The sequence below is a fragment of the Panthera pardus genome, unplaced genomic scaffold (genome assembly GCF_024362965.1).
Source record: "Panthera pardus isolate Hobbes unplaced genomic scaffold, ASM2436296v1 HiC_scaffold_8, whole genome shotgun sequence".
NCBI classification, from domain to species: Eukaryota; Metazoa; Chordata; class Mammalia; order Carnivora; family Felidae; genus Panthera; species Panthera pardus.
The window spans coordinates 6,942,260-7,056,970 of NW_026527013.1; the positions used below are offsets into that span (position 1 = coordinate 6,942,260).

At 41.4% G+C, this 114,711-nt stretch overlaps 8 protein-coding genes and 1 pseudogene across 8 annotated transcripts; 4 read left to right on the forward strand and 5 right to left on the reverse strand.

Moving 5' to 3' along the window:
• Positions 1-12,356: 12,356 nt before the first annotated feature.
• Positions 12,357-13,385, reverse strand: LOC109254146 (olfactory receptor 7D4-like). The gene has a single exon (XM_019427824.2). It carries the CDS (start codon positions 13,383-13,385, stop codon positions 12,357-12,359), a length of 1,029 nt encoding a protein of 342 aa, XP_019283369.1.
• An 18,704-nt stretch (positions 13,386-32,089) lies between these two features.
• LOC109254148 (olfactory receptor 7D2) lies at positions 32,090-33,397 on the forward strand. The gene has a single exon (XM_019427827.2). The coding sequence runs from the start codon at positions 32,117-32,119 to the stop codon at positions 33,053-33,055; it is 939 nt and encodes a 312-aa protein (XP_019283372.1). The 5' UTR covers positions 32,090-32,116; the 3' UTR covers positions 33,056-33,397.
• A 13,407-nt stretch (positions 33,398-46,804) lies between these two features.
• LOC109253942 (olfactory receptor 7D4-like) lies at positions 46,805-47,739 on the forward strand. The gene is given in 2 exon segments (XM_019427401.2): positions 46,805-47,543; positions 47,546-47,739. Coding segments are annotated over 2 exon segments (933 nt in total).
• A 16,429-nt stretch (positions 47,740-64,168) lies between these two features.
• On the forward strand, positions 64,169-65,140 carry LOC128775661 (olfactory receptor 7D4-like). Its single transcript, XM_053898168.1, has one exon. The coding sequence runs from the start codon at positions 64,208-64,210 to the stop codon at positions 65,138-65,140; it is 933 nt and encodes a 310-aa protein (XP_053754143.1). The 5' UTR covers positions 64,169-64,207.
• Positions 65,141-72,474: 7,334 nt separating this feature from the next.
• Positions 72,475-73,467, reverse strand: LOC109253940 (olfactory receptor 7E24-like). The gene has a single exon (XM_019427400.2). The coding sequence runs from the start codon at positions 73,465-73,467 to the stop codon at positions 72,475-72,477; it is 993 nt and encodes a 330-aa protein (XP_019282945.2).
• A 5,675-nt stretch (positions 73,468-79,142) lies between these two features.
• LOC128775431 (putative gustatory receptor clone PTE01) lies at positions 79,143-80,231 on the reverse strand. The gene has a single exon (XM_053896657.1). The coding sequence runs from the start codon at positions 80,229-80,231 to the stop codon at positions 79,143-79,145; it is 1,089 nt and encodes a 362-aa protein (XP_053752632.1).
• Positions 80,232-93,018: 12,787 nt separating this feature from the next.
• Positions 93,019-93,645, reverse strand: LOC128775662 (olfactory receptor 18-like; annotated as a pseudogene).
• A 7,112-nt stretch (positions 93,646-100,757) lies between these two features.
• LOC128775663 (olfactory receptor 7D4-like) lies at positions 100,758-101,591 on the forward strand. The gene is made up of 2 exons (XM_053898169.1): positions 100,758-101,109; positions 101,395-101,591. Exons 1-2 carry the CDS (start codon positions 100,758-100,760, stop codon positions 101,589-101,591), a joined length of 549 nt encoding a protein of 182 aa, XP_053754144.1.
• A 7,218-nt stretch (positions 101,592-108,809) lies between these two features.
• Positions 108,810-109,802, reverse strand: LOC128775436 (olfactory receptor 7E24-like). Its single transcript, XM_053896663.1, has one exon. The coding sequence runs from the start codon at positions 109,800-109,802 to the stop codon at positions 108,810-108,812; it is 993 nt and encodes a 330-aa protein (XP_053752638.1).
• Between the last annotated feature and the right edge of the window lie 4,909 nt (positions 109,803-114,711).

The window sequence follows — 114,711 nt, forward strand, 5'->3', positions numbered from 1 at the left end:
CGGGCCCTGTTCTGTCTGTGCCCCACATCTGTAGCAGCAAATTGGGATTTTTGCCTTCACGGTGCTTTCTTTCCGCTTAGGGTAAGGCACCCCGTAAACAAATGAGTCTGTAAATACATTGTATACTGCAAGGTGGTTAACGCAGTGGAGGAAAAGCTAAGCATGGTGATGATGAGACAGAATGTGGGGGTTCAGAGCTGTTGGGTGGAAATCCTTCACCTTAGGGGGCATTTGAGCAGAGATGTAAACTGACAGCACCATGTTGTAATCTGGGGTGGAGCACCCTTGGCAGTTCAAAGGCCATGAAAAAAAAAAAACAACTGCTTGGGACACATGCAGTAGCACAGGGGCCAGTGGAGCAAGCCTGGGAGTCCCAAGACGATGAGGCTAGAGCTGGGTCAGGGTGCCAGTCACGGGGGCACCCTGTGGATTTCCTGGAAGGACTTTGCCTTGTATTCTCCCGTGTTGTGGGAAGTCAGTGGAGGGTTTTGAACAGAGGGGTTGGCAACTAGTTTCTGAATCGCTGGCTTCTGGGTTGACAGGTTAAGGAAGGACAAGGGCACAAACAGGGCCATTAGAAAGCTCTTGCAGAATTCAGGGTAGATACAGTGGTGGCCAGCTGAGTAGTAGCGGGGGAGGCTCGAGGATCCCACTGATGAACGTAGTGGCAATTTTCATTTCCAGATAGTGGCCTTTTGTATCCCCCTGCAGCGTACCTTTTCTGTTGCTGGTGTACAGTTTGTGATTCCCGTTCTTCCCAGTTGTGAACAATGCTGCTTTAAGAAGTTGGGTCCGCGCTTTCTGGAGCGTCGGTGAGTTATTCCAGGAGCGTGAATTGCTGGGTTGTGAGGTCTGTGCGTGTTCAGCTTACCGGTATGAGCACCAAAGTCATTTCTGCAGTGGTTGTGTAAGGACCGGGATGTGTGCATGTGGTAACGCTTGAAACAAGGTCTACTGAAGCGCACAGAAGTTCTTAACCCACACATGTACAGCTACGTTATTACACCGAGCAAATCCATGTAATCACCAGACAAGAAAAAACACGACCAGGGTAGCTGATACCCTTTCTTGCATATGCAGGTGGCAAACCCGTCCCTACTCTCCACAGGTAACCGGTGTTCTGACTGACGGCATGGCTTGGGTTCTTTGTTTTCAAACTCTACAAATGGAACCGAACAGGGTGTGTTCTTTTGTGTCTATCTGATTTTGCCCAGTATTTCTGTTAAATTGACCCTTATTATTTAGAGTATCTCTAAGTGCATTTTTGTGTGTGTTCTGTTTGCATATTCCACAGTTATTTAAGTACTTTGTGTCGGTTTACATTCCACGTTTCAGTTTGGGGCTCTTGTGAATGATGCTGCTATGGACACACTTTAACGTTTCTGATGGTGCACAGGTGCATGTATTTCTCTTGGGTCTATGCCCTGGACTGAAATTTATGGGTCGAGTGGGGTGCATATGTTTATTCTTTGTACATGATGCCAATTTTCCAAAGTGGTTGTGCAACTTTGTTTTGCAACAAGCTATTTTATGACATTGGATACGATGCTGAAGTTGCCTGCCTTTTTCTTCCTGTGATTTATATATTCCACGTATATATTGCACAAAACTCTGGATGAGTTTTGTACATACCTTCTCCCACTCTGGTGCGTGTCTCCAGTGTTCTAATAGGTGTATTTTCATGAGATGAGTTAATTTTAATGTCCTTGAATCTTTATGGACAGCACTCTTCTGTACCTGTGTAAGAAATATTTGCCTACCCAGAAGGCAGGATGACATTCTATAATTTCTTCTGCAAGTTGTTTTTTCCTTTAATATATATACCTTTAGATCTGCAGTCATGTGACATTGATTTTTGTGTGTGTTGTGTGAGGTTAGATTAAGTTTTATTTTTTCCATATTAACCCAGCATTATTTACATAAAAAGTATATCTTGGGGCACCTGGGTGGCTTAGTTAGTTAAGCATCTGACTCTTGATTTTAGCTCAAGTCATGATCTCATGGTTGGTGAGTTTGAGCTTTGTATCAGTCTCTGCTGAGTGTGGAGCCTGCTTGGGATTCTCTCTCTGTCTTTTCCCTGCTCATGCTCGCTCACTCGCTTTCTCTCTGTCTCCCCCCCCCCACCCCCTTTCCCCTGCTCGTGCACTCTCTCACAATAAATGAATAAGATGCCTGAGTGACCAGTCAGTTAAGCAGTGGACTCTTGATTTCAGCGCAGGTAATGATCTTGAAATTCATGGGATTGAGCCCCACATCAGGTTCCTTGCTGACACTGTGCATAGTCGGCTTCTGATTCTCTCTCCCTTTATCTCTGCCCCTCCCCCTCTCATGCTTGCCCTCTCTCAAATAAGTAAACATTAAAAAAAAGTATGTGTTTGCCCTAGGAATTTGAGATGTTACCTTTGTCATGTGTGTGTACACACATGCGCGCGCGCGCACACACACACACATATGTTTTGGAGGGGTAGAGGAAGAGGGAATCTTTTTTTTTCTAAGGATCTTTTTTTCATGTTTGTTTTTGAGGGAGAGACAGTGCAAGTGGAGGAGGGCAGATAGAGAATCCAAAGCAGGCTCTGTACTGTCAGCACAAAGCCTGACATGAGACTTGAACCCTGGAACCATGAGACCATGACCTGGGCTGAAGTTGGATACTCAACTGACTGAGCCACCCAGGTGCCCGGGGAGAGAGAGAGAATCTTAAGCAGGCTTCATGCCCAGCATGGAGCCCAATGCAGGGCTTGATCTCATGACTGTGAGATCAAGACCTGAGCCGACATCAAGAGTTGGACACAACCAACTGAACTACCTGGGCATCCCACCTTTGTCATATCTTGAATTCCAGATGTCTAATTCTGGACTTTATTCTGCTGATTTATTTGTTCATGTACCATGCCACAGTATTTAAATTATAAGAAGCTTTATAATAAGTCTTAATGTCTGGAATGTCTAGTTCCCCCTCACAGTTTTTCTTTTTCAGTGTTTTCCTACGTTTTCTTGCTTGTTTGGGGTTTTTTTAAGATTTTTTTTTTCTTATAAGTAATCTCTATACCCAACTAGGGTCTCGAACTTACAATCTCGAAATCAAGAGTCATATGCTCTACTGACTGAGCCAGCTGGGCACCCCTTTTTGCTTTTTATATGCACTTTCCTATTATTTTGTCCAACTCCATAAAATTAGCTTTTGGGTATTTTTATTGTCATTGCCTTGAGTTTATAAGTTAACTTGAGGAGAACTGACATTTCTATAATGTAAAGTCATTCAAGAACAGAGAATGACTTTCCATTTGTTCAGGTCTGTTTTCGTGTTTAATGTTTAAAAGTTTTAAACATTAAATAATGTTTAAAAGTTTTCCGTGTACAAGTTTTCTGCTTGTTAAGTTTTGTCTAAGTATTTAGTCATTTATTATAAATGAGACTTTTCCCTACCATTACGTTTTCTGTTCACAGTTTCTGTACATGAAAGCTGCTAATTTTGTAACTTGTTACTTCACTGAATTATTTCTTGAGTTAGCTTTATTCTTTTCTGGGGTTTTCCAGGTATACTGCCATATTACCTGCAAATTGAGATATCTTATTTACCAGTTCTTAGGCCTCTGATTGTTTTTGCTTGTCTAATTGCATTGGCTAATAACCTCTAATACAATGATATATCGTGGGCATCCTGGCTCTGTTCTAGAAGAGATGCCCCTCTTGTTTTCCCATTAATTAAGATGATGTCTTTTAGAACTAAGGTATTATCTTTATTTTATCATACTGAGAAGGTATCCTATATTCTTGAATGTTTTATCATGAATGGGTGTTAACATTTGCTAGTTTTTTTGAACATCTATGAAGAGGGTCATGATTCTTCTGATTTATTAATAAATTATATGATATTAATAAATATCTCAATATTCAACAAATCTTGCATTCCTGGAGTGAATTTCACTTGGTCATGGTGTATTTTCTTAATGTGGTGCTGGATCCTTTTTGCTAGTATTTTGTTTAGAATTTTTTTAGTGCTATTCATGTGTGATAATTGGTCTATAGTGTTTTTTGTGTTTGTTTGTTTTGTACTGTGTATGATTAGGTGTTGGTATTATACTTGCTTCATAAAGAATTGGGAATTTTTCCTTCTCAGTGCACCAGAATAATTTATATGGCATTAGGACTGTGTGGTTAGGAAAGATTTGGTAGAATTCCTTGTAAAACCATCTGAGTCAAGTTCTTATTAGTGGCGTACTTCTTTAAGAATTGTCTTTCTTTCATAGAAATTGGTCTTTCTCGAGCTTTCTAACCTGAATGGAATCAGAGTTGGTAATCTGTATGTTCCTAGGAAATTGTCCATTTCATTAGCATGGAGATCAGCAAGTAGTCTTATGATTTTTAAAATGTTTTTTGATTCCGTGGTCATCAACTCTTTTTATATATTTGCTTTCTCTTTTCTTGGATCAAGTGAGCTACTGGTTTGTTTTGTTTGTTTGTTTAAAAATGAAATTTTGACTAATTAGAGCTGCTATTTTTATAATTTCCGCATTATTCTGCTTTTCTCTCCACTCTTGCCTTATGCTTTGTTTTGGCTTATTTTTCTTTTTCCAGTTTTTTTTTTTCTTTGGCAATTAATTTATTCTTACTCTTTTATTGACAAATATTTTGTCCAGTGGGTTTTCCTCTGATTACTGCTTTAAAGTACATTTCATAGATTCTAAAATGTATTTTTGGTCATCATTATTTCTTTGAAGTTTTGTCATTTCAGTCTGGATTTCCCCTTTCATTCAGGAGTTAGAAAGAGGTTTTTAAATTTCCAGGTACAAGAATCGTTTTCATTTTTGTTTGTAAATTCTAGGTTTATTGCATGCTGAATTTCTACAACTTGAATATAACAGGCCTAGATGTAGATTGGGGGTGGGGCATTAATCCTGCTTGATGATATCTTAGTTTTCTGGATCTGTGGTTTGGTGTCTGTCATTAATTTTGGAAAATTCTCATCTGTTATTTAAAATATTCTGGGTTTTCATTCTCTCATTCTCCCCCACTCCCCCACCTTGGTATTCCATAACACATATGTTACGCCTTTTGTAAATTGTCCCACAGTTCTTGGGTATTATGTTTGTCTTCATTCTTTTCTTTTCCTCTTTGCATTTCAGTTTTAGAAGTTTCTATTGAGGTATCTTCAAGTTCACAGAGTCTTTTTTTTCAGCCAGATCCAGTCTCCTGCACCCATCAAGGACAGTCTTCATTTCTGTTGCCATGCTTTTGATTTCTGGCATTTCCTTTTGATTCTTAGAGTTTTCATTTCTCAGCTTACCCATTTCTTCTTGCACGTTTGCTTTTTCCATTAGAACACTTAGCGCATTGGGCGCCTGGGTGGCTCAGTCTGTTAAGTATCTGACTCTTGGTCTTGGCTCAGGTCTTGATCTCACGGTTGTGAGTTAGAGCCCTGGGTTGGGCTCCATGCTGGGCATGAAGCCTCCTTATAAAAAAGAAAGGAGAGGGGAGGGGAGGGGAGGGGGGAAGGAAAGAGAAAGAAAGAACACTTAGAATATTAGCCATAGTTATTTTAGATTTCTGGTCTGACAATTCCAAAATCTCTGGCACAAATGAGTCAGGTTCTGATGCTTGCTTTCTCATTTATAGATTGTTTCTACTTGCCTTTTAACATGGCTTGCATTTTTTTTTTTAAGTTTGACAGGATGCGTTAATTGAAGGGATCAGTAGTAAGAGACCCTCAGTGTGTTTTCGTTTCTCTGGCTAGAGGTTAGCCTGTGGTTAGTGGTTCCTGTAGGTATTGTGTCAGAGGCCAGAGTTTCCTTTGGTGTCCTTATTTTTGTCTCCCCTACTTCTTTGGGTTCTTCTAGAGAATCCTTAAATAGGGGCTGAGACTAGTAAGTCTTCTAACTGTAGTCTCCGTACAGGAGCCCAAGAAAATCCTATCTTTCTTCAGTTTAAGCAACATGAGTTCCTTTATGTTTGTCTTCAGCCCATTGCTTCTTTTCTGAATTCAGGATAAAATGTGATTTTTTTTTAAAACCTACCCAATTGCTTTTTGAGAATCTCAGTAAATAAATAGGCTGCTTTTTAAAAAAAATTGTTTTATTTTATTTTTGAGACAGAGAGAGAGACAGAATGTGAGTGGCGGAGGGGCAGAGAGGGGGCCATAGAATCTGAAGCAGGCACCAGCCCCATGTGAGGCTCGAACTCACGAACCATGAGATCATGACCTAAGCCAAAGTCGGTTGCTTAACCAGCTGAGCCACCCAGGCACCCCAAATAAGTTTGCTTCTTAAAGGCAAGTTGGAACCATGTATCTCTGACAATTGTTTTGACTTATATTTGTCATCATTTTCTTTTTTTTTTTTTTTTAATTTTTTTCATGTTTTATTTTTGAGAGAGAGAGTCGAGAGGGGGAGGGGCAGAGAGAGAGGGAGACACAGAATCCAAAGCAGGCTCCAGGCTCTGAGCTGTCGCACAGAGCCTGATGTGGCGGGGCTTGACCTCATGAACCACAAGGTCATGACCTGAGCCATAGTTGGATGCTTAACCGACTGAGCCACCCAGGTGCCCCTGTCATGATTTTCTAAAAACCAGTTTCATTACCTCATTCGAGAAGACAGCAGATGGGAATACTTTACATAGATTAACTGCCATCGTCCCCACACCACTGTAAGCTTGTCATTCACCTAGAGGAGTCTGTTTACCTGCTAGAAACACCGTTGTTCAAGTGCTTACACTCTAGTGGGTCAGTTTGGCTGGTGGTGCCTGACAAGAGGGCTGTGTGGTCACGGGTTTCTGTCTCTGTTTGCCTTCCTGTATCCTTCCTGTGCACCTGCAGGGCTTCCATGCAGGTCATTGAGTGGTGGTGGCACTCGCACACCTGTGAGCCAAGGAGCCCAGTGTGCCGCAGGCCTCGGTGAAAGTTTTCCTAGGCTCATTAGTGAAGAGCAATCGCATGCTGGCTTTTGCCAAGTTTGGGTGAGGAAAATGCGTGTACCCTAGAGGCCAGGCCCAGGAGGAGGAGAGCACTTTCCCTGCATTTATTACAGTGGGACCGTTTCTTTAATTGGGAGCCTTGGGAACCCAGTGCAGCTACTCTCTGTGCAGTCCCTCCATCACATCAATTACAAGAGCAGAAGCAAACCGAATTCCCACCTACACCCAGGTGGCCCGGAACTCTTGCGTTTTGTTGGATTTCCCTGCCATTCTCAGGTTACACAATCTCTCTGGAGGGGCCTTGTAATCCCACTCCTACCCGGTCTTCAGGTCTCATGGTAGCTTTTGGTTGTCGGGGCCTTTCCGGCAGGAACCAGCTCTATCTTATGTAATGTTTGGGTAACTACAATCACTCAGGTTACCCTCTAGGGAGCCATCGAGTATCAGTTAAGGGCCTTACGCTGAATTAGACTTTGAGAGGAGAGACCATAAGACACAGTACTGCCTTTAAGGGACTAAAGGGCTAGGAAGAGAGGCATGTAAACAAACAAGATCGCTAGTGTGGCCAATTAGTCCATTCAGGAGGTTCCGAGGAGGCGATATTGACAATCCGAGAAAGCCACAGAGAGATAATGGGTGCTAAGTGTAGAAATGTAGACAGCTTTTATGTATAGTGTTCCAGATCATGAGTGAGTTAAGCATGCCAATCCTGAGTGCAAAGGCACAGAAAGAAAATCACATTCTCTGACAGGTAACCGAATCTTTCAAGTAGTAGATAAAGCAGGAGGGGTGACATGGGATAGATTATATAATACACAGCATCTGCATCAACATTTTATGTGTCAGTCTCAAGTATTAATTGGAAGTTGATGGAAATTCACTGACGTTTGATGAGATTTGCAGTTTATTTAGTAGAATGTAACGAAGGGGGCTATTTATATTTGCTGCATAATAAACTACCCAAAACACAGTGGTTTGAAACCACCACCGTTTGGCTTATTGTTGGTTGACAGTCTGGGCTATGCTTGGCCAGGCTCCCTCGTGTCTACCCGGGGCTGCCAGTAGGCTGGCCCAGTACCTTCACTCAAGACGTCAGCCCCCAACAGTCCAGACAAGACCAGTACCTGCACCGGCAGAGCATGTTCTTCAAGTCCATGTTGATGTCACCTTTGCCGGCACCCAGTTGACCAGTGCAATCACATGGCTGAGCCCAGAGTGGAAGGGTAATCAGAGTCACATAGAAGGGTTGTGGGTACAGGAAAGGGAAGAAATGGTGGCCATTTCTGGAATCACCATAGGGCCACTGTTTCTATTGGAAGACTCCAAATGGGAGAAAATAGTTTTAGATCGATAGAATTGACAGATAGTAACTGCACATGCTTAAACAATTTGGTAGGTTTGGGCCAACGTGTCCACCAGTGAAATCATTACCACATTCAAGACGGTAAACTCCCAAAAGATTCCTTTGTGAACCCTCCAGGGCCTTTCCCAGGCAATTACTGGTAGGCTTTTTGTCAGTACAGGTCAGTTTGCATTTTCTGGAGCTTTCTGTAAATTAAATGGTACCATACATACTCTTCTGTCTGGCTTCTTCCAGCAAAGTTATTTTGAGTTTCTTCTGTTTTGTCACATTAAGGTCAGAGTTCTTGCATTATGGAAAAGACAGGCTTTTAAAATTAAATTTTCCTTTATACTAGTGAGGTCTTCCAGCCTCTGGCTAAGTATTTTGAGTGGTGATGCATCACACTTCTCTGAGTGGTTTATTCCAACTTTGTTTTCCTTTTGTGAATCAAAACCTAACTTCCAATCATTTGTTGTCCAACTGGTATCTCACCAACAACATTGAAAGGCATCATACCTGCAAGATAGGGTGCCAGTGTGAGCCATGCCTCTGGAGAGTAGCTCAGGGTGGAGGTTCTCATGCCCTCTGGTGAAAGATGCAGAGATCTGAGCAGGCAACTTGTTTGGAGTGCCTTACGTGTGGAAACAGCACATGGCGTGCAGGCATGGAAATGAGTGTGCAGGAATGGAAAAAAAAAAAAAAACTCGGTTTCCCAGTGAGATGCTGATCACAGGAGACCAAAGCACATTCTTATATGCGATTGAAATTTTTTGTAAAGCTGCTAAGACCTTGGTAATAAGTAGCTCCTATCTGAAGGGCCTCAAAAACCATAAATCTGGCTAATTCCCTGGCTCCTGTGTACTCCTGGGACAGAGTAAACTCTACCAGCTCTAGTCACTGGCTCCATGCTTCTGTACCTTCAAGTCTTGATGTAGGCAGGTGAAAGCACTTTCCAGCCAGGTTCTACCTGAGGCCTACCATTCACTTGTGTTTTTAGAGACATTAGAGCCTTTATCATAGCTCTCTTTTTTGGGCATTGGAAATTATAAGAGTTGTCTATGGATGGCAACCTATCTGGTTGGTTGATAGAAGTCCCTTTTCAGTAGAGAAGAATGACTCAGTTGGATGACAGTGGCCTTTGATCCTATGTGTTTTTGTTTTTCCCCTGGGTGCATCTCCAGTGGTTTGCAATGGGCTTTACACTGAAGTTAGGCAATAGTCCTTGATGGAGTTGAGTTTGGCCAGTAGATGGGACGGGAGGGTGGGGGTCCACATCCACGAGACAAGGCCATAGAGACTCAACCAACTTTGTACAAAAGAATCTCTTAGTCCTTCAGCTGGTGGGATAAATTGCACCTTATAGGCCTGCCTCAGACCTAGGGAGGACAGAGCTCTTCCAAGAAGGGAGGTCAGTAGGAGGAGAGATACATACCATTTCCTAAAGCAGTCCACTTGGACACAATGCTAGGAATGTCTCACCTCAGATCAGCAGAGGACATTTTCAGATAGTAGTTATAGGTCAGTGATTTCTGTGCTGCTGTTAGCCATTTTGCAAAGTGGAGAAAATAGGAGCATCTGCCTCCTTAAGGTGGTTGTGAAAATGAACTGAGTTAATACATCTAAGTGCTTGGAGGAATGGCCTGGCATACTGTAAACACAAAACAGTCAACTTAGCAAGTATCTATTAGGATGTTCCACATGGTAGGCACTGGAAATAAAAGCAGATAATAAGAACAGCCAACATTCTTCTGGAGTTTTGAGATCATTAAAATATCTGTTTTTCAGCAAATGTGCATTGGTGCTTCCATTCCTGACTTGTGGCCTCTTCCACGCAAAGACCCTTGGCTGGAGGCCAGTATCTTGGGTCCATTCCATTCTGGGCCTTAGGAAAACTAGGGTTGTGGCCCCTCACTTCATATTTCCTGCATTTTCCTTTCCTTGAGTCCTTTGTGTCATGGCAGACCAGGTGGTTCTCATCCGGGAGTGATTTTGCTCCTAGGGGACATCTGGCAATGTCTGGAGTCATTTTTTATTTTTATGACCAGGGTGAAGGCGGACACCACTAGTACCTAGTATGCAGAGGCCACAGGTGCAGCTAAACATCCTATAATGCATAGGACAGAAATACCAGCAAGAATTATCTGGTCCTAAATGTCAACAGTACCCAGGTTGAAAAACCCAGTGATAGAAAAATAATTTCTATACTAGGCACTAAGGGGAAGGTGAAGGGCAATCAGATACTGTTCAAGGCTCATTAGGATGGTCCTATCATCTTGGCTTCATCTAATTCTGCCCAGGTCTCCAGGGAAGGAGTTTCATGGAGTAGTTGGACGCTAGGACCTTACTGCACTGAATACAAAGTCATTTTATTTTTGAGGGGCACTTTGTGTCACACCCTCAGACACTTGCTGGGGAAGAATGCAGCTAGGCAGAGCCTTCCAGAGTGCAGGATCCTACCCAGTAGAAGGGGCACAAGATGGGAACACATAAATGCTGTGTTCATACATATAATACCCACTACTTTATGAGAATCTCTATATAAGTCGCTTAACACTAGCTGTCTATAATCACCCCAACAGTTATTTACAAATGAAGAATGTGAGGCTGCTTAGAGACAGAGTAAATATCCTAGTAAATGGTAAAGTTAGGATTCAAACATTAGAATCTGCCTAAGTCCAAATGTAGTGATAATCAAGAGGGTACAGTAGTCCTCAAGTCAACCTAAAATATTTTTTTTGCTTTCAGTTCAAGAGAATCTATCCATTCTACCCAATCCAGCTCAACTGGTATAAAGGATGCTTTGTCCTCTTGGTTCCCTGTTGTGGGGGGTCTCTGGGGCCATTTCCTGGTCTGTACAGATCTGACCTCCTGCATGTGGTGTTCCTAGGGCTGTTCAGAGGGCTAAGCTTTGAACAGAGCGCGTCTCCTATGTGGCTTCCTTGATGCCCTGAGTCAGCTCTGGAGATGCACTCAGCTCCATCTAGACTCATATCCTGTTCAACCCTCTCTGGTCAGGTTTTCCAACTCTGTTCTGCTGGTAATGAATCCCTCCTCTGTGCCATCCTCCTCACTCCATGGCAGTGCAAGCTACTGTAGTTAATAGGGTCAAAGGAATGGCTGGCTGTTCCCAGTCTCTGCACCTTTTCTGGGACAACACAGATGCTGGTGGCCCTCATGGATCATGGTGGCTAACACTGAGTCCTTATGCCAGACACTGCTCTGAGCACTCTTAGGTGTAACATTTAATCCCCACCAGAACTCTTCAGGAAATGTATTGTCATCATTATTACAGATGAGGGCATAGAGACACAGAGAAGTAAATTGTGTAAGAGCATGCCATTAGTGAATAATGGCAGATTTGAACCCAGAGCCCTCTTAGCCACTGTGCTCTGCTGTGCCTCAAAATATGGCAAGTGCTATGAAAACTGGACCTGGTAGGATGTCAAGGTAGGTCTCTGAAGAGCTGTGAGTTTTGATTTGAAGCCTGACTATGAGAGGGAGCCAGGTGTGTGAAGATTTGGCAAAATGTGCACCAGGCAAGGAAGACCGCAAGTAGACCAGGGCTTTCTTTCACTTAAAATAGACGCTACAATGAGTTTCTTGAAGAAGATTCTTATTAACATCCTCAGTATAGGTCAACGGGCACCACCCAAGCAAGATTCCGTAAGTAAAATTTAATGGGGTGAGGGAGATCCATATGATAGATAGTGGTTTCCACACTGAGACCAGGGAAGCCATGGTCCAGCATTCGTGGTGCTAGAAGCTAGAACATAACTGAGAAGGGCAAACATGAGTCAGTAATGTGAAACACTTGTCACTCCTGTCCCCCATCTTCCCAGTGCACTCCTTGCCTTCTCCCTTGATGCTTACAGGAGTCTGTGTCCTTGAAATAGTGTGCTTTCATGAGAAGTGTAGTTATTGGTTGAACATTCTTTTTCTTGGATGTATGACAAGACTTTTGGTGTGCTACTTCACGTCTGTGTTCAGGAGTGTTTTTCTTCTAGTAAACCATTAATAGTATTTATGTCCTTTCTTCAGATTACATATTCAAGGACACCAGTTATCAGCACTGTTGATCTCTGTTGTCCGTCTTTAACTTTGGTTATCACTGGAAGTAAGCTCCTCTCCTGAAAAGTCTCCTCAGAGCCCCTTTCATGTCCCTGTTCCTCAGGCTGTAGATGAAGGGGTTCAGCGTGGGGGTGACCACTGTGTACATCACTGAGGCTATTGAACCCTTTCTGGACGGATGGGCTGTTCCAGAAGTGAGGTAGACCCCAAGGCCTGCACCATAGAACAAGGAGACCACCAAGAGGTGGGACCCACAGGTGGAAAACGCTTTGTACTTCCCCACAGCAGAAGAAATGCCCATTATGCAGGAGATAATTCTAGAATAAGAGAAAAGGATCCCAGTCAGGGGAATAACACCCAACAGGCCAGTTACAAAATACAGTAGGATGTCATTGACAAGGGTGTCAGAACAGGCAAGCTTGAGGATCTGAGCAAGTTCACAGAAGAAGTGGGGGATTTCTGTCTCTTTGCAGAAGGCCACCCTCAAAACCATCAGACTTTGCAACAAAGAATATGTCAGGCAGATTAACCAAGAAAGCAGAAGCAGGAGACCACAGAGGCTAGGGTTCATGATGACCAGGTAGTGCAGGGGGTGACAGACGGCCACAAACCGATCATAGGCCATCACGGTCAGTAGCAAATTATCTAATCCAGCAAAAATCATGAAAAAACACATTTGGGTAAGGCAGCCTTCATACGTGATGGCATTGCTCCGTGTCTGGATGTTCACTAACATCTTGAGGACAGTGGTGGAGGTGAAACAGATATCAGTGAGGGACAGGTTGGTGAGGAAGAAGTACATGGGGGTGTGGAGGTGGGGGTCAGAGCTGATGGCCAGAACGATGAGTAGGTTCCCTAAAACACAGACCAGGTACATATAGAGAAACAGCCCAAAAAGGAGGGGCTGCAGGTTTATATCTTCTGAAAGCCCCAGAAGGATGAATTTTGAAATAGCTGTTTGGTTCCCTGCTTCCATATGATTTATGGAAATTGCCTGGGAAGAGGCAAGAATAATGTTAAGACAGTGACAAAACAAGATTGCGCCATATGCAATAAACTCGTTCATTCATGAAGTCTTATCTTACCTAAGAGTCGTGATTTCTTTCGTTGAACAAAGTCTCCTCAGTAAATACCCTCCCTTCCCTGCTTCTACCACTGCTACTGGGACCATCTCTTTATTTATTTTTTAGTTATTTTTAAGTAATCTCTACACCCAATGTGGGGCTCGAACTCACGACCCTGAGATCAAGGTGCCCCCAGGATCACATCATTAAAATGAATGTCCCACACCATGCAGGGTGGGGGGGGGGGCGGGTCTCCTCTGCATCATCCCCAACTCGGTTGTTCTACCTCTGTTGTGTAGTTCCTGTGAAAGGACCATCAGCCTCATGGGCATCTCCTTTCTGCCCTGTTAGCTGTGGTGTCTTCAAGTCCAGGGAAACAGAGAGAAGAGGGAAATCATGAGGAATTGCAGAATTTAATGATATTTTTTGCTCTCATGCCATTTACCAGTATCTGTTCGGTATCTTACCAGTATCTGGGAACGGAACATTCTCATCTGAAGTCTGACTCAGAGAAGGATGCTGTGCAAAGACTTTTATAGATAATTCTTCAACAATTATAGTAATGTCTCCATTGCTGTCCCAATCTGTCCCTCTGTCACAATGATAATGATCAAGTTACCATAATATGCTTCAGTCCCAAGGACTAAATCAGACCATACATTCTAATTATACCCTGTATGTTTGTATTGTAGTTCTTTCTATTTCTTTAGGTTAGGACGACTCTGCATCTTCTATTTCATTTTTATTTCATACTCCAAACACTTAGCACAGTACCTGCTGCTCTGTCTCTATTGGTTGGATGAGTGACAGAAGAAATTTGTAGGGTACTACAAATTTGGTAAGGTATAATTTCTCTACCATAAAATCCTTTAACCAAGAACCATCTATCTTGAAGGCTTTTCAACTGAACATAAAGAGAATGAGAGCCCTTTTTTTTGCGCTCTGTTAAAAAAAAAAAAGAAGTAAGCCTGGTTTCTGTTTGCATATTAGGTCTCTGCAACAGGAGGTAATTTCTAAACTCAGGGGCAGCTGTCTTCAATTTTATATACATTTAAGAAAAAGCATGCAAAATTCCTAAACAGAAGAACAATGAATTTACAAAGAATTGGATCAATTGTTTAAAGTACATACAGGGGCACCTGGTGGCTCAGTCGGTTAAGCATCCGGCTCTTGACTTTGGCACAGTTCATGATCTCACATCGGGCTCTGTGCTGACGGTGCATAGCCTGCTTGGGATTCTCTCTCTCCTTTCTCTGCCCCTCTCTCTGCATCCCCCCCCCCAACTCCCTCTCTCTCAAAATAAATAAACTTAAAAAAAAACTTTTAGAACATAAAGTACATGCAATAATTATGTGTTTATCAATAATACCCAACAACATTTAAAGGCAAATTAGGGGCGCCTGGGTGGCTCAGTCGGTTGAGCATCTGACTTCGGCTCAGGTCATGATCTCGTGGTCTGTGAGTTCAAGCCCCACGTCGGGCTCTGTGCTGACAGCTCAGAGCCTGGAGCCTGCTTTGGATTCTGTGTCTCCCTCTCTCTCTGCCCCTCCCCTGCTCATGCTCTGTCTCTCTCTGTCAAAAATAAATAACCATTAAAAAATTTTTTTAAGAAAAGGCAAATTAAAGTCTGAAAGGAGGGAAATTTATAATTTATAATTTATAAATATAATTTATTCACTGCCTGCAGGCCTCTGATGGGAGGCAGACAAGCTGATGACCCCAGCAAAGAATGGGAGATACTTGCTTTGATTCTGAGTATGTTGTCAGTGGTGGTGTGTGTGTGGCACACAGAATGAAAGATCTGATTTAGGGCAGATTTTTCAGATATGAGAGGAGCATAGTCAGCCTAGATGACAAAGGTTGATTTGATTGCTTTGGGACTCCAATGGATCACAGGAAGACAGATAAAAGGAACTATCAACGAGAGCATGGGAGGCCCACCACGCATGGGACATGGGGAGTCAGGAATGGGTGAGGACGGCTGTGCTGTAAGCCTTGTACATGAAAGTTGGTATTTAGGGAGACTCTGTCTTTGATATCAAAATGGCAGCAAGAACTTTCACTGGATGCCTTCACTCGCCAATGGGGCTTTAGTTCAGGTCCTCATAGCTTCTCATTTGGGCTTCACATACATTGGCACCCTGCTAGCCTGTTATGCAGGGGAGTCAGGATGCAGTCATCATTGTCCACATCTTTAAAAGTCATTCAGTGGCTCAGCAGTCCTCCAGGGGAAGGTTCCAAACCCCACTGCCCTCCATGGTTTGGCCCCTGTGTTCTTGCTCTGGCTTCCTCACCCATTCCACCAACCCCCTCCTGTCTTCTGATCCATCCTTTTTGTATTGAGGAGGAAATTACCCAAAGCTTTTAAATTACTCAAAAGGATAGCTGTGCTTCCTTTAACATTACATGAAGTATTGCCTAAGAGGTCAACTTAATTGTCCCATCTTCTGGGGGAATATTCCTTCTTTGGCTTGAGACCTAGACTCTATGACATCAGTGCTAACACTGATTAATAAAAGACACGTGATTTTTGTTCACTAGAGATGCAAATGTTTCCATTCAGCTAAGAAGATCACCCCAAAGTTTATTGTTCATTGCCCTGTGGGATATCTCCATCTGATAGAGAAGATAACCCCAAAAGCTATGGTTTTATTTTCCTGTATTTTTGCTTCCAACTTGGAAAATTAATGTCATTATTCCTTCCCTATCTATATAAATCCCTGTTCCCCAAATGCTCAGCAAACTAGCTTTACTCTCCTGGCTCCCTCATTAATAATTAAGTCTTTGACATATACTCACTATATATTTGTATGAGAGTCACATTTTTATCTATCGGAAAACAATGCTTTGCCATTAGATACTCCACGTTTCTTACAACGCTGGGTACATCCAGAGCAGTTTAGTAGCTCTGGACCTTTGCTTTTACCTCCCACTGGAGTCCCCTTTCTCCCTATTCACCTGGGAAAGTCCTATCCCTCCTTCCACTCTCTGTCCTGAACTCTTCATTGACAGCTCCCAAGCAGTGCTGACCACTCTCTCTTTGCACTTCCTCTGCACCTTGTAGAAACTGGACCACACATGGGGCAAGCTGTCACATTGCATGCCTGGGTTTGTTCCCAAGGCTCTCATCCTCCCAGGGGAGTGACACATTTTAGTTAACTCCTTCTGTTCAGTACCTAGCTCAGTGTTAGGCACAAGGGAGATGCTGTGTAGATGTGGGAAGTTCCCTCTAGAAAACAAAAGGGATTAAAATGTTCAAGTGGGTGAAGAGGGAGTATGGAGGGGGAGACCCAGAAACAAGAGGCAGTGAAAGGAGAGCAGAGCTAGAGATAAGGTAAGAACATACAGTGCAGTGTGGCTTGGAGACACCTGTCTAGAGCCAGGGACGTCTACTCAATTTGGGTGGGCATTTCCTCCCTCTGCATCCCTATGTATGTGCCAAGAAAGCATGCAGGCAAAAAGGTTTGCCTGACCCCCTTCTTACCTCTTCACCACAGCAGTTTCTGAGCCAGTGCTGGGGCATCACAATGGAATTGCTAAAGGTTTGGGCTCTATTATATTAGCTTCTCCCAATGGAAGACAAATACAGACAGAGAAGCAGGGACAAAGAGCTGAGCATGGGGACTCAGGGCCACAATGATACCTGGCGTGGCCTAAGGGCCTTTCCTTCTGGTATGGGAGTGGTGAGTCTGAGGTGAAATCATTTGGGACTGAATTCCCTCACTTCTCATTAAATAAATGGCTGTTTTGATTGTCTGTTTCTGGAGACTCTCCACCCCCTCTCAAGGGTCAGAGAGGTGATCTTTTCTGCTGTGTCTACCCACAGGGAGCAGAGTTGGAGCCACATAGAGGATCCATGCCACCCCACCTAGCATACACGTCCTTCAGCCACAGTCCTCAGTCCCCACTGGGTCTTTCTCTTCCTAAGGGAACATCTCACTCCATCTCTGGTTCTGTACAAATCTAAGGATCAAGAAACATCTTTGGTCAAGTCTTGCTTGTCCAGAGCAAGGTTCTCCAAGGTTCCCAGGGATGCCTACAGACTACTTTCTGGAAGAAAAATCAAAGCAGTGGAGATAAGGGGGAGAGAGGGTGAGAGGGGGGCCAGCTTTCCAAAGGCCACCAGAGTGACAGCGCAATGATCTTGACCACACTCAGACCTAAACGGGCACATGACCCCCATTGTGTCTTGAGAGAGCGAGCCTGAGGTCAGGAGTGTCTGGATGACTGGTGTGTCAGGACCTTCACAGAACCCTGTGACCTATTTTGCAGTCAGCCTAGCAGATGCCCTCTTGTTCACTTGGAATTCAGCATAAAAATATTTTTTGAGCACCTTCAATAGATATTGAGCGCATACATGATGGAGCAGTAAACAAGACAAGGACCCTGTCCTTATGGAATTGCCTTCTAGTTGTAGATGGCGTTATGCATGGAGACAAAGGATAAACAAATTAACCGGTTTTTTTTTTTTTTTTTGAGAGACAGAGAGTAAGCAGGGGAGGGGCAAAGAGAGAGAGGGGGAGAGAGAGAAAATCGAAAGCAGGCTCCATGCTGTCACTGTAGAGCTTGACACGGAGCTTGAACCCATGCACCTTGAGATCATGATCTGAGCCAAAACCAAGAATCAGACAACCGACTGAGCCATCCAGGGGCCCCACAAATTAACAGTTTAATAGATAATGACTCATCTGATTAAAATAAAACAGGGTTATGTGCTGGAGGATGCCTGGGGGCTTCTCAGAGGAAGTGACATTTGGAGCTAAGATTCAAATGATGAGAAGTGCCAACCATGCAAAAGATTCGGGGGAGAAAAGCATATCTGGCACTCGTGGGAGAGGAAAGAACATGTGCAAAGATCCTGAGGCATGAACTCATTTGCCATAATTGAGTCACAGGTCTGCGTTGTGGAAGAATAGTGACCAATGTGGAAAATGGTGTGAGATTGTGTGGTCAAAAATCAAGGCCCGTGTCAGGAGTTAGGGTTTTAACATAAGAGAAATGGGCACTGGAAGGCTTTATAGCCAACACTATGTGATGTGATGCTCTTTTTTGCTTTTTAAGTTTTCTCTGGCTGCTATGTAGAAAATTCAGGATTTCGGGATATCAACTCATTCCATGCTCCAGTGTCCTTAGATAGAAGATTGGGATTGTATTCATCAAAAACTTGCCAATCGAATAAAAATTCATATTCTTTAGTAAAAAACAGTGACCAGGGGTGCCGGGGTGGTTCAGTTGGCTAAGCAACCAATTTTTTTTTTTAATGTTTATTTATTTTTGAGAAAGAGAGAGAGAGGGAGAGAGAGAGAGAGAGAGTGGGGGGGGGGAGGGGCAGAGAGAGAGGGAGACACAGAATCTGAAGCAGGCTCCAGGCTCCGAGCTGTCAGCACAGAGCCCAAAACGGGGCTCGAACTCGTGAACCGTGAGATCATGACCTGAGCCGAAGTCGGACACTTAACTGACTGAGCCACCCAGGTGCCCTGCAACCAACTTTTGATTTCAGCTCAGGTCACGATCTCAAGGGCATGGGATCAAGCCCCAGTCAGACTTCATGCTGGGCATGGAGGTTACTTGGGATTCTTGATCCTTCTGCCCCTCCCCTGTTCGTTCTCTCTCTCTCTCTCTTAAAAAACAAAACAAAACACAGTGATCAAATATTTATTAAATTTCAAACATCCTTTAGTACCACACGCTTCCTAGAGATAGATGGGTGCTATATTCTTCTTTCCCAAAAAGGAACATGAGCAGAGAGAGGTTGAGAGATTTACACACACTCTGCATATAGGGGGTGAAAGATTCAGACTCAAACGTTCATCTCCTCCTTCCCATCCCAGGGCTCTGTCCTGCCCCACCAGAGCTAAATGAGTGATCCGTTCAAACTTACTTCATCCCAGATGGGCAAACAAAGGCAGAACCAATGATTCCTTCTCTCTGGAGTCAGTGAGCTCACCTGCGATTTATGGACATGAGCCAGTCCATAACACAGGGGCCAGTATGGCACTAACATTTCAGATTATAGGATTTTCTACAAGTAGTATAGTGCCTTTTACAGCCCAGTAAGCATGCTGAGATATGGAAATTTTCATGTGGGGCTATCATGGGATCATCCTTTTAAACGTTTTTTCCAGTATGATCTCATTTATATAAAGGCCCAAAATGGACAAATCAAATTTCGGTGATGGAGGTCAGAATAGCAGTGATCTTTCAGGAGTAATGTAAGATACTTCTGAGGTGCTGGTTATGTTCTATAGCTTAATCTGGTTGGTGGTTACACAAGTATGTCCACTTCATAACATTTTATTGAGCTGAATATACATATGATTTGTTTACCTTTTCTGTTATATTTCAATTAAAACACTTACTTTAAAAATTGCCAGGGGCGCCTGGGTGGCTCATCGGTTAAGGGTCCAGCTTCTGCTCAGGTCATGATCTCACACTCCGTGAGTTTGAGCCCCGCGTCGGGCTCTGTGCTGACAGCTCGGAGCCTGGAGCCTGCTTCAGATTCTGTGTCTCCCTCTATCTCTGCCCCTCCCCTGCTCATGCTCTGTCTCTGTCTCAAAAATAAATAAAAACATTTAAAAAAATTTTTTTAATTGCCAGGATGCATCCTTAGTTCAAACCTCTCCTTGTAAGCAACAGAATCATTCTTCCTACACAGATTTTAAGGATAATTTTGATGGCATACCTCGATAATAATAAGATGTGGTTGATAGCAACTATTTTTTAATTTAAATTTTAATTACCATACAGTGCAATATTGGTTTCAGGAGTATGATTCAGTGATCCATCACTTACATCACCCAGTCCTCATCACAAGTGCCCTCCTTAGTACCCATCACCCATCTAGCCCATCCCCCACCTCCCTCCATCACCCATAGTTTGTTCTCTATCGTTAAGAATCTCTTATGGTTTGTTTCCCTCTCTTCTCTTCCTCCCCCACTTCCCATATGTTCATCTGTTTTGTTTCTGAAATTCCACATCTGAGTGAAATCATATGGTATTTGTCTTTCTCTAATGACTTATTCCACTTAGCATAATACATTCTAGCTCCATCCACATCATTGCATATGGCAATATTTCATTATTTTTGATGGCTGAGTAATATTCCATTATATATACCACATCTTTTTAAAATTTTATTTTGTTATTTTTTTTTTTTATTTTTGAGAGAGAGACAGACAAAGCATGATTGGTGGGTGCATAGAGAGAGAGGGAGACACAGAATCTGAAGCAGGTTCCAGGCTCTGAGCTGTCAGCACAGAGCCCAATGCAGGGCTCTAATCCATGAGCCATGAGATCATGACCTGAGCTGAAGTGAGACACTCAACCAACTGAGCTACTCAAGTGCCCCATAAATTTTATTTTGCTTTAATTCAAGTTAGTTAACATACAGTGTAGTATTGGTTTCAGGAGTAGAACCTAGTGATTCATCACTTACATGTGTCACCCAGGACTCATCCCAACAAATGCCCTCTTTAATGCCCATCACCCATTCAGCCCATCCCCACCCCACCTTCCCTCCAGCAACCTTCTGTATGTTCTCTGTATTTAAGAACCTCTTGGGGCACTTGGGTGGCTCAGTTGGTTAAGCGTCCAACTTTGGCTCAGGTCACGATCTCGCAGTCTGTGAGTTCGAGCCCCGCATCGGGCTCTGTGCTGACTGCTCTGAGCCTGGAGCCTGTTTCAGATTCTGTGTCTCCCTCTCTCTCTGACCCTCCCCCGTTCATGCTCTGTCTCTCTCTGTCTCAAAAATAAATAAACATTAAAAAAAATTAAAAAAAAAGAATCTCTTATGGTTTGCCTTCCTCTCTGTTTTTATCTTATTTTTCCTTCCCTTTGCTTATTTTCATGTATTTTGTTTCTTAAATTCCACATATGAGTGAAATCATATGGTATTTTTCTTTCTCTGACTGACTCATTTCAGGTAGTATAATACACTCTGGCTCCACCCATGTGGTTGCAAATGGCAAGATTTCATTCTTTTCATGGATAAATAATATTCCATTGTATATGTATACCACATCTTCTTTATTGATTCATTAGTCAATGGACATTTGGGTTCTTTCCATGATACGGCTATTGTTGATAATGCTGCTATAAACATTCAGGTGCATGTACACCTTCGAATCTGTATTTTTTGTATCCTTTGGGTAAATACCTAGTAGTGCAATTGATGGATTGAAGGGTAGTTCTATTTTTAGTTTCTTGAGGAACCTCCATACTGTTCTCCAGAGTGGCTGCACCAGTGGATAGCAACTGATTTTGTAACAGGACAACACATGTAGACAATTAATAATAAAAATGAACAGGGGCACCTGGGTGGCTCAGTCAGTTAAGTGTCTGGCTCGTTTTCGGCTCAGGTCACGATCTCACTGTTCATGAGATCAAGCCTCCCTGTGGTAAGAGTGCAGAGCCTGCTTGGGATTCTCTCTCCCTCTCTCTCTCTATCCTTCCCCTGCTCGTTCATGCTCTCACTCTTTCTCTCTCTCTTTCTCTCAAAATAAATAAACATTTTTAAAAAGTAGTAAAAATGAACATGCGTCAATTTTAGAAGCCAGACAACTGCTCTCCACTAACATACCACACAGATATTCACACTTGTACAGTATGGAGCAAAAACACTGATTTCCATTGGATTGTCGTAATAAGAAACTGATAAAATGATCTCTCTCCCTCAGGTAATGCCATATGTCAGTTAAAGTGTTTGAAGTAGATGAATGGAGTTTACAAAGACACGTAAAACACAGGGTTGTGGTAAATGAATAAGATTACGGGGAAATATGTGTAATATACTATTTAGGTGAACATTAGGTGCTTTTTAGGTAAGATTTTGTGAAACCTGTTTATGGATACATAAATAAATGCTGACATTATGGAGACATTGACAGGAAAATACACCCACCAAACTCTTGGCATGGTAGCTATTGGGAGTAAGATCCACAGAGGAATAGTATCATGCAAGAATACCAAGAAAACTCAAATTTTACTGGTAATAATTTAAATTTGTTTTATGTTTATTTTTGGCAGAGAGAGAGAGAGCATGACCAGGGGAGGGGCAGAGAGAGAGGGAGACACAGAATCCGAGGCAAGCTCCAGGCTCCGAGCTGTCAGCACGGAGCCCGACGCGGGGCTCGAACCCACGAACCGTGAGATCATGACCTGAGTTGAAGTTGGACGCTCAACCGACTGAGCCACCCAGGAGCCCTTTACTGGTAATAATTTAAATCTCTGTGAGTCCTGAAGCTAATAATCCTGAGTGTTAATACTTTTAATATAGGTAGTAGATATTAATGAGAGTCATAATAGGTAATATTAATGAAAAATTTCTAAGTGCCAAGCACTATCTCAGGCAGTTTCTCAACTCTGGATGTTAGGACCTTCAAACACCTCATATGTAGAAATTCTGATTAAATTGGTTCTAGGCTGAAGCTGGTGGCAGTAAATGTATTTTTAAATTTTTTTTCTAATGTTTATTTTTGAGAGAGAGACAGACAGAGTGTGAGCCACGAAGGGGCACAGAGAGAGGGAGACACAGAATCTGAAGCAGGCTCCAGGCTCTGGGCTGTCAGCACAGAGCCCGACGTGGGGCTCGAACCCACAAACTGTGAGGTCATGACCTGAGCCGAAGTCTGGCGCTCAACCGACTGAGCCAGCCAGGCACCCTGCCAGTGGCAGTATATTTACAATATCCACAGGTAGGGTGCCTCGATGGCTCAGTCGGTTGAACATCTGACTCTTGATTTTGGCTCAGGTTGTGATCTCTCAGTCGTGAGACTGGAGCCCCCAGTCAGGCTCTGCACTGAGCATGGAGCCTGAGATCAAGAGTTGCTTGCTCTACTGGGACCAGGTACCAGTCAGGCACCCCTACAATGACTTTTTAGACACAACACCAAAGATACAATTCATCAAAGAAATAATTGATAAGTTGAATTTTATTGAGATTAAAAACTTCTGCCCTGAGAAAGAGAATCCTGAGAGAATCAGAAAATAAGCCACAGACTGGGGAGGGGGAAATTGCAAAAAACACGACTGACAAAGGACTGCCATCCCAAATATGCAAGGAACTCTTAAAACTCAACAATAAGAGAACAATCTGGTTTAAAATTTGGCCAAAGGCCTGAACAGAAATCTCACCAAAGAAGATATGAGCATATGGAAAGATGCTCCACATGATGTGTTATCAAGAAAATGCAAATTAAAATGACAGTGACATATCACTGAAAATCCAGAACACTGACCACACCAAATGCTGACAAGGATATGGAACAAGGGACCTCTCATTCATTGCTGGTGGGGATGCAAAATGGTAAGCCACTCTGGAAGAGAGTTTGGTGGTTTCTTACAAAACTAAACGTATTCTTACATGATCCAGCAGTTACCCTCCTTGGAATTTACCCAAAGGACTGGAAAACTTATATGCACACACAAGCCTGCACATGGATGTTTGTGGTTTCTTTATTCATAATTGCCAAAAGTTGGAGGCAACCAAGATGTCCTTCAATGGGTGAATGGATAAATAACGTGTGGTGCGTCCAGACAGTGGATTATCATTCAGCACTAAAAAGAAATCAACTATCAAGCCATGAAAAGATGTGGAGGAACTTGGGGGGTGGGGGAGAGAGGAAAGTGGGTGATGGGCATTGAGGAGGGCACCTGTTGGGATGAGCACTGGGTGTTGTATGGAAAACAATTTGACAATTAAATTATATTTAATATAAAAAAATAAATAAACTACAATAAAAGAAAAGTGTTTCAGCTTTCACCTGCAGATCATGAAAAATATGGTGGGAATCTTTAGCACCATCATAAACTGCATATTGTTACCAGACTAAAAAGTACAAAAAGATGTCCATATTGGGAAAAAGATATAATAAAGGTGCTTGGGTTAGAAAAAGCACATACTCCTCAAGTTCGTAACACTATCCCTTCAGGGAATGCAAAACTGAAAGTGGTTAAACATTTGATAAGAATCAAGCCCCTGAGGTTGCCACAAGGACCTCCAGCAGAGAAGAACATGTATGGCATGTGCCTCAAGAGCACTGGGGAATTAGTAATGGGGTGGCATCTAAACCCTATAGATCAGGAAGCAGTTAAGTCCTATTGCCAGAGAAATTTCATTTTTAAAAACGTAAATCATTTTTATTTAAATATAGTGTGAGGGGTGCCCGGGTGGCTCAGTCAGTTAAGTGTGCAACTTCAGCTCAGGTCATGATCTCACATTTCATGGGTTCAGTCTCTCTCTGCCTCTCTCTCTGCCCCTCCCCTGCTCTCTCTCCCTCTCACTCTCTCTCTCAAAAATAAACATGAAAAAATTTTTAAGTGGTTAACATGGCAGATTTTATGTGTATTTTACCACAAGTTAAAAAAATCCGTTGTTTATACACAAACCTTTATTTCCTTGTTGATATTACATTTCAACTTTCATAACTGAGTGTATCGTCCTGTGTGTATGTTGCAGACCATCTCATTACTACAACAGATTCGTTCAGTTTGAGTGATTTTCTTAATGCACCAATGTAACATGATAATGTCTTCATAAGAATTAAAGCACAAGTTACAGGGATACCATGTAGATTGTAATTGGGAATTAAATCGAAATATTTCCTTTCCCTTACAGTACAATTCTTTTTTTCTAGTTTAGAAAGTAAGTGTGAACGTGTTTTGAATTCCAAATGAAGTATGGTGCAGAGCTGAGTGGAGACGCAGGAAGGTATACAATGAGCACAATGTAAAGAAACAGAGCCTGAAGAAGGTGTGTCCGCACGGATGGCAGTTACAATTTGCTGCGATGGAGCAAAATGAAAAAAGATGTGTTTTGTAAAAACTTTTCAGAAACAATACGGTGGACAAAGTTAAGAGACGTTCTTAGGAAATAATTAATGAATCCGACGAGTTTCCTGTCAAAGGTCAAAACGTTGATTAATTTTGTCACCTGAAATCAGGTGACCAATGTCTAGCAGAAGTTCTTATTTTAACTTGTTTTGTTGGTATTGTGGTAAAATATAATATATACATATATTATGTATGTGACATAAAAGATACCATTTTAACCACTTTTAGTGCAGCTCAGTGACGTTAAGTACATTGACATTGTTGTGTAACCATCCCCCCCATCCACCTCCAGAACTTTCTCATCTTCTCCAACCAAAACTCGGTCTCCATTAAACACTAACTCCCCCAACCCCTGTCCCAACCGTGGCTCCCACCATCTGCTTTCTGTCTCTCTGAATATGACTACCCTAGGGACTTAGTGTAAGCTTACTTCGTGTAAGCTGACAATATCTGTCCTTTCTTGAGTGGTCTGTTTCACTCAGCACAATGTCTTCAAGGTTCATCCATGTTGTAGTATGTGTCAGGATTTCCTTCCTGTTTTAGGCTGAGTAATATTCCTTGTATGTATACACATTCATCGGTCTATGGACCCTTGGGTGGCTTTCACCTCTTGGCTATGCAAATAGTGCTGCCATGAACATGGGTGTACAACCAACAGAAGTTTTAAAGCCATTCCCCGCCCCTCCCCCCCATCTGAGCTTGTAGCTTTGGTCAGCTATATATACAGCTCAGAATCTTACACACAAAATAAGGAGAAAGACTTTTAGACAAATAAAACAGAAAAAACATATTTTTTCAGTTATCAAAGTTTTGCTAGGAAATTATCAGGAAAAGAAAAAAAGGATATTTTTACCGTGAAAGGTTCAACTAAGGCACTAAACAATTGCCCACAGACTAAAGACCTTTCTTAGAGTATCAGAGAAAATTTCTTCAAAATCTGAAAAACTGCAAATATCTTTCTTTAACTGAGACTTGTAGTAGAAGAGACCCTGTCCAATTAATATTTTGATACACTTTGTCTCAAAGAATTTCTAAATTTATTAAGGAATGTGTTCAATTCATAGCTTTAAAAATATGAATTCCTGGGGCGCCTGGGTGGCTCAGTTGGTTGAGCGTCCGACTTCAGCTCAGGTCACTATCTCATGGTCCGTGAGTTCGAGCCCCGCGTTGGGCTCTGGGCTGATGGCTCAGAGCCTGGAGCCTGCTTCGGACTCTGTGTACCTCCCCCCCCCCCCCCCCCCCACTTATCCTGTTTCTCTCTCTCTCTCTCTCTCTCTCTCTCTCTCTCTCTCAAAAATAAATAGACATTGGGGCGCCTGGGTGGCTCAGTCGGTTGGGCGTCCGACTTCAGCTCAGGTCACGATCTCACGGTCCATGAGTTCGAGCCCCCCGTCGGGCTCTGGGCTGATGGCTCAGAGCCTGGAGCCTGCCTCAGATTCTGTGTCTCCCTCTCTCTCTGACCCTCCCCCGTTCATGCTCTGTCTCTCTCTGTCTCAAAAATAAATAAATGTTAAAAAAATATATATGAATTCCTGGCATAGGTTTTTTTGAATCTTGCCATAGTGAAGTTACTGCTCTCTAAGACTATTTACTAAAAGGGATGAAGATATTTCCTATATGGTATTTGAAGTCTTGTACTTATGGTTCCAACAGCTGTTGGATTATACCACTGAGATTACACGTTTGTTAAATTATATATATATATATATATATATATATATATATATATGTGTGTGTGTGTGTGTGTGTGTGTGTGTGTGTGTGTATGTGTGTGTGTGTGTGTGTGTGTGTGTGTGTGTGTGTGTATGGTAGCAAGCTATGATTTTAATACTTGGGGACAGGCAATTGCTTTTGCTTACTAAAGTTGTGTTACTAACACATCGGACTTTGATTTCACCACTCCAGTTTTAATTTACCCAACTAATTAAAAGTGATACATTTCACTTGCAATTACAATTCCTGATGGAGCATTCTGCACTCAAGAGGTCAGTTTTCTCACTGCCCTAGCCCCAGTACAAGCAGACTCATCTCCACCACCCCACCAAATCACTTTCTATTGTATTTCCATGTCAATAAGTCCAAAGGACATTGTGCAGCCTTTATTACTTGACCTAGTATCATCATTTTACACGGTTCACCCTCCATCTCTTGAAACAGGACTTTGTTTATCTACACAGCATGTTCAACACCGTGTAGCCTACACAGTCACAACGTGGTCACAAGGGATTCACTGAGACAGATGCATGTCTCTTTCCTTCTGTGTTACTTTGAGACCCTAAGTGCTGTGGCTATGGGGGAATGGGTCTTTGCAGCAGGGACACATTCCTGAGGGGGAACGCTTTGCCTCAAAGCCAAAGCCATAGTGATGAAACATCCTCCAAGAAAGAGGAGGCCCATGGAGGCAGAGAGATCCATCTGGCTCCAAAAGTGCCTTCCTGGAAACAGAATTAGCACACATGGTTCCGTTGTGCCATTTTCTCCCTACCCCAAGGGAGCGGAATGAGTGGAAGAACAGAACATCAGAGGAACAATTTATTTAATGAGGAGTGATGAGAAATCATCCCCCAGGGACTTGAGAAACCATAAATACTTCCCTAGCACCCTCACCCACTGTGCAGTGACGCCTGACCAGGAGGAGACCACACCTTGCCTCTCTCACAGACATGATTTGGTGACAGGTTCCATCTCCCCGTCATTCTCTGGTAGAGTCTATCTTCAGCATCCAACAGAGGAGAAAGACGTTGCACAAGTATTGCTTTATGCAATGCCAGCCAATTGAGTCACACTGTCCTAGTGAGTACTAGGTATGAAAGGAGGATAAAAATGGGACAGGGGAAGGAGGTAACAGGGTTGATGATGACTCATGGCCCTTTTTATTTTTACCTTCTGGAATTTATCTCTGATTATTTATGTCTTTTTAGATTCCATTGCTGCTATTTCTATCACCTCCAGCTCTAAGGTGCCCTCATTCTGGAAACTAGTGACTTTCTCAGTGTCACTGGCGTTGACACTCCCTCAAATGGACTCTTAACAGTTTCTAATGCACCTGCTTGCACCTTCCTTGTTCTCCTCTAGTGCAGTAGTTCTCAAAGTGGGGTTCCTGGAGCAGCAGTGGTATCTTCTGGGAGCTTGTTAGAAATGCATATTCCCAGGCCCTGCCCAAGACCTGCTGACAGAAACTCTGGGGGGAGACCCAGAAATCTGCTTTAGTAAGCCCTCCAGGTGATTCTAATGCATGCAGTAATTGGAGAATCTCCACTCCAGCAAGCTATCTCCTTTTCCACCCCACCGCCATCATGGGGTTTCTCCCAGGTTGTATACGCTCTGTGATTCATGGAGTAGGTACTGAATGCCCACTCTGGGCCAGGTGTTATCTGTGTCGTCATTGTGACTGTGAATAGATCTGTCTCTTATTTTTCTTAATGATGGTTTACAGGTACATAAGAAGCTAATGACACTGATTAATTCTAACTGTGTTTAAGTTGACTTTCTTTGGTGTTCTAAGCAGACAATCACATCGGCAGCTGATAGTAACCACATTTGCTTTTGATTTCCTAATATTATATTTTATTCACTCTTCTGTCTTATGGCATTTCTTTTGAATTATTGAATTATTGAATAATTATTGAATTATTGAATTATTTCTTTTGAACATTTAAACAATGTTAAATCATTATAACAGGAGGCATAATTTCATTTTCCCCTTTTTTTTGTTTCCTTATTTGGGGTTTAATAATGGATCTTGGATTAACACTTGCTTTAACAGCTATTCTTGGGGTTCCTGGGTGGCTCTTGATTTCAGCTCAGATCATGATCTCATGGTTTGTGAGATCGAGCCCTGTTGCTGTACTGACAGCAAGGAGCCTGCTTGGAAATCTCTTGGGATTCTCTCTCTCTCTCCCTCTCAAAATAAATTTAAAAAAAAATTAACATAGCTATTCTTTTTCACCTTTCGGCAGTATTCTTCTATGCCATGTGACTAAAATTTTACTTTGTTCCCTTCCCATCAGTAACGGTTAGATTTTACTAAATGTATTTTGATTTGTTTTGAAGCTATAATTATTTTCTGAGTTATCTAATTCATGCTTCATCTTACTCCTTTTTCAGTTTGTTGCTTCTATAGTCAGTGTGAGATTAGCCTATAGATTTCTTGTTTGTATTACATATGACCATTTTTTGTTTCAACTTTTATCCTACCTCCATACTCTTTGAGTACAAAGCACTGGGGATATGAGGAAAAGCAAATTTTATAACATGTGATCTGAACTTGTGTGATTTAAAATTCGGTGGTGAGAGGGACAGATATTAATCAAATAGTTCCATAAGTAAATGCAAATATATATAGCTATGATCTGTGCAGTGAAGAAAAATGCAGGAAGCTATAAAGGCGTGGATTAGGGGACTATGCCTGGTGGTCAGGGAGGGTTCAGGGAAGGCTCCTCTGAGGAAGTGACGATTCATCCGAGAAATAAGGATAGGAATGATCACGGGAAGACAAAGGCCCCAGCAGAGAGGGCAGTACTTACACAGGCTTACATGTACTTACATGGCTGGGGGAAGAATCGCAGCATTTTTAGAATTCCCAAGAAGGCAAAAGTGTTGGTTCTTCAGGAGTGAAAGGCCAGTGTGGTGCTTAATAAAACTGGGAATTCGGAAGGAACCAGCATATGCAGGCATGCCTGGAAAAGAAAGAAAATCTCAGACCAGCCTCCCTTGTGGGCACAGAGGCAGACATCCTCAGATGAAAGCACCTTCCAGAGAAGATTTGTGTTTGCTTCCGCCTAAGACCCAGAATACAATTCACTCAGGACCACTTCAGACTGATCCCTCTGACTGAGGTTTCTAGGGGAGGGTGAAGTGTAGTGTTAGAAGTCTGACTCTTTCCTGACAGCACCTTATGGATGGATTCTCTTCCTTTTTTTTTTCCCCACTCGGCATTGTGTGAAAATGCTACTTTTTAACTTTTAATTGTGACCTCCTTTCAGATTTACAGAAAAGTCGACAGAACAATATAAATAGCTCCTATGTATATCCTTTACCAGATCCCCCCAAAGTTAAATTTTGCTATCTTTACTTTTTACTTCATCCACTTTTCTCTCTGCCTTTGTCTTCGTGTGTGCGTGTGTCTTCAGAGCCATTTGTGAGTAAGGTGCACTACAAGTGTGGTACCTCTTTACCACTAGCTCTTTGGTTATTTCCTAAAATCAAAGATATTTTCTTCACATAGCCACGGCACAATGATCAAAATCAAGATAGTTGCATTAATCTAATGCTACTCTCAAATTTACAGAATGTTGACAGTTACAACTTTTGATGGTTATCCTAAGAATGTCATCTGTAGCAAAAGAAAATCCAAGATCATGCATTTCATTCGGTTGTCATGTCGCTCCCTTTCTTTTTAAGTTTATTTATTTATTTTGAGAGAGGAGAGGGACAGAGAGAGAGGGAGAGAGAGAGAATCCCAAGCAGGCCCCACACTGGAGCCCAACTTGGGGTTTGAACTCACAAACCATGAGATCATGACCTGAGCAGAAATCAAGAGTCAGATGCTTAACCTACTGAGCCACCCAGGCACCCAGGTTGACATGTCTCTTAAACTTCCTTTAATCAGGAACTGTTCCTAGACTCTCTTTGTATTTGATGACACTGGCATTTTTGAAGGGCACGGGTCAGAAACTGTGTAGAATGTCTCTCAATTTGGGTTTGTCTGATGCTTCCTAGTCTTTAGATTGAAGTCCTACATCTTTGGGAGGAATCCCACAGAAGTAACGTTGGGTCCTTTCCGGTACCTCCTACCAGGAGGTATGTGATGTTGCTGTGTCCTATTTTGAAGCTCCATGACCATATGACAGGACTATTATAAAATGGATGCTTATGGGGCGCCTGGCTGGCTCAGCTGGCAGAGCACATGAGTCTTGATCTCAGGGTTGCAAATTCGAGCCTCACGTTAGGTATAGAGATTACTTAAAAAGTAATAAAATATTTAAAAAGAAATCATTTTAAAAAATAAAATAGATTGGATGTTTGAGGAGCCTGGGTGGCTCAGTCGGTTGAGTGTCTGACTTCAGCTCAGGTCATGATCTCACCGTTCCTGAGTTCGAGCCCCACGTCGGGCTCTGTGCTGACAGCTCAGAGCCTGGAGCCTGCTTTGGATTCTGTGTCTCCCTCTCTCTCTGCCACTCCTCCACTCACGTTCTATCTCTCTCTGTCTCTCAAAAATAGATAAACATTTAAAAAATTTTAAAAAAAAGAATGGATGCTCAAGATAGGTGATTGGGAATTCTAGACCCTATTCTGTAGGATTCCATTTTGGTTGTGTTATAAAATGGATTTTTTTTTAATATAGTTGACACACATAATATGGATTTTTAAAGGCTTTTTTTAAAGGTTTTTATTTAAATTCCAGTTAGTTAACATACAGTGTAATATTAGTTTCAGTTAAAGAATTTACTAATTTAACACTTACATACAATACCTGGTGCTCATCACAAGTGGGTGCCTTAATCCCCATCATCTAGTTCACCCATTCCCGCCCCTCACCTCCCTTCTGGCAACCCTCAGTTTGTTCTCTATAGTTAAGAGTCTGTTTCTTGGTTTGTCTCTCTCTCTCTTTTTTTTCCCTTTGCTCATTTGTTTTGTTTCTTAAATTCCACATATGAGTGAAATCATATGGTATTTGTCTTTCTCTGACTGACTTATGTCGCTTAAGAACGGTGGTTGCCATAAGAAACTCCATGTTTTTGGGTTTCACTTATAAGTGAATGGAGACCCATTTAGACAGAATGACTGACTTCATAAATGACTTGAGCGAAAGCCATGGTCAACATTTTCGTTACATGGAGGGTGCTGGTTTCCTACTAATCGACGTTGCTCTTGTGTCTTCCTTCATAGATATATCAGGTACATGGAAGCAGGAAACCAAACAGGAATTTTAGAGTTCATCCTCCTTGGGTTCTCTGAGGATCCAGAACTGCAGCCCTTCATATCTGGGCTGTTCCTGTCCATGTTCCTGATCACTGTGCTCGGGAACCTGCTCATCATCCTGGCCATCTGCTCTGACCCCCACCTCCACACACCCATGTACTTCTTCCTCTCCAACTTGTCCTTGGTCGACATCAGTTTCAGCTCCACCATCGTGCCCAGGATGCTGGTGAGCATCCACACAGAGAACAAAGCCATCTCTTATATGGACTGCCTCACTCAGGTCTATTTTTCCATGTTTTTTCCTATCCTGGACACTCTCCTCCTGACTGTGATGGCCTATGACCGGTTTGTGGCCATCTGCCACCCCCTGCACTACATGGTCATCATGAACCCACCCCTCTGTGGCCTGCTGGTTTTTGTTACCTGGTTTATTGGTGTCATGACCTCCCTTCTTCATATCTTTCTGATGATGCATCTGAGATTCTGTGGAGATCTCAAAATTCCACATTTCTTCTGTGAACTGACACAGATTCTCAAGTTGGCCTGCTCTGACACCTTCCTGAACCGCACATTGATATACTTTATGACTGGTGTGCTAGGCGTTTTCCCCCTTGTCGGGATCCTTTTCTCCTACTCACGAATTGCTTCATCCATAAGGAAGATGTCTTCAGCTGGGGGAAGGCAAAAAGCATTTTCCACCTGTGGGTCTCACCTCTCAGTGGTTTCTTTATTTTATGGGACAGGTGTTGGAGTTTACTTCACTTCTGCAGTGACTCACTCCCCCAAGAAAGTCTCAGTGGCCTCGGTGATGTACACTGTGGTCACTCCTATGCTGAACCCCTTCATCTACAGCCTGAGGAACAAGGATGTGAAGGGGGCACTGGGAAGGCTTCTCAGTAGAGTGGCTTCTTGTCTGTGACGGATCTGCTGGCCCCAAGACTATGAAATTTTATGGATCCTAAGAGCAAAAACTTTGATTCTGGAGTTTACTCTTGAATCTTACACACCTTTCACCCAATCCTGAAGGATCAATGACTTCTCTCTCCTAGTTTTTACAAATTTTTAAACAACCAATTTCCTCATAATTTATGTGATGATATTTCTGCCCCATCTGTTGTCCCAAAGTTATGTCCTCCACTTTCTTTCTTACTTCCTCACTGGTGAGTTCTAACCTGGATTTGGAGCGTTAACTTCAGCCTTGTTGTCTGAAATGTTGATGGAGAGTGCAGTTGTTCATATTAACTTATTTCTATGTGTTTTATTGTGGGTTTGTGTTGTTCATGTGCATGTATTACCAACAGTGTTTTGGAGTTTTTTTAAACTGGATAAAATATGATTTTAAAACATAATAAAATAAAGTCAATGTTTTAGTGCTTATTATATGGTAAACCTATGTTAGCTGCTCTCTATTTTCTTAAGTATCTTCCTCAATGGAAATGATTACTGTCTCCATTAAAAAAAAATTTTTTTTAGTGTTTATTTTTGAGAGAGACGAAGACAGAATGCGAGTAGGTCAGGGGCAGAGAGAGAGGGAGACACAGAATCTGAAGCAGGCTCCAGGCTCTGAGCTGTCAGCACTGAACCCAGCCTGGGGCTCAAACTCATGAACGGCGAGATCAGGACCTGAGCTGAAGTCGGATGCTCAACCGACTGAGCCACCCAGGCACCCCACTGTCTCCATTTTAGAGGTAAGGAAATTTGAGACTCTAAAGAGCCCAAAGCAACAGAGGGACCAAGTGGCAAAACCAGGATTCAAATCCAGAACTCGGACCCTGAACCCATATTCTTACCTAACAGGCTGCACAGCTTTTCACATGGATTTCAATGTGTACATCTGAATGATGGATTTTATTGCTTGGTGGACAATATTTCTGGTTATTCTCTCCTTTTGGATATCTAAGAGAATAGCATTTTCTTTCTCCCTTGAAATTAAAGCTGGTAATATGTTTTCATGTGTCTAATAAAATGTGAGTGGAAGTGTGATGTGTCCCTTCTCTGTTAAAACAAAATAAGAGCTGGCACATTATTCTTTGTACTCCCTCTTCCCTTGATATGGCTGTTGTGGAGTGAAGTGATCATCCAAAGAGTCTAGAAAGCTGGCCAATAGGCAGAGGACTCCCCTGGATTGTTGCCCAAGTTGGTAGACACTTTTCATGAACAGGAAATAAGCTTTTGTTTGATTAAATCAGTAACATTTTAGTTCTATTACATACACTGTTGCTGTGTCAACATCAGCATAGCCTAACCTACTCTGCCTGTTATGTATCCCAAGGCTGGAAATCCAAATTTGAGAGTTTACCTACTCTGATGATTTTTACTGTTATGCTAAGAGTAAGTCTGAGATCTCCTTTTTCATTCCTTTGCAATCTTTCCACTTTCTTTTGAGAGCTTTAATGCAATTTTACATTAATACTTATACACACACACACACGTATATACACATACAGAAACATACGTTAATCTATACATGGCCTGCATCCTTGAAAGAGGAGAATTCATTTATTATTGTGCCAGAAATGCTCTTTCAATGGGAGATAAGTTCCTCTGAAGTAGAAATCCTGTATATCTTAAAATAAGACTAGAACTGTCCACTGGTAGGACTGTGGAGGTATCACATTGTCTAACTGGACCACTTAAGAATATTGAGTCTAGTTCCCAAAATGGTAATTTGAGGGGCACCTAAATGGCTCAGTTGGTTGAACGACTGACTTCGACTCAGGTCATGATCTTGCAGTCGTTGAGTTCAAGCCCCACATTGGGCTCTTGGCTGTCAGCGCAGAACCCTCTTTGGATCCTCTGCCCCCTCACCCCGCCTCCCACACTTGCGTGCACTCTCTCTTTCTCTCTCTCTCCGATGAATACACATTTAAAAATGGTAATTAGAATAGGGTTTTTAACATAAAATTCCATTCTGTTAGTGTCATAATTCATAATCTCCTTCCAGTTTGATATGTGATATCTCTGATATTGGCATGATATGGGTTGTGATTTTGCATCATGTTGTTAAAATTTTTGTCTGTGTATTGTAACAAATATATTTTTCAACAGTTCTTTATAATAGTTCAAATATGTATTTTCTTTTTAAAAATGTTTATTTGTTTTGTGAGAAAGAGAGTACGAACAGAGGAGGGACACAGAGAGAGAGAGGGAGAGAGAGAATCCCAAGCTGTCTCCATGCTGTCAGCATGGAGCCCAACAGGGGGCTCAATCCCATGAACCTCGTGATCATGATCTGAACTGAAATCAAGAGTCAGATGCTCAACTGACCAAACCACCCAGGCACCCCTCAAATATATATTTTCATTTTAAAAATTTAAAATTTACTCCACCTATGATGTATTTCTGTTCGGTAGGATATAGAGATCTCTTCTTTCCCTATGAAAAACAAATTTGTTCTAACAGTTTATACTAGTCTTTCCTTTCCCACTGACTTATAAAGGCACTTTCTAAAATTCTCAAACCACAGTTTTCCCCCTATTCTGAGGTCAAGTATCTGGTCTAATCCCAGACATGCCATCTACATCAGGCTGGTCAGCTTCTCTGTACTTCTGTCAGTCATCTCTAAAATAACAATAACAGATGTCAGGGGTGCTGTACATATTAAATGAGCTAATAATTATAAAGACTATGGTGTTTACTGTTGGCTTTGTTAGTAAGCTTTATTGATACTGTTACATGTTTTTATATTCATACTGATAGGCCACGTCTTTGACTTAGGGAGCCACCAGACACTTAGCAGGCCTTTTACAATTGCTATTTAAGTATTCTGATTGGCAAGGAACATGTAGCTCAGACTCCAATGAGATATTTTTTAGAAGGAATCCTGAACTCTGAGATCTTACCTAAGAAGACAAGAGTTTCCACTGTGAAGAAAAACATGATCACTTTCAAATTCTCCACATTGGAATAGAATTGTCAAGCACATTTTCCATTATATTATCATTCTCTCTCCCAACTAGCTAAACTGTTTAGAAATAAATTAATAAGGGGAGCCTGGATGGCTCAGTTGCTGGAGTGTGAGACTCTTGGTCTTGGAGTTAAGTGTTCCTGCCCCACATTGGGTCTAGAGATAGTTTAAAAATAAAATCTTGAAAGAAAGAAAGAAAGAAAGAAAGAAAGAAAGAAAGAAAGAAATGAGAGGGAGGGAGGGAGGGAGGGAGGAAGGAAGGAAGGAAGGGAAAAGAAAAAGAGAAGAAAAAAAAGAAAAGGAACATTTATTTAATTAGGAGTTTTAAGATTTCAACCTTGGATGTCCCTGAGAGGGTAAATGTTGTTTGTCTGCCCCTTTGCTTTCAACTCACTGACCAGGACAATAAGAATAATATTGTTGTCCTGCTGACTCCAGGTTGGCTTGGATTCCATAATAAACCCTATTTTTGGAGTGTACCATCCATCAGTACAACCATGTTCTTGTTTCCCACTATAGTCTGGGTGATCCATTTGGACTTAGTAAATGCTTTTGGAAAGAGGAGTGTCTAACATGTGCATAGAGAGTTTTTGCTAGCAGTAACTCCAGGAACAAGGACAGTAATGGCCAAGAGAGCCTAGTTAAAAATCCCTAGAGATTTTAGATTTGTGGCTTTGAAGGGTACTTCAGACTCTGGAGTGGATGAAATAATGATGATTATGAGAGCAAACATGCTTATCATATTTATAAATTTAATGGTTTATGTATCTCATCAACTCTATCCCCTCAGATTATTAACCAGAATCTGACGTTCATTTCCAAATTTCCAGGAGAGAAACTATTTAGCTAGGTTGGACCAGACACCACTCTCTGATCCAATTAGCCATTGGATCACAGGCCACAGAGCAAAGTGGCCCACCAACATCCACAGATTGGCTACAATATAAAAGAAATGTGGGGAAAAGCAGAATTATCCAAGAGGCAAATTTCAGTCCAAAAGAAGGAAGGATGTTCAAACCACTGATGTTCTATATTTCAAATGGACTGATTCTGAGCTGGACATCCCAGAGGGTGATGGTCCATTGAGATAGATCTGAAGGCATGGCTACTTTGTGATAAAGATCATAAGGAGGAATAGATTACCCCCTGTAATGATAACTGTACAAGAAAATGGCATCTGTAATCCTTTTTTTGATGGATGAATATCAGATTGCTAGTGAAATGTACAATTTTGTTTTTCTTTGGGTATTCATATCATAAAAATATTTTTATATCTTAGGGCTCCTATTCAGAATAGCAGCTGTTGTTGTTGTTAAGTAGGCTCCATGCCCAACGTGGGGCTTGAACTCATGACCAGAGACCAAGAGTTGCATGCTCTACCAACTGAGTCAGCCAGACACCCTTCCTTTTTTTTTTTTCATTTTTGTTGACTTTTTAATTCATTTTTGAGAGACAGAGACAGAGCACAAGGGTGGGTGGAGCAGAGAGAGAGACACAGAATATGAAGCAGGCTCCAGGCTCTGAGCTGTCAGCACAGATTCCAATGCGGGGCTCGAACCCACAAACCATGAGATCATGACCTGAGCCAAAGTCGGACGCTTAACCAATGGAGCCACCCAGGCGCCCCCCTATTTGTTTGTTTTAATTAGCATTACTTTGCCTGTTTCCTGGCAGAATTATCAGCTACATGGATTCAGGAAACCAAACAGGTGTCTCAGAATTCTCTCCTTGGGACTCTACTCTTTGGGCTGTTCTTGTCCATATACCTGGTCACCATGCTTGGCAACCTACTTATCATTCTGGCCATGAGCTCTGATTAGGACCTCCACATGCCCATGTAGTTCATTCTCTTCCACTTGTCTTTTTCGATACTTGTTTCAATTCCACCATGCTGGTGAACATCCATACAGAGAACAAAGCCATCACCCATGCAGGTTGCATCACTCAGATGTATTTCTTGTATAGTGTTTGGGTATTTGGACTTTTTCCTCCAGACCATAATGGCCTAGTACCAGTTTGTGGCCATCTGCCACCTCCTTCACAACACAGTCATCATTTGTATGATCTGTAGTTAGCCAATTTTCATCTGACTATACATGGCAAAACTGTACCAAATGGTAGGCATTCAAATATTTGTCAAATGAATTAAACCAAATTTGAACACCTTAAAATTTTTTTTTTTTATTTTAGAGAGTGCAAGTGGGGAAGGGGGCAGAGAGAAAGAGAGAGAGAGAGAGAGAGAGAGAGAGTGCACAAGAGAGAGAATCTTAAGCAGACTCTATGCTCAGTGTGGAGCCCAATGCAGGGCTCAGTCCCAGGATCCTGGGATCATGACCTGAGCTGTCAAGAGACAGATGCACAATTGACCTAGCTACCTAGACGTCCCTGAACCACCTTTTTTGAAATAAATGTGGAATAATAGGTTTTAACCATAGACTCATAGAGGTAGAAAAGAACTTTGTGTCATTCATTTCACTTCATATTTTTTAAAATTTTATTAATTTTTTAAAGTTTATGTCTTTATTTTGAGAGAGAGAGCAAATAGGGTAGGGACACAGAGAGAGGCAGGAAGGAGAGAGAGAATCCCAAGCAGGCTGGGCATTGTCAGTGCAGAGCCTGACACAGGCTCAAACTCATCAACTGTGAGATCATGAGCTGGGATGAAATTAAGAGTCGGGCGTTTTTTTTGTTTTTTGTTTTTTGTTTTTGTTTTTTGAGAGAGAGAGAGAGAGAGAGAGACAGAGTGTGAGCAGGAGAGGGGCAGAAAGAGAGAAGGAGACACAGAATCCAAAGCAGGCTCCAGGCTCTGTGCTGTCAGCACAGAGCCCGATGCGGGGCTTGAACTCACAAGCTGTGAGATCATGACCTAAGCCAAAGTCAGCTGCTTAACTGACTGAGCCACCCAGGCGCCCCAAGAGTCGGACATTTAACTGACTGAGCCACCCAGGTGTCCCCCCCCACTATGTTTTTTAAATGAGAGGACGGATTTCCTTGAACAAGGGTGAATTCCCAGTAATGGATCCATTGATGCCAAGGACTGTTTGGGGAAGATCAGAGTTCTCTCTGGCAACAAATGTGTCATTAGTCTTTTTTTTTTTTTTTTTAATTTTTTTTAACGCTTATTTATTTTTGAGACAGAGAGAGACAGAGCATGAACGGGGGAGGGGCAGAGAGAGAGGGAGACACAGAATCTGAGGCAGGCTCCAGGCTCTGAGCCATCAGCCCAGAGCCCGACGCGGGGCTTGAACTCATGGACCGCAAGATGGTGACCCGAGCCGAAGTCGGATGCTTAACCGACTGAGCCACCCAGGCGCCTGAGTCTTTTTTTTTTTTTAATTTAAATATTTTTCAATTTTTTTAACCTTTTCTGTATAATTAATATACAGTGCTATGTTGTTAATCTCGGGTGTACAATAGAATGATTCGACAATTCTTTACATTACTCAGTGTTCATCGTGACAAGTGTACTCCTAATCCCCTTCACCTATTTCCCCCATCCCCCCACCACCTTCCCTCTGGCAACCACCAGTTTGTTCTCTATAGTTAGGAGTCTGGCTTTTTGTTTGTCTCTTTTTTTCTTTGTTTTGTTTCTCAAATTCCACATAGGAGTGAAATCACACGGTATTTGTCTTTTCTGATTGACGTATTTTATTTATTTCATGTCTAGATCCATCCATGTTGTTGTAAATGGCAAGATTTTATTCTTTTTTATGGTGTAGTAATAGAATTACCATATGATTCACGAATTCTGCAACTGTGTATTTACCCAAAGAATACAAAAACACTAATTCAAAGAGATATGTGCCACCATGGGTATTGCAGATTTATTTACAATAGCCAAGACGGAAGTAACCCAAGTGTCCATCAATAGATGAATGGATAAAGATGTATATGTATATATATATATATATATATATATATATATATACACACACACACACACACACACACACACATATACATATATATACATATATATACACACGCAATGGAATATTAATCAGTCATAAAAAAGAATGAAATCATGCCATTAATCTTTGTAGTAGCCCTTCACATCCTTATTGGAAGCTCATTTCTTCTTTAATACTTGCTATGGATTGAATGTCTGTCCCCCCAAAATTCCTATGTTGAAACCCTACCCCCCAGTGTGATGGTATTAGGAGGTGGAGCCTTGGAAGATCATTAGGATTAGAAGAGGTCATAGAGATAAAATCTTCACGAATGCAACTAATATCCCTATCAGAGTTGCAAGAGGATTTGCTTCTTCTCTCTGCCTTATGTGGATACAATGAGAAGCCAGCTATGTGCAACCCAGAAAAGGGGTCTCGCCAGAACCTGATTGTGTTGGCTCCCTTCTCTCAGAGACTTCTAACCTCCAGAATTGTGAGAAATATTTTTGCTTTGTTGTTTAGAGCCACGCAGTTTATGATATTTTATTATAGCAGCTCAAACAGACTATGACATCACTGTTCAAGTAGATGAAAGAATTTGTATAATCCATCTATTTTTTAATGTTTATTTATTTTTTAGAGAGAGAGAGAGAGAGCACAAGCAGAGGAGGGGTAGAAAGAGGGAGGGAGACAGAATCTGAAGCAGGCTCTGAGCTGTCAGCATGGAGCCTGATGCAGGGCTTGAAATTATGAACCATGAGATCACGACCTGAGCAAAAGTTGGATGCTCAACAATCTGAGCCACCCAGGTGCCCCTAATCCATCTAGTTTTAGATACAATTTCCCACATGACCAATATTCTCTCTATATACTCCAATTTGTCAACTTTCCTGTTGTCAAAATCTACTCCAGATTTTCTTTATAATAATTGTTTGATATGAATAATTTGAGCCTTATCATCCTGCTTTAAAATAATTGTTTGGGGCACCTGGGTGGCTCAGTTGGTTAAGCATGCAACTCTTGGTTTGGCTCAGGTCATGATCTCATGGTTTTCTTGGTTTGAGCACCACACTGGACTCTGCACTGGTAGTGCAGAGCCTGCTTGGGATTCTCTCTCTCTCCCTCTCTCTCTCTGAGCCTCCCCCAATCACATTGTCTCTGTTTCTTTCCAAAGGAGTAAATAAACTTTAAAAAAAAGTAAAATAAAATAATTATTTGTCTAATGAGTATGTTCAGGGTTCAAAAATTCAAAAGTTTTGAAAGTTTATTTTTAAAAAGTTTTGAAAAGGTAGACCATGTAAAACACCTATCTCATGGCTATTAAGGAAGGAAGGAGGGATAGAGGGAGGAAGGAAGGGAGGGAGAAAGGGAGAGAAAGAAGAAGGGAGGGAAGAAGGGAGGGAGGGAGGGGGGGAAGAAGGAGTGAGGGAGGAAGCAAAGAAGGAAGGAAGGAAGGGAGAGGGGAGGAACGGAGGAAGGGAGGAAGGAAGAGAGGAAGGAAGGGAAAAAAAAATTAAGTTTGTTGTTGGAAAGATTCAGTTTCACGTCCCTCACAGATAATTTCCACTTGGCAGTGGCATGGGTTGATCTTGTGTTCTGTCTTAGTGGCAGTAGTTGGGGAGAGAATTGGGTTACAGAGGAGTAGGTCCAAGATATAATAGTATGCTTAGCTCAGCCCCAGTGTGAGCTCCCACTTCCTAAAGACAATTCTTCCCAACTACTGACCCTCATGCCTCACAAATAAATTCTCATGGACACTACACATTGTTGCAGGTCACTATCCAAATGGTGATAATGTGGACGGTAAGCCTGTGTTGGGTCACCCACTAGTCCCTTCAGAATGAAGGGTTCCTCTCCAGGTTCAGGGAGTGCAGCCATCTGACAGCAGCCCTCAGCCTTCAGCCCTCTTAGAGAATTGCTCTCAGCTGAAGGAAGCTGCTGCAATTCCCCAAGTTCCCACCACAAAGGTCTCTTGCTGTGGGAGCATAACTGCCTGACAGCCATCTGTAGCCACCACTGTCTTTGCTCCGAGGATGCTGTTGGGCTGCTCCCATCCACTGACTGAGCACAGTAGGGTACCAGGGCATGTCCATTGCCATGCTCACACAATGACATTGGTGACCAGGTTCAATCAACCCTGCCAAGATAGTGACTCCTTCTCCTGGCATGAGGGACCTCAGGTGCCAGGTAGTCAGATAGCTTCAGGTCCAATGGGACTCCTGCCATGTCTCTGGAAGTGCTACCCTTTTAGGTGTCAAGACCTTTAAACTTGCTGATGGCAGAGTTGAGGAGACCTGAAGCAAATACTGCCTAGGTTGCTCACTGGGAGTGACATTACACAGGGCTGCTTCTACTAACAAGCCTGATTTCTGAACCCATGTATCCCACGTATTGGAGATATAGAGCACATCATGATTGTCATTGACTTAGAGTGTATATGCATCCTGTGAAGTGTGTAGCCAGGACGTGTTGTGGATTCAAATACCTACACTGAATATGACCGGTCTCTTTCAAGTTACAACTGCTGCATATTTTCCATTAAGCAAAAATTTTGTCAACTAACCATACTCCATAATTTCTTTATGCAATATTTTACCTCTATCTCACCTTCCCTGACAAACTTAATAGGTGATTTATACTGGCACCTCTATTTCCTCAATACTCCTCAAGCTTCTCTACATGGATGGTTTGTGCCTCTATCCCTCACTTCAGAGGTAAAAAATGGAGCCCTATCTAACATCAACAAAGGCTTCCATGTCACTAGCAAATGTCAAGGGATGTTTTCACCCTTCATTTCCTTAGTCCTTTCTTTCTTTTTTTTTTTTATGTTTATTTTATTTTTGAGACAGAGAGAGACAGAGCATGAACAGGGGAGGGTCAGAGAGAGGGAGACACAGATTCCGAAACAGGCTCCAGGCTCTGAGCCATCAGCACAGAGCCCGACGCGGGGCTCAAACTCACGGACCGTGAGATCATGATCAGAGCCGAAGTCGGACGCTTAACCGGCTGAGCCACCCAGGCGCCCCTCCTTAGTCCTTTCAACAGTCAAAAGCGTTAATCACTCTGCTTTTCTTCAGAAAGAATCTGTCCCCATGACACTCAGCCACAAGTGATCTTTGAAATCTCTAAAGAGTCTTTAAAGGATGAACATCACAGAATGTTCATTCCTGGTTTTGGTTCTTGCAGGAATGAAACGTTCCTTAGGGGATACATTGTCATTTCAGTCAAACCAAACACAAGAGAATTTCTCCTTGGAGAAATTGCCTTCAGCTTTGCCCATTGTTGCCTACATAAACACGATATTGTCTGATTTTTTTCCATTCTTTTATTTTTGTATCCCAAGGGAACTGAATTGTTTGGAGAGAGGAAAGTCAGTAGAACAATTTATTTAATGAGCAGCTCTAAGAACTCCATCTTTGAGATGATAATAACATATCCCTGCTGTCCCTGTCCTATAATTCTCTGATACCAGCCTAGGGGAAAACCCAAATGAGCTACTTCTGGACACACTGCAGAGAAGAGAAAGCTTCAGTGATAACCATCACAGAGGGTAGGATCATTGCTCTCCAGTAAGGGCTGGAGGAGTATGAAGAAAAGGGACGAGAAAGTGGATGCTGGCTTTACCTCTAGAATAATGAGACTGGAGCAGCCCCATATTTAATTAGTCAACAAAGCTGAAGTCATTGTAGTTTGAAGGTGCTTTACTTGCTACTTAAACCAGTCTTTTTCAGCTCCTGCTAAGTCTCCTTACCTCTCTCAGAATCTAGAGCCTCTTCCAGTAAGAGTTATTTTCTAGTGAGTTTCCTCCTCTTCTCTATTCTTTCCCATAAATAGTAGGCTCCTGTTTGATTTCCTGCCCCATCATTTATTTCTTAACTACTCACTGAAGATCTATTAAGCCCAAGATATTGCCTAGTTTGTTTCCCATGTGATTGGATTTTTTTTATAATATTCTCTGTTTTTGCTGGCAGATTTGACTTACTTAGAGCACTTAATAGTCAGTATTGTTGTGTTTACCTTTAGTGTCCACAGTGTATCTACAAGTAACATCATTGTTTCTGACATTTGGTTCTCAGGCTAATTTTCTTTTTTCATCAGTCTTTTTAAATGTTCATGAGAATGTGGACTGCCTTAGCCTTTTCATGAATTTAACACAAATGTTTTAGTGTTTGAATGGAGGGACCCTGTTGGCTACAGTTTTAAACAGCTGTCCTCTATTGGGTTAAGAAATTGTTCTTAGATTCCTCCTTTGGTGAGAGGCTGTGTCCTGGCTGCCAACCATGAAAATAGCTGCTACATTTCCTCAAATTTATTTTCTATGGCGATTATGGTTATAATTCCTCTTAATTTCCCTGTATTTGTGATGAATTGTTTTTCAAACATCCTAGCGTTAAACCATCTTTCCATTCCTAGAATAGGTATGACTTGCTCATGGTGTATTACCCTTTTAAATAGATATGAATGCACTGTATTTACTCTGCTATTCTAGTGTGTATCTACATTCAGGTATATGATGAATTTGCACTATTCATTATATTATTATATTATTTTTCTGCATTATTGTTGATGCTTTTGGTCTCAATCTTTATTACACATCTAACATTTGCATGTACTGAACACCTGCTATATGCAGACACATTGTAAGTCCCTGCAAAGACAAGTGAGCAGAAACAGTCTTAATTTCTGACCCGCTAAAAATATATATATATATAATTATTAACATGATGGCCACAATAAGGAATCATACAGGATGCTTTCTCCACATGTGCTCCTCACACACTCTGTCCCTCCTGACCCTCACTGTCTGCCCTCCATCTTACTGACTTCTCAAGTCCTTTCCATTACCAACCTCACCCAACCACGGAGAAAGTGCAAATTCTATTCTTTCCACCTCAAATTTGTGGCCTTACCTAATTTCCCTTTTAACATTTACCCATCTTTCCTCTTGCAGCTCAGATATTCATATTTCAGAGAAGTCTTTCCTACCCATCTCCTGGGGTAAATTGGTCCCCCAAAATTCTGTTTTCCTTTTAACTAAAATTTTTTAATTAAAAAAATTTTAATGTTGATTTAATTTTTTGAAAGAGAGAGAGACAGAGCACGAGCGGGGGAAGGACAGAGAGAGAGGGAGACACAGAATCTGAAGAAGGCTTTAGGCTCTGAGCTGTCAGCACAAACAGCCGATGTGCTCACGAACCTGGAAATCCTGACCTGAGGCAAAGTCAGATTCTCAACTGACTGAGCCACCCAGACATCCCTGTTTTCCTTTTAATTAATTAACATTCTATAGACACTAATAATATTGAAATTTTTTCTATCACAGAGGAAATAAACATATATTTTCAATTTTTAGGATGCTTCAATTTATAGAAGCTTTAAATATTTTTCAATCAATCAATAAATCAATCATTTTTGGCAATTAACTCCTCTGATCTTAATACAACACATCTCACTTGTGAGCATGTACACAGGAGCACACACACTCACACATGCTTTGTATTTCATTTTAGTGGTTTTGTGATTTCCCCTCCTTATTTATGTAGTCCATATGTTTTGCCTCCCTTGTGGTAGAGTCCACCTGGCAGGTGATATCTGAAAGAGGGAGGTATAGAATCTTCATTAACTAGAAGTGCTACATGGTGGTCAGCAGAACTACCAGACCTGATGTGCTTATCATGATCAGAATTCTGGGGGACCTTGGTGGCTCAGTCAGTTAAGCTATCTGACTCTTGATTTCAGCTCAGGTCATGATCTCATTGTTCATGAGTGCCAGTCCCCAACAGACTGCACTGACCATGCAAAACCTGCTTGGGATTCTCCCTCTCCCTTTTCCAGGTGTGTGCTCTCTCTCTCTTAAAATAAGTAAATAAACTTAAAAAATTTTTTTTAATGTTAGAATTCCATCTTTGATGGCTGCCCAGTCTGAGTAGAATATTGATAAATGATAACTATAAATGACAAAGTTCTTGTGATACTAAGAACAGAAGCTCATATTTTTCAAGTGTCCACTGTATGTCACAAAAACCACAATAGAAACATAACATGCATTATCTTGTTTAATTCACTGACCAGGCTTGTAAAGCAGGGAAATTTACTACTCTCATTGTAAACTGAGGTATCTGTAGTCTCATGATTTTAATTAACTCTGCCAAGGTCACACAGAAAGTAGACTGGTGCACCAAAGTTTTATTCTAGAAGGTCTGACTCAAGATTCCTTTTTTTAAATCATAGGTCTATAATGATTTTTATGACAGTTATATATCAACAAACAATTGTCATAAAAGGAATAGATTAATAAAAAATAGTTATCATTTTTGACATCCTACTGTGCACAAAAGCATTTTGAATCATCATAAAGAAAGTAATAGCAGTAACCACATTTTTAGGGGAAAAAAAAGACAGAGTTAACTGTGACAATAACAGGACACATCAGATCACAAAGTCAAGGGTGTTCGAGTTGAAAACCTATCTTAATCACTATTTTAGGGTTTTTAGAATAAGGGCAGTTATGGAGGTTATCAAAGAGAATACCTTATTTGTCTTCAATGATTTTGGAAGATCATATCAAGGAAGAAATTGGTTTATATCCATAGATTTGAATAGAATTAGAACCAGTGAGTAGGAGATACAATGAGAAAGATTTCTGATAAATTAAAGATAGTCTGAATGATTGCATACATTTAAATGGATTTGGGCTATGACTTTAATGAGTGAATCACTAGATTTGGAAGGACTGATTGAGAGTGAAGGATATTCGTGTAGAATGGATGCAAAAAGGATATCCATGCAAAAAGGTGATGACTAGGAGGTGTCAGTTGACTCTTAACTGAAGGCTGCTTTTGCCTCCTTCTCCAGCAAACACACCAGATACATGGAAGCAGAAAACCAGGCAGAAGTATCAGTATTCCTCCTCAGGGGTCTCTCAGATGATCCAGAACTGCAGCCTCTCCTCTTTGGCATGTTCCTATCCATGTATCTGGTCACTGTGCTTGGAAACCTGCTCATCATCCTGGTTGTCAGCTCTGACTCTCACCTCCACACCCCCATGTACTTCTTCCTCTCCAACCTGTCCTTTGTTGACATTTGTTTCATCTCCACCACTGTCCCAAAGATGCTGGTGAACATCCAGGAATGCAGCAAAGGCATTTCCTATATAGAATGCCTCATTCAAGTGTATTTTTTTATGATTTTTGCTGGAATGGACGATTTCCTCCTGACTGTGATGGCCTATGACCGGTTTGTGGCCATCTGCCACCCCCTACACTACACAGTCATCATGAACCCACGACTCTGTGTCCTCCTGGTTCTGAGTTGTTGGCTCACCCTTTTCTGGGTCTCCTTGATTCATATTCTACTGGTGAGGCGGCTGACCTTCTGTACAGGCACTGAAATTCCACATTTCTTCTGTGAACTGGCTCAGATTCTTAAGGCAGCCTGCTCTGACACCCTCATCAATAACATCTGCTTGTATGTTGCCACTGCACTGCTGTGTGTGTTTCCTCTCACTGGGATCCTCTTCTCATACTCTCAGATTGTCTCCTCCTTAATGAGGATGTCGTCCAGTGAGGGCAAGTATAAAGCATTTTCCACCTGTGGGTCTCACCTCTCTGTGGTCTGTTCTATGGGACAAGCCTGGGGGTCTACCTCACTTCTGCTGTGACCCATTCTTCCCAGAGAAGTTCGATTGCCTCAGTGATGTACACTGTGGTGACCCCCATGTTGAACCCCTTCATCTACAGCTTGAGGAACAAGGATGTGAAGGGGGCCCTGCAAAGATTCCTCAGCAGAGCAACCTCATGGCCATGATGGGCCACTAGCTTTGAAGCCACGTGGACATTGTAGGTCCCAAAAGCAAATGTGAGATTAAATCTGTCTCTTTTTCTCCTCTAATGAACAAGTTTGATTTATTCTATTCCCAAAGCACCTATGACTTCCCTTCTATTTGTTTTTATATTAGTCTCTCCTCAACAACTCCTCCATAAAACATTTTGGACTTTGCTTCTCCATATGCTGTCAATAAATTTCCATGTTTGATCAGCTTTCTTGCAGCCATTCTTAAGATTTCTAACTTTAGGCTTGAAGGACTTGTCATATCAAACGTTGCTGTGTTTGCTGCAAGAATAATGCTCTAAAATGTTGATGTTCTTCACCTCAATTTTTTTTTAGTGGCGAAAAAACTTATATTTAGCCAGCTGGACTTAGTTTATTTTTTTAATTTTTTTAATGTTTATTTATTTTTGAGAGACAGGGCACAAGCGGAGGAGGGGCAGAGAGAGAGGAAGACAGAATCTGACGCAGGCTCCAGGCACTGAGCTGACAGTACAGAGCCCAATGCGGGGTTCTAACCCACGAACCATGAGCTCATGACCTGAGCTGAAGTCAGACGCTCAACCAAGCCACCCAGGTGTCCCAGCTGGACTTAGTTTAGAAAATCCCAATTTGTTGGCAACTGCAAAGTGTCATAGTCAGGAGCCAGTTGAACATATGCTTTCTTTTCTCCATTCGGCCTGATCAGAGTGTTGGCCCTGGCCACATCAATGTCATAGAGATTCTTCACAGCCTGTTTGTTCTGGTGCTTGTTGGCCTTGATATCCACAATGAACACAAGTGTGTTGTTGTCTTCTATTTTCTTCATGGCTGACTCAGTAGTCAGGGAAAGTTGATGATGGCATAGTGTCAGCTTGTGTCTCCTGGGGGCTCTCTTCCAGGGATATTTGGGCTGCCTTAGGAGATGCAGTGTCTTGGGTGGTCAGAAAGTAAGTGACATGTGGATCTTTTTTTTTTTTTATGACTGTGGACGCCTTTTATCACTGTTTTCTTGGCTTTCAAAACCTTTGCTTTGGCTTCGGCTCTGGGAACAGCAGGGGCTTCCTTCTTTGCCTTTGGCATCATCTTCGTGAAAGACTCTTCACCTTTTGTTTGTGTGCTTGTCTTCCCCACAAGAAATGGAATGAAATCCTATGTGGTCATTCAAAAGTGCTTACCTTCTCAGAACTGTACCTTTTCCTTCACATGTATGACTTTCTGTCATCTTGAAAACGTGTGTGGAGACATTTCCTCTCATTCACCTCACTTTTCAAAAGAGGAGAATAAGATGGAATTGGGTAGAACCTTGCTAACTGACATGGAGTTTCCATCCTACTTTGTATAAGAATAGTGATGTGATTTTCAACTTCAAAATCAGAATCTAGATTTCTACGATCATGTTCATAGTAATATCCTGCCTTGGAAAACTCTGAGATGTTGCTTCATTCTTTGTGATCTTTCCATCTTTATTCCTTTTCTTCCTTTCCTTCTTTCATTTGACTTTTATTTCCCATATATGCAATTTTAAGATATACCCTCTAAATAAATAAATAAATAAATAAATAAATAAATAAATAAATAAATAAGATATACCCTCTAAGATCCTAAAACATACAATAGTGAAGACAATAGAATAAAAGTTATTTTCTAGTGTGGTTTCTGGGACTCTCTGGAGGTGCCATCAGGAATGGTAATTACACACATGTGGAATGTGTTCAGAACATAACTCACTTTGGGGGAATAACATGGATAGAAACACTCACTTTCACTGAGTGTTCAGTGAAAGATGGACTAGTAGACGCTGTCAACATTTCTCCCACATTTCTCTCCCATTTCTTCCCTGGGACCCCTCACCATGTCCACTGCATGACTGCCAAATGACAGCCCTAGCCAGAACCAGCTTTCCCCACTAGGTGGTGGTGGAAGTGACAGAGAATTATGCCCACACAAAGACAGCCCTTCATGGAGACCTATAGGGTATGGCATGTCTTTCACACACTAGACTGGATAATTCTGAGGTTTGTATTTTGTACCACTTTCCAGAATTGCCCCACAGGATGAAATTCTGCTCCTTCCCTGTGGTAGCAGACTGAACATAAACTTAATTTTAATGTATTTTCTTCTTTAAAAAAATTTTTTTTTATTACGTTTCTTTATTTTTGAGAGGCAGAGAAAGACAGAGCATGAGCGGGGGAGGGGCAGAGAGAGAGGGAGACCCAGAATCTGAAGCAGACCCCAGGCTCTGAGCTGTCAGCCCAGAGCCCAGCACGGGGCTCGAACCCACAAACCATGAGATCATGACCTGAGCCGAAGTCGGACACTCAACCAACTGAGCCACCCAGGCGCCCGTAACGTATTTTCTTCCATGTATCACTTCTCCTCTCACCCATGTTCCATGTTCCTTGTTCTTTCCAATAAAGTGCTTGCACATAAACCCTTGGCTAAGCATCTGCTTCTCTGAGAATCCAAGCTAAGACAGGTGGTAAAGCTATAATGTACAACACCATATCATGAAAGGAGTTCAAACTTCTGGAGAGAAAAAAAGGAAACTAATCATTGGGAACATAGGGCTGCAAAATTACTCTAAAATTATAATGTTAGAGAGGAAAGGCTTATTTGATGTAGCTCCAATTCACTTTGATTCCATTAAGTTGACACCAATGTGAATTTATTGGCTACCGTGTCCAAATCGAGGAGGGTTCCAAATGGTTGCAATACACAGTGGTGAGCATAATGTGGTGTGTCATAGATCGTTTTGAAAACAAAGGTAAAAGTTTTGAAACCATCCTGAATAATTCCAAGAAAACTCTTCCAACTTTTTTAAAATAATTTTTGAGGCATGATTTACATATACAAAATTTACCCAATGATAATGTAAATTCAATGATTTTAGTAAGTTTGTAGAATTATGTGATTATTACTGCAATCCACTTTTAGAATATTTCCGTTACCTCATAACATTCCCTTGTGCCCATTTGCAGTTACTATTGACTCCCACCTCAATCCTAGGAAATCACTTATCACTATCTATTAATTTGCTTTACTAGATATCTTATATAGATGCAATCATACAACGTGTAGTCTTTTGTATTGGTCTTCTACACAGCGTATGTTTTTTCAGAGTCATCCATGTGGAACTATGTATCAACGTTTTGTTTCTTTTAATTGCAGAACAGTATTCAAATGTGTGGATGTACTAATTTTTTAATCTACTTGTCCGTTGGCACACATTTGGACATTTCCAGTTTCGTGTCATTATAAATAATGCTGCTGTGGGTACTTGAGCACATGTGTTTGTGCCAACGTGTGTTTTTATTTCTCTTGGGTAGATTCCTAGGGTTGGAAATGCTGGGTCATATGGTAAGTTTATCTTTAAGCTTTCAAGCAACTGCCAAACTGTTTTCCCAAGTGACTGCCCAATGTACATTCCCACCAGGAATGCATGAAGGTCCAGTTTTTCCACAATTTGGCAACACTTTGTATTCAGGGAAAACTTCTATAGGAAAATATATGCTTATGTGATGAATAACGAGTAGAAATTTAACTGGATAATAGGCTTGGGTGACATTTAACAGACATGCAAGAATGAAGTATTTTAGGAATATATATAGAATTTAATGGCTGAGTTATTGGGAATAAGCCTGGGGGTGCCTGGGTGGCTTACTCAGTTAAGCATCTGACTCTTGATTTCAGCTCAGATCATGACCTCAGTGTCATCATCTCAGGTGTTGGAATCAAACCCCTGGTAGGTCTAGACCCTACTTAAGATTCTCTCTCTTTCCACCAAAAACAATAAAATACCTAGGAATAAATCTAACCAAAGAGGTGAAAAATCTCTACACTGAAAACTATAGAAACTTATGAAAGAAATTGAAGAAGACACCAAAAAAAAAAAAAAAAGGAAAAATATTCCATGCTCCTGGATAGGAAAACAAATATTGTTAAAATGTTGATACTACTCAAAGCAATCTACATATTCAAAGCAATACGCATCAAAATAACACCAGCATTCTTCACAGAGCTAGAACAAACAATCCTAAAATTTGTAGGGAACCACAAAAGACTCCAAATAGCCAAAGCAATCCTGAAAAAGAAAACCAAAGCTGGAGGCATCACAATCCCAGACTTCAGGATGTATTACAAAGCTGTAATCATCAAGACAGTATGGTACTGGCACAAGAAGAGACCCTCAGATCAATGGAACAGAATCGAGAAATGGACCCTCAAATGTATGGGCAACTAATCTTTGACAAAGCAGGAAAGAATATCCAATGGAATAAAGACAGTCTCTTCAGCAAGTGGCACTGGGAAAACTGAACAGCAACATGCATAAAAATGAACTTGGACCACTTTCTTGCACCATACACAAAAATAAACTCAAAATGGATGAAAGACCTAAACATAAGACAGGACGCCATCAAAATCCTAGAGGAGAAAGCAGGTAAAAACCTCTTTGACCTTGGCTGCAGCAACTTCTTAATATGTTTCCAGAGGCAAAGGAAACAAAAGCAAAAATGAACTATTGGGACCTCATCAAGATAAAAAGCTTCTGCACAGTGAAGGAAACAATCAGCAAAACTAAAAGGCAACTGATGGAATGGAAGAAGATATTTGCAAACGACATATCAGATAAAGGGTTAGTATCCAAAATCTATAAAGAACTTATCAAACTCAACACCCAAAAAACAACTAATCCAGTGAATAAATGGGCAAAAGACATGAACAGACACTTTTTGAAAGAAGACATCCAGATGGCTAACAGACACATGAAAATATGTTCAATGTCACTCATCATCAGGGAAATACAAATCAAAACCACAAATGAGATACCACCTCATACCTGTCAGAATGGCTTACATTAACAACTCAGGCAACAACAGAGGTTGGCGAGGATGCAGAGAAAGAGGGTATTTTTTGCACTACTGGTGGGAAGGCAAACTGGTGCAGCCACTCTGGAAAACAGTCTGGAGGTTCCTCAAAAAATTAAAAATAGAACTACCCTACAACCCAGCAATTGCACTATTTATCCAACAGATACAGTAGTGCTGTTTTGAAGGGGCACATGCAACCCAATGTTTATACCAGCACTATCAACAATAACCAAAGTATGGAAAGAGCCCAAATGTCCATCGATGGATGAATGGATAAGATGTGGTATATATATACAATGGAGTATTACTTGGCAATCAAAAAGAATGAAATCTTGCCATTTGCAACTCCATGGATGGAACTAGAGGGTATTATGCTAAGTGAAATTAGTCAGAGAAAGACAAATATATGACTTCACTCATATGAGGACTTTAAGATACAAAACAGATGAACATAAGGGAAGGGAAGGAAAAGTAATATAAAAACAGGGAGGGGGACAAAACATAAGAGCTCTTAAATATGGAGAACACACAGAGGGTTGCTGGAGAGGTTGTGGGAGGGGGGATTGGCTAAATGGGTAAGGGGCATTAAGGAATCTACTCCCGAAATTGTTGTACTATATACTAACTTGGATGTAAATTTTTTAAAAAATTATCTTACAAACATAAGAAAAAAAAGATTCCCTCTCTTTCACTCTACCACTTATGTTGTCTCTCTCCAAAAATAAATAAGTAAATAATTTTTAAAAAAGAAAAAAGAAAGTAATAACCCTGTAAATGTAGATGGAAGACAGACCATTGAGAGTCAAACTTGACATACTAAGGATTTTGTAATCATTTGAGAACCAAAACATGCTGTATTCAAAGGTATCATATGAGGACCTTAGGATTACTCTGAGTGGGAGAATTGGAGCCACAGGGATCAGTTAGGAGACAGTTGAAACAGTCAAGGAGAGAGATAATGGGTACCTGACCTAGCCAGTGGCAATAAGATAGGCAAATTTTGGAAGAGAGGTATATTAATTTCCTATTGAATCTGTTTTGCGTTGCCATAAGTCTAGTAGTTTCAAATGATACAATTTATTATTTTACATTCTGGAGGTCAAAAGTCAAATGTATCAGCAGGATTGCTTTCCTTTTGGAGGTGCCTGAGAAAGTCCTTTTCCTTGCCTTTCTAAATTCTAGAGCCCCCCTGCATTCGTTGGCTCATGGATCCTACTTCCAGTTTCAAAGTACAAAGTACAACATCTTGAAATCTCCCTCTAGCCCTCCTGCTTGCTCTTCCTAGGACCTTGAGGATTACATCGTGCCGACCCAGATAATTTGGAGTCCATTTCCTATCTCAAGATCCTTAACTAAATGACACTCCCAAAGTGCCTTTTGCCATCTAAAGTAGCACATTCACAGCTTCTGCAGAATAGTACATGGACATCTTTGGGAGGCTATTATTCAGCTTACCACAGGAGATGTGTGTGAGTTACAATTTGCCAATGACTGCTTGATAAGGCCTTGAGCTGGAAGGTGGAGGGTCTGTCACAGCACTCCTTGCTGATTTTCAGTGGATATTATCACCTCATGATCCTGTCTCATGTAAAGATAAGGCTGCACTAGACAGGTGTGGTTGGGCCACAAGTTACGGAAGAGAATTCTCTGATTCATCTGAACATAGCTGAGAGACGGATCAGCTGGGCACTGGCACAACTAAACACTGGGGCTCAAACACCATGAGGATTTCCTTTCAGACTACGGGCTTTATTTTCTCAAACTGGCTGCTTTCAAGTGGAAACAGACATGGAGATCAGCAGTTCTCACCTCTCATACCTCATAGCTGCATTTTTCAGAACTGGAATTACTTTGGTTACTCAGATGCAAAGAAAGAGAGAAAGAAAGAAAGAAAGAAAGAAAGAAAGAAAGAAAGAAAGAAAGAAAGAAAGAAAGAAAGGGAAGGAAGGAAGGAAGGAAGGAAGGAAGGAAGGAAGGAAGGAAGAAAGAAAGAAAGAAAGAAAGAAAGAAAGAAAGAAAGAAAGAAAGAAAGAAAGAAAATCCCAGGAAACAATTCTAATCCGCACAAATATGTTCTCTTTCCACCTTGGGCCAATCAACTGGGGTCAGGAAACAATGTTACTAGGAGCCCTTTAGAACATTTATTTGTTTACTGATTTTTTACTGTGTCAGTCATATTTTAGGCTCAACTACCACAAGGATAAACAGGTACAGGTGTATGGGGAGAACGGGTTGTCACAATAAAAACCGTGTTCTTAATAAACCTCACTGAGTACGTTACATTGTGAAGAAGGTGAATGCACATCTTGTGGAAACATTCCCCGAACAGATGGAAAGGTTAATACAAAGCCCTTAAGGTGGGAGGTTGCCTGGGGAGGATGTGGCTGAAGGAGTGATGGAACCATAGTACAAGAGAAGGACAGGTATCCAGGGCTGATTAGCTGAGGCTTTCCCTGCCTTTCAAGGACTTTCACCTTTATTTGTTCTGAGTGATGTTGTTACAGGAGGGTGGGAGAGATGCTGGTCCTTGTCTCACGGAGTCGAAGAATGAATCTTGTGGACAACAGAGCAAAGTGATAGAATTTACTGAGAGAAAGTGTGGCGTCCCAATTGGGTTGCCACTGAGGATTTCTGTCCCTGGCTTTTTATTGGGACCTTATCAGAAAGTTTGTGAGAATCCACGCATGCCGCCTAGCCTGGGCAGTTCCAGAACAAGTTTACCTTATCCTCTTTCTTCCCCCTGAACTTCACTGCCACTGCTCCTTCTTCAGCCTCCCATTTGTAGCTGCATCCTGCCTCCCTGACGGTCTCTTATCTCTCCATGCCTATCGTAACCCTTTCCCTACTCAATGTGAGGAGTCATAGCAGGGTTTGGGGCAGACAAAGGACACTATATGACAGGATTTCACAGATCATTCCAGCTGCCTGGTTGAGAGTGGATTGCAAGGTGTGAGAAAGTCTGCTTGGAGATGACTGCAGTAAACCAAGTGAAATATGTATAGTTAGCTAGGAGCAGGGAGGTGACAGTGTAAGTGTTGAGAAGTGCTCCCTGGAACTATGATTAGAAGGAAGAGCCAAGATGATTTGTTGTCAGTCAGGATACAGGGATGAGATAAAGAGGAGCCAAGATTGGTTTCAGGGTTTGGGGCCTGAACAATGAAAGAACAGAAGTGTATCCATCGAGACAGGGAGGGCTGTGGATGGAGCATATTTGGAAGAAAAGTGGACGTCAGAAGTTCAAGTTTTGAAAGTTGAGAATTTCAAAATGGACACGTTGCGAATGGATACATTTTATATGATTCTACTCATATGAGGTACCAAGAGGAGTCAAACTCACAGAGACAGAAAGTAAAATGGTGGTTTCCAGGGGCTGGAAGAAGGGACGAGATAGAGGGTTAGTGTCAACGGGGACAGAGTTTCAATTTGGGAGGATGAAAACATTCTGGAGAGATATGGATGCCAAGTGCACAGAATGTACACTTGAAGATAATCAAAATGGTACATCTTATGTCATTTAAATCTAACCACAATGCAAAACATCAAGCAGCCTAAGACAAAAATGAAAAATCGAGATTTGTTTTACATAACATTTCAATATCACTAAATAATAAAGAGAATGGTTGAGATTTTTTTAGATAAAAATTTTAATATTACTTCTCAACACTTGTCTAGACCAGGGTTTCTCAGTCTCCATAATATTGACATTTTTGGCCTGATTATTTGCCACAGGGGACTGTTCTGTATATCACATGATGTTTAACAGCATCCCTGGCCTTCAGCCACGAGATGCCAGCACTGTGTTGGGATAACCAGAAATTGTTCCAGAAGGGTCAAAATCAGCCCCATGGAGAACACTGGAGCAAAAACATTCCCTGAGTGCAGAAGTTGATGGTGTTAGCTTTCAAAGAGATGGGATAAGAGAAAAGCAACATGTTAGGGAGGAGAAAATATCTTGGGAAGATGGTGAAGGGCCTGCAGAGCACCCCATAGGCACTATTATCTTGGAGGTGAAATGTACTGGTCTGGCGATCATGGGTCTGCAGGGATGGTGGTACAGACCAACTACTTGTAAGGGAAGAATGAGAAGATTCTGCTGTGAATGTCAGGAGTTAGACAAGCTGTTGCCTGGCTGAATCCTGCCCATAACCCTTATTTCTCAGGTACATCATCTCCACCAGATATATGTTCTCATGGACACTCTGCCATCCACCACATTCACCTCTAGTGTTATTAAATAATTGTTTGTATGATTATTTTATGAATGGGTGCCTCTTAAAAACATCCACCTGAACTTTGAATCCCGTCCCCTTCTAACTTTTGGGGGGAGCTTATGCTTCATTTATCTTTTTTATCCTGTGTATTCCAATGTCTGGGTGCAATGTTAGAATTTCCAATAGAAATAAAATAGAATTCTGCAGAAAAGAAATAAAACTCAAGACACCTGGGTGGCTCAGTCACTTAAGGCTCTTGATTTCTGCTCAGGTCATGATCTTGTGGTTCATGGGTTCGAGTCCCACGTTGGGCTTTATGCTGACAGTGTACATCCCACTTGGGATTCTGTCTCTCCCCCTCTCTCTCTGTTCCTCCCCCACTCGTGCTCTCTCTCTCTCTCTTTCAAAATAAATAAATACATTTAAAAAATAGTAAATTCTCAAGATCCATCAATTCCAGGTATATGCCCCCTAAAATTTAAGGCAGAAACTCAAATAGATTCTTGCTGAAGTTCATCCCAGCATTAACCACAATAGCCGAAGGATGAAAACAGATTAATAGATAAACAAAATTGGATATATACATACAATGAAATATTATTCAGCCTTAAGGAATGAAATTCTGATACATGGTGCAACATGGTTGAATCTTGAAAACATGCTAAGTGAGATAAGTCAGACACAAAAGGATAAGCACTTTATGAGTCCACTTATATGAGGTACCTAGAACGGGCAAAGTCATAGAGACAGAAAGTAGAATAGGGGTTTTCAATGGTTGGGAGAGGGGGAATGTGGAATTCGTTTAACGGGGACAGTGTACTATTGGAAATGATGATAAAGTTCTGGAAATGGATAGTGGTGATGGTTGTACAACATTGTGAATGTTCTTAATGCCACAGACTTGCACACTTAAAAATTCTTAAAATGGAAAATGTTATTATATACATATTGTGGAGATATATATCTATCTATACCTATATATTTGTATCTATCTCTACAATAAAATATAAATAAAAATAAAGTAAAGTAAAATTGTTGTAAATTTTTTTCAAAGTACATTCTCAGCCTCTTCCCCTGGAGATATTGACTATGTATGTCTGGAATAAGGTGGAAAGTTATACATTAACAAGAGCCCAAGGTGATACTTTTGATAAAGCTTACATTTTGAAACTACCCTAGGGCAACTATTCTCAAAATAGTGTCCTAGAGACCAGCAAAATTTAGAGGTTGTGAAAAATCCAAATTATCAGGCCCAAAACCAGACATATTGAGACAGAAACTTGGAGACGGAACTCAGAAATCTATTGAAATAAAAGGGGCACCTGGGTGGCACAGTCAGTTAAGAGTCTGACTCTCGATCTCAGCTCAGGTCATGATCTTGCAGTTCGTGAGTTCAAGCCCCACAATGGGCTCTGTGCTAATAGTGTAGAGCCTACTTGGGATTCTGTCTCTCCTTCTCTCTGCCCCTTCTCTGCTTGTTCTCTCTCTGTGTGTCTCTCAGAATAAATAAATAAACTTAAAAAATAAAATAACTTAAAACTAAATCTAGTTAAACAAATATTCAAGGTCATCCTGGCACAGGCCAGAAGTTTGAGAACCATTACCCAAGTGACTTCTGGGATCCTTCATTACTCAGCCATCTGCCTGATGTGAATACTACAAGTCAGTTGTCTTCAGGAGGAGATCTAAGAAACACTGGAAAAATTCTTCCCAGTGAAAAGGGACCCAGAAGAGAGGTGTCACAGCTGGCCCCACTATTACTCTCCTAGGGATAAGGAATTGGCAGGTCAGAGACCCTTTCCTGTGTGGTCCCTGCCTATTAGGAGTCAAATTGATCAGGGAATGGAAAATCCATTGATCAATTTGTCTAACAAGCTTCACAGGGGGTTCAGTCCCCAGGGCCACCAAACCTGTAACATATCAACTTATAGTCACCAAGGCCCATGTATCACTCCCAAGATACCCATGCCTTTGCCAGGAAAAATCAGACACACCCTGCATTACATGCCTGGCTCTGTATCCCTTCTCTTTGGGGAAACAAATGTTTCTTCATTGCCTACCCTCCATGAGAGAACAAGATGCACGGAGTCGGTCCCAGTGGTGAGCCCACATTGCCAAGCATGCATAGCCCAGTAAGTGTTGTGGGAAATAGAGAAAAGAGGTGGTTGGGTAGAAAGGGCATTGACTACTATTAAGCCTGTGGCAGGGACACCTCCATGGTATCCATGCAGGAGGAGCTCTAGGGGCCAGTTTTTTGGGAGGATGAATGGCTACCCTACCATTGTTAGTGAGCTTTTACTTTGCTTGCATGTTATTTGGGTGGATGGTTGATGGAGATTATAGGGTTGAGGAGGAAGAGTTAAGCCCCCAGTCTGCTCTTGGATACCACAGCACTATCCAGGACCATACCGTGTAATGGCACAGTTACCAGTCGGAAGTGCACAAATGGATGCCCCCAGGTACTGATAGATTATTAGGTCTTTGACTGTGCAATATGGATCTTCTCTTATTCTTTACTCCATCACCTGGCCCCAAAACTCCAGAGACTTCACCTTCATTCAGACCAGATAAATCCTTTCTGAATCCTTCTTTACCACCTCCATTTGCTGGGGAACATACCCTGTTTCTCCGTAAGGACCTGTCCCTCCTCTTCCTTCTTCACCTTCATCTGTGGTCCTCATAGAGATATTCAAGAGTGAAGAGTCTGTGTTCCCTGGTATCTAGGGCTGCAGTATATAAAGACATGGGCAGGATGGATGTGGGAGGAAGAGCAAAGCACACAGGAAGGTCCAATGTCCAGTCCCCTCTTGACACCCTCCCCTTCGGCTCTGGAAACATTCTGGAAGACACTGATTTCACATATCCCTTCCTCATAGTTTCACTTGATTCCTCTTGGGTGTCAAGTCTCACCCTTATCTAGAAACATGGAATCATTAGAAAGACATGGGAACAATTTATTCACCTCTTCATCTTTGTTCCTCTTCCCTAAAATTGGTGACGTGGTCCCTTCAACTTTAATGAGGTGAGTATTCCCAATCCCATTCCCTTTGACCCTAGTTTGCCTGCCTTAAATCTATCTTTCACTCCAGGCACCAGGGAAAATCGTGATATGGATCATGTTACTCCTTCAGTCACAGTCCTTACATAGCCCCTATCCTTTTATCCATTGTTTTTTTTCAAGCTTCCCAGAGATGTGGCCCCCGCTCATCTCATCAACCTCATTCTTCACCATTTCCATGTCCCATTTTGTGTTGCAACAAATTGCTAAGAGCACACTGCCCCATGCAGCTTTTTGCTTATGGGCCTTTTTCCTTGATGCCTTCTCTGCCAGAAAAGCCCATGCTCAGTCATCAACCTAGACAACTCCTTGCCCCCGGATCTGTTCCTCCAGGAATCCTTCCTTGACTGCATCACTTCAGGCTGTATTTGTGGTTCCTTTCTCGACTTCACTCTGAAGACTGCATTTACCTTAGCTTTTAAGTCACTGTATTACGATGACTGGTTTCTGTATCCACCACTACCCCTGAAAGGCAGGCTCCCTCAAGACAAAACCACACCATTAATCTTTGTACCCCCAACAGCTAACACTTAGCCTGTCCCAAAGTAATCCTTCTTGCAGAATGGCTTCCAGGACTTTTTCAGTGACTAACAGCCTAGTTCCATTCTTCTCTACATCCTGCCTGGCTCCACAAAATTGCCCACTAACACTAGATCCTAGAAACAGAATAGAAACAGAAGACCAACATGTATTTGGTGCATGAATAAAGGGGAAAGTATAAATGACAAATGGTTGTATCTTTCACCTCTAATTTCTAAGCTCTCGTCCTAAGATAAAATGTTTCTTCCTTTCTTTCTTTCTTTTTGCTGACCATAAATCTTTATTTTTTTAATATGAAATTTATTGTCAAATTGGTTTACATAAAACACCCAGTGCTCATCCCAACAGGTGCCCTCCTCAATGCCCATCACCCACCCTTCCCTCCCTCCCACCCCCCATCAACCTTCAGTTTATTCTCAGTTTTGAAGAGTCTCTGATGGTTTGGCTCCCTCCCTCTCTAACTTTTTTTTCCTTCCCCTCCCCCATGGTCTTCTGTTAAGTTTCTTAGGATCCACATAAGAGTGAAAACATATGGTATCTTTCTCTGTATGACTCATTTCACTTAGCATAACACTCTCCATTTCCATCCATCCTTTTGTTGCTACAAAAGGCCAGATTTCATTCTTTCTCATTGCCAAGTAGTATTCCAGTGTGAATATAAACCCCAATTTCTTTATCCATTCATCAGTTGATGGACATTTAGGCTCTTTCCATCGTTTGGCTGTTGTTGAAAGTGCTGCTATAAACATTGGGATACAAGTGCCCCTATGCATCAGCACTCCTATCTCCTTTGGGTAAATTCCTAGCAGTGCGATTTCTGGGTAATAGGGTAGATCTATTTTTAAATTTTTGAGGAACCTCCACACTGTTTTCCAGAGTGGCTGCACCAGTTTGCATTCCCACCAACAGTACAAGAGGGTTCCCCTTTCTCCACATCCTCACCAGCAACTATAGTCTCCTGATTTGTTCATTTTAGCCACTCTGACTGGCATGAGATAATATCTCAGTGTGGTTTTGATTTGTATTTTCCTGATGAGGACTGACGTTGAGCATCTTTTCATGTGCCTGTTGGCCATCTGGATGTCTTCTTTAGAGAAGTGCCTATTCACGTCTTCTGTCCATTTCTTCACTGGATTATTTGTTTTTTGGGTGTGGAGTTTGGTGAGTTCTTTATAGATTTTGGATACTAACCCTTTGTCTGATATGTCATTTGCGAATATCTTTTCCCATTCCGTTGGTTGCCTTTTAGTTTTGTTGATTGTTTCCTTTGTAGTGCAGAAGATTTTTATCTTGATGAGGTCCCAAGAGTTCATTTTTGCTTTTAATTCCCTTGCCTTTGGAGATGTGTCAAGTAAGAAATTGCTGCAGCTGAGGCCAGAGTGGTTTCTTCCTGCTTTCCCCTCTTGGGTTATGATGGTTTCCTGTCTCACATTCAGGTCCTTTACCCATTTGGAGTTTATTTTTGTGAATGGTGTAAGAAAGTGTTCTAGTTTCAATCTTCTGTATGTTGCTGTCCAGTTCTCCCAGCACCATTTGTTAAAGAGGCTGTCTTTTTTCTACTGGATAGTCTTTCCTGCTTTGTCAAAGATTAGTTGGCCATACTTTTGTGGGTCCAATTCTGGAGTCTCTGTTCTATTCCACTGGTCTATGTGTCTGTTTTTGTGCCATAAGATAAAATGTTTCTAATCTATAAGAAACTCTTTCTTAAGATGAATGTGATAATTCATCATTTCATGACCCGCTTGAATCATAATCCAGTCCCTCTAAGAAATGGCTTTACTGAATTCTAATGCAGTTGATGATGTTGACACACAGCACCCAGGGATTATCCAGAATTGTGGGCATTACTTGTGTACTCTGATCTTCTGCTCAAAACAGATCAGAATGCAAGGGAGCAAGCTACATCTATTAAAAGTCAAGGAAAATTTTTACAAACTATCATGCTTTAAAGATGAGTCGTGACCTTCTGTTTCGAATACCTCTCACCTGACCAGAAGCCACCAGAGGTGATTGCAAACTGCCCACCTACCAAGGGTCAGAACAAAGACGTTCATTCATACTTAAACAATTTGCCTACAACGTGACCATCTTTATCATTCCAGAGACACTCTTTGCTTTAGGGTTTTTGTGTTCGTTCGTTTTTTAGGTAAAATTGGTATGTACTATTATATTAGCTTAAGGTATATGACATAATGATTCATCACATTGCACATATAATATTTGACATATTACCACAATAGGTCTAGTTAACATCTGCCACCACACATAGTTACAAAAATTTTTTTCTGGTGATGAGAAATTATATGATCTATTTTCTTCTTTTTTAAATATTTTTTATTTATTTTTGAGAAACAGTGCACTAGTGAGGGAGGAGCAGAGAGAGAGGGAGACAGAGAATCTGAAGCAAGCTCCAGGCTCCGAGCTGTCAGTACAGAGCCAGATACAGGACTGGAACTCATAAACTGCGAGATCATGACCTGAGCTGAAGTCAGACACTTATCCGACTGAGCCACCCAGGTGCCCCTATAAGGTCTATTTTCTTAGCAACTCTCAAATATACCATATAATACTATTAACTGTATTCATACTGCACATTATACCTCATGGTTTATTTGTTTTATAACTGGAAGTTAGTACCTTTTGACCACCTTCACCTATTTCAGCCACCCCTTCCCTGCTACTTTGATTTTCATACCTAAGAGGACTGACAGGGATGACAGTCAATGGTGGCTTTTTCCCTTTGTAGTTAGGGGCATTACAGAATAGTAGTTGTGCAAAAATACTTCTAATGAGACAAAATACAACACTGAAGATCATTTTATGATTTTATGCTGTTCAGCATCCTGGGTTATAGGACCCCTTCCTCTATATCTGGGTACAGGACCTCAGGACCTGAAACAAAGAGAGTAGGAGAGTAGGTGGGCTCCTCTTCTTCCCAGCCTCATTGAATCATCACCTGATTGTGAGTGCCGCATCTGACTCTCATTTTTTTGGGCTCCTATGTCAACATCCTGGAGCAGTTTCTATGCTTCCTTGGGTATTTCATGAGCACCATAGAGGATATGACTAAAATTCTATTTGTGACCTTTGTAGTATATAATGGTACTGAAATACTGCAAATGTTAATATGCATTTTTTGCTTGAACGTATACCATCTGGATGAAGAGCATTTTGTCAAGCAACAAATGTCCAGGAAGCATCTGGCCCTGTTCCTGCAGGATGTTGATGGCCCCTGGTACACTAAGCATTAAGAATCTCTTCATGTGATTTATCATTTTGTGAAAACATTTTCTTTTTCTTCCTTTTTTTTCTTCTTGAGGAGTAAACCTACATTCTACTCATCCTGCAATAGTCTGTCCAGACACGTGAGATACCCTCACATTTTCTCACCTCTGAGACATAGTTATCTGACCCTTTTTTGCGTCCCACACAAGGCAGATAATCCACATTAAGTTACTGCGGTTCACCAGACCTCATGTTGCTCATTTGTGTTAGAATGAGTTTGGATCATGTTATGGCTAATGTCCAAAGTTGTTCTTAACTTTTTAGATTTGGTGATTCTAAATAAAGAGGATAAATGAGGGCCCCAAATGCCGATGGACAGGGATTGATCAACATTATTAAATGTTGCACATAAAACAGAATATAGGATGTCTAAATTCTGTAATGTTAAGGCCTTTATGCCCAATGCTTCATTTCAAGAAATAAAAAAGTAGACTCTAGAGTTTTTCTAGTGTCTATTTCATGTGCATTCCCTTCTTCAATCATCTAGCTGATGTGTTGGCAACATGGAACCAAGAAATCAAACGAGTGTTTCAGAATTTTTACTCCTGGGATTTTCCCAAGACTCAGAGAATCAACCCATTCTATTTGGGCTCTTCCTGTCCATGTACCTGGTCACCGTGCTCGGGAACCTGCTCATCATCCTGGCCGTCAGCTCTGACTCTCACCTCCACACCCCCATGTACTTCTTCCTCTCCAACTTGTCCTTTGCTGACATCTGCTTCATCTCCACCACCATCCCTAAGATGCTGGTGAACATCCAAACACAGAGCAAATCCATCACCTATGCAGGCTGCATCGCCCAGATGTATTTTTTCATGGTTTTTGGATGTATGGACACTTTTCTCCTCACTGTGATGGCCTATGACCGGTTTGTAGCCATCTGTCACCCCTTGCACTACATAGTCATCATGAACCCATGGCTCTGTGGCCTCCTGGTTCTTGTGTCCTGGTTCATCAGCTTGTCATACTCCCTGATCCAGAGTCTCTTAATGTTGCGGCTGTCCTTCTGCACCAACCGGGTAATTCCACACTTTTACTGTGAACTTACTCAGGCCCTCATGCTTGCCTGCTCAGACACATTGGTCAATCACATCCTACAATACATTGTGACTGGCCTTCTTGGCATTGTTCCCTTCTCAGGGATCCTTTTCTCCTATAGCCGAATTGCCTCCTCAATCCTGAGAATCCCATCAGCTAATGGGAAGTATAAGACATTTTCCACCTGTGCATCTCACTTGTCTGTGGTTTCTTTGTTCTATGGGACAGGGCTTGGTGTGTATCTCAGTTCTGATGCATCTTCCTGGAGGGGCATGATTGCCTCATTGATGTACACCGTGGTCACCCCAATGCTGAATCCCTTCATCTACAGCCTACGGAACAGGGACATCAAGAGAGCTTTACAAAAAGTTCTCAGGATAACACTCTATGTTCAGTGATGGGAACACTAGGTTGGGTTTTTGAGCTGACAGTGGTAGCAGCAGGTGGCTGCTAAAGAAATCCTACCTCCTAATCACACTGAGTTATGCTTCTCACCCGTCCTCCATAAGTAAGTGACGTTGCCCAGAGCTGCCTTGTGAGTACTTTTTCTAGGTACTTCAACCTCTTATGTTGACTCCTCTGTTATCCTCAGTTCTACCCTCTGCGTCCCCTCCTTTCACTTTCCTATTACTGCACCTCACCTTGGATTTCCAGTCCTGTGGCCATTTATGCTACTACCAGTTCAGAACAGTTGCATGAGGATTATGAAAAGTAGTGCATTTTATCAATAACCATTGTTAGTTCTTATTAACTAAGCGCCTTTGGTGTGCTAGGCTGCAGGAGATGTCTGGAAAACAGCACTGAAGGAAAAAAAAAAAAACACAGAAAAAAATCTTTGTCCTAATAGAGCATAAGTTCAGGATCTCAGAGTTTCTGATCACATTATGTGTCCAAACAGAATACTCACTGATGGATTAATTATTTGGCTATTAGCAAGGTTGAACGTTTCTCCAAATGTTTATTGAGTGCACTTCCAAAATAAGCTATAAAAATATATCACTAAATGTAGAAAAACTTCTGGGTCCAGAGTATCAGAATTGACCAGGCTCTGATACATCATTTGGTTTAGTTGCCTTGTTGTGCAGGTGTATTTACCAAGGGCCCAACACAGGAGAACACACAGTGATAAAATGTGTGTGAAAGGAAACATGTCTTTAAGGATGATGTCAATTACTGGATTACAATTCAGGAGAGTAAGGACAGAATCACAGAATCACTACTCTCTAGGTATGTGATTCTGGGCAGCTTCAGCCGAGGTAGAGTATGTTAGGACCAGTGGATCTTCTGATAAGTGTTTGTTTTCCTATCTTCTTCACCATAAAGCAATTGGATAATGTGTTAAGTCTTGGGATGGTGGTGTTTGCCAAGGCACTGCAACAGGAAAGGCAAACATAAACACAAAAATATCCGTCCTGATAAAGATGAGTCGCTGACCACTCCAGGATGGAACGAGTCTGACAGAATCTACTTTCCATCAAGTGGAGTCTTCAAGGGATAGCACCATTTTGAAAAACTATTTATGGATTTCCAAAAGGGGGACCCACCTCCCCCTTAATTTCTTTTAGGCTTTGTGTCTAAAAACAGATTTCATCTAGAAACTGGGAAAAGAATCAGGATATTCGATTGTGGTAGCCAACATCTGATAATTGCAGACTTGCTTTTTATATTTTGGGTTATCTAAGTCAACTGATATTCTTGATGTCTGCTCATCTATGATCTCTTACCACCACCACAGGTCTCTGTGGCTCATGGATCCCAGTCACCATTCTGGATTTGTTGCTCAATCACCCATGGTTAAGACTACTGCCATTTAAGTTTAGAACTCAAGATATTTGTGAATGTAGTTTAGAACTTCTGTCCAGGTATGGAGGTTAGCTAACTGAAACATATTAAAACACTCAAGAATTACAAGTTTGGAACAAGAGTAGAAATTTTGGATATCAACTGATTAAGACTGCCTTAACATTCCCTGCAGCTTGACTAAAGTTAAAACATGTTTCTTCCTGACTGCAAGGGCCTGACCACCCCTTTGTCATCAATTTTACAACCCAGGATGTCTTCCTTAAAGACCTGGGAGCCATCCTTTTGAAATATAATCATCAATAATGTTAGCACCTTTATCTCCCAACCTCTTTGCATAGGAGGGTAGGCACTTAAGTTCAATAAGCAGCAATTAGCAAACACAGATAGACTAGCCACATCGACCAACCTCCCCCCAATATCTTCCACCCCTTTTCCATAAGCTCACCCCAGCTTCTAAAATCCTCCTGTCATTTGTTCTGTAGAGTTGAGTTCAATCTCTATCCCTTACTGTAATAGTCTTGAATAAGGTCTTCTTTACCTGTTTGACTATGTCCAATGCAATTTTACTTGGACACACAACGAACGACTTTCTCTAGAAAGTCTCTAGAAATTTCTAACAAATTTCCATCAAAGTACTCTTTTGATGAAATTTCCCAGTGTCCTGCCTGTTTAAGCAAATAATATTGCATCTCACAAAGGACTTCAGACTGGAAGAAGAGCAAAACCCACTTTCTTGATGCATCAGTTTCATTTGGAACAAAATATCTGAGGTAGCTTGGTACAAAGACTGTCCATGACACTCAAAACATGTGAACTCACTCAGAAGGTAATGGTAGTAAAAGATGAATAGAGACTAACCTGATGGAGAGAACATCAGGAGAATTTAGATGGGTGTAAGAGAAGGCATCTTTTTTTTTTAAGTTTATATTACTTACTTTGAGTGAGAGAGAGAGAGAGAGAGAGAGAGAGTGAGAGCAAGCATGGGAGGTGCAGAGAGGGACAGAGAGAATCCCAAGCAGTCTCCTCACCGTCAGCATGGAGCCTGATGTGCGGCTCCAACCCAAGAACTGTGATAAAATGACATAAGCCAATCAAGAGTTCTTCACTTAACTGACTGAGCCATCCAGGTACCCCAGAGAGAGAAAACATCTTTAAGTTTCGATATTTAAGTGGAAACTTGAGTAAGAAAGGGGAAGAAAATTTTAGGCAGAGAGAATTAAGTGTAATGGTCTAGAGACTGAAAGAATATAGTCTGTTTAAAGAAAAATAAGAGGGGTGCTCGGGTGGCTTATCAGTTGAGGGCCCAGCTTTGACTCTGGTCATAATCTCACGGTTTGTGTCTCTGTGCCCCGTGCTGGACTCTGTGCTGATGGTTCAGAGCCTGCTTCAGATTCTGTGTCTCCCTCTCTCTCTGCTCCTCCCTGCTCCTGCTCTGTCTTGTATGTTTCCAAAAAAAAAGTAAATACACATTAAAACATTTTTTTAATTAAAAAAAGAAATATAAGATATCCAATATGTCTGGGAATGCAAGCTGGTGCAGCCACTCTGGAAAACAGTATGGAGGTTCCTCAAAACATTAAAAATAGAAATACCCTATGACCCAGAAATTGCACTACTAGGCATTTATCCAAGGGATACAAGTGTGCTGTTTGAAGGGACACATGCACCCCAATGTTTATAGCAGCACTATCAACAAGCCAAAGTATGGAAGAGCCCAAATGCCCATTGATGGATGATGGATAAAGAAGATGTGGCATATACATACATATATATACATATATATATATATATATATATATATATATATATGCACATACATACATATATATACATACATACATATGTATATGTGTGTATATATATATATGTATATATATATATATATACACACACATACATACACACACACAATGGAGTATTACTCGGCAATCAAAAAGAATGAAATCTTGCCATTTGCAACTACGTGGGTGGAACAGGAGAGTATTATGCTAAGTGAAATTAGTCCGTCAGAGAAAGACAAATATCATATGACTTCACTCCTATGAGGACTTTAAGAGACAAAACAGGTGAACATAAGGGAAGGGAAACAAAAATAGTATAAAAAAGGAGAGGGGGATAAAACATAAGAGACTCATAAATATGGAGAACAAACAGAGGGTTACTGGAGGGGGTGTGGGAGGGGGGATGAGCTAAATGGGTAAGAGGCACTAAGGAATCTACTCCTGAAATCACTGTTGCACTATATGCTAACTAATCTGGATGTAAATTTAAAAAAATAAAATTAAAAAAAAAGATATCCAATATGTCTAGGCAAATGGTTCTCACACTTAGTGTGCAATAGAATCACCTGCTGGGCCTGTTAAAATACAGATGGCTGGGTTCCAGCTGTAGAGGTTCTGATTTAGCAGGTCTGGAGAGGGTATGAAAGTTGGCATTTGTAGTTTCCCAGGTGAAGCTGATGGTGCTGGTCCAGGGACCAATGAAGGACCTGGAAAGGGATAGGAGAGACTAACTGAAGGATGTTATAGACCATGGCAAAGGGTTCAAATTGTACTCAAAGAGTAACAGAAAGTGACTAGAAGGTTTTAAGCAGAGAAGTCACAAGTTTTGACTACACCTAAAAAATCAATCTGGCTGCCATGTCCACAGGGAGAAAGTGATTACTGAGCACCCAATTAGGGCACTCTTATAAGAGCAATAATACAATGTCAGCATGAATTGTTTTGGAAGAATGGGAAAAGCAAATCATATCACTAAAACAGTGCTATACAGATCATTTAATTGCTTTGATATGAAGGCAAATAAAACAAAGACCTAAAATGACAAAATTTGGGGGGGGGGGTGTCTGAGTGACTTGAAAGGGAGGAGTAGGTCTCTCACTTGAAAATCTGAACAGCTATATTGTATGTGCTAGATGCTAGATGCTAGTGAATTTTGGCAGTGGAAACAAGAAGAGACTTACTAGTATGTCCGCCAACATGCAGTGAAAGCAACTTCCACTAATGGACCAGTGTTGGAATGTTTGTTAATTCTTCAGAAAACTCCTCTTCCGAGAAGGGCAGGAATAGCCTCAGTGTTGAACACTGAGGTCATCCCCACGAGCAATGCTTTCAAAATCCAATGAACAGAGGAATCTGTGGGGCCATGGTAAAACTTGTCACAAAATAAAGGGTTGGGTAGGGGGGAATGTTTATGGTTGGACCACTGATTCCAGAAATTAGAGGATTACAATAGCAGCAGCAGCCAAAATTGTCATTTTTAATGCATATTTTATTTACACCAAGGGTTTAATGTTTTAAAATAAACTTTTTAAAAGTGTAACACACATGGGGATATGTATGTTACTTTATTATCTCAAACTCTACACTCCTTTTCTATCAAATATCTCTGCGTTTGGATTTCCAGAGTTATTAAAAATTTCAATGGCGACCTCCCTGCTGCCCCCAGGGAGCATTGAATGAATGAATGCCCCCATTCTTCATCTCTTGCCTTTGAATTTTCCTTTTCATGAGCCCAGCGTTAGGTTTGTAATTCAAAGAATATTTCAACTACTTCAGAACTGCCTTTAAAATTCTTTCAAGGAGCACAGTCGGTTAAGCAACCAACTCTTGATCTCGGCTCAGGTCATGATCTCACAGTTTGTGATTTCATGTGAGCCCAGTGTCGAGCTCTATCTTGGGCTCCCAGCTGACCATGCAGAGCCCACTTGGGATTTCTCCCTCCCCCTCTCTCTCTGCACCTTCCCCCTCTCAAAATAAGTAAATAAACTTGAAAAAAATAAAATAAAATGTTCTCAAATACATTTTATTAGTAACAAGGGGTCCCATATTGAGTTCCTTTTGAAGCCGACTCTGAGACAATGATTAGCACACAGGATGTTTACCAAGCAATGTTCCTAGAATCAACATCTGTGCAGGGGCATATGTGTAGTAAAGAATTTGGCCTCACCTAAACAGAGATGGCCTTTGTCCCAGCTCCTGGGAGGTAACCTTTAAATGCTTGAAAATTCCCTAATGATAGAAGTGATTGGTTATTCATGAAACACCCCAGGTTATTCATGAAGGACCACACCTGATAGTTTATGCTAATGAAATGACTTAGGATGGGAACTGGCCTTGCCAAAAAGACCAGCCATGTGGTTAAAGGGTTGGAGTATTGGGCAAAGGCATATCAGGCCAATATAGGGAGGGAGGTTGGAAATTGGGTTCAACCTGATAGGCCATAATTCAACTACTCATGTCTATATAATGAAGCCTCAATAAAAATTCTGGACAATGGAGCTCAGGTGAGCTACCTGGTTGGAAATGGTCTTTGAGTATTGTCACACATATTGTCACCAGGAGGAGGTAATGGGTCTGGATCCAAGGGAAGAGAACAACAAGAAGCTTCGCATATGGGAACCTCCATATGCCCTTCTTTGGCTAACTCTAACTTGTATCTCTTTCCTATAAGCAAACTGCAATCATAAGCACACTGCTTCTTGAGCTCTGTGAGTCATTCTGGTGCATCTGAGGAAGTCCTCTTGGTTTGAATCATTCTAGCAAAGTATCGAATGTGAAAAAGTTCCCAAATTTGTATCCAACTGGTCTGATGTGAGAGTGGACCTAGGGGCTCCTGGACTTGCATCTGGTGTCAGAGGTGAGGACAATCTTGTGGTTCGGCAAATTCTTTGCAGCAAGGAAGGAAGCTGGAAAAAGTCGAGCCAAGATGAAGCCCATCAAAGATCTCCAACAACCAGCAGGGAGTTCTGGAGCTAAGATGATCTCTTAGAGTTGCCTGGAATTAGGGTAAAGGGACCAAATATTTGCACTCCCACACATAATCAGTCATCGGATGTGGGCTGCCCCAAGAAGGAGGCATGAGCTTGCTGAAGTAGATCCCTATAGAGGTTGATTGCTGAGGGCTGAGTATCACCCAACATTTGAAGCAACATGTCCCTTATTCCTGACACAAGATCTTTTTTTAAATTGTGGTAAAAGAACATAAAATTTACCATCTTAAGCAGTTTTCAGTACAGTGGCATGAAGTACATTCACACTGTTGTGCAGTCATCACCACCATCCAACTCTAGAACTTTGCTATCTTCCCAGACTGAAATTCTGAACCTACTAAACACTACCTCCCCGTCTCTCACTCCTCCAGACCCCAGCTCCCACCATTCTACTTTCTGTCTCTATGGATTCAACTACTTTATGAACCTCATATAAATGGAAGTATACAATATTTGCCCCTTTGCGTCGGGTTATGTAATAGGACTGGGGAGAAGTTAGATGGAATGGGAAGGAGAATTATCAGGAAAATTGGGAATCACCTCTGTTCTGGTAGTTCCTCTCCCATCTATTCCTTGGGAACCATACATCCCAATCTTCCTAGAGAAGTCCCAGGAAACTTGATACCTGTTGACTCAAACTCAATATTAATAGCGTCCCACTTCAATTTCAAAAAGAAATTAGTCATCCTACTCGCTCAAAAATCTGACCAAGGGCATTAAGGTGCCAAAATGTATCAGATGCCTTGGTCCTTAAGGTAGGGTTTAGAACCTCCCATCAAATTGGTGGGTGGATGGCGCGGGGGGGAGGAATCTCAGGAAAAGTATAGAAACAATAAATAACAAGAGACAGCTATGATTATTTTGCATTGATAGAAACAAGACTGCTCATGACCAAGAGTCCTGGGTAATGCAAAAGGAAAGTGAGAGAGATATATGGATATATACATAATCCTGCAGGGGTTATAATTTAAATGGGGAGCCCAAAATAATTTCCCAGTTCCATTAGAGCTATGCTAAGGGAAAAAATGTGTAAGCAAAAACCAGAGATCCATATAGGTACCTATACCATGTGACTGCACATCCAGAATGTCTTGTGCATGTTTGATTCGCTGCATTTTGCAGTGCAATGAACCGAAAAGGATAAGACACATGCTAAGATTAGTCTGTCCTGCTGATAATCCTCCACAGTGCTCTCTTGATATCCTTGTTTCTCAGGCTGTAGATGAAGGGGTTCAGCATTGGGGTGACCACAGTGTACATCACCGACGCCACTGCACCCTTCCTAGGGGAGGGGGAGACAGATGAACTGAGGTATACCCCAAGACCTGTTCCGTAAAACAAGCAAACAACTGATAGGTGAGAGCCACAGGTAGAAAAGGCTTTGCACTTCCCGCCTGTCGATGGGACTCTCAGAATGGAGGAAACAATTCGAGTATAAGAGCAAAGGATCCCTGAGAGTGGAACGCCACCAAAAATGGCCCCCATGAAATACATTAGTATGGTATTGATGGACGTATCAGAACAGGCAAGGTGGAGAAGTTGAGGTGCATCACAAAAGAAATGATGAATTTCCACACTTGTGCAGAAGGTAAGTTGTGACACCATCAAACAGTGAATCTGAGAGTCCAAAAGGCTGCTGAAAAATGACACGAGGACCAAAAAGCCACAGAGGCATGGGTTCATGATGACTGGGTAGTGCAGGGGGTGACAAATCGCCACAAAACGGTCATATGCCATCACAGCCAGGAGTAGATTGTCCAAACATCCAAATAGGAAAAAAAAGGATACCTGAGTTAGGCAGTCTGCATGGGTGATAGATCTACTGTGTGTTTGAATGTTCAACAGCATCTTGGGGATCGTAGTGGTGCTGAAACCAATGTCAGCCAAGGACAGGTTGGAAAGGAAGAAGTACATGGGTGTGTAGAGGTGGGGGTCAGAGCTGACAGCCAGGATGATGAGCAGGTTCCCCAGCACACTGACCAGGTACATGGACAGGAACAGCCCAAAGAGAAGGGGCTGTAGTTCCAGGTCATCTGAGAGTCCCATGAGGAAGAATTCTGAGACACCAGTTAGATTCTGTGGTTCCATGAAGATGGGACACCTCTTGAAAAAGAAGAGAGTGTTGAATAAACAAAACAAGTGTAGAGACATCCAGCTAAGTGTGAATATTTAGATTCAAGCAATTCATAAGTAACGCATTCACACTTGAGGATCCTACCTCCTGTTACCTTCAGCAACATTTCTCCATTGTAAACTCTTCTTAGAACTCTTTCCTTATTGGTGTCTTGGCAATTTACCTGTTTCTACATATACCCATCATGAAGACATTGAGCCAAAGAATGTTAGACAAGCATCTAAATATATAAACATAGAAATATTTAGGGGTGCCTGGGTGGCTCAGTTGGTTAAGCATCTGACTCATGATTTCAGCTCAGGTTATGATCTCATGGTGTGTGGGTTCAAGCCCCTCATCAGGCTCTGTACTGACAGCATAGAGCCTGCTTGGGCTTCTCTCTCTCCCTCTCACTCTGCCCCTCCCTTGCTTGTACTTTCTTTCTCTCTCTCAAAATAAATAAATAAACTTTAAAAAGAGAAATATTTAGTTATACTTGCTTTGGAACTCATATTTGTGGCCAGGAAAAGTTGAGTTTTCTTGCTATCCCTGCATGATCCCATTGCCCTCCTCACTTCAGCTGCCCAAAGGCAAACACTGTCACGAATGTGGCAGTATATTTTCCTTTCAATGTTTTCATAATATTAGTACTGATGTATTCATGAACAGTTTTCTTAAAAACTTACTTAACCCTGGGGCGCCTGGGTGGCTCAGTCCATCGAGCATCTGACTTCGGCTCAGGTCATGATCTCGTGGTTTGTGAGTTCGAGCCCCGCATCAGGCTCTGTGCTGACAGCTCAGAGCCTGGAGCCTGCTTCAGATTTTGTGTCTCCCTCTCTCTCAGCCCCTCCCTGACCTGTGCTCTATCTCTCTCTCTCAAAAACAAATAAAGCTCAAAAACAAATAAAGTTTAAAAGAAACCTTACTTAATACTATAATAATGCTCACATTGCTTTTTCATTCTCACCACAATAATGTGCTTTAAGTGTCTCTGTGAAGTACACACATCTATTTCAAGCACTTCAAATGATGCATAGTATTACCTGATGGATGACTTTATTTTATTTTTTCATTTCTTATTATAATATTCCTAATAAAATTCTTCTGCACACTTCCATATTATACAAGAATTTCTATACCATATAAGCAGAAAGGTGAAGAATTGTAAAAATCAATACATGTACAATTGTACTATTAATTATCTATATTTATTTTCCTAATAGAAAACGTAGACAAAAGCAACTTCATGCTTTTATTGTCAAGGTATAGAACTGGAAAGATGCCTGAAGTCTGTGTTGCCATGCTCTTTCATAGTAGATCCACATGAAAATTCTATTTTTGTCTAGGGAATAATATTTCCAAATCACAGATCTCCAAAATAGGCTGCCAAATGCATTACTCCTCATAAAAAAAATCCTATGATCTATAATATTCATATAGTAAAGGCCCCCGTAAACCCTAATTCACCCATTTCCCTAATTCACAGATGAAGTCACAAAATCTCAAGAGAAGGAATTGGTCATCCTCTTTCTGTTTTCTCATCTGGGACAAAAGCATGTGTGAAATTGAAGAAATCATTCCACACTGGTGGAGTGCACCGAGTCTTGGGATGGGAATCAGGACTTTGAGTCTCACATCTGTCACATACTAAATCTGGAGTATTTGCAAGCTCTCAACCTCTCCGTGCTGGTATCCCTCTAGGTATCACCTAGAAATGGGGAGAACAGTACCCATGTGGCACCTAACAGAGGTTTGTACTGGAAGGAAGAGAAGCACACAGAGAGAGCATTGAAGCCATATTGTCTATGCTCTGTTTCTGAGAACCAATGTAGGGTCTATTCAATATTGAACAGAGATCACTGTTGTCCTTGTCACCACTCTGTGCCAAGCAAAGTATAGACTCTGGGAAATCAGAAATGAATGCGATTCAGTCGTTTCCCTCCAAACGCTCAGTACCTACCTGCATAAGAACAACAACAACAACAAAAATGTTCTCTCGGGATCTCAGGAAACCCAAAACTTCCAATCACAGGATATTTAGTTGGATATATGGTGCTTAGCCTTGAGAATGACAGTAAAAACAATATTAATAATACCTAAAATTTACCTTGCCCTTACTATATGCATTCATCACATATTTAGTCACATGTACAGTGCTCATGTTAATTCTTACTCAGTGCAGTTGTATAAACCAGATCAAAGATATTAAGAGCTTACCCAGTCCCATACAGATAAAAAAGTAGAGCAGATAAGGTTCAAAATTCAATGGTGGGTCCCTGTTTCCATGAACTTCAGAGCATTTAAGGAGAAGTCCAGAGGTCGTTTCCAAAATCGCTAAGATATACCTTTGAACTGTTTCTTTCTGTTTTGTTGTTGTTGTTGTTGTTGTTGTTTGTTTGTTTGTTTGTTTGTTTGTTTTTTGGAGAGAGAGAGAAGCATGCAGGGGAGAGGGACAGAAAAAGGGAGAGAGAGAATCCAAAGCAGGCTGCATGCCCAGTGTTGAGCCCAATGTGGGGCTCAATCCCACTATTCTGGGATCGTGACCTGAGCGAAAATCAAGAGTCATACGCTCAACCGACTTAGCCACTCAGGCACCCCTGAACTCTTTATTTCTTAAGAATGGGATCTAACATACTGACTCTATCCCCTTAGAGATCAAGAGGGCCGAAATTACAAAAATGGAGGAGAAAGTGGAGTGTGAAGCAAAATCCAGGAGAAGGGGCAAGAGAGAGCTTCTCTGAACAGTCATGAGTTCTTTTTTTTTTTTTTTAATGTTTATGTATTTTTCAGAGCGGAAGACAGCGTGCGAGTGGGGAAAAAATATAGAGATGGAGACACAGAATTCGAAGCAGGCTCCAGGCTCTGAGCTGTTAGCCCAGAGCTCAATGCGGGGCTCAAACTCATGAGTCCTGAGATCATGACCTGAGCCAGAGTCTGACACTTCGCTGACCGAGACATCCAGGTGCCCCATGAGCGGACTGTTTATATGATCTCTACCTTCATCTCAACTATCTTTTCTATAGTTGATGCAGCTGGTGGCACCACTGCTCTCTGGTGTCTTCTACCATGAACCCCCAAAGGAAAGAGCACAGAGAGCAGGAGTCTCTTCCTGGAGTAACGGGAAAAAGACAGGCAGGGTGGATAAGCAGGAGTGAATACAGTCTAGGTGCCCTGTGAACAGAGTCTCACTGTCTGCATCTAAACATGACTTCATCCCTATCTATTCCAGGACCTGGTAAAACTTAAAAACTTTATGCATAGCAAAAACACAATCTTTCCAAAAAAGACATACAGACATGTGAGAAGATGCTCAACATCACTCATCATCAGGGAAATACAAATCAAAACCACCATGAGATACCATTCAACACCTGTCAGAATGGCTAAAATTAGCAACACGGGAAACACCAGGTGTTGGGAAGGATGTGGAGAAAAGGGAACACTCTTCACTGCTGGTGTAGCCACTCTGGAGAATAGTATGGAGATCCCTCAAAAAATTAAATATAGAACTACCCTATGATCCAGCAAATGCATTACTAGATATTTACCCAAAGAATATAAAAATACTAATTCAGAGGGATACATGCACTCTGATAACTATGGCATTATTATCCACGATAATAGTTATAGAAACAGCCCAAGTGTCCATCAATTGATGAATGGATAAAAAAGTCGTGAGATAGATATTACATACATATATATATATATATATATATATATATATATATATATATGTATATGTATATATGTATATATATATATATATATATATATATATATATATATATATATGTGTGTGTGTGTGTGTGTGTGTATTTCTCAGCCATAAAAAAGAATGAAATCTTGCCATTTGCAACAACATGGATGGAGCTAGAGCATTATGCTAAGTGACATAAGTCAGTGAGAGAAAGACAAATATAATATGCTTTCACTCCTATGTGGAATTTAAGAAACAAAACAAACAAGGAAAGGGGCAAAAAAGAGACAGAGGCAAGCCAAGAAACAGACTCTTAACTATAGAGAAAAAACTAGAAGGGAGGTGGTTGGGGGGATGAGTGAAATGGGTCATGGGCATTAAGGAGAGCACTTGTCACGATGAGCATTAGGTGACATATGAAATTGTGGAATCATTATACAGTACACCTAAAACGAATATTATGTTAACTATGATCACTAACTGGAATTTAAATTAAGCCTTAAAAATAAAAGTCGGTTGGACACAAAAAATAAATAAAATCAGGAAGTGAAAGAGAATGCTGTGCTCCTCTCCTTATCTCTGAAATGATGATAATGCATGTTGTTGTCTGTTGGGGATGGTAATGCAGATAAAAGGTAACAAGCTACATAGAAAACTTAACTCGGTGCCTGAAACTCGGAGTCCCAAGGTAAAAGTTTGTAACATTCTGGTTACTGTCATCATTGCCATCATCACCGTCATCATCAGCTTCATGATCATTTGCAGGACTTGTGGGCAGTTAAGAAGGACCAATTTCCTGCTCTGATGGGGAAGATGCCCACGGGACACAGAAATAACATGGGGGCAAAAATAGAAATCTAAATAAGAGTTCTTGGATCCGCACCAAAACCAATCACATTAGGTCTTTATAGGGCTGTGAGTTGAATCTTTCCATTTTGGTCCCCTCATGTCTGGCTATTCCAACCGCTCTAGTTGTCTTGATGAGGAGGAAACAATGCTCTTCCAGTCCCTTCTGCCTTCAGTCTCTCCCACTGCACTTACTACTCCTGGACTGTGCTGTGTCTCTGCTGGAGCAGGTCTGAGGAACGCAGATCCCACTGCCACTCCCCTACCTGGAACTGGGTGAGGACAGAGGCTTTGTTTCCAGGACTGGCAGGAACACAGATGCAGCTATGGGTCTCCTGGAGCAGACAACTCTGGGAGGAGGAGAGACATGTATGGAGCCCACTTAACTGGAACTGGCCACTAAAGGGCTGGAAAGCACGGGCTGATTGAGCCCAGTGCAGGGCTCAATCTCATGAAACCTGAGAACACTACCTGAGCCAAAATCACAAGTTGGACTCAACGGACTGAGCCACCTAGGGGTCCCAAGATTTTAGTTTTAGGTAATCTCTACACCCAATGTGAGTCTCGAACTTACAACCTCAAGATCAAGAGTTGCTCACTCTTCTGATTGACTCAACCAGGCACTCCATACTATGAGGATTTTAAAAGGCTTCTCAGATAGTCCAAATAGGAAGCCAAGATTATGGACCAGTGACATGCATTCTCTCACACAACCTGGATAAACAGATTTGACCAAAGCCAAACTTTTATGGATAATAGACATTATGGTGAAAATGGCTGAGAATTGTGTATCTATTTGAAAATGGAGTTGTGAATTTCTACAGGAAGCTCGGGTCATAGGTGACCAATCAGAAGATTCCATAGGTATAAAGAGATTCAATTGTGCAGTGATATTGGGATACATAGCGTCCTGGAATACTCCCATAATTCCATCAAAAGGGTGCCAAGATAAGCAATATTTAGAAATGACAAATCAAGAGGAATGGACCACGACCTACAAAAAATGTGACCAAAGAGGCATGCTTGCCAATTCCATATGTTTGGTTTGGCAATCATTTCTGATCAATAGGCACACACACAAAAAAAGCCCAAGTATTAAGACTAGGCTGTTCTGTTAAGGAGCCTCTGCAAGGCCCTCTTGATGCCCCTGTTCCTCAGGCTGTAGATGGACTAGGCTGTTCTGTTAAGGAGCCTCTGCAAGGCCCTCTTGATGTCTCTGTTCCTCAGGCTGTAGATGAAGGGATTGAGCATGGGAGCAACCACAGTATACATCACGGAGGCCACTGCATCCTTCCTGGAAGAATGTGAGACACTCGATCCCAGGTACACCCCAAGACCTGTTCCATAAAATAAGCAAACAACTGACAGGTGAGAGCCACAGGTGGAGAAGGCTTTGTACTTCCCACCTGTTGACGGGACTCTCAGAACGGAGGAAAGAATTCGTGTATAAGAGAAAAGGATCCCTGAGACTGGAATACCACCAAAGATGCCACCAATAAAATACATGAATATTTTATTGGTGGAAGTATCATTACAGGAAAGCTTGAGGAGTTGAGGAGGGTCACAGAAGAAATGGGGAATTTCCACGTTTGTGCAGAAGGTAAGTTGTGACACAACGAGGCATTGCAGCTGAGAGTCCAGAAGGCTGATCAAAAAAGACACCAGAATCAGCAGGCGACAGAGGCGGGGGTTCATGATGACTGGGTAGTACAGAGGATAGCAAATAGCTACAAATCGATCATAGGCCATCACGGTTAAGAGTACACTGTCCAAACAGCCAAAAAGATTAAAGAAAGACAACTGAATCAGGCAGCCCGCATGGGAGATCACTCGGTTATGAGTCTGAATGTCCAAAATCACCTTCGGGACTGTGGTAGATGTGAAACCGATGTCAGCCACGGACAGGGTGGAAAGGAAGACGTACATGGGGGTATGGAGGTGGGAGTCAGAGCTGACAGCCAGGATGATGAGCAGATTCCCTAGCATGGTGACCACATACATGGACAGGAACAGGCTGAAGGTTAGAGTCTGCAGTCCTGGATCATCTGAGAACCCCAGGAGGAGGAACTCCAACACATCTGTTAGATTATCTGGTTCCACAGAGCAGAGACAGCTTTTGGAAAATAAATGAGAGTTTACATAACAGAAACAAGGATACAGGAATCCATCAGTGTGGCTATACTTTGGATGCATGCAATTCACAAATAAAGTATTCACACTTGAGGGAAATTTAGCAACATTTGTCAGTTGTGACAACATACTCTTCCTACAACTCTTTTCTCATTGTCCTTTGCTCCATTCACCTGTTTCTATGTGCACCCACTTTGGAAAGATGGAGCTAAAGAAATTAGAGATGCCAAGGATACTTACAGATTTAAAATTCCATAAACACACTAACATATCAGTACCCTCCTTAAAGGAAACAAAAGGAATAAGAAATGTCATTCTCCCTTAAAAGATTGTTCTAATCTAAGGGCACTAATTAGCAGTCAAAAGTACGTTATTTCATCTAAATGCAGAGAAATTACAAACACCCTAAAGAACTATGTAATAAAGTGTCTGACTCCATATTTTGTGGTGATATTTGACTGCAAACGGTGGTCAAGGCTCTCTTTACCCCATCTGCCCAACACCTGGGCCTACTGATAAAAAAAAAACCCGGGTCCTCCAGTTATAAGTGAGTTCTAAGGATGTGATGTACAGCATGTTAACTATAGTTAATAATACCGTGTTTCATATTTGAAAGCTGTTAAGAGTAGATCTTAAAAGTTCTCATTACAAGAAAAAAAGTTTTGCAGGGCACCTGAGTGGCACAGTCGGCTGAGCACCCAACCCTTAATTTCGGCTCAGGTCATGATCCCAGAGTCATGGGATCAAGCTCTGCATCCAGCTCTGCATTGAGTATAGAGCCTGCTTAAGATCCTTTCTCTCCCTCTGCCCCTCCCTTGCCTGCCTGCTCTCTCTTTCTCTCTCTCTCTCTCAAAAAAAAATTGGAACTATGTATTTGATGGAAGCTAACTAGACCGTAGTGATCCTTTTGTAATATGTATAAATTTTGAATCATTATGTTGTATACTTGACCCTAATATGTTATATGTCAATATATCTCAAAAAACAAACAACAAAAAAAGCAAGCCAGGCAGCCTGGGTGCTCCCTCCTTTAGAGACAGTGAAACATTCAAACCTCACAAGCACATATGCAGGAAATCTCTCTCTCTCTGAACTCACACCATAGCCACAATACAAAATCCAAGCCAATCACTTTCCTTGAACTTTTGTGCCATTTCATTTTTTTTAAATTTACATCCAAATTAGTTAGCATATAGTGCAACAGTGATTTCAGGAGTAGATTCCTTGGTGCCCCTGACCCATCCTGCCTCCCACAACCCCTCCAGTAACCCTCAGTTTGTTCTCCATATTTATGAGTCTCTCATGTTTTGTCCCCCTCCCTGTTTTTAGATTATTTTTGTTTCCCTTCCCTTATGTCCATCTGTTTTGTCTCTTAAAGTCCTCATATGAGTAAAGTCATATGATTTTTGTCTTTCTCTCACTGAATAATTTCACTTAGCATAATACCCTCCAGTTCCATCCACGTAGTTGCAAATGGCAAGATTTCATTCTTTTTGATTGCCCAGTAATACTCCATTGTATATATATATATATATACCATCTTGTGCCATTTCAGACCAGTTTAGAAAGCCTGCTATGCTTTCCCTAAAGGGAGATCTTTATGAAGAATAAAACATTTTATAACCTCTTGTATGTGTGGCATTATCAGCCTCAACATCCAAGCCAAATTTTGAATAGGAGTCAATCCTATTTCTGCAGTGTCCTATTGATGCAGTGACTAGGGCATGAGGCAGTGACCACCACCAGACGAGGTCTTTCTTCTCTTGTTCTGGCTTGCTCACTGGCTCTGCTTCCTCATGGCAAGCGTGCACTCTGGACTGTGCTGCACTGTGATGCATTTCTTGAGCCCTTCCAATCCTTTCTTACAGATCCAAATGACCTAATTTAGAAGTGTCAATAATCACTTAGTTGTTAGAGACAAGAGTATGGGATGCAGTCTCTTTCTTTTAACATTTATCTTTGCGAGGGGAGCTAGCACAAGTGGGGGAGGGGTAGAGAGAGGGGGACAGAGGATCTGAAGCATGCTCTGTGCTGACAGGCTGACAGCAGTGAACCTGATGTGAGGCTCGAACTCACCAAGCACAAAATCATGACCTGAGCCTAAGTCAGATGGACGCTCAACCGACTGAATCACCCAGGTACCCCAGGATTGGGTCTTTTCTTAATGTGGCCCTGGGTCATGTGTCTTGGCCCAGACCTATCCATGTCTTAGAATGAAGCTGTGACTGACATTAGGGTTGAGGAAAGGCTCTTACCCTGACTGCTGTGTGTTTCAAACCAGCATTGGCCTCTATGGGTGCTCAAGGGAAAGAGTACACCCTGTGCAAGATCTAGGTCCATTGGGTGGTTGCACATGGAAGTGTCATTGGAGAGATAGAGAGGGAAAGAGAGACAGAGGGAGGGAAATAAAGGAAGAAGGGGAGAGGGGAGAGGAAGGAAGGAGAAGGAGAAGAAAAGCAGTCATCGTGTGTCATATGAGGTCTGCATTCCTAAAAACAGGCTGGGACCTTTCAATACCTCTGCTGTTCCTGTTGCCCATGCCTTTGTCACAACAAAGATCCAGACCCTCAGGGTTAATGGGAGAAACATCCATAGCATCCCTGTAGCACAGTAAAGAGGTTAGTGTAGACCTGGCTTAGGCATGGGGTATATAAGCCCTATAAAACAATCATCATCATGGAAGAGGCCCCTCATCATGAAGATCCTGGCTTGAGGCTCTCTGGAGAAAGAAATTTACAAATATGAGCAGGATGGAGAGGACCTCCTTTGAAATATATACAGTGTTTAAAAATAAAGAAAAAAAAAGAAGAGAAAGAAAGAAACTTGCATATGGGGAAGGAGACAAAAAATAGAACAGGTATACAACTTGATCCAATTAGAAATCTGAAATGTACTAAAATACTTTATAGAACAAAAAATAAAAAGGTGCTGATTGGCTTTGCATCTCTTCACACGGGTTCTGAATTAACTTTAATATCTGCTGAAATGCACCAGTTGGCAAACTTCATGTTCTCAATCAATACAGGGGTTCAGGTTACAGTCATTTCTTGGGATCCCATTAAATTTAAACAACGTGCCCTCTAGAATCTTGGGGAGGAGGTTCTTGAACATAAGAACAGTGAACAAACATGTATGCTTCACCTTCACCATTAAAACTATTGCCTTGCCCTGAAAGGTCCCACAATGGGCATGAACACTTTGAGCCTATGAGTAGTAAACTAAAGTTGAATTAAGTCTTTGGCACTGTATAGGAAAAACCCATGCACCTTTTCACCTCCTCCAATTCTCCATTATTTTACACAGAAGACTTTCGCCCCACACTAAGCAATTCTCTACAAGAGCTGAATGTCCTACAGTTTAACTCAGTTCTGACACTATCTGCCTGGAGTGTCAGATCCCAGAGGATAAGGGCTCAGTCTCACAAGACTGCTCCCACCCCACTTCAGATGCCAGTTGAGACTAGTATGTCCGTCATGTTCTGGCCAATTTCTGTCTGATTTGGCTACAAACCAGGGGTTCCCATGGCCCCTTCCTCAGGGTTTGGTTAATTTGATTTGTCACTCTGGAAGAGTGCTTGGAGGAAACCACTGAATCTCATTCATTTGTCATACAGGACATCCCTGGAAGAAAAGAAAACTTAGACAGGAAAGCCTCTAGTGTGTGGAAGCCATATTGACTACAATGTCTTCCTGTGAACTAACAAAGGGTAATCAATATTATATATATTATATGTATATATAATATACATAATACATATACATACACATACACTATGCTAACCACAGTGTAGGTGCTGAGGAATGAATGAGGCTCAGTTGTTTCCTGCTGACATTCTGCCTGGAGTGACCTAGAAGGAAAAAGGAAAGGTTGAGATGTTGCTTGGTTTTCGTTTGTTTGTTTGTTTGTTTGTTTTAATATTTTCCTTCACCAACTATGTCAAAAAATATTATAATTTCACCAATAAGCAACATTGAGATATTTTATATTCTTTTTTGAACATCTTCAAAACCTGGTATCTTGTATGGGCAGAACATGTCAATTTGGACCACTCACATTTCAAGGGCTCACAAGCCACATGAAACTAAATTGTACGGAAAGACATTGCCCACACCCTGTGCCTTGTGAATAGAGAGTCTTGATACTCAGATCCAAACCTGACTTCACCCCTTTTGACCCCAGGACTTGGTGAAAATAAATAAGAATGCTGTGCTCTTTTCCTCAATTGTACACCTGTGTTTTGGGAAGGATTATGTACATGAAAATAAAAAGCTGTATAGCACAAAGTTCACAGCCTGGCACATGGAGACTCTCAATAAAGTTTTGTAGAATGGCTACTCTCCTCATCACCATCATGATTACCGTCATCACAGTCATGATCCTTTTGGAGTGCTGAGGGAACAATTTGGAGACATCCATTTCTTGCTCTCATGTGAGTGTGGCATATGGAAGCTAGAAATGGTGTTGGAGGAGAGCAGAATTCTGAATGAGATTCTGAAATTCCCAACAGGAAAAAGAACATCAACTTCATAGGCCTCTGAGCTGAAACTTTGCCTATGGCTGTCCTCCCATCTGGCCAGCCCCAGCTTGTCTTGCTGAGGAGGAAACAGTTCCCAACAGTCCCTCTTCCATCCACCATCTTCCTGGACACTCACTGGTCTGTGCTATACCTCTGCTGGGTCATGACATAGGAGTTTGGATCCATCCTCCCCTCCTGCCTGGTAAGTGATGATGGCTGAGGTTTTGTGCTCAGGACTGGCAGGAAGACAGCCTCACGCATGAATCTTCTTCTGCAGATGATGACTCTTGGAGGAGAAGACACAGTATGAATCCTAACGGAATTGCCATCCAGAAAGGCTGGAGGCACTGGCTAATTATTTACTCCTGTATGACCTTGAGAGCTCAATGCACAGAGCTCATAATTAGCAAAATTGGTCCATGCTATCCCACTCTCTGAGGACTTCCTAATAACAGAAGAATAAAATGAGAAAAGTGACTGTAGTTAGAAGGGTCTAGGCCCTTCTTCCTCTCTGGAGAAAGCTCATCTGTCTGTACACTATCCTTCTGACTTCTAATTTCAAGGATCTTAATATAAAATACAGACTCTTTTTTTTTTTCAATTTAATGTATGGCTTTTTGACTTTGACATCTACAAATCGATTATGTCAGTCATGTAAATTAGGGAGAATTTGGTTTTCTACAACAAGAATCAGAGGCTATTTCCATCTTCTAAGTTAAAATTTATGTTCCTAAGAGGAACTTCCTTTTTCCCATTTTTAGGGGGTTCCCTTATTTAAATGACAGCCCAAGTTCTAATTTTTCTGTTTCTTTGATGTATGTTGGCATATTAAGCACTATTAATTTTTATATGTTTATTTATAACTTGCTACTTCTCTTAAATAAACAAGAGTATCTAACAAGACTGCAATGAGTGTGCCAGCTAGAGTTACAGTCCCCTCAAAGTTTGACTGGGAGAAGACCTGTTTCCAAGCGCACTCACATAGCTGTTGGAAGGATGGACTCCCCGTTGGCTGTTGGCCAGAGGTATTCTTCAGGTCTCTGCCACATGGGTCTTTCATGGGGAAGCAACATAGCAGCTGGCTTCCATCAGGATAAGCAGGCAGGTGACAAGGAAACTACAGACAGGAAGTTGAAAGCCAGAGTCTTTTTGTACCCCAGTCTCAGAAGTGACATCCCATCAGTGTTGCCATGTTGTGTTGGTTGGAAGCAAGTCACTAGGCCCAGGACACACTTCAGGGGATAAGTCTCCACATTGGTATAAATCCAGGAGGTGGAGGTCTTTGGGAACATATGACAATCTACGCACCATGCAGGTCCCACCCTTTTTCAGGACATTGGTCTTAAATACCACAAGACTCTGAAGATGTCTCTCTGCTTCCCAACACAGCCCACAACCCATAACACCAAAAGACTCTCAACAAAATTCCTCTGCAAAAGATCTGACATGTGAGTAGAAATGGCCACTGATTTGGTATTTCTGCAGACCCCACCATGTTGCTTCAGGACATGAAGCTAATATAGTTTCTCTTCTACCACCAGGGTCCCTCCATTGACATCACACCAAGCTGAGCCGTTCTGTGCTCAAATTTAACAAACCCCCCCGGTAGTTTCTGATTTCTGCACATTGAGAAGAATTCATTTGCCCTCGAATGTATTTTCTTTACATTACTTTGTGTTCACAAATACTAACATTTAAATAAATGGCCTGTTGAGGGGCGCCTGGGTGGCTCAGTCGGTTAAGCGCCCGACTTCAGCTCAGGTCATGACCTCGAAGTTGGTGAGTTCAAGCCCCGCGTCAGGCTCTGTGCTGACCGCTCAGGGACTGGAGCCTGCTTCAGATTCTGTGTCTCCTTCTCTCCCTGCCCCTTCCCCACTTGTGCTCTCTCTCTGTCTCTCAAAAATAAGTAAATGTAGGGGCACCTGGGTGGCTCAGTGGGTTGAGCGTCTGACTTCAGCTCAGGTCATGATCTCACACTCCGTGAGTTCGAGCCCCGTGTCTGGCTCCGTGCTGTCAGCTGGAGAGCTGGAGCCTGGAGCCTGCTTCAGATTCTGTGTCTCCCTCTCTCTCTGTCCCTCCCCTGCTCATGCTCTTTCTCTGTCTCAAAAATAAATTAATAAAAACATTAAAAAAATTTAAAAAAAAATAAGTAAATGTAAAAAAATTTTTTTTAAATAAATGGCCTGTTGGTTTTTTTCTGGGTGACAAAATAAATTGTGTGAAAATATTGGTCCCTCACAACCTGCCACAGCCTATCATGTGGTTCTCCCAGTTCATAGGACTCTGGATGAGTAACTCAGAGAATGGTTTGTCATTAACTGATGCAAAGAAAAATCAATTAATCCAAGATGGTGAAGAAGCAACCCTGGCCTCTGCCACACCCACCCGAGAGATCAATAATTAACCATCCATGAGTAAAAACAGCTCTGGAAGAGCTCAGGAGTCTACTTAAGAAACTTCAGCAAACAGTGACTAACCACACAAAAGGGAATAACCTGAGAATAAGGTTAACACAAGAATAACTACACAAAAGGGAAGAAAGAATAGCTTCATTTTGCCTGCATCATTCCATCCCTCAGCTAGCACTGCTCAGCACCAAGAGGGTATTCATCAGCCAGAAGAGCTCCTCTCAAAAGGAAAGGGAGAGTAGGGTGAGTGACCAGTTTGCCCAGACGTTCAGGGCTCTGCACAAAGGACCTGCTTCTGGTATACCCCACCCAGAGAATGGCAAAGCTTGCACATATAGACGCAGCTAGAAACAAGGAAGAAGTGTAAGCACTACCAATATCAACCACAAGCAGGTATGGTAATGACATAAAAATAGACACAGAAACCAATAGTACAGACTCAACAGCCCAGAAATAAACCCCTGCATATATAGTCAACTAATATTTAACAAGAGAACCAAGAACACTCAATGGGGAAAGGATATTCTTTTCAAAAATTAGTGTTGGGAAGGAGCATCTGGGTGGCTTAGTTGATTCACTCTTGATTTCAGCTCATGTTTTGCAAGATGGAGCCCCGTGTTGGGATCTGCACTGAAAGCATAGAGCCTGCTTGGGATTCTCCCTGCCTCTCTCTCTGCCCCTACCCAACTCACACTCTGTCTCAAAAGAAAAAAAAATTTTTTTTGGAAAACTAAATTACTACCTGCAGAGGAATAAAATTGGACCCTTATCTTACACTACTCACAAAAACGAACTTGAAATGGGTTAAAGATTTAAACAGAGGACCTGAAAACATAAAACTCCTAGAAGAAAACATAGGGGAAAAAACTCCTTCACATTGGTCTGGCAGCAATTTCCTAAACAGGACACCAAAAGCACAAGCAACAAAAGCAAAAATGAATAAGTGGGACTACATCAAAGTAAAAAGCTTCTGCACAGCAAAAGAAACAACAAATGCAAAAGCAACCACAGAATGGGAAAATGAGAGGACATATTTGGAAATCATATATCTGATAAAGAGTTAATATCCAAAATATATAAAGAACTCACACAACTCAAGGACTAATAATAATAATAAATGGGCAGAAGAACCAAGCAAGCCGTTTTCTAAAAGTAGACTAACAAATAACCAATGGGTGCATGAAAGTGCTTGACATCACTCATCATTAGGGAAATGCAAATTGAAACCACAATGAGATATCAACTCAGACCTGTTAAAATTACTGTCTTCAAAGACACTATAACAGATGTTTGCAAAAGTAGAGAAAAGGGAACCCATGTGCACTTTTGTGGGAATGTTCATCAGTACAAACACGATGGAAACGGCATGTGGGTGTCTCAAAGTATTGAAAATAGAACCAGCATATGATCCAGCAACCCCACTTCCAGGTATATTTTCAAAAGAAATTAAAACAGGATCTCGAAGAGATATCTGTGCTCCCATGTTCATTGCAGCATTATTCACATTAGCCAAAATACAAAAATAATCTAAATGTCCTTCAACAGACAAACAGATAAAGAAGATGCAATATGTATCCATACACACAAAAGAGAATATTAGTCAGCAAAAAGAAAGAAGTAAATTTGGGGTGCCTGGGCGGCCCAGTGGGTTAAGTATCCAACTCCTGATCTTGGCTCAGGTCACGATCTCATGGTTCGAGTGTTCAAGCCCTGTGTTGGGCTCTGCAATGACAGCATGGAGCCTGCTTGGGATTCTCTCTCTCTCTTCCTCTTTCTCTGCCCCTTCCCTGCTCACTTGCTCTCTCTCTCTTTCTCTCTCAAAAATAAATAAATAAACATTTTTTAAAAAGAAAGAAACAAGCAAATTCTGCCATTTGCAACATAGATGGACCTTGAGGACATGATGCTAAGTGAAATAAGTCAGAGAAAGACAAACACTGCATACTCTCTCTTATATGTGGAATCTAAAACAACCAAACTCAAACAAACAAAAAGGAAACAACTGGTTACCAGGGGATAGAGGGTAGGGAAAATAGGGATATGTTGGTCAAAGGGCACAAACTTTCAGCTATCAGATAAATAAATTCTGAGGATCTAATGTACAGCATGATGACTGTACTATATCATATACTTGAAAGTTGCTGAGAGAGTAGATCTTAAATGTTCTCACCACAAAAAAGAAATGGTACTTATGTGATATATGGAATTGTTAACTAACTCTGTGGTCGTAAATCACTTTGCAATATATCAGTGTATCAAATCAATACACTGTACATTTTAAACTTACACAATGTTGTATGTCAATTATGTCTCAATAGACTTGAGAAAAGAAATCTATCAACCTTAGGATATAATGATGATAATGATATCTATATTTATTGAGTTCTTACCATGAGCATATTGTCTTTTTATTTTTACTTTTCTTTAAATTATTTTGTTAATGTTTATTTATTTTTGAGAGAGAGAGAGAAATGTATGAGTTGGGGAGGAACAGAGAGAAAGGGAGACACAGAATGCGAAGCAAGCTCCAGGCTCTGAGCTGTCAGCACAGAGCCCGACGTGGGGCTTGAACTCATAGACTGCGAGATCATGACCTGAGCTGAAGTTGGACACTTAACTGACTGAGCCACCCAGGTGCCCCCCCCCTTTTTAATCCCAGAGTCTTTTTAATCCTAGAGTGCTTCCAGCTAAATATTACTTAAAATGAAGGATCAGAGGCCATCAAAGTTATAAAAATATATCCCAGCGCACTCAGCTAATGAGTTAGCTGATGGTGAAGCCAGAGCTGATGTTACAAGTCAAATTTTGGCCTACAAAGCCTGTATGTTGGAACTATACACTGGCCTGTCAATATACTACAACAATCTGCCCTATCGATCCCTTACTATATCCTAAATTGTGTTCTATCATTACATTTGATGATATCTTCTCAATCAGCCTCTCATTTAGATGCTCTTATTATCATAACTCTACAGATAAGAAATTAAATAGAAATATGTTATGTATCATACTCAAAGTCACACTGTTTGTAGCATCAAGTTACTTATAAATTACTGGAATGTTTATTTAAATTAACTTCCTTAATGTTATAATAAGAATTACCATATACCATCTGACTGGTCCATGGCAAAATTATATATAATTATTGCATGGCCTCAGAGGATAAACACTGTTGCACTTAATTTGCTGCTGAGGATTCTGGGGCTCAGAAAGGAACTTTGACTTACTAATTTGCAAATTTCTGAGCCAATACCAGGCCATGGAGTATTTTCTTATCCCACATTTTTTTCTATTATCTGTGTTTCCTATTCTTTTTTTGGGTTTTGGGGTGGTTTGTTTTTTTTTTTTTGATGTTTATTTATTTTTGAGAGAGATACAGAGTGTGAGCATGGGAGGGGGAGGGGCAGAGAGAGAGGGAGATACAGAATCCAAAGCAGGCCCCAGGCTCCAGGCTGTCAGCACAGAGCCTGATGCAGGGCTCAAACTCATGAACAAGATCTTGACCTGAGCCGAAGTCAGACACTCAGCTGACTGAACCACCCAGTCTCCTTCTGTGTTTCCTATTCTAATCAACTGTTGTCAGTCCACATTTACATGGCTGTATGAATCTTCCAGTCTTTTCCCATGCTCAGCACTCTTCTAAATCTAAACCTAAAAACAAACAAACAAAACCAAAGTGCTGCCACTGGGTAGAGTCTACCATGTGACAAAAAAAGCAGCATCACTTTCCCCCTTACCAAGGTTCTTTGGCCATCACTTAGGTCTGCATAAATGGATAGGCAAGTATAGAAATGCGGTAATTTGTCTTGGATGGTAACTTCCCGCTAACTGTTTTGGCTTCATCATCGGTCAATTTCATGCCTTTCTCCAATATCAAGTTCCTTATCCATGTAGTTGGTAGATGATTTACCATAGAGGTAAAAGACAGGGTAAATTAAAGGAACTTTTGGACAGGTTTTCAGAGAACCAAGATTACTACCAATAAACTACGTATGACATTTCTAAGGAAAGATGGATACCAAATGGAGCCCAAAGACTGATTTATCAGTGACAGAAGACAAGACGGGAAGGCAAAAAGTGAAGTCCTAAACAGGCTGTTTGTTACCAGACAAAGAAAAGAGCTCACCTTTGCTGACAACATAAACCTTTGCTGCTGAGGATTTTTTAAAAAGGAGGACAAAGTACAATTTATTTATGATGAAATTTGTGACTTTATAATCCTCAGACACCACTAGAGCCACTCATCTACTGGAAATAGGATTCCAGGACTTAGATCTCAGTTGTACATTCCTAAATCTATATTTAAAACCACCTTTATTTTATGAGCTCATTATGCAATATTCCAACTGCACACAACTTATTACACACCTTTCTCCTCATGTTATAATTTAACATTCAGGGTTCGGTCAAGAAAAAAAAATCAATGGATTGTTTTAATAAAGAGAATTAAGTGTAGGTGGTTGAGTAAATAGCTACTTCAGGACAAAGCTAAAGATGGGAAAATGTGGTGACAGATGGAAGCCAATAAATACCAAGGGCTTAGGGTTTTTAGAGGTAGGAGTGAACTTTACTTAATTTTAGAGTGTAATATAATTTGCTGACCATTATTAAAAATATGTAACTACGCATTTTTCATTTTTTTAATGTTTGTTTATTTTTGAGAGAGATAGAGACAGAGCATGAGTGGGGAGAGGGGGAGAGAGAGAGGGATACACAGAATCCAAAGCAGTCTCCAGACTGAGCTGTCAGCATAGAGCCCAATGCAGGGCTTGAACTCATGAACTGTGAGATCATGACCTGAGCCGAACTTGGACACTCAACCGAGTCACCCAGGTGCCCCCAAATTATGCAACAACTCTTAACTGTAGAGAACAGACTGAGGGTTGCCGGAGGGGAGGTGGGTGGGGGGATGGGCTAGATGGATGATGGGTACTAAGGAGGGCACTTGTTGTGATGAATCACCAAATTCTACACCTGAAACTAATATTGAACTATACATTAACTAACTGGAATTTAAGTAAAATTTTGGGAAAAAATATATATATATGGAAAACAAAGCAGGAATTTCAAGAGACCCACTTTAGCATTACAAGATAAGTATAGAAGGATGAGTTTGGAGCAGAAAGAGTTAAAAACCAGCACAAAGGAAAAGCTTATAGTGTTGAAGGACAATATATTTGAAGAAACCCATTGCTACGAGCTACAGTACGTTTTTTATAACTTAGCCTTTTGAGCTTGATCTCTTTAGCAACTCACAACTAAACCATCTTGGGTGCTTTTCAAAAAATCCTCATACCTAGACACACACCTGTCCAACTAAATCAGAATCTCTGGTGATGAGACTCAGTCATCATTAGTTATAAAACTTCTCAGCGTATTCTATAAAATCCATGATTGGGGGGTGCCTGCGGGGCTCAGTCGGTTAAGTGTCCACCTTCAGCTCAGGTCATGATCTCACCATTCATGAGTTTGACCCCACATTGGGCTCCGCACTGACAGTGCAGAGGCTGCTTGGGATTCTATCTCCCCCTGTCTGTTCCTCCTCCACTTGTGTGCTCGTGTTCTCTCTCTCTGTCAAAATAAATAAACTTAAAAAAAAATCCAAGATTGAGGACCAGTAATGGCATATTTAGACATTACCTGGATAAATAGCTTTGACAGATGCAAAATTTGTATGCAAAATAAACAGAAACCATGGGAAAGGATATAAATTTTAGGTACATAAAAGGAAGAATGCACCCTGGATACCAGGGTCATTGAGGAGAACTTCTCACGTATTCATTATGATGTACAAAGCGTCCCAGAATACTCCTCCAATCCAATTAAAAACAAATTTTAAAAAATAGTATTCATGTATGAAACATGAAGAGGAATGAAAACCATGAGACTGAAAAAATAATGGGGCCCAGAAAGCAGTATTTGCTGATCTACATGTTTGGTTTGGCTGATTTTTTCAACACACACTTCAAAAAGGAATGCACACATACTGAGATTAACCTATTCTTCTGAGTGACCTCCATAGGGCACTCTTGATGTCCCTGTTCCTCAAGCTGTAAATGAAGGGGTTCAGCATGGGGGTGACTACGGTGTACACAACTGAGGCCACCATATCCTTCCTGGGAGAAGGCAACAGTGCTGATCCAAGGTATACTCCAATAGCCGTTCCATAAAATAAGCAAACAACTGACAGGTGAGAGCCACAGGTGGAGAAGGCTTTGTACTTCCCACCTGTTGATGGGATTCTCAGAATGGAAGAAACAATTTTATAGTAAGAGAAAAAGATCCCTGAGATAGGGACAAAGCCAGAGATGACACCAACAAAATACATGACTATGTTATTGGTGAAAGTGTCAGAGCAGGCAAGGTTGAGGAGTTGAGAAGGGTCACAGAAGAAATGAGAAATTTACACATCCTTGAAACAGGTAAGTTGCAACACGATTAAATTGTGCAACAGGGAGTCCAAAAGGCTAACACAAAAGGACACCAAAACTAAGAAGCCACAGAGATGTGGGTTCATGATGACTGAGTAGTGTAGAGGATGACAGATGGCCACAAATCGGTCATATGCCATTGCAGTCAGAAACATACCATCCATACATCCAAAAAGGGTAAAATAGGAAATTCAAAAGGATAAAATAGTAAATCCAAAAAGGATAAAATAGTAAAGGATAAAAATAGTAAATTCTCAAGATCCATTAATTCCAGGTATATGCCCCCTAAAATTTAAGGCAGAAAGTCAAATAGATTCTTGCTGAAGTTCATCCCAGCATTAACCACAATAGCCGAAGGATGAAAATAGATGAATAAACAAAATTTGATATATACATACAATGAAATATTATTCAGCCCTAAGGAATGAGATTCTGATACATGCTGCAACATGGTTGAATCTTGAAAACATGCTAAGTGAGATAAGTCAGACACAAAAGGATAAGCACTTTATGAGTCCACTTATATGAGGTACCTAGAATGGGCAAAGTCATAGAGACAGAAAGTAGAATAGGGGTTTTCAATGGTTGGGAGAGGGGGAATGTGGAATTTGTTTAACGGGGACAGTGTGCTATTGGAAATGATGATAAAGTTCTGGAAATGGATAGTGGTGATGGTTGTACAACATTGTGAATGTTCTTAATGCCACAGACTTGCACACTTAAAAATTCTTAAAATGGAAAATGTCATTATATACATATTGTGGAGATATATATCTATCTATACCTATATATTTGTACCTATCTCTACAATAAAATATAAATAAAAATAAAGTAAAGTAAAATTGTTGTAAATTTTTTTCAAAGTACATTCTCAGCCTCTTCCCCTGGAGATATTGACTATGTATGTCTGGAATAAGGTGGAAAGTTATACATTAACAAGAGCCCAAGGTGATACTTTTGATATAGCTTACATTTTGAAACTACCCTAGGGCAACTATTCTCAAAATAGTGTCCTAGAGACCAGCAAAATTTAGAGGTTGTGAAAAATCCAAATTGTCAGGCCCAAAGCCAGACATATTGAGACAGAAACTTGGAGACGGAACTCAGAAATCTATTGAAATAAAAGGGGCACCTGGGTGGCACAGTCAGTTAAGAGTCTGACTCTCGATCTCAGCTCAGGTCATGATCTTGCAGTTCGTGAGTTCAAGCCCCACAATGGACTCTGTGCTAATAGTGTAGAGCCTACTTGGGATTCTGTCTCTCCTTCTCTCTGCCCCTCCTCTGCTTGTTCTCTCTCTCTGTGTCTCTCAGAATAAATAAATAAACTTAAAAAATAAAATAACTTAAAACTAAATCTAGTTAAACAAATATTCAAGGTCATCCTGGCACAGGCCAGAAGTTTGAGAACCATTACCCAAGTGACTCCTGGGATCCTTCATTACTCAGCCATCTGCCTGATGTGAATACTACAAGTCAGTTGTCTTCAGGAGGAGATCTAAGAAACACTGGAAAAATTCTTCCCAGTGAAAAGGGACCCAGAAGAGAGGTGTCACAGCTGGCCCCACTATTACTCTCCTAGGGATAAGGAATTGGCAGGTCAGAGACCCTTTCCTGTGTGGTCCCTGCCTATTAGGAGTCAAATTGATCAGGGAATGGAAAATCCATTGATCAATTTGTCTAACAAGCTTCACAGGGGGTTCAGTCCCCAGGGCCACCAAACCTGTAACATATCAACTTATAGTCACCAAGGCCCATGTATCACTCCCAAGATACCCATGCCTTTGGCAGGAAAAATCAGACACACCCTGCATTGCATGCCTGGCTCTGTATCCCTTCTCTTTGGGGAAACAAATCTTTCTTCATTGCCCACCCTCCATGAGAGAACAAGATGCAGGGGAGTCAGCCCCAGTGGTGAGCCCACATTGCCAAGCATACATAGCCCAGTAAGTGTTGTGGGAAATAGAGAAAAGAGGTGGTTGGGTAGAAAGGGCATTGACTACTATTAAGCCTGTGGCAGGGACACCCCCATGGTATGCATGCAGGAGGAGCTCTAGGGGCCAATTTTTTGGGAGGGTGAATGGCTACCCTACCATTGTTAGTGAGCTTTTACTTTGCTTGCATGTTATTTGGGTGGATGGTTGATGGAGATTATAGGGTTGAGGAGGAAGAGTTAAGCCCCCAGTCTGCTCTTGGATACCACAGCACTATCCAGGACCACACCGTGTAATGGCACAGTTACCAGTCGGAAGTGCACAAATGGATGCCCCCAGGTACTGATAGATTATTAGGTCTTTGACTATGCAATATGGGTCTTCTCTTATTCTTTACTCCATCGCCTGGCCCCAAAACTCCAGAGACTTCACCTTCACTCAGACCAGATAAATCCTTTCTGAATCCTTCTTTACCACCTTCATTTGCTGGGGAACATACCCTGTTTCTCTGTAAGGACCTGTCCCTCCATTCCTTCTTCACCTTCATCTGTGGTCCTCATAGAGATATTCAAGAGTGAAGAGTCTGTGTTCCCTGGTATCTAGGGCTGCAGTGTATAAAGACGTGCACACGATGGATGTGGGAGGAAGAGCAAAGCACACAGGAAGGTCCAATGTCCAGTCCCCTCTTGACACCCTCCCCTTCAGCTCTGGAAACATTCTGGAAGACACTGATTTCACATATCCCTTCCTCATAGTTTCACTTGATTCCTCTTGGGTGTCAAGTCTCACCCTTATCTAGAAACATGGAATCATTAGTAAGACATGGGAACAATTTATTCACCTCTTCTCTTTGTTCCTCTTCCCAAAAATTGGTGACGTGGTCCCTTCAACTTTAATGAGGTGAGTATTCCCAACCCCATTCCCTTTGACCCTAGTTTGCCTGCCTTAAATCTATCTTTCACTCCAGGCACCAGGGAAAATCGTGATATGGATCATGTTACTCCTTCAGTCACAGTCCTTACATAGCCCCTATCCTTTTATCCATTGTTTTTTTTCAAGGTTCCCAGAGATGTGGCCCCCGCTCTTCTCATTAACCTCATTCTTCACCATTTCCATGTCCCATTTTGTGTTGCAACAAATTGCTAGGAGCACACTGTCCCATGCAGCTTTTTGCTTATGGGCTTTTTTCCTTGCTGCCTTCTCTGCCAGAAAAGCCCATGCTCAATCATCAACCTAGACAACTCCTTGCCCACGGATCTGTTCCTCCAGGAATCCTTCCTTGACTGCATCACTTCAGGCTGTATTTGTGGTTCCTTTCTCGACTTCACTCTGAAGACTGCATTTACCTTAGCTTTTAAGTCACTGTATTACGATGACTGGTTTCTGTATCCACCACTACCCCTGAAAGGCAGGCTCCCTCAAGACAAAACCACACCATTAATCTTTGTACCCCCAACAGCTAACACTTAGCCTGTCCCAAAGTAATCCTTCTTGCAGAATGGCTTCCAGGACTTTTTCAGTGACTAACAGCCTAGTTCCATTCTTCTCTACATCCTGCCTGGCTCCACAAAATTGCCCACTAACACTAGATCCTAGAAACAGAATAGAAACAGAAGACCAACATGTATTTGGTGCATGAATAAAGGGGAAAGTATAAATGACAAATGGTTGTATCTTTCACCTCTAATTTCTAAGCTCTCGTCCTAAGATAAAATGTTTCTTCCTTTCTTTCTTTCTTTTTGCTGATCATAAATCTTTATTTTTTAATATGAAATTTATTGTCAAATTGGTTTACATCAAACACCCAGTGCTCATCCCAATAGGTGCCCTCCTCAATGCCCATCACCCACACTTCCCTCCCTCCCACCCCCCATCAACCTTCAGTTTATTCTCAGTTTTGAAGAGTCTCTGATGGTTTGGCTCCCTCCCTCTCTAACTTTTTTTTTCCTTCCCCTCCCCCATGGTCTTCTGTTAAGTTTCTTAGGATCCACATAAGAGTGAAAACATATGGTATCTTTCTCTGTATGACTTATTTCACTTAGCATAACACTCTCCATTTCCATCCATCCTTTTGTTGCTACAAAAGGCCAGATTTCATTCTTTCTCATTGCCAAGTAGTATTCCAGTGTGAATATAAACCCCAATTTCTTTATCCATTCATCAGTTGATGGACATTTAGGCTCTTTCCATCGTTTGACTGTTGTTGAAAGTGATGCTATAAACATTGGGGTACAAGTGCCCCTATGCATCAGCACTCCTATCTCCCTTGGGTAAATTCCTAGCAGTGCGATTTCTGGGTAATAGGGTAGATCTATTTTTAAATTTTTGAGGAACCTCCACACTGTTTTCCAGAGTGGCTGCACCAGTTTGCATTCCCACCCACAGTACAAGAGGGTTCCCCTTTCTCCACATCCTCGCCAGCATCTATAGTCTCCTGATTTGTTCATTTTAGCCACTCTGACTGGCATGAGATAATATCTCAGTGTGGTTTTGATTTGTATTTTCCTGATGAGGACTGACGTTGAGCATCTTTTCATGTGCCTGTTGGCCATCTGGGTGTCTTCTTTAGAGAAGTGCCTATTCACGTCTTCTGTCCATTTCTTCACTGGATTATTTGTTTTTTGGGTGTGGAGTTTGGTGAGTTCTTTATAGATTTTGGATACTAGCCCTTTGTCTGATATGTCATTTGCGAATATCTTTTCCCATTCCGTTGGTTGCCTTTTAGTTTTGTTGATTGTTTCCTTTGTAGTGCAGAAGCTTTTTATCTTGATGAGGTCCCAAGAGTTCATTTTTGCTTTTAATTCCCTTGCCTTTGGAGATGTGTCAAGTAAGAAATTGCTGCAGCTGAGGCCAGAGTGGTTTCTTCCTGCTTTCCCCTCTTGGGTTATGATGGTTTCCTGTCTCACATTCAGGTCCTTTACCCATTTGGAGTTTATTTTTGTGAATGGTGTAAGAAAGTGTTCTAGTTTCATTCTTCTGTATGTTGCTGTCCAGTTCTCCCAGCACCATTTGTTAAAGAGGCTGTCTTTTTTCTACTGGATAGTCTTTCCTGCTTTGTCAAAGATTAGTTGGCCATACTTTTGTGGGTCCAATTCTGGAGTCTCTGTTCTATTCCACTGGTCTATGTGTCTGTTTTTGTGCTATAAGATAAAATGTTTCTAATCTATAAGAAACTCTTTCTTAAGATGAATGTGATAATTCGTCATTTCATGACCCGCTTGAATCATAATCCAGTCCCTCTAAGAAATGGCTTTACTGAATTCTAATGCAGTTGATGATGTTGACACACAGCACCCAGGGAATATCCAGAATTGTGGGCATTTCCTGTGTACTCTGATATTCTGCTCAAAACAGATCAGAATGCAAGGGAGCAGGCTACATCTATTAAAAGTCAAGGAAAATTTTTACAAACTATCATGCTTTAAAGATGAGTCGTGACCTTCTGTTTTGAATACCTCTCACCTGACCAGAAGCCACCAGAGGTGATTGCAAACTGCCCACCTACCAAGGGTCAGAACAAAGACGTTCATTCATACTTAAACAATTTGCCTACAACGTGACCATCTTTATCATTCCAGACACACATTTTGCTTTGGGGTTTTTGTGTTTGGGTTTTTTTTTTTTTTAGGTAAAATTGGTATGTAATATTATATTAGCTTAAGGTATATGACATAATGATTCATCACATTGCACATATAATATTTGACATATTACCACAATAGGTCTAGTTAACATCTGCCACCACACATAGTTACAAAAATTTTTTTCTGGTGATGAGAAATTATATGATCTATTTTCTTCTTTTTCAAATATTTTTTATTTATTTTTGAGAAACAGTGCACTAGTGAGGGAGGAGCAGAGAGAGAGGGAGACAGAGAATCTGAAGCAGGCTCCAGGCTCTGAGCTGTCAGTACAGAGCCAGATACAGGACTGGAACTCATAAACTGCGAGATCATGACCTGAGCTGAAGTCAGACACTTATCCGACTGAGCCACCCAGGTGCCCCTATAAGGTCTATTTTCTTAGCAACTCTCAAATATACCATATAATACTATTAACTGTATTCATACTGCACATTATACCTCATGGTTTATTTGTTTTATAACTGGAAGTTAGTACCTTTTGACCACCTTCACCTATTTCAGCCACCCCTTCCCTGCTACTTTGATTTTCATACCTAAGAGGACTGACAGGGATGACAGTCAATGGTGGCTTTTTCCCTTTGTAGTTAGGGGCATTACAGAATAGTAGTTGTGCAAAAATACTTCTAATGAGACAAAATACAACACTGAAGATCATTTTATGATTTTATGCTGTTCAGCATCCTGGGTTATAGGACCCCATCCTCTATATCTGGGTACAGGACCTCAGGACCTGAAACAAAGAGAGTAGGAGAGTAGGTGGGCTCCTCTTCTTCCCAGCCTCATTGAATCATCACCTGATTGTGAGTGCCGCATCTGACTCTCATTTTTTTGGGCTCCTATGTCAACATCCTGGAGCAGTTTCTATGCTTCCTCGGGTATTTCATGAGCACCATAGAGGATATGACTAAAATTCTATTTGTGACCTTTGTAGTATATAATGGTACTGAAATACTGCAAATGTTAATATGCATTTTTTGCTTGAACGTATACCATCTGGATGAAGAGCATTTTGTCAAGCAACAAATGTCCAGGAAGCATCTGGCCCTTTTCCTGCAGGATGTTGATGGCCCCTGGTACACTAAGCATTAAGAATCTGTTCATGTGATTTATCATTTTGTGAAAACATTTTCTTTTTCTTCCTTTTTTTTCTTCTTGAGGAGTAAACCTACATTCTACTCATCCTGCAATAGTCTGTCCAGACACGTGAGATACCCTCACATTTTCTCACCTCTGAGACATAGTTATCTGACCCTTTTTTGCGTCCCACACAAGGCAGATAATCCACATTAAGTTACTGCGGTTCACCAGACCTCATGTTGCTCATTTGTGTTAGAATGAGTTTGGATCATGTTATGGCTAATGTCCAAAGTTGTTCTTAACTTTTTAGATTTGGTGATTCTAAATAAAGAGGATAAATGAGGGCCCCAAAGGCCGATGGACAGGGATTGATCAACATTATTAAATGTTGCACATAAAACAGAATATAGGATGTCTAAATTCTGTAATGTTAAGGCCTTTATGCCCAATGCTTCATTTCAAGAAATAAAAAAGTAGACTCTAGAGTTTGTCTAGTGTCTATTTCATGTGCATTCCCTTCTTCAATCATCTAGCTGATGTATTGGCAACATGGAACCAAGAAATCAAACGAGTGTTTCAGAATTTTTACTCCTGGGATTTTCCCAAGACTCAGAGAATCAACCCATTCTATTTGGGCTCTTCCTGTCCATGTACCTGGTCACCGTGCTCGGGAACCTGCTCATCATCCTGGCCGTCAGCTCTGACTCTCACCTCCACACCCCCATGTACTTCTTCCTCTCCAACTTGTCCTTTGCTGACATCTGCTTCATCTCCACCACCATCCCTAAGATGCTGGTGAACATCCAAACACAGAGCAAATCCATCACCTATGCAGGCTGCATCGCCCAGATGTATTTTTTCATGGTTTTTGGATGTATGGACACTTTTCTCCTCACTGTGATGGCCTATGACCGGTTTGTAGCCATCTGTCACCCCTTGCACTACATAGTCATCATGAACCCATGGCTCTGTGGCCTCCTGGTTCTTGTGTCCTGGTTCATCAGCTTCTCATACTCCCTGATCCAGAGTCTCTTAATGTTGCGGCTGTCCTTCTGCACCAACCGGGTAATTCCACACTTTTACTGTGAACTTACTCAGGCCCTCATGCTTGCCTGCTCAGACACATTGGTCAATCACATCCTACAATACATTGTGACTGGCCTTCTTGGCATTGTTCCCTTCTCAGGGATCCTTTTCTCCTATAGCCGAATTGCCTCCTCAATCCTGAGAATCCCATCAGCTAATGGGAAGTATAAGACATTTTCCACCTGTGCATCTCACTTGTCTGTGGTTTCTTTGTTCTATGGGACAGGGCTTGGTGTATATCTCAGTTCTGATGCATCTTCCTGGAGGGGCATGATTGCCTCATTGATGTACACCGTGGTCACCCCAATGCTGAATCCCTTCATCTACAGCCTACGGAACAGGGACATCAAGAGGGCTTTACAAAAAGTTCTCAGGATAACACTCTATGTTCAGTGATGGGAACACTAGGTTGGGTTTTTGAGCTGACAGTGGTAGCAGCAGGTGGCTGCTAAAGAAATCCTACCTCCTAATCACACTGAGTTATGCTTCTCACCCGTCCTCCATAAGTAAGTGACGTTGCCCAGAGCTGCCTTGTGAGTACTTTTTCTAGGTACTTCAACCTCTTATGTTGACTCCTCTGTTATCCTCAGTTCTACCCTCTGCGTCCCCTCCTTTCACTTTCCTATTACTGCACCTCACCTTGGATTTCCAGTCCTGTGGCCATTTATGCTACTACCAGTTCAGAACAGTTGCATGAGGATTATGAAAAGTAGTGCATTTTATCAATAACCATTGTTAGTTCTTATTAACTAAGTGCCTTTGGTGTGCTAGGCTGCAGGAGATGTCTGGAAAACAGCACTGAAGGAAAAAAAAAAACACAGAAAAAAATCTTTGTCCTAATAGAGCATAAGTTCAGGATCTCAGAGTTTCTGATCACATTATGTGTCCAAACAGAATACTCACTGATGGATTAATTATTTGGCTATTAGCAAGGTTGAACATTTCTCCAAATGCTTATTGAGTGCACTTCCAAAATAAGCTATAAAAATATATCACTAAATGTAGAAAAACTTCTGGGTCCAGAGTATCAGAATTGACCAGGCTCTGATACATCATTTGGTTTAGTTGCCTTGTTGTGCAGGTGAATTTACCAAGGGCCCAACACAGGAGAACACACAGTGATAAAATGTGTGTGAAAGGAAACATGTCTTTAAGGATGATGTCAATTACTGGATTACAATTCAGGAGAGTAAGGACAGAATCACAGAATCACTACTCTCTAGGTATGTGATTCTGGGCAGCTTCAGCCGAGGTAGAGTATGTTAGGACCAGTGGATCTTCTGATAAGTGTTTGTTTTCCTATCTTCTTCACCATAAAGCAATTGGATAATGTGTTAAGTCTTTGGATGGTGGTGTTTGCCAAGGCACTGCAACAGGAAAGGCAAACATAAACACAAAAATATCCGTCCTGGTAAAGATGAGTCGCTGACCACTCCAGGATAGAAGAAGTCTGACAGAATCTACTTTCCATCAAGTGGAGTCTTCAAGGCATAGCACCATTTTGAAAAACTATTTATGGATTTCCAAAAGGGGGACCCATCTCCCCCTTAATTTCTTTTAGGCTTTGTGTCTAAAAACAGATTTCATCTAGAAACTGGGAAAAAATCAGGATATTTGATTGTAGTAGCCGACATCTGATAATTGCAGACATGCTTTTTATATTTTGGGTTATCTAAGTCAACTGATATTCTTGATGTCTGCTCATCTATGATCTGTTACCACCACTGCAGGTCTCTGTGGCTCATGGATCCTAGTCACCATTCTGGATTTGTTGCTCAATCACCCATGGTTAAGACTACTGCCATTTTAAGTTTAGAACTCAAGGTATTTGTGAATGTAGTTTCGAACTTCTGTCCAGGTATGGAGGTTAGCTAACTGAACCATATTAAAACACTCAAGAATTACAAGTTTAGAACAAGAGTAGAAATTTTGGATATCAATTGGTTAAGACTGCCTTAACATTCCCTGCAGCTTGACTAAAATTAAAACATGTTTCTTCCTGACTGCAAGGGCCTGACCACCCCTTTGTCATCAATTTTACAACCCAGGATGTCTTCCTTAAAGACCTGGGAGCCATCCCTTTGAAATATAATCGTCAATAATGTTAGCACCTTTATCTCCCAATGTCTTTTCATAGGAGGGTAGGCACTTAAGTTCAATAAGCAGCAATAAGCAAACACAGATAGACTAGCCACATCGACCAACCTCCCCCCAATATCTTCCACCCCTTTTCCATAAGCTCACCCCAGCTTCTAAAATCCTCCTGTCTTTTGTTCTGTGGAGTTGAGTTCAATCTCTATCCCTTACTGTAATAGTCTTGAATAAGGTCTTCTTTACCTGTTTGACTATGTCCAATGCAATTTTACTTGGACACACAACGAACGACTTTCTCTAGAAAGTCTCTAGAAATTCCTAACAAATTTCTATCAAAGTACTCTTTTGATGAAATTGCCCAGTGTCTTGCCTGTTTAAGCAAATAATATTGCATCTCACAAAGGACTTCAGACTGGAAGAGGAGCAAAACCCACTTTCTTGATGCATCAGTTTCATTTGGAACAAAATATCTGAGGTAGCCTGGTACAAAGACTGTCCATGACACTCAAAACATGTGAACTCACTCAGAAAGTAATGGTAGTAAAAGATGAATAGAGACTAACCTGATGGAGAGAACATCAGGAGAATTTAGATGGGTGTAAGAGAAGGCATCTTTTTTTTTAAGTCTATATTACTTACTTTGAGAGAGAGAGAGAGAGAGAGAGAGAGAGAGAGAGAGAGAGAGAGAGAGAGAATGAGAGCAAGCATGGGAGGTGCAGAGAGGGAGAGAGAATCCCAAGCAGGCTCCTCACCATCAGCATGGAGCCTGATGTGGGGCTCCAACCCAAGAACTGTGAGAAAATGACTGAAGCTGATCAAGATTTCTTCACTTAACTGACTGAGCCATCCAGGTACCCCAGAGAGAGAAAACATCTTTAAATTTCGATATTTGAGTGGAAAGTTGAGTAAGAAAGGGGAAGAAAATTTTAGGCAGAGAGAATTAAGTGTAATGGTCTAGAGACTGAAAGAATATAGTCTGTTTAAAGAAAAATAAGAGGGGTGCTCGGGTGGCTTATCAGTTGAGGGTCCAGCTTTGACTCTGGTCATAATCTCACGGTTTGTGTCTCTGTGCCCCGTGCTGGACTCTGTGCTGATGGTTCAAAGCCTGCTTCGGATTCTGTGTCTCCCTCTCTCTCTCTGCTCCTCCCCTGCTCCTGCTCTGTCTTGTATGTTTCAAAAATAAATAAACATTAAAACAATTTTTTAATTAATAAATAAATATAAGATATCCAATATGTCTGGGAATGCAAGCTGGTGCAGCCACTCTGGAAAATAATCTGGAGGTTCCTCAAAAAATTAAAAATAGAACTACCCTATGACCCAGAAATTGCACTACTAGGCATTTATCCAAGGGATACAAGTGTGCTGTTTTGAAGGGACACATGCACCCCGATGTTTATAGCAGCGCTATCAACAATACCCAAAGTATGGAAAGAGCCCAAATGCCCATTGATGGATGAATGGATAGAGAAGAAGTGGTATATATATACAATGGAGTATTACTTGGCAATCACAAAGAATGAAATCTTGCCATTTGCAACTACGTGGGTGGAACAGGAGGGTATTATGCTAAGTGAAATTAGTCACTCAGAGTAAGACAAATATCATATGACTTCACTCCTATGAGGACTTTAAGAGACAAAACAGGTGAACATAAGGGAAGGGAAACAAAAATAGTATAAAAAAGGAGAGGGGGATAAAACATAAGAGACTCATAAATATGGAGAACAAACAGAGGGTTACTGGAGGGGGTGTGGGAGGGGGGATGAGCTAAATGGGTAAGGGGCACTAAGGAATCTACTCCTGAAATCACTGTTGCACTATATGCTAACTAATCTGAATGTAAATTTAAAAAAAAATAAAATTAAAAAAAAAGATATCCAATATGTCTAGGCAAATGGTTCTCACACTTAGTGTGCAATAGAATCACCTGCTGGGCCTGTTAAAATACAGATGGCTGGGTTCCAGCTGTAGAGGTTCTGATTTAGCAGGTCTGGAGAGGGTATGAAAGTTGGCATTTGTAGTTTCCCAGGTGAAGGTGATGGTGCTGGTCCGGGGACCAATGAAGGACCTGGAAAGGGATAGGAGAGACTAACTGAAGGATGTTATAGACCATGGCAAAGGGTTCGAATTGTACTCAAAGAGTAACAGAAAGTGACTAGAAGGTTTTAAGCAGAGAAGTCACAAGTTTTGACTACACCTAAAAAATCAATCTGGCTGCCATGTCCACAGGGAGAAAGTGATTACTGAGCACCCAATTAGGGCACTCTTATAAGAGCAATAATACAATGTGACCATGAATTGTTTTGGAAGAATGGGAAAAGCAAATCATATCACTAAAACAGTGCTATACAGATCATTTAATTGCTTTGATATGAAGGCAAATAAAACGAAGACCTAAAATGACAAAATTTGGGGGGGGGGGTCTGACTGACTTGAAGGGGAGGAGTAGGTCTCTCACTTGAAAATCTGAACAGCTATATTGTATGTGCTAGATGCTAGATGCTAGTGAATTTTGGCAGTGGAAACAAGAAGAGACTTACTAGTATGTCTGCCAACATGCAGTGAAAGCAACTTCCACTAATGGACCAGTGTTGGAATGTTTGTTAATTCTTCAGAAAACTCCTCTTCCGAGAAGGGCAGGAATAGCCTCAGTGTTGAACACTGAGGTAATCCCCACGAGCAATGCTTTCAAAATCCATTGAACAGAGGAATCTGTGGGGCCATGGTAAAACTTGTCACAAAATAAAGGGTTGGGTAGGGGGGAATGTTTATGGTTGGACCACTGACTCCAGAAATTTGAGGATTACAATAGCAGCAGCAGCCAAAATTGTCATTTTTAATGCACATTTTATTTACACCAAGGGTTTAATGTTTTAAAATAAACTTTTTTAAAAGTGTAACACACATGGGGATATGTAAGTTACCTTATTATCTCAAACTCTACACTCCTTTTCTATCAAATATCTCTGCGTTTGGATTTCCAGAGTTATTAAAAATTTCAGTGGTGACCTCCCTGCTGCCCGCAGGGAGCATTGAATGAATGAATGCCCCCATTCTTCATCTTTTGCCCTTGAATTTTCCTTTTCATGAGCCCAGCGTTAGGTTTGTAATTCAAAGAATATTTCAACTACTTCAGAACTGCCTTTAAAATTTTTTCAAGGAGCACTGGGTGGCTCAGTCGGTTAAGCAAACAACTCTTGATCTCGGATCAGGTCATGATCTCACAGTTTGTGAGTTCATGTGAGCCCATATCAAGCTCTATCTTGGGCTCCCAGCTGACCATGCAGAGCCCACTTGGGATTTCTCCCTCCCCCTCTCTCTCTCTGCACCTTCTCCCTCTCAAAATAAGTAAATAAACTGGAAAAAAATAAAATAAAATGTTCTCAAATACATTTTATTAGTAACAAGGGGTCCCATATTGAGTTCCTTCTGAAGCCGACTCTGAGACAATGATTAGCACACAGGATGTTTACCAAGCAATGTTCCTAGAATCAAAATCTGTGCAGGGGCATATGTGTAGTAAAGAATTTGGCCTCACCTAAACAGAGATGGCCTTTGTCCCAGCTCCTGGGAGCTAACCTTTAAATGCTTGAAAATTCCCTAATGATAGAAGTGATTGGTTATTTGTGAAAGACCCCAGGTTATTCATGAAGGACCACACCTGATAGTTTATGCTAATGAAATGACTTAGGATGGGAACTGGCCTTGCCAAAAAGACCAGCCATGTGATTAAAGGGTTGGAGTATTGGGCAAAGGCATATCAGGCCAATATAAGGAGGGAGGTTGGAAATTGGGTTCAACCTGATAGGCCATAATTCAACTACTCATGTCTATCTAATGAAGCCTCAATAAAAATTCTGGACAATGGAGCTCAGGTGAGCTACCTGATTGGAAATGATCTTTGAGTATTGTCACACATATTGTCACCAGGAGGAGGTAATGGGTCTGGATCCAAGGGAAGAGAACAACAAGAAGCTTCGCATATGGGAACCTCCATATGCCCTTCTTTGGCTAACTCTAACTTGTGTCTCTTTCCTATAAGCAAACTGCAATCATAAGCACACTGCTTCTTGAGCTCTGTGAGTCATTCTGGTGCATCTGAGGCAGTCCTCTCGGTTTGAATCATTCTAGCAAAGTATCAAATGTGAAAAAGTTCCCAAATTTGGATCCAACTGGTCTGATGTGAGAGTGGACCTAGGGGCTCCTGGACTTGCATCTGGTGTCAGAGGTGAGGACAATCTTGTGGTTCGGCAAATTCTTTGCAGCAAGGAAGGAAACTGGAAAAAGTCGAGCCAAGATGAAGCCCATCAAAGATCTCCAACAACCAGCAGGGAGTTCTGGAGCTAAGATGATCTCTTAGAGTTGCCGGGAACTAGGGCAAAGGGACCAAATGTTTGCACCCCCACACCTAATCAGTTATCGGATGTGGGCTGCCCCAAGGAGGCATGAGCTTGCTGAAGTAGATCCCTATAGACGTTGGTTGCTGAGGGCTGAGTAACACTCAACATTTGAAGCAACATGTCCCTTATTCCTGACACAAGATCTTTTTTTAAATTGTGGTAAAAGAACATAAAATTTACCATCTTAAGCAGTTTTCAGTACAGTGGCATGAAGTACATTCACACTGTTGTGCAGTCATCACCACCATCCAACTCTAGAACTTTGCTATCTTCCCAAACTGAAATTCTGAACCTACTAAACACTACCTCCCCATCTCTCGCTCCTCCAGACCCCAGCTCCCACCATTCTACTTTCTGTCTCTATGGATTCAACTACTTTATGAACCTCATATAAATGGAAGTATACAATATTTTCCCCTTTGCGTCGGGTTATGTAATATGAGTGGGGAGAAGTTAGATGGAATGGGAAGGAAAATTATCAGGAAAATTGGGAATCACCTCTGTTCTGGTAGTTCCTCTCCCATCTATTCCTTGGGAACCATACAACCCAAAGTTCCTAGAGAAGTCCCAGGAAACTTGATACCTGTTGACTCAAACTCAATATTAATAGCGTCCCACTTCAATTTCAAAAAGAAATTAGTCATCCTACTCGCTCAAAAATCTGACCAAGAGCATTAAGGTGCCAAAATGTATCAGATGCCTTGGTCCTGAAGGTAGGGTTTAGAACCTCCCATCAAATTTGTGGGTGGATGGGGTGGGGGAGAGGAAGCTCAGGAAAAGTATAGAAACAATAAATAACAAGAGACAGTTATGATTATTTTGCATTGATAGAAACAAGACTGCTCATGACCAAGAGTCCTGCGTAATGCAAAAGGAAAGTGAGAGGGATATATGGATATATACATAATCCTGCAGAGGTTATAATTTAAGTGGGGAGCCCAAAATAATCTCCCAATTCCATTAGAGCTATGCTAAGAGGAAAAATTGTGTAAGCAAACACCAGAGATCCATATAGGTACCTATACCATGTGACTGCACATCCAGAATGTCTTGTGCATGTTTGATTTGCTGCATTTTGCAGTGCAATGAACCGAAAAGGATAAGACACATGCTAAGATTAGTCTGTCCTGCTGATAATCCTCCACAGTGCTCTCTTGATATCCTTGTTTCTCAGGCTGTAGGTGAAGGGGTTCAGCATTGGGGTGACCACAGTGTACATCACCGACGCCACTGCACTCCTCCTAGGGGAGGGGGAGACAGATGAACTGAGGTATACCCCAAGACCTGTTCCGTAAAACAAGCAAACAACTGATAGGTGAGAGCCACAGGTAGAAAAGGCTTTGTACTTCCCGCCTGTTGATGGGACTCTCAGAATGGAGGAAACAATTCGAGTATAAGAGCAAAGGATCCCTGAGAGTGGAACGCCACCAAAAATGGCCCCCATGAAATACACTAGTATGGTATTGATGGAGGTATCAGAACAGGCAAGGTGGAGAAGTTGAGGTGCATCACAAAAGAAATGATGAATTTCCACACTTGTGCAGAAGGTAAGTTGTGACACCATCAAACAGTGAATCTGAGAGTCCAAAAGGCTGCTGAAAAATGACACGAGGACCAAAAAGCCACAGAGGCATGGGTTCATGATGACTGGGTAGTGCAGGGGGTGACAAATGGCCACAAACCGGTCATATGCCATCACAGCCAGGAGTAGATTGTCCAAACATCCAAATAGGAAAAAAAAGGATACCTGAGTTAGGCAGTCTGCATGGGTGATAGATCTACTGTGTGTTTGAATGTTCAACAGCATCTTGGGGATCGTAGTGGTGCTGAAACCAATGTCAGCCAAGGACAGGTTGGAAAGGAAGAAGTACATGGGTGTGTAGAGGTGGGGGTCAGAGCTGACAGCCAGGATGATGAGCAGGTTCCCCAGCACACTGACCAGGTACATGGACAGGAACAGCCCAAAGAGAAGGGGCTGTAGTTCCAGGTCATCTGAGAGTCCCATGAGGAAGAATTCTGAGACACCAGTTAGATTCTGTGGTTCCATGAAGATGGGACACCTCTTGAAAAAGAAGAGAGTGTTGAATAAACAAAACAAGTGTAGAGACATCCAGCTAAGTGTGAATATTTAGATTCAAGCAATTCATAAGTAACGCATTCACACTTGAGGATCCTACCTCCTGTTACCTTCAGCAACATTTCTCCATTGTAAACTCTTCTTAGAACTCTTTCCTTATTGCTGTCTTGGCAATTTACCTGTTTCTACATATACCCATCATGAAGACATTGAGCCAAAGAATGTTAGACAAGCATCTAAATATATAAACATAGAAATATTTAGGGGCGCCTGGGTGGCTCAGTTGGTTAAGCATCTGACTCATGATTTCAGCTCAGGTTATGATCTCATGGTGTGTGGGTTCAAGCCCCTCATCAGGCTCTGTACTGACAGCATAGAGCCTGCTTGGGCTTCTCTCTCTCCCTCTCACTCTGCCCCTCCCTTGCTTGTACTTTCTTTCTCTCTCTCAAAATAAATAAATAAACTTTAAAAAGAGAAATATTTAGTTATACTTGCTTTGGAACTCATATTTGTGGCCAGGAAAAGTTGAGTTTTCTTGCTATCCCTGCATGATCCCATTGCCCTCTTCACTTCAGCTGCCCAAAGGCAAACACTGTCACGAATGTGGCAGTATATTTTCCTTTCAATGTTTTCATAATATTAGTACTGATGTATTCATGAACAGTTTTCTTAAAAACTTACTTAACCCTGGGGCGCCTGGGTGGCTCAGTCCATCGAGCATCTGACTTCGGCTCAGGTCATGATCTCGTGGTTTGTGAGTTCGAGCCCCGCATCAGGCTCTGTGCTGACAGCTCAGAGCCTGGAGCCTGCTTCAGATTTTGTGTCTCCCTCTCTCTCAGCCCCTCCCCGACCTGTTCTCTATCTCTCTCAAAAACAAATAAAGCTCAAAAACAAATAAAGTTTAAAAGAAACCTTACTTAATACTATAATAATGCTCACATTGCTTTCTTCATTCTCACCACAATAATGTGCTTCAAGTGTCTCTGTGAAGTACACACATCTATTTCAAGCACTTCAAATGATGCATAGTATTACCTGATGGATGACTTTATTTTATTTTTCCATTTCTTATTATAATATTCCTAATAAAATTCTGCACACTTCCATATTATACAAGAATTTCTGTACCATATAAGCAGAAAGGTGAAGAATTGTAAAAATCAATACATGTACAATTGTACTATTAATTATCTATCTTTATTTTCCCAATAGAAAAGGTAGACAAAAGCAACTTCATGCTTTTATTGTCAAGGTATAGAACTGGAAAGATGCCTGAAGTCTGTGTTGCCATGCTCTTTCATAGTAGATCCACATGAAAATTCTATTTTTGTCTAGGGAATAATATTTCCAAATCACAGATCTCCAAAATAGGCTGCCAAATGCATTAGTCCTCATAAAAAAAAATCCTATGATCTATAATATTCATATAGTAAAGGCCCCCGTAAACCATTTGGCCCATTTCCCTAATTCACAGATGAAGTCACAAAATCTCAAGAGAAGGAATTGGTCATCCTCTTTCTGTTTTCTCATCTGGGACAAAAGCATGTGTGAAATTGAAGAAATCATTCCACACTGGTGGAGTGCACCGAGTCTTGGGATGGGAATCAGGACTTTGAGTCTCACATCTGTCACATACTAAATCTGGAGTATTTGCAAGCTCTCAACCTCTCCGTGCTGGTATCCCTCTAGGTATCACCTAGAAATGGGGAGAACAGTACCCATGTGGCACCTAACAGAGGTTTGTACTGGAAGGAAGAGAAGCACGCAGAGAGAGCATTGAGGCCATATTGTCTATGCTCTGTTTCTGAGAACCAATGTAGGGTCTATTCAATATTGAACAGAGATCACTGTTGTCCTTGTCACTACTCTGTGCCAAGCAAAGTATAGACTCTGGGAAATCAGAAATGAATGTGATTCAGTCGTTTCCCTCCAAACGCTCAGTACCTACCTGCATAAGAACAACAACAACAACAAATATGTTCTCTCGGGATCTCAGGAAACCCAAAACTTCCAATCACAGGATATTTAGTTGGATATATGGTGCTTAGCCTTGAGAATGACAGTAAAAACAATATTAATAATACCTAAAATTTACCTTGCCCTTACTATATGCATTCATCACATATTTAGTCACATGTACAGTGCTCATGTTAATTCTTACTCAGTGCAGTTGTATAAACCAGATCAAAGATATTAAGAGCTTGCCCAGTCCCATACAGATAAAAAAGTAGAGCAGATAAGGTTCAAAATTCAATGGTGGGTCCCTGTTTCCATGAATTTCAGAGCATTTAAGGAGAAGTCCAGAGGTCGTTTCCAGAATCGCTAAGATATACCTTTGAACAGTTTCTTTCTGTTTTGTGGTTGTTGTTGTTGTTTGTTTGTTTGTTTGTTTTTTGGAGAGAGAGAGAAGCATTCAGGGGAGAGGGACAGAAAAAGGGAGAGAGAGAATCCAAAGCAGGCTGCATGCCCAGTGTTGAGCCCAATGTGGGACTCAATCCCACTATTCTGGGATCATGACCTGAGCGAAAATCAAGAGTCAGACGCTCAACCGACTTAGCCACTCAGGCACCCCTGAACTCTTTATTTCTTAAGAATCGGATCTAACATACTGACTCTATCCCCTTAGAGATCAAGAGGGCCGAAATTACAAAAATGGAGGAGAAAGTGGAGTGTGAAACAAAATCCAGGAGAAGGGGCAAGAGAGAGCTTCTCTGAACTGTCATGAGTTTTGTTTTTTGTTTTTTTTTTTAATGTTTATGTATTTTTCAGAGCGGAAGACAGAGTGCGAGTGGGGAAAAAATATAGAGACGGAGACACAGAATTCGAAGCAGGCTCCAGGCTCTGAGCTGTTAGCCCAGAGCCCAATGCGGGACACAAACTCATGAGTCCTGAGATCATGACCTGAGCCAGAGTCTGACACTTCGTTGACTGAGACATCCAGGTGCCCCATGAGCGGACTGTTTATATGATCTCTACCTTCATCTCAACTATCTTTTCTATAGTTGACGCAGCTGGTGGCACCACTGCTCTCTGGTGTCTTCTACCATGAACCCCCAAAGGAAAGAGCACAGAGAGCAGGAGTCTCTTCCTGGAGTAACGGGAAAAAGACAGGCAGGTTGGATAAGCAGGAGTGAATACAGTCTAGGTGCCCTGTGAACAGAGTCTCACTGTCTGCATCTAAACATGACTTCATCCCTATCTATTCCAGGACCTGGTAAAACTTAAAAACTTTATGCATAGCAAAGAAACAATCTTTCCAAAGAAGACATACAGACACGTGAGAAGATGCTCAACCTCACTCATCATCAGGGAAATACAAATCAAAACCACCATGAGATACCATTCAACACCTGTCAGAATGGCTAAAATTAGCAACACAGGAAACACCAGGTGTTGGGAAGGATGTGGAGAAAAGGGAACACTCTTCACTGCTGGTGTAGCCACTCTGGAGAATAGTATGGAGATCCCTCAAAAAAATTAAATATAGAACTACCCTATGATCCAGCAACTGCATTACTAGATATTTACCCAAAGAATATAAAAATACTAATTCAGAGGGATACATGCACTCTGATAGCTATGGCATTATTATCTACAATAATAGTTATAGAAACAGCCCAAGTGTCCATCAATTGATGAATGGATAAAAAAGTCGTGAGATAGATATTACATATATGTATATGTGTGTGTGTGTGTGTGTGTGTGTGTGTGTGTGTGTGTGTATATATATTTCTCAGCCATAAAAAAGAATGAAATCTTGCCATTTGCAACAACATGGATGGAGCTAGAGCATTATGCTAAGTGACATAAGTCAGTGAGATAAAGACAAATATAATATGCTTTCACTCCTATGTGGAATTTAAGAAACAAAACAAACAAGGAAAGGGGCAAAAAAGAGACAGAGGCAAGCCAAGAAACAGACTTTTAACTATAGAGAAAAAACTAGAAGGGAGGTGGTTGGGGGGATGAGTGAAATGGGTCATGGGCATTAAGGAGAGCACTTGTCACGATGAGCATTAGGTGACATATGAAATTGTGGAATCATTATACAGTACACCTAAAACGAATATTATGTTAACTATGATCACTAACTGGAATTTAAATTAAGCCTTAAAAATAAAAGTCGGTTGGACACAAAAAATAAATAAAATCAGGAAGTGAAAGAGAATGCTGTGCTCCTCTCCTTATCTCTGAAATGATGATAATGCATGTTGTTGTCTGTTGGGGATGGTAATGCAGATAAAAGGTAACAAGCTACATAGAAAACTTAACTCGGTGCCTGAAACTCGGAGTCCCAAGGTAAAAGTTTGTAACATTCTGGTTACTGTCATCATTGCCATCATCACCGTCATCATCAGCTTCATGATCATTTGCAGGACTTGTGGGCAGTTAAGAAGGACCAATTTCCTGCTCTGATGGGGAAGATGCCCACGGGACACAGAAATAACATGGGGGCAAAAATAGAAATCTAAATAAGAGTTCTTGGATCCGCACCAAAACCAATCACATTAGGTCTTTATAGGGCTGTGAGTTGAATCTTTCCATTTTGGTCCCCTCATGTCTGGCTATTCCAACCGCTCTAGTTGTCTTGATGAGGAGGAAACAATGCTCTTCCAGTCCCTTCTGCCTTCAGTCTCTCCCACTGCACTTACTACTCCTGGACTGTGCTGTGTCTCTGCTGGAGCAGGTCTGAGGAACGCAGATCCCACTGCCACTCCCCTACCTGGAACTGGGTGAGGACAGAGGCTTTGTTTCCAGGACTGGCAGGAACACAGATGCAGCTATGGGTCTCCTGGAGCAGACAACTCTGGGAGGAGGAGAGACATGTATGGAGCCCACTTAACTGGAACTGGCCACTAAAGGGCTGGAAAGCACGGGCTGATTGAGCCCAGTGCAGGGCTCAATCTCATGAAACCTGAGAACACTACCTGAGCCAAAATCA

Excerpts from the sequence above, each read along its gene's own strand:
- LOC109254148 (XM_019427827.2), top strand. The coding sequence starts at position 32,117 with ATGGAAGCAGGAAACCAAACAGGAATTTTAGAGTTCATCCTCCTTGGG.
- LOC109253940 (XM_019427400.2), bottom strand. The coding sequence starts at position 73,467 with ATGTCTCTACACTTGTTTTGTTTATTCAACACTCTCTTCTTTTTCAAG.
- LOC128775436 (XM_053896663.1), bottom strand. The coding sequence starts at position 109,802 with ATGTCTCTACACTTGTTTTGTTTATTCAACACTCTCTTCTTTTTCAAG.
- LOC109254146 (XM_019427824.2), bottom strand. The coding sequence starts at position 13,385 with ATGAACGAGTTTATTGCATATGGCGCAATCTTGTTTTGTCACTGTCTT.
- LOC128775661 (XM_053898168.1), top strand. The coding sequence starts at position 64,208 with ATGGAACCAAGAAATCAAACGAGTGTTTCAGAATTTTTACTCCTGGGA.
- LOC128775663 (XM_053898169.1), top strand. The coding sequence starts at position 100,758 with ATGTACCTGGTCACCGTGCTCGGGAACCTGCTCATCATCCTGGCCGTC. Across the intron at positions 101,110-101,394 it reads GGTTCTTGTGTCCTGGTTCA|CTGTGGTTTCTTTGTTCTAT; the intron begins TCAGCTTCTCAT and ends CATCTCACTTGT.
- LOC128775431 (XM_053896657.1), bottom strand. The coding sequence starts at position 80,231 with ATGTTGTCACAACTGACAAATGTTGCTAAATTTCCCTCAAGTGTGAAT.